Source organism: Gossypium arboreum, chromosome 13, assembly GCF_025698485.1.
Source record: "Gossypium arboreum isolate Shixiya-1 chromosome 13, ASM2569848v2, whole genome shotgun sequence".
Taxonomy (NCBI): domain Eukaryota; kingdom Viridiplantae; phylum Streptophyta; class Magnoliopsida; order Malvales; family Malvaceae; genus Gossypium; species Gossypium arboreum.
The window spans coordinates 126962252-127106430 of NC_069082.1; the positions used below are offsets into that span (position 1 = coordinate 126962252).

Sequence of the window (144179 nt, forward strand, 5' to 3'; positions counted from 1 at the left end):
AAAATGTAGGTATGGTATTTCAATGAGGAAAACCATACTGAGTTGTGAATCGTGGCATTGAGCAACGACGTACTCAATTTCGTAAGCCGTTTCCTAATTTGATTATAAGAAATAAAGAGAAGTGATCCAAATGAAAGAGATTGAGTAGTTATTCTTGTTGAGCTCAACTATGTGAATTATTATAACAATGGTTGTGAATCGCAGGAAACTTTAGTAAATGTTTTGGTATTGTTTGGAAATATTATGTTTGGTAAGCATTACTTTTAACCTATGAACTTACTAAGCTTCAATAAGCTTACTTGTGTGTGTTTAATATTTTTATGTAGATTGACTTGAAGTGAAGTGGGTAGATCGGATCAACACAACAAAGCACACTATCCAGATCAATTCGGTAGCTTTTGTTTTATGTTTGAAGATTTATATGGCATGTATAGAGTTTGAATGAATTGAAGTAAAGATGTTATAAACTAGTTAACAATATTTGTACTAAAATAGTTTTCGGTAAGTAGCAGTAGTTTGACTTTGAAAAATCACTAAAAATAGTATAAATGGAATTAAATAATGAATAAATTATGGAATCTAATCTCGATGAGTCTATTTTCATATGGAAGAAGCAAAACAGGTATATGAGCTATATTTTATGAGATGTTTAAATTTTTGTGAAACAGGGCCAGAGCAATTTCTGGATCCCCTGTTCTGACTTTGGAAATTCACCATAAATTTTACAAAGATAATTAGAAGTCATACTTTATATGTACAGATTCCTTATTGAGTCTATTTTATTAGAGACAAACGGCATAGTTATTGAAGCTCTGTACAGAGAGATATCTGATTCGTAATACACAAAGGTCAAAGTAGTCAAACCCTGAAACAGGGGAGATTTTAAATAATAAACTGTACTAATTGGCTTGACCAAAAATTCTAGAAAAAAATTGGTAAGTAGATATATGAGTATAAATTTAGAGAAAATTTACGGATTTAGATTTCGAGTTTTATAACTCGAGATATGAATTATTTAGCAACTATGACACAGTTGGACAGCTTGTCTGGAAAGTGTGATATAAATTGTTTGAATTTGTTTAAGTGCTCAAATAAGTTTAGTAATGCCTCGTGCTCGACTCCGGCGACGGTCTCGGGTAAAGGGGGCGTTACATTTATTGGTATCAGAGCTTCGGTTTAGCCGATTCTCGGAATATGTATGATGTGAAAAGTATCTAGAATTACATGCCATATAAATCTGTGATAGTGTGCTGTGTATGATCCGATCTAATCCTTGTTTTTATTATAGATTATCTTCGATTTGAAAAGATGTCAGATAGACCAGAACAAACTGAGTAAGAAGAAGTTAATAGCAGAGTACAAACCTCTGAACAAGGAACAAGTAGTGAAGCTCCAATTTCATTGATGCAAGAACAAGAACTCAAAAATATGATTTATGGATTCATGAATCAGTGGTATAATGAGAATGTGCGAGAAAGAAATCAGACTCCGCAACCTCCTCCCCCTATCTCAACATCTGTAGTACCCCCGGTTGCTCCTCCACCTCCTCCGATAACTGAATCTAGCAAAAGAACACCAATTGAAAAACTCAGAAAGTTTGGAGCTGAAGAATTTCGAGGGAGATCGGACGATGATCCGGTTAAAGCAGAGTATTGGTTAAAGAGTTTGGAGAGTTTTAAGCAGATGATGTGTTCTCCGGAGGATTATTTGGGATGTGCGTTTCGCTATTGAAAGAAGAAGCGTATAATTGGTGGGAAACCATTGAGGCGGTGGTACTGCAGATAAACTTACAGGAATTCTTCCAAAACGAATTTAAGAAGAAGTATGTGGGAAAGAGATATTTAGATAAGAAGAGAGAGAATTTCTTGATCTTCGACAAGGAATAAAACAATGGCGAATATGAAAGAGAATTTGTGTATCTCAAGAGATATGCTCGGGATGTTGTACCGACAGAGGAAGAAATGTGCATTAGATTTGAAGAAGGGCTTAATGATGAAATCGAATGATGATTGGAGGTACAGAGATTCGGAATTTGTGATTACATCGATCGAGCTCAAAAGATGGAAGAAGTGTATAACAAAAAGATGCAAAGAGAAAGAAGAGGTAAAGAGGTATACAAAAGAAGTTTCTCTAGACCAACTTCGACTTTTTCGCCAAAAAGTTCGAAATGATTACGTCGACTGTTATAATCCCGGAACGATCGAATAACAGTAAAATGACTCAACAAGATGTCGGAGTAACTAAGAAACCAGCAGCTAGTGTTAGTAGTGTGCAAAATATTCCGAGACTTAGATGTAAAAATTGTGGTAGATTTCATATTGGTGAGTGTTGGGGAAGAGCCGGAGCTTGCTATAAATGTGGTGGAACTGATCATTTTATTCGGGACTGTCCTCAATTATTAAAAGAAGATAGAGAACAAGGGGAGAAGCAAGCAAATACTCCTCAGAAAGGTAAACGTTCAGGTCAAAGTAGTGCTACTAGGACTGTTCATTCGGGAACGAGAGATCTGCATGACCGATCGAGACAAGAGTACTGCGCGTACATATGCTATCCGCAAGGGAAGAAGCTTCGCTCCGGATGTGATAGTGGTAATTTCTATCTTTTGATGATTCTGTATGCTTTAATTGATCCCGGATCTACACATTCATATATTTGCACTTTGCATTAGTGTCGAAAAGAAAATGACTATTGAGTCCATGACCTTGAATTGCAAGTCACTAATCCACTAGGGCAAAGTGTGTTGGTTAATTTAATATGTCGAATTGTCCTTTGAAAATACAAGGTCGTGAATTCTCTGCTGATTTAATGTTGTTACCTTTCCGAGAATTTGATGTTATTCTTGGAATGGATTGGTTGATTGAACACGATGCCATAGTGAATTGTAGAGAAAAGCGGATTAATTTAAAATGTCGAGAGGGAAATAGTTTCAGTGAGTTTGGGGATAAAAGAATGATGTCGATTATTTCACCTTCTACTCGAAAATTGATTCGGAAAGGTAATAAAGCATTTCTAGCTTATATTCTTGATACTGGGGTTCGAATTGAAGATGGAACAATTGTCGATTGTTAATGAGTTTCTTGATGTGTTTCGAGGAATTACGGTTTACCCCGGATCGTGAGGTTGAATTCACAATTGATGTAATTAAAGATGCAGCTCAATATCAATAACACCGTATAGAATGGCACCGGTGAGTTAAAAGAGTTGAAGACACAGTTGCAAGAGTTATTGGATAAAGGGTTCATCGACCGAGTACATCACCTTGGGGCGCTTTTGTCTTATTTGTGAAAAAGAAAGATGGTTCGTTGCGATTGTGTATTGATTACGAGCGGTTGAATAAGGTAACAATTAAAATAAATATCCATTACCTCGTATCGATGATTTGTTTGATCAAGCGAAAGGTGCTGCAGTGTTCTCAAAAATAGACCTTAGATCTGGGTATTATCATTGAAGGTTAAAGAGTGTGATGTGCCAAAGCGCTTTTGAACTCGGTATGGTCACTACTGAATTTTTGGTAATGCCTTTTGGTTTAACGAATGCCCTGCTGCATTTATGGATTTAATGAATCGAATTTTCAGTCTTATTTGGATAGATTTGTGGTGGTATTTATTGATGACATATTGGTCTATTCAAAGATAGAATCCGAACATGCACAAAGACTTGAGAATTGTACTACGACTTTGAGAGAAAAACAGTTATATGCAAAATTTAGTAAATGTGAGTTTTGGCTTCATGAGGTTGGATTTCGGGTCATATTATATCAGTGAAGGAATTCGTGTGGATCCAAGTAAAGTTTGGCGGTGGTGAATTGGAAAACAGAAGAATGTAAGCGAAGTGCGAAGTTTTCGGGATTAGCGAGGATACTATCGCCGTTTTGTAAAGAATTTTTCCATGATTGCTTCACCAATGACTCGTTTATTACGAGAAGAATGTTGAGTTTATGTGGTCGATGAATGTCGTGAGCTTTGATCGATTAAAGAAAATGTTAATGAAGCTCCGGTCTTAACTTAACGAATCGTATACCGTATGTTGTGTCTGATGATGCATCTTTAAGTGGTTTGGGTTGTGTGTTAATGCGATCGGAAAGGTAGTAGCTTATGCTTCACGGCAATTAAAACCACATGAAAAGAATTACCCTACACATGATCTTGAGTTAATGCAATTGTTTTTGCCTTAAAATTTGGAGACACTATTTATATGGTGAGAAGTGTTATATGTATACGGATCACAAAAGTTTGAAATATTTAATGACTCGAAGGAACCGAACTTAAGACAGAGGCGGTGGTTAGAGTTCTTTGAAAGACTATGATTTGGTTATTGACTATCATCCAGGAAAGCTAATGTAGTTCTTGATGCCATCGAGTCGAAAGTCATCCTTGTTTGCACTTCGCAATGAATGCTCATTTGGCTCTTAATGAAGAAGGTGTTGTATTAGTAGAATTGAAGGTAAAACCAATGTTTCTTCAACAAATTCGAAGTTGCGAATGAAGATCCAAAATTGGTCTTTGAAACGACAAATGGTTCGGGATAATTTAGATTGAGTTCAGTATTGATGATGAAGGTATATTGCGCTATCATAATAGGATTTGTGTTCCCAATAATTCGATTTAAAGAATGATATTCTTTTCAAGCACATAATAGTATGTATTCTATTCATCCGGTAGTACAAAATGTATAGTGATCTGAAAAAGACATATTGGTGGCTCGGTATGAAAAGAGAAATTTCAATTTATTGCAAAATGTTTGATTTGCCGCAAGTTAAAGCGAGCATCAAGTGCCAACGGGTTTATTACAACCCATTATGATTCTGAATGGAAGTGGGAGCATATTTCAATGGATTTTGTGTCGATTGCTGTGACTCAGAAAGAAAGATTCGATATGGGTGATTGTTGATAGATTGACAAAGTCAAGACACTTTATTCGGTCGAGAATAGATTTTTCACTTAATAAGTTAGCGAATTGTATGTGTCGAGATTGTGAGACTACATGGAGTTCCAATATCTATCATTTCGCATCGGATCCGAGGTTTACTTCAAGATTTTGGAATAAATTGCAAGAAGCCTTAGGCACCGGATCGAATTTTAGTCTGACATTTCATCCTCAAACAGATGGACAATCAGGCGAGTGATTCAAATTTTAGAAGATATGTTAAGATGTTGTATACTCGAGTTTGGTGACAGTTGGGAAAGGTATTTACCGTTGGTGAGTTTGCTTACAACAATAGCTATCGGTCTAGTATAAAAATGACACCATTTGAGGCTCTTTATGGTAGAAAATGCAAGACTCCATTGTGTTGGTCTGAATTGAGTGAATCAAAAATAGTTGGGGTTGATTTGATTCGAGAAACCAAGAGAAAGTCCGGATTATTCGAGATAGTCTAAAAGTCGCTTGAGATCGTCGAGAAGTCATATGCGGATTTAAAACGAAGAGACATAGAATATCTGATGGGTGATCGAGTATTTTAAAAGTTTCACCATGGAAAAGGGTGTTACGATTTGGTAAAAGGAAAATTAAGTCCGAGATTCATAGGCCATATGAAATTGTGGAAAGGGTTGGTCCTGTGGCTTATCGTTTGGCTTTACCTCCGGAACTTGAGAAGATTCACAATGTGTTTCATGTGTCTATGCTAAGGCGGTATAGGTCGAGATCCTTCACACGTAATTCCCATCTGAAATTGAGCTTCAACCGGATATGACTTATTCGGAAGAACCGGTGAAGATTTTGGCTCGTGAAGTTAAGGAATTGCGGAACAAAAGAGTACCATTGGTTAAAGTATTATGGCATCGACATGGTATGGAGGAGGCAACCTGGGAAACAGAGGAGTCAATAAGATCACAATATCCAAATCTATTTTGGTAACAAATTTCGAGGACGAAATTTTTAAAGGGGAGAGTTATGTAACTACTAATTTTCAATGGTGTCGGAAATGGTGATTTGAGATCACTAAATTCGACAAATAAGATTGAACAAGATAGTAATTTAATATTTATGAGTCAAGTAAGAATTTAGAAGAATTTGTGAAATGGTGAAATTAGTGAATTAAAAGAATTTATTAGGTCAAGCGGGTCAAAAATGAGGTATCGAGACCTCAAAGTTGAAAATCGAGCTATAAATATTTTTATAAATATTTATGGAGTGTCATTGAGTTTGTATTAAAGTTTAGTTAGAAAATTTTAACGTTTGGATGGCTAATTAATTGAAAAGGATTAAATTGAAAATAGCACAAAATTTGTTAAATTGTGAGTAAATAGCTTAAGTATTTAAAAGATGGATTTAAAGAGCAATTAGACCCAAAGGTTAATGGCTGGACGGTTTGGGTATGAAATAAGCAAGAAAACAATGTGAACAAGGGGCAAAATTGGAAATAGATAAAAGTTAATAGTTAAATAATGATGTAATTGAAAAATCTAGACATTTTCTTCATAATTTCTCAGCCAAAACGCCATAGAAGGTCTGGATAAATCTGGTTTTCATATTTTTACATCATGTGAGTCTAATTCTTGCTTTTTCTTGATAATTTTTATGTTTTATGACTTTTACAATTAGGTCCACTTGTAGAATTCATTAGTTTTTGATTTTATGGGTGAAATTGGAAGTTACCCTGGATGTATAAGGAATTTTATGATGAATTATTATGAAATTTAAGTTCTAATTTCATATTAAGGTGGTTTTATTAAGTGATTTTGATAGGAAATGATATTTAGGACCTAATTGTGAAAAAGTTGTGAATTGAAGGTTGCTGTTGAAATTCAGAATATAAAAGGTTTTGAAATAGTTTATAATGATAAAATAAAGTGTTAATTGAGAAAAATTAGTTCAATTGATGGGTGAATTGAGTAGGGACTAAATTGTGAAAACTGTAAATTTTGGGGTAAAAGTGCAATTTCGAAATTTGAACAGCATAAATTGTGAAGTGAAATAGAAATCAAATAAATGCTAATGAGTAGAAATATTTTATATTATAGATCAAGAATCCAAAGAAGAACGAGGAAAAGAAAAAGTTGCGGAATAGTCCCAAAATTTCAATATCTTCTACAAATTAGCGGGTAAGTTCATATGGTTGAAATTAGATGTTTATTTGTGAATGATTGAAGTATATAATGTGTTATTATATACTGAATTTGTTGTGGGATTGTGTAGATTTTGTTAATGAAAGAATAAATGTGGAAATGCAAATTAGGAAAAAGCAGGATTGAGTACGTTCAGTATCGTGGACGTGTGATGAATTGACGGATAAGACCATGGTTGTTCCATGGCAAAGTGTGAAATGTAGGTATGGTATCATCCATACTGAGTTGTGAAATGTAGGTATGGTATTATCCATCTTCGAACATGAAATGTAGGTATGGTATTATCAAATCCATCTTGAGTTAAGAAATGTAGGTATGGCATTTCCCATACCGAGTTAAAAAATGTAGGTATGGTATTTCAATGAGGAAAACCATACTGAGTTGTGAATCGTGGCATTGAGCAACGACGTACTCAATTTAAAGCCGTTTCCTAATTTGATTATAAGAAATAAAGAGAAGTGATCCAAATGAAAGAGATTGAGTAGTTATTCTTGTTGAGCTCAACTATGTGAATTATTATAACAATGGTTGTGAATCGCAGGAAACTTTAGTAAATGTTTTGGTATTGTTTGGAAATATTATGTTTGGTAAGCATTACTTTTAACCTATGAACTTACTAAGCTTCAATAAGCTTACTTGTGTGTGTTTAATATTTTTATGTAGATTGACTTGAAGTGAAGTGGGTAGATCGGATCAACACAACAAAGCACACTATCCAGATCAATTCGGTAGCTTTTGTTTTATGTTTGAAGATTTATATGGCATGTATAGAGTTTGAATGAATTGAAGTAAAGATGTTATAAACTAGTTAACAATATTTGTACTAAAATAGTTTTCGGTAAGTAGCAGTAGTTTGACTTTGAAAAATCACTAAAAATAGTATAAATGGAATTAAATAATGAATAAATTATGGCATCGAATCTCGATGAGTCTATTTTCATATGGAAGAAGCAAAACAGGTATATGAGCTATATTTTATGAGATGTTTAAATTTTTGTGAAACAGGGCCAGAGCAATTTCTGGATCCCCTGTTCTGACTTTGGAAATTCACCATAAATTTTACAAAGATAATTAGAAGTCATACTTTATATGTACAGATTCCTTATTGAGTATATTTTTATTAGAGACAAACGGCATAGTTATTGAAGCTCTGTACAGAGAGATATCTGATTCGTAATACACAAAGGTCAGAGTAGTCAAACCCTGAAACAGGGGAGATTTTAAATAATAAACTGTACTAATTGGCTTAACCAAAAATTCTAGAAAAAAATTGGTAAGTATATATATGAGTATAAATTTATAGAAAATTTACGGATTTGGATTTCGAGTTTTATAACTCGAGATATGAATTATTTAGCAACTATGACACAGTTGGATAGCTTGTCTGGAAAGTGTGATATAAATTGTTTGAATTTGTTTAAGTGCTCAAATAAGTTTAGTAATGCCTCGTGCTCGACTCCGGCGACGGTCTCGGGTAAGGGGGGCGTTACAATTGTAATCCCTTGAAACAAAACGCATAATTTTCGATGGAATTAAAATTTCATAATAAAATAATTTTATGTATCTTATTATTAACAAGTATCAATTGAATTTCACCCACACAATAAAAAAAATCATTTATCAAATTAATTGAAAATATTATCTTATTATTTTAAAAAATTAACGTTTATTAATCTCGAATAATCACATACATAAATACACGTAAAAAATCATATGCACAATAAAATAAAAATTTACATCACGATGCTACTAGAAATATAACAAAATTTCTAACTATCCTTAGGCAAATATGTCGATTTATGACTATAATACACAAACATAACATCGACTTGACACACACATAAATATAATTACAAACAAGTACAACAAAACAATGTACACTCACATATATAGCATACATCACCACCCCATAAACGAACATGCAAACCCAAAACATATGACCATGTTAGAGTAGTTGAAAGGAAGTTATTCAGTTGCTAGTAGCAGTTAGCTAGCAGTTAGTTTGTTAAGATTGTAAAGCTACTCTATAAATACATGCGTTAGTATTATGAATGGAGAACTTGGTTTTACTATCATTCTATTTTCTATATCTCTAGTATTGTGTATACTTCAATATGGTATCAGTTGTTCAGGTTCATCTGGGGTGATCGTTGATTCATGAGTCTCTCGTCGAGTCCGTCTACAGTCCAGTCTGCTGATCCCATAATGATGACCGGTCCTGCCGACGGTGTTGTTGACAGTCGGTTCTTCTCCACCAAACGAATTAGTGTTCTTCTCGATGACTCCAACTACCTTTTATGGCGGCAGCAAGTTCTTTTGGCTGTTAAAACTTACAAGCTTCAACAGTTTCTTGATCTCAATACTGTTCTACCACCTCAAGTGATTCTAGGCGAGGATGGTGTGTCTCAAGAAAATGTTGAGTTCTCCAGGTTTGAACAGCAAGATGGTGCCATTGCTTCTTGGCTTTTGTCTTCGGTGAGTCAATCTGTTTTACCTCATCTTATTGGCTTGGATACAAGTGCTCAAATCTGGAATGCTATTGTGTCCCTCTATGGAAGTAAAACTACATCACAACTGATGTTTTATCGTCGAGCACTACACTCACAACGCAAGGGAGACCTTACCATGAAAGAGTTCTTGATGAAAATTAAGTCCTACTGTGACAATCTTGCCAGCTGTGGAGAGATTATTAGTGAGCATGAGCATGTCACCGCAATCCTCAATGGGCTACCTTCAGAATATGAGTCTGTCATCTCGATTATTGTGGCTAGCCAACTTCCTTACAGTCTTCAAAATGTCACCACCATGTTAATAGATACTGAAGCTCGACAACAAGTTATGGTAACGGAGGTCCCTGCCTCTACAAACTTGGTCTCTCAGCAAGCGTCAGATTCAGACAGCAACAGTCGATCTTTATCGTATCGACCTTCAACTACTCGAGGTCGTGGGCGTGGTCGTTCTTCTGGAGGCCGTGTTCAGTGCCAATTATGTGGAAAGATGGGGCATCTCGTTGATCGGTGTTATCATCGGTTTGATGCCTCCTACAAAAGCACGGGCTACAGACCTTAGCCGCAAGCAAATATGTGTGTTTATGGTCCTGGTTCATCTCCCTGGATGCAGCCCTCTATCCCTATGGTGCCATCTATGATGTCCTTGTCGACTGCACTCTGGTCACTTTCACCAGGCTGGCCTTATCAAGCAGCACTCACACCCTCTTAGACGAATCCATTTATAAGCAACACCTTACAATTAGCTAATGCATCTACTCCTGCTGCCCCATCGACTAATGCTTATCTTGCTACAGCAGAGACAGTCGGTGACAACGCTTGGTATCCTAACTCTGGGGCCACTCATCACCTTACTCACTCGGCTTCTAATCTTCGTGAGAGTCCTTCTCAAAATGGACCAGGTAAAGTCTATATTGGAAATGGTAATGCCCCGCCTATGTTATGTTCTGGTCAGTCGTCCCTGCTTACTAGATCACGACCATTGTATATGAAATCTTTATTGGTTGCACCTGGAATAACCAAAAATCAGCTCTCTGTGTCAAAATTTACACTAGATAATCAGGTCATGTTCGAGTTCCTGCTTACACAATGTCAAGTATAGGACCTGAAAACTAAGGAGGTGCTCCTTCATGGCTCGGTGCATCATGGGCTTTACAAGTTACATTTACCAGCTGCTGCAGAACAAGGGCAAGATACATCCACTGCATTCAATGCCCGTTGTTTCGCTGCTACTACTCGTGTCCCTCTAAGTGTGTGGCACTCTAGGCTAGGACATCCTTGTAAAAGTGTTCTACTCAAAGCTTTACAAAGCTGTAATATGCTCTTTGATGACAATAAAGAAAATTTTGCATGTGTTGCATGTCATCTTGGTAAGGAACATAAGCTTCCATTCTCCAAGTCAGTGACTGTTTATTCTGCCCCTCTACAGTTGGTAGCAGCAGATATCTGGGGACCAGCACCGATAACCTCAAATGGGTTTCGGTATTATGTAGCTTTCACAAATGCTTACACTCGGTACACGTGGGTTTATTTTTTACATAAGAAGTTGAGGTTCTTCATATTTTCCCTCACTTTCATAAACAGGCTGAAAGGGTGCTTGGGGTTCCTCTTCGAACATTATAGACAGATGGAGGGGGCGAGTTTCAGGTGTTAAAGCAGTATCTTACTCAGCAGGGGATTGCACACCGTTTTACATGTCCCTACACCTCATCTCAAAATGGATTGGTTGAACGCAAGCATCGTCAGATCGTTGAAACAGGTCTTTCCATGCTGGCACATGCATCCATGCCAATTGCCTACTGGAATGATGCCTTCAGTTGTACTGTTTACCTTCTTAACCGGTTATCTACAGCTCTCTTAGCTTTTGTATCACCCTATGAAAAACTATTTCAAACTAAACCCAACTATTCATTTCTTCGATCTTTTGGTTGTCTTTGTTTTCCAAACCTCAGACCCTATAACAGCAATAAGCTTCTGTTTCGTTTTACCCCTTGTACTTTCTTGGGTTACTCACCTTGTCATAAAGGGTATAGATGTCAAGCTAGCAATGGCCGAATCTATATTTCTCGTCATGTCACTTTTCACGAGTCTGTATTTCCCTATGCCAGTATTCCCACTCGTCATCCCACATCTCAGTCATACCCCCAATACAGCTCAAAGTTGCTTGTTTTATCACCTGCCATATCTAACCATCTTTCCTCATCTTGTGTCACCCTACCCGTCTCTAGCTTACACAACTCCCCTACATCAACGTCCAATACCTCTACCAGCCAGACATTACACTTATCTCCTTCTAGCTCTGCTGACCAGGTGCACTCTTTATCTACTGCATCCAGCTCTCCAGTTCTCCCTCTCATGCAATGGTTACTCGCAGCAAAGCAGGCATCTTTAAGCCAAAGGTCTTTCTGAGTACCGTGACTTGTTTTGAGGTTCCTGTTGATATACATGCAGCTATGTAGCATAAATGCTGGGTTGATGCTGTTCATGCTGAACTTCAGGCGCCTGAACGCAATAACACTTGGACTTTGTGTCCCTTACCATCTCATCGTCGAACCATTGGCTGTAAATGTTTATTTAAAGTAAAAAAAAAAAGCAGATGGTACACTTGATCGCTACAAAGCACGACTGGTTGCCAAGGGATATTCCCAGCATGCAGGCATTGATTTCCGAGATACGTTCAGTTTGGTGGTTCGAGCTGTTACCATCAGAACAGTTCTTGCTGTTGCAGTAATGAAGAAATGGCAGCTGCGACAAGTCGATGTCAATAACGCATTTCTCAATGGGGAGCTGACTGAAGAAATTTTTATGGATCAACCTCCTGGCTTTGAGGTGTTTGATTCATCAGGTCAGAAGCTGGTCTGTCGTCTAAACAAAGCGCTATATGGACTCAAACAGTTTTTGACTGACGTGCTTGGGTTTCATGCATCATACGTTGATCCCTCCCTTTTTATACGAGACTCGTCTGATGGTCAGCTGTTGCTTATGACTTATGTAGACGATAGTCATCACTGGCAGCTCCGATACAGCTATAGATTCGGTGGTTCGACAGCTTCATAGCAAGTTTGCACTTAAAGATATGGGCAGACTCAATTTCTTTCTTGGCATAGAAGTCCACACAACATCTCAATGGCTATATCTCAGCCAAAGGAAGTATGTTCAGGAGATTTTGGCTAAGGCTGGTATGACAGGTGCTGCTGCAACACCGACACCCATGGTGTGTATACCCAAACTGGTGGCCTCTGATGAGAGTCAGGCTTGTCTCGATGGACATCTGTACAGAAGTCTTGTGGGAATGCTGCAATATTTGTGCATTACTAGGCCAGACTTATCGTTTGGTGTAAATAAGCTCAGCCAGTATATGAACTCTCCTAGTGACCGTCATTGGAGAGCAGTTAAACGTGTCTTGCGCTACTTAATTGGGACGTTAGAGTATGGTTTGTGTTATTCACATGGGCAGTGCAAGCTTGTTGGTTACTCAGATGCAGACTGGGCATCTTCGGTTGAAGACAGAAGGTCCACTACAGGTTATGTTCTTTACCTTGGGAAGAATCTAATAGCCTGGTGCTCCAAGAAGCAGGCTGTGGTGTCCAGGTCTTCCTCGGAGGCAGAATATCGCAGTCTTGCCAACTGTGTGTCCAAAGTTCTATGGGTTAAACATCTACTGGCAGAAATTGGGGTTGGCCTCGAACAGCCACCAGTGGTCTGGTGTGATAACACTTCTACTGTATCCATGTCAGCAAATCCGACTCATCATGCAAGAGTCAAGCATGTTGAAATTGATCACCACTTTGTGCGAGAGAAAGTCCTTGATGGCACTCTTCAGGTGAACTATGTTTCATTCGCTCATCAAGTTGCTGATATCCTTACAAAGCCTATCCCCCCTAAACAGTTTGCTGAGTTTCGACAAGCACTACAAGTTACATTGATCAATACTGGTGTTAGCAATAAACTTCAGAAGAGGAAAGTACCCGGAGAATGTTAGAGTAGTTGAAAGGAAGTTATTCAGTTGCTAGTAGCAGTTAGCTAGCAGTTAGTTTGTTAAGATTGTAAAGCTACTCTATAAATACATGCGTTAGTATTATGAATGGAGAACTTGGTTTTACTATCATTCTATTTTCTATATCTCTAGTATTGTGTATACTTCAATAGACCATAATATAAATATATTGATACACGCGTTAAGCTTATAACAGTCATGTATGTCTATTCAAATTAGCTCTAAACTAACCATGTGTTTACCTTCAAACCAATCCACCATGCATGCATATGCTTTCATAAATACCAACTTACAAACCAAAGGATTATATACATGACAAGTCCATGTGTGACCTTGATTTCATATGAAACAAAAACAAGGTTCTAACCTATCTTAAGTCAACATTATTAAGGAGTACTCCTAATTTTTATTGAGTACTTTCAGTATGTTACTAAAGCTTTTAAGTAGATAATTTATCATAAATTTTACAAATTGAATCAAATTAAATAAATTAAGTAATCTTATTTAATCAATTAATTTCTATTAAATACTCTTTGTATTTTAGTCACATATTTTAATCCGCGACCCATTTATCGAAATAAATTCATCGCAATCACTTAAAAGCGGACAATGAAATAATTGCAATTTTTACCAATGAATCCGACTGATATCACACACAACACCGCATATCCCATGCATGTAAAAGACGTGTACAGCGTTGTATACAATAATTTCGCAGTAACCTTCGATAATCCACACAAAAAACAATTTCCCATCTTCTTCAATCAATTTTCCTTCAAATTTCTTCCTATTTTAATCTCTTTTGACCTCTCCCAAATTTTCTTTCATTTCCAATCAATAATTTTTCCTCCCTTTTCACCGGAGGAAAAAAAGAAAAGACACGATGCCGCAGACAAGCAACAACATCGTCGGATTCGTCAACCTCCTTTCATTCCTTATCTCGATCCCGATGGTCATCGCCGGCGTGTCAATGAGCCAAGGGAGTGCAGAGGAATGTTATCAAGTGATGGCTAAGCCAATGATCATAATCGGAGGTTTCTTCATGTTTTTTTCTCTGGTGGGTATAATCGGCGCGTGTTGCAACGTGACGTTCTTGCTTATTGTTTACCTTGTCCTCATGATGTTCGCTATCATCGTCGGCATCATCTTCTCTATGATTATGATGATAGCGACGAGTAAAGAGGCAGAGGAAGTGAAAACCAGAGAGGGTTATAAGGAATATCGACTTCCCGATGACCCTAGTTGGTTGGCTATGGCAATTTTAAAAGAAAATAGCTGGGAAAGTATTAAGAGTTGTTTAACTGTGCCTGAACATAATGTTTGCACTGATTTAAAAGAAAGACAAATTAATAGTACTGCCACGGAATTAGACCAGAATGAGTTAACTCCTATTCAGGTATTTCTCTCTCTGATCCCTCTACAATAATTTTTATCATTTCTAGTCATTCTGCATTTTGATTTCGATTTTGTTGATGGGAGGTCGCTCTCTGAGCCGATGTTTATATTTAGATTTAACCTAGGTTTTTGTCTCTCAACTTCGTAGAGAGCCCTGTTCATGGAGTTTAATTAGTGGGAGTGTTTGATCCATCAAGAAAATATTTTAGCATTTGTCTTTGGTAGGGGCTCAAACCTATGCACTTATATGGCATTAGTGGATAAGAATACTACCACTTGGCTGTTGAGAGGAGATTTCTCTCAGGCCAGTCTAGGACCCTCGATATAGTATTATTCCCGGGATACATATACTCAATTTTAGTTTGAGTTTTTGTCTCTTGACTCTGCGAAAAGCCCTTAATGAGTTCATAGAGTTTAGTAAGAGTGTCTAGTCCACTAAAGAAATGTTTTAGCATTTGGTGTTGATAAGGTTCGAATCAATGCTCTTATATGACATTAGCAAGTAAAGATACCATCACTTGACTAGAGTCGAGAGACAAAAACCCTTAACTAAAAACAAGTCCAAACAAGAGAATTGGTCAAATTATTACTATTTTTCTAATTAGTTAATTTTAGTTTCTATACTTTTCGAATTGGTCAATTTTACTCTTTCTACTTTTTAAAATTTGAAATTCCAATAATGACCGAACACTAGCTATAAAGTTCATTTGGTTAAATTCTGGTATTAACCATGCACTATACATAAAGTTGTAGATTAAGTCCATATTCTCCATTTAGATCATTTTCAGAATTCATTTGGATAAACGGTAAATTTAACTCTGGTGAGATTGAAAACAATAGTGGCGATGTGATTAATTTCTGTAGCGGTCAAATTTAAAAAAAATTGTTTGATATGTGTTTGAATTCAAACGTAACAATTATGATAAAGTGAGAATAGAAAATGATCATCAAGTACATTAAATTAAAATGTATATACAATAAATCATTAAAATTTATATTCAAATTAAATAAAATAATTAAAATTACCTGGACTAATTATAATTAACAATTATTAAATTTACATTAAATTTAATAATATATATTAAAAATATGTTATATTAAATAATATTTAAAATTATATTTCAACTAAAATAAAAATAACAACAACACATAGTCTAACTTCCGATTATATTTTTATTAATGAAATGTTTTAATATATTTTATATAAAATTTAAATATTTTATAAAAATAATAATTTAACATTTTTTATTTTACGTAGGAATAGAATTAATTTTACTAAAATTTGAAATAAAAATTCTTATAGAAAATTAATTTAGTAAAAAATGTACTCCATACTTACTAAAAATTATTATAGAGAACCCAAGTTGTGACCTATATTTGCAGAGGCGAAGTCAAAGGGAGGCAGGCAGGGTCTTTGACCCCCTTAGATCAATGGAAAATTTATTTTATAGCTCCTTTCCAAAATTAAAATATTTAATTTAGTTTATTTTAACTTTTGATTAAATGGAAAAATTATAATTTTAACCCTTTTAAAATATTAATAATTTAAATTAAATATTTTTCAAATTTTATAATTTTATTTGAGCTCCTAAATAAAATTTTTAACTTCGCCCTGTCTATTGGCGATATATTAATCTTTATCATGAATAATCTAAGTTCGAATTATAATTATATCAATGAAATTGTTATAAAAAGTAAAAATAAAATATAAAAAATTAGTTTTATAATAAACTTAAAATGTTATTATAGAAATGGCTGATTGAATATATAAATTGCAGTCAGGTTGTTGTAAGCCACCGAGCGAATGTGGGTTCGTCTATGGAGGAATGACGACGTGGACCAAAAACAACGGTGGATCATCGAAGAACAATGATTGTAATCTATGGAATAACGACGACAAGACACTGTGCTTCGAATGCCAGTCATGCAAGGCCGGCTTCATATACGGCGTCAAAGATGCTCGGAGGAAATCGTCGGTCGTTAACATCGTGTTCTGCATCTTCATCATCATTTTCTATTTTATTAGTATTTGTGCTTTAGGGAATTCTGCCAAACATGGTTGAGGTTGAATATTTCACTCTTTGTTTCCATTATTTATTTAATTTTTTAATTGGATTTTAACAAATATTTTCAAAAAAAATTGTTGATTGATTTATTTATAGGATAAATATTAAATTTATACATATTCAATGTCCAAATTTGATTCGGTGCAATTATACATATTCATATGTATACATGAACTTTAATCTAATGTGTAATTTGATACAAGAGCGAAATCAAAATATTTTTTTTTGGAGGGGCGAATTAGAATTATAAAATTTTAAGAGAGCCAAAAATTGTAATTTGTTACTGAATGTAAAATTTTACAATTTTCAAGGAATTAAACTATAAACTTTTTTGCTTTTGGAGAGCATAATTGAATTTTAAATTTTAGGAAGGATTGAAATACAATTTTACCATTAATTTAACTTAAAACTTTTAAAATTCTCAAACGACTAAAGGGGCAATTTTCCATTTTAGGGTATTGGCTTCACCGTTGATTTGATACATAAATATTGATTTAGTGCAACTATACAAATGAAACTTGAATTATGGTTTATATGTATAAATAAAACTTTGACTTTAATTCAATTGTATATATTTAAATAAACAAATATATACATTTATTTTCATATCAATTAATATAATTATTAATACATGTGATATATTAACGTAAAATGGTGTTAATTCAATAACGTTGTTAGTGATTTGTGAAAATCGAATCAAAACAAAGTTTCACGTATAAAATCGCACAAAATCAAAATTCATATATGACATTAGACATTGGATCAAATTTATGTATAATTTTGATATTTATTCAAAAAAAAAACAAAGAAGAAATTGGACATCTTGAGCTACCACTCAAACTAGCATCTCGATCATTACTATCAAGTTTAGCATCAAAGTTTTGAGAATCAGATCGATTGATCGAATGTACCATTGCCCTTTATTATTTTACGAATCAGATCGATTGATCGAATCGAATAAATTAAAATATCAATTTAAAATAAAAGATTAGACGGATTAATTTATGAATCAATTGAAATAATTAATCAATCTAATTAAATCGGACGGTTGGGGATATATTACCATTTAATAAAAATAATTGCTATCTGGTAACTTGAAAAACACAATCTAACAAAAAAACGGAAAGTTGTTGAAAATCTTATTTTATATTAATTTCTTACATTTAATGCATAGAAGGGTTTGCTTAAAAACTCCTCTATAAAAAACAAAAAGAGACGGTGGCAATTACAAGTTCATCCCTAACAAAATTTTAAGTTTATTTGATAGGTTTTAAATCGGCCTGAAAAACGAGCATAATGTTTTGCCTAAGCTCGACTCAGATTATAGATATTAAATTCGAGTTTAGTCCGACTCGTATTAAAATTATTTTATTTGTATAAAAAAATTTAAAAAAATATAATACATCAAAAATATTAAAATAAATGTTTTCTAACAAATTGAAAATAAATTTAAAAATGTCTTTAATACTTAAATAACACTAAAATAGGTGCAACTTAACAAGCAAATGTCTCTAAAATAGTAGTAAAATTAACAATAAAACAAGAGTTATATAATATCCAAACAATAACAATAAAATAGTAGCAACATAATAGTGAAATGGAAGAAAAACAATGGGAAAACAACAGCAAAATAGTAGTTTTTTTTTTTTTGCAAATTCGAGTCGGGTTGAGCCCAGGCCAAAAAACCTTACTCGAGGCCTGACCTATTTTCTAAACAAGACAAATTGAAAATTCTTGAGTATTTCAGAGTGTTTATCCCTTTAGATGGTTAAGCCGTGTATTTATATGATATGGTTACTGTTCATGGATGTGATATTATAAGTAGGTTCCCATGTATACTGACACATACCATATTCTAGAGTTAACACGTGTTTTCAAGATGTGGGTTTGTCTATATGGCTTTACGAACCCACATCTTGTGGTCCATAGAAGTGTGCGAGCACTTTACATGCGAACCCAAAGTGTAAACCGCATAAAATGTGGATTAAGACCCGATTGAGTCTGGGCCCGAACCCAATCGGGTGATGTAGTAGGTATCATAACAAAAATAAATTTTTAAAAAATCGTTATACTTAAATAACACTAAAATATATACAACTTAACAAGCAAATACATCTAAAATAGTAACAAAATTAACAATAAAATAAGAGTTATACAATATCCAAACAATAACAACAAAATAGTGAAATGACAACAAAACATTGATATAACAACATTTTTTTTTTTGCAAATTTAGGTCGAGCTTGGCCCGAGTCAAAAAACCTATCTCGAGGCTTGACCTATTTTTTAAAACAGGCCTTATTTTGTATCTCAAACTCATTTTTCGAGCCTATATTTTTACCTAAACTCTCCTACTTTTTGAATGGACTTTTGAATCAAACCATCCGACCTGACCATGAACAAGCCTATCACCATCCCATGAATAAACCAATGTTTTTAATAATAGAATTGATAATCAAATTGATCAAGTTATCAATTCATTAATCCGTTTGATTTGATTAAAAATTCAAAAAAAAATTAAAAATTTAAAAAATTAGCTAGTACCAACTTCCAATCAAATTGATTCAAAATCATTATCAGAACCGTTACTCGATCAATTTCTGATCCAAACTTATTCAAACATCCAACTCTTCTCTCTCCTCTCTCCATATATATCTCTCTCCCACACCCTCTTCCAGACCCAACCACTAGAGCCATTAATTCCTTAAAAGCTATTTACACCTATCACAACAGCTGTGCCCAGTTAGAAGCTAAGAACTGCGGGTCATCATCATTGAGCCCCCTTCCCTCATTTCTTTTCTTTTTTTGCTTCTTCCATAACTGTTCCAAAAAGCTCTGATTAAAAATTTAAGACACTTAGCTGTAACCTTATCTTTTTTTCCTTATTGCCAGCCACATTTTTTGTTTCCTTTTTTCTAGGAACCCCTTCTTTTTGGAACTCTATTCTCTGCCGCGAGCATGGTTGCACCACTGTCAGCTTGGCCTTGGGAGCACTTGGGAATTTTCAAGGTACCTATATCTCTAAATCTATATATGCATATATGTATGTATGTTGCTGATATTAGTTTGTCTTTGAATTGTTTTGTGTGTGTGGCGACCAAAGTATATACTTTACGGTCCTTTAGCTGCAAAAGCATGGTATTCATGGATGTATGAGGATAATATACTTAAGGATCTATGGTGTATTCATATACTCCTTATATGCACACTGAGAGGGTTCATTCATCAACTATGGAGCTCTTACAACAACATGTTTTTCTTAACTCGCAACCGTTGGATCAAGCAACAAGGTGTTGATTTCAAGCAAATCGACGATGAATGGGACTGGTATGTATATATATATATAACATACATGAAATATTATTTTCAATGTAAATTCCAATAAAATCATTAGTTATTAGATTATCGGTAAATTTTTGTTTTGGTGAATCAACTAAAACAAATTACAATTTGATCATTATACTTTTCAAAAGTTTACATTTAAATTATTAGACTGCTAAAATCGATGTTATATAGCTTTCTTTGTTTGCATTGCTTGTACAAATCGAAAGCTCTTTTTTTGCTTCTCTTTTACAATTCAATTTTTTTTATAAAACAAATTTGGACATTATGATTCTACGAATCAAAATTCAACCGGTCTCTGGCACTAACCGTTAAATTAACTTGGATCTAAGGTATGTTCTTCTACTTGTTAATGGGTACTGATCTACTATTTAAATTGTCTAATCGTCACTTGGAGCTCACAGACAAAACTTCAAAAAAAAAAACTTAAGAGTCCAATAATTTAAATGAAAAGTTTTGAATAATTAAATGACTAAATTGTAACTTTTTTTTAATTAAGTGACCAAAACAAAAATTTACCTATAATTTAGTAACTAATGGTGCAGCTTACACTAAAATAAAAAATATATAATCTGAATTATATTATTGTTATGTTGCAGGGATAATTTCATAATCCTTCAAGCTATGTTAGCTTCAATGGCCTGTTTGATATTCCCATCTTTAAATACACTTCCTTTATGGAACCTAAAGGGGTTTATTGCTTCATTGTTACTACATGTTACCATTTCAGAACCTTTGTATTATTGGGCACATAGACTTTTTCATAAACCCTACCTTTTCATCCATTATCATTCACTTCACCATTCATCACCAGTACCCCATCCTTTTACAGCTGGACATGCAACACCATTAGAGCACCTAGTGTTATGTACAGTGATCGGGATTCCGATAACGGGATCGATTCTGATGGGTTATGGATCGACGGCGATGATCTATGGCCATGTTTTGGTTTTTGATTTTTTCAGGTGCCTTGGACACTCCAATGCTGAAGTTGTTCCACATGAAGTTTTCAATAAGTTACATTTACTTAGATATTTCATCTATACCCCCACGTAAGTAAATAACTATAAACTTTTTTTTTTGATTGATTGTTTTTTTTTTTTTGTTCGTTTACACAGTTCATAAAGACTAATCCTTTCAGGGCTTATGATTATTTCTCTCAAAAATATTGTTTCTAGCTAAGGACAACCAAAAAATTATTTTAGACGGGCCAAAAAAAATAATAAATAGCGGCAGAATGCAATTTTAAAATTATACTAACTTATAACTTCTTAAAAGACACTATATAAATAATTTTTTATATTGGGGGACAAGGTCATTGCCAACTTTGTTTTTTGTCTTTAATTCTCGAATTTGAACATTTGAACATTTTAATTATGTAAATACACTTAATATTTATTGATATTTTCGTAATTTTTTTAAGAAACTAATTTCTACCCAAATTTATAACTTGGTTATTTTAGGCAATGGTAGGAAAAAGAAAAAGTTGCAAGTTGCAATTAATTGAGAAGGAAAGTTCATTTAAAGTTTTCCCGAGGAAAGTAGGTTAAGTTAATGAAATTTTTTGGATCGTTCATAGATTTGTATGCATAAATGCTAAAAGTTATTGCTACTTAATAAACATTAATTATTCTTGAGTAATATTATTTTTATATCCGGGTTGAATATTAATTTAGTTGATATTATTGTTATTATTATAGCTTCATGTCGGTTATGGCTTTAACTAAAATAATTTGTCCTTTACAAGAAAAATGAAATTATTCTTTGTTTTCTTTAGATACATTAATTATAATATGATAAAATTTTTTATTTCATAATTATAGTAATTTATTTTACCGTGATTTAAAGAACCAAATCAAATCTTAATCAAGTCACTATTACAACTGGATGGTGGTTGACCTCAATTATATGTCTTTAATTAAAACAATAGCTTGTCTTTGTCAAAAACAAACAAGGACCGGTTTCTTAGTTGGCACCATTAATGAGCAATGTTGTTATGTCAGGTATCATAGTCTCCACCACACAGAGATGGAGACCAATTTTTGTCTGTTCATGCCGCTGTTTGATGCATTGGGGAATACACTTAACACCAAATCATTCGAGCTGCATAAGAGAATCACCTCAAATTCAGGTAGATTGAATTGTATTAATTGAGTTGTTATTAATCAATTGAATATTTACTTAATTAAGAAATTATTAGAATATCTTTTCATATATAAAATGAATTATATTATCATGAGGATATCTTTATAGGAAAAAACGGGAGGGTGCCGGATTTTGTGTTCCTAGCACATGTGGTGGATATAATGTCGGCAATGCATACACCGTTTGCGTTAAGATCATTTGCGTCAACGCCATTTTGCATGAGGATGTTCCTGTTACCGTTTTGGCCACTTACATTTATGATAATGCTAGTGATGTGGGGTTGGTCTAAGACCTTTCTCGTCTCTTTCTACAATCTTCGCGGCCGTTTGCACCAAACATGGGTCGTTCCTAGATTCGGCTTTCAGGTTAATCCGCTACTAATCTATTAACTAAGTTTATAAGTATAATTACAAGTAAAATTAGAACAATTTTGAAAATGATTCACACGTACTGAGAGTTAAATATAGAACATAAAAATCAATGCCGTCAAAGCCTCATTAGCTAATTAAATTATTAATTAAGTAATTATTGCAGTATTTCTTACCATTTGCAACGAAGGGCATCAACAAGCACATAGAGGAAGCCATATTAAGGGCGGACAGATTGGGGGTCAAGGTTATTAGCCTCGCCGCTTTAAATAAGGTCAGTCTTTGAAATGGTAAAATTAAGATATTAAATATTTTAATTTTTAAATTTCATTTTCTAAATTTTACATAATAAATAAACAAAAATATCATCATATTTATTATTTTATGAAAAAGGGTGAATTTTTTATAAATTTTAACTAAATAAAGATAAAAACATAATATAGTATATGTTTTAAATGGGCCGTAGAGCTGAGATGGTGGTTGGTAGTTGGGAGGAATAATGTACTTTATGTATTATATTTATTACACTATTTACGCTATAAATGTGTTCTGTCCAAAATGTTTAGCATGTTCTAGCACTTTGTACTCGGAAAGTAATAAATTATATATTTTATGATAATAAAATATAATTTTATTATTTTAATAGTGTGTATCTTTATAATTTTTAAAAATTAAATTAAATTTTTATTATTTTTAATGTGTTAAAGTATAATTTTATTATTATTAATTAAAATTTTATAAATTATAAAAGTTTAAATAAAAATTTTTTCATTTTAAGAGAGCCGGACTCTGCTAAACTCTTAGATCCGCCCCTATTATCACATGAAAAACTTTTATAGCAAAAGATTATGCATAAAACTATAAAAGTAGGGTTATGTATTATGATTTATTATAATGTAATTATGATCACAATTAACTTGTGACTTCAAGAAAATTATGTGCGTACCACCTCTAAACACCGTAAATGGGAAATGAATGAATGCATGCATGCAATTTTACTATTAGTTTTTATATTTTATGAAAATTATGAATTTAGTATATGCAATTTAATTTGATTAATTTTAGTTCATGTACTTTTCGAATTGGTCAATTTTAGTTTCAATACTTTTCAAAATTTGAAATTCTAGTCTTGAACCAAACAATAGCAGTTGGATCCGTTTATTTAAATTCAATTATTAGTCTTGTATTATGCACATAGTTATAGATTTAGTCTATATTCTCCAATTGAATCATTTTAAGTCCCTATGCCTCTTGATTTTTAAATTTTTTGTCTTGGCATAAGTAACTGTCGCTAATCCATTAATTGAATTTTTAGTGAATAATATGTGGAAATAACAAGCTGGAATGACATTTACATATGATAATATATTTACAACATCAAACTTTGAAAATAGAAAAAACTTAATAAATTTAAGTTATCGTTGGTGAGGACTAGAATTTTAAGATTTGAAAAGTATAGGGATAGAAAATGACCAAATTAAGTACATGGACTAAATCCAAAACTTTTTCAAAGTACAGGGATTAAGAGTAGAATTTAACCCACCACCTTTTTTTCTGTACAAACCATGCACGCATCCATGCAAGGCTTTAATATCTGTGAAATAAAATAAAGCAATGTAATGACTACATTTAGTGGGTTTCAACTGAATCGTGTAGAACGAGGCTCTGAACGGAGGAGGGACACTGTTTGTTAACAAGCATCCAGAGCTTAAAGTGAGAGTGGTTCATGGCAATACCTTGACGGCTGCGGTTATCCTTAATGAATTTTCCAAGGATGTTAAAGAAGTGTTTCTAACAGGAGCCACCTCAAAGCTCGGTAGAGCAACCGCTCTCTACCTCTGTAGGAAAAGAGTTCGTGTTCTTGTAAGTCTTTTAACTCGAAACTTTACTTTTTACCAGATTGTTTAGTTCAGTTAGTTCATATAATGTCAACGTCTATATAGTTAGTTCTTTCTAGTGTTAGCCCACTCATAGCATTATTGCACATGTCATGAATTGACCTCAATGTCGATAAGTATATGTTTAGTTGGTTGAGAATTTATTAGTGCTTTTAGTGTGACTTAGCCTTAAATTAAGATGATTACTCTTCACCGAATTTTTCATATTCTAAAAAAATATAATCATTACAAACGTACTAATAAATTAATTAATTATGACTTAAACATGTACATATAATGTGCAGATGTTGACTTCATCGACCGAAAGGTTTCAAAAAATACTAAAGGAAGCCCCCGTGGATTGCCAAAACTATTTAGTGCAAGTGACCAAGTACCAAGCTGCTCAAAATTGTAAGGTATGAGAATACATATATGCATGATCACTATATATCGTTGAGGGTTGCCTCTTGACCCTATTAAAAACTCAAATAGGTTCACAGAATGAGTCAACTGAGTATTTAAGGATACGATAGGTTTATAGAGCATGAACACCTTATGGGGTGTGTAAAAAGACAAATCACATGCGATATATGATTAACCTAAGTAGTAGCTTCACCCAGAAAAGCTCTATATACTATAAGGCATGAATTTGAATCTGACTATATACAATTACGCATGATTATCTTCTCGAACATTAAGACCACTTCAAGTACTTCCCTTTCTATGGAAATAAGAGACAAAAACTCAAAAAAAAAAAAATTACAAAACGTGTTGATGGTTTGGTCTTGTCTGGCCCTGTAAGTATGTAATATTATATACTAATGATGATTGAAATGGTTGTAATGGAAATTATAAACAGACATGGATAGTGGGGAAGTGGATAACACCATGGGAGCAAAGCTGGGCTCCATCAGGAACCCATTTCCATCAATTTGTTGTACCGCCCATTTTGCCTATCAGAAGAGACTGCACTTACGGTGATCTAGCTGCCATGAGGTTGCCACCTGATGTTGAAGGCCTTGGTTCTTGTGAGGTACTCTCTCTCCCCCCCCCCCCCCACAAAAAAAAAAAAATCCCCCTACGTAATTATTATTAATGCAATGAATGAAACATCAGAATCAATATAATAATACCTTGAGTTCCATAATAAGATTGAGAACTTTAAAGTTGTGAGGTTTCAACTTTGAGTCTCATCTAAAAACAATGTCAAAAGGGTAGACACAAGTTTTGTCCTCCTTTAAAATGAAAAAATTTCAATTTTTACTCTCTAAGATGTATAAATTTTAAGTTTGTACACATGATAAAATTACATTTTAACTTATAAAATGATAAATTTTGATTTACTCTTTTAAAAATTATAAAGACATTAACTAATACAATGGTGAAGTGCATTTTAGTTCTTATAAAAATATATAATTTAATTCCAGCTCCTCCAAAAAATTTGGGTAAACTATAGTAGAGGTCACCTAACTATGATTTTTCTTTTTTGGTCACCCAACTTTTTTCTTTTTTGGTCACCCAACTATGAAAACTTATGAAATTGTCACCCAACTATTCAATTTTGTCTTTTTTAATTACCAGTTAACTAACATAAAAATAGAAACATGGAAAAATCCCAGATAGTTAGGTGGCCAAAAAACACAAAATTAAATAATTAAGTGATAATTTTTAACTTTACATAGATAACAAAAAAGAAACATAGTTAAATAGCTACTAATATAATTTACCCAAAAAAAAATTCTGGCTTCATCCCCAGTTTTATCTAAATGCGTATGTTCTCCACTAAAGTTTTTTGTTTCAGCTCCGATTCTCGTTTTATATAAAATTATTTTACTTGTTCAGTTTCATATTGGTAATGTTTGATTCTATCGAAACAGTATACAATGGAGCGAGGAGTGGTGCATGCATGCCATGCAGGAGGTGTAGTTCATCAGCTAGAAGGTTGGAGTCACCATGAAGTTGGAGCAATTGATGTGGATAGGATTGATCTTGTATGGGAAGCTGCTCTCAAACATGGTTTAAAGCCAGTCTCGAGTGTAAACAATTGAAAAAAAAATTTCTTTGTCATCAATAAATAACCATCAAACAGTGAAGGAGAAAATTTAAATATATATATAAATATTTTTTTAATTTTGAAAATTGAAACATATTTGGTTTGTGGTTTTATTCTCTTTATTAAAATATACTGTGTTTGGAGGAAAACAAATATGATACACTTTAAATTGATAGAGTGCAATGCAAGTAATATAGGAAGGTTATTCTTCTTTTCTATTATTTTTTTTTATAACTACTCATTATTAACTCAATATTAATTAAATAGGTTTTAGAAATTATGCTTTTATGTGGATAAGTTGAATGCGTAAATATTAACCCTTTAATTGTACAAGTAAAACGAGAACAAAATTCTCATATAAACAAAGGCCAACAAAACAACATACCCAACCATAAAGATAAAAAAAAACAGTTGAGGACCTCAATCTAGTACTAGACAAAGCCTCTAAAGGCTAATAAACCCTACAATCCGATCGGTTAGATTAAGAATCATTTGATTATCAGTTCGAAAAAATTGAATTGATTTTTGATTGAACCACCTTGAATCGGTTTAATTTAGAGGTGAATTCAGAAATTTTTTTAAGTGACTGAAATTGAATTATAAGTTTTTATAAGTCAAAATAAAATTTTATCATGTATTAATTTATGATTATATTATTTTTAAAGGGACTTTAACAGATTTTTTTTCATTTTGAAGGAGGTTAAAATGCAATTTAATCATATATTAATTTATAATTTGCTCCAAGTCAAATAAAGTTACAAAACCGAATGAATTGATAGTGAATTAATTTTTTTATTTTTGATAATTTATTTAATTAAAATTAAACTGATCTATTGTATTAAAAGTGTAAACTACACAGACAATCACTAGACTATTAATAAATTTTATTTTAAGTACTTAAAATAAAAACTTTGTAATTTAAGCACCCACATTATATAATTCAGTCATTTTGGTCACTCTCATTAAAATCACAAACGGCAAGTTAACGAGACAATTAAAAATTGATATAACAACAAATTTTATCCTTAACTCTTATATATTATATCAGTTTAATCAAAATTTTATAAAATTAACTCTCAAATTTTATAAATATTCTCATTTTGATGTTTAAAATCTTTACAAATATTTTCAATTTATTCATAATTTGATAGTGGTAGAAGACATGAAACTTGTTGGATGTTGTTCAGGTTTTAACAGATCTGAATCATTCAATTAAAAAGGCTTATATTTCATCTGATGGATAGTGGTTCATCGATGGTAGGATAAAGATTTTAGCATAAATTTGAGATTATTTGTAAATTTTGAAAGTTAATTTTTAAAATTATGATTAAATCGATATAATATATAAAAGTTAAGAACTAAATATATTATTATATTAATTTTTTAACAGCCACATCAGCTTTTCGTTTGTGATTTTAATGCAAATGACCAAAATAACCTAATTATATAATGTGAATACTTTAACTGTAACTTTTTTAAATTTTGGGTGCCTAAAATAAAAATTATTTACTGAATGAAGGACTACCTATGGAATTTACCCTATTAAAAATCAATTTAACCTTGGATAAAGGGAAAAGGAACAGCAAGACTTTAGTTGTTCCCACGTGGTGGAAAAAGAACAAAACTGGAGGACACGTGGCACCTTCATAAAACACCGACACTGTCCAAAATCCAACCGCCATTAAAACCTCTGTTCATCATTTTATCTCCCCTTTCATCTGCTAAATCCAACTTCTTTTAAAACACAATGGAGAAATCAAAGAGAGTTTCATTGGGTGTTCAAAAGAACACTAAACAATCCAAGAAAAAGAAACTCTTGACCAATGTTTTTAATTACTTGAAATCCGATAATTACATGTTTGCTCCTCTCATTTCTCCTTCAATCTCAGCAGGTACTTGTTTTTTTAATGAAGCTTTTTTCTAGTTTCTTTTTATATTTTGCATCAATGGGGGTATACCCATTTTTATTTTTTTTGAAGGACCGAAATTGAAAGAACCTATTAAAGGAAACAAGAAGAAGGTGTTAAAGATGGTTGACAAGTATATGAAATATGATACTTATATGTATGCACCATTGCTTTCTTCTCAACTATTGGGTTCCCTTTCATCAGGTACTAGTTTTTAATTTATTATCTTTTTTTGTTAATTAAATGGTTATTATTATTGCTTTGAAATAAAATGTAATTTGATTTTGTTAAGGGGTGGAAATAAAATTATAGATTTTTCGGTGCTTAATTTAATTTTTTACTTATTAGAGGGCTTTATATTGGAATTCTACCATTTGACCAAACCAACCTTTGCCACGCTTTCGGATTAAATTAAAATTTTATCCTTTTTAGGCTAAATTGTAATTTTATAGATTTTGAAGAGATTGAAACATAAAATTTTCATTTTAAGGGGACCGAGGCCCTGCCTAACCCCTACCTTCGTCCCTGAGCTCGACAGGATCTAAACATGGCGCCACCTTACCTACACTTTGGTACGACTTACCAGCTTAACGCCGGGCATCTTGGGATTAGAGGAGCCCCTAATGAGAGAGAAAAGCAACCCTATACCAAGCACTTTCCTGCTAACATTCAAAGACCTCCGACCCCAAAACCCAGTTCCTCCATTCGTCATCTTGACCAAGTGAACCGTCTTGAACCACCATAACTTACTCGGTTGTATTAAGGGAATGTAAAATTTTCTCAGTAAATGCCCATCCTGTTTGTGCAAGTACAGTGAAGTATGGTGTTAAAATTTATAAAAATGGTAGTTGAATCGTCTCCTCGAGTTTAATGCGTGCATATTACAACTGGCCTCGTCTAAGTTTTGCCCGAACCATGGTGGCTCCGATAGCCTTTCCATGCTATACTTCTAATGTTAGAATACAAAAATAAATCGTGATCTTTAGATATTCCAATGAGATAGATTCGGGATTCCGTCGATGGAGTATAGAAGCCGGTGTTGGCCGCGGCCGCCATGAAATTCTTGTAACATTATACAAATATGTGATATTCCCTAAATATTTTGTTTGTATCTTTTTATTCAGAACAAATCCAATGCATTAGCAAGGTCACCGTGGAAGTCGCCACAACAAAAACAAAATTGAACACTGAGTCAGCTAACGCTCTAGCAGAGGAGGAACAACCACACGAAGACACTCGTCCCACCGACAATCAAACAATAGCACAAGGAGAAACGGTGAAGCACATGGTTTACCACCACCGTTGCTCGACGCCCATGTCAGGTGTCACATTCTTAAAACCACTTCCAACGCTTTTTTTTTTTCGCTTCCATTTGTTATATTATCATTTGTTTACAGGAAAAGCAATGGCAGATCATATGAAGGTGAGGAAGCTTGCTGTTGAGTAAAAATCTAGCAAATTATAGATCGTTGTAAAAAAATATTAGGTAAATGAACAAGATGAATTCATGCTCATACTATAGTAACATTTGTATACTATGTAGAACACTTCGTGTTTAACATATATATATATAATGAAATAAACGCCATTGATGTCCACTTGGAACAACCGAAAGCCGCCCATATGAAGGTGGCTAGATTTGTGGATACTATAAACCTGCTTTAAATGTATATGAATTGAAGATAGTGCCAAATGGTAACGTCTTGATGAAGACAGTGAGTAAATTAATATCTCCACAGATTCCAACTTCCAAGAGTTTTGGACTGTACTAGAACTCATCTCTCGCTCGAGCCGAGCGCGGCTCAAGTTCAAGCTTATTTATTAGTCCGATTATAATAAATTTCGTGTTTGTATGGATGATCTGATTTAAATTTTAAACATTATAATTATTATAATTTTGATTTTATATTTATTTTAATTAAAATCATATATACAGATTTGTGCAAGTTAATATAATTTATATGTTTGACGTTTTAAGTAGGTTGGTCACATTGGATTCATGTGGAATTTAAAAATGCCACGTTGAAAAAAAATATGTGGTAGGTGAAGTGTATGATGATTTTCTTTTGTTCACATTGTATTAAAACGACATATGTTATTATTGTGACCTCATCATTTTATAGTTTCATCCATATTCGATTCTCATGAGAGAAAATATAAATAATACTAGAAAATACTAGAATTTCTTAGACTCATTATGTGGGAATTAAACAAATTTAGGCTATTTTACCATTTGATCTAAAAATAATAATATTTACTAAAATGATTCTAGTTTAAAAATATTTATCTAAATAATCTGAAATAAATAAAAATTTAGGTTAAGGAGATTAGATAATCGGCATCACTATTTTAATTAAAAATAATTTTGAAATTTTCAAAAAAAATATTATTTTTAATTAAAAATAATTTTTGAGTTTTCAAAAAATAATAAATATATTACTTTTTCTTTTTAAAATAAAAAGAACAATAATTTAGCAATCTTTGAAGATAAAAATTATTAAAGTAGATTTTAATTTTATTTAAAGAAATTAATTAAATTGTGCATATTAAATTTAAATTAATTTTTTAATTTAATAATAATGTGAGTGATGCAATAATAATTAACAATATGATAAGTAATTTAATATTATTTTAAAATACAAAAATATGTAATTAAACCTGTGAAATAAAAAAAGATGAGAAAATAATGAGGGGTTAATGTTGCAGTATTTCTATCTTTTTTGTTGGGTGACTTTGGCCATTTGTTAGCCGGCACCTCACACCCCAAAAAAATAATTTTTTGAATTAGATAAAGGGGCCTCGGCCATCAATGTGTCAGCATCCAAAAAAAGTTTTGAAAAAAATACATGTGTGCAGGCTATCTAGTGTTTAAAACCCCAAAAAAATATTTTTTAACAGAAAAATAATGGTGCCAGCCATCTATTCCCTATAACCCAAATTTACTATTCATTTCAGGTCATTTAAGTGAACGTTTTGAATTTGAGTTATTTTTGTAAATATAAATTTTTGAGTCGATGGGTAAAATAATCATAATTTTATTTTAAAAAATAAATTAAATTATTTATATAATCTTTCTAATATATGATTTTTTTTTACAATTTGATAATTTTTCAATTTAATTAATTTATAAATTAATTGTCAATTAAAATTACCATGTATTTGACGGAAGAATTTTATTTAGATGGATAAATTATTAAAATAGTTATTTTTGTTTGCCTCGGGTTACACTTGATCATTTATGTTTGAAATGTTACGTTTTAGTCACTTACGTTATCGTTCTATTACAAAATGGTCGCGCTGTCATTAAGATTTGTTACCTCCTAAATGACGGTCTAACGTGACAGTTAAAATAGATTTTAAATGCCAACGTGGATGTTCAACTAGGATGAGAAAAATTTAAGAAAATTAACGAAATAGTGTACAAAATTTTGCCCTAAAACTCAATTTTCCCTAATTTAAAAAGAAGTAACAGTTTGGCTTCTTTTATTACCGTCAAAGAAGAGAAAAGAAGAGAATAGCAAAAAAAAAGAAATAGACACACAACATTTATTCCCACTTGCTATTGTGGTTGCCTACAATACATAAATAAATAAAGATGAAACATGCCCTTTTTGTTTGTCACATATAATATGAAAATATGGATCACCTTTTTTGCAAAAGAAACTCATAATATCTTAACCTAAAACCCAAGTAAAGAACAAGAAACCTCATTTACTTACCGTAATTCATGACTGGAACCTCTTTAAATGATCATTTGTTCTTCCATTTTGAATAAAAAATCTATTCAATTGATGGAACACTCAGTTTGATTTCTAATGTTTCGATTCAACAAAGATGACCATGAAAATGGATGATTTTTTCAATTAAAATAGAAACAAAAACTAAAAGAAAAAAGAGACCAATGGTTTTTTTTTCCAATTCTAGGATTAATTTGATGCATTGGTTTTGATTATTTTGGGAAACTAAATTAACAATTTTTTTAATTAATTTAGAAATTTTAATTAATTAAATTTATTTAATTCAAAAATCAATTAATTTTATTTAGCTGGACATCTACATTGGCATTAAAAACTCATTTTAATTGCCACGTCAGATTGTCGTTTGGGAAGTAACATATCTTAATGGTAGAGCAACCATTTCGTAACAAAACGATAACGTAAGTGACTAAAACATAACATTTCAAACATAAATTACTATAATGTAACCTGAAGTAAATAAAAGTGACTATTTAGATCAGAGTGTAACGCCCCCTAACCCTATACCGTCATCGGAACAGGGTTACGAGACATTACCAGTCAGTACAGTCTAATTTCGGTCATTAATTAAAATAAATATTTACACACATCCTAGTTTTAAGATGTCGTCCCTTTAATGGGCCCTCGCGGTCCAATATGAACAGTAAATTCAATTCGGGACTAATTTAGAATCACTACGAATTTTCAGTAAATTTCAAAATTCATACTACATACCGTTGCCAACCATAATTTACTCATTTCATGAGTACATCTACAACCTAAATGACTCTCATAAAACATCCTAGGTACATGCCATTACCAATAATTAACACACTTTACCTTAATGAATTCGGGATAGAACTAGGATGCTGATTCAACGTTCTATCTTTACTAAACTGCATGACGAAACAAACGTGCACTGGCGAGTATGGTATACTCAGTGGTATTTCCATAATCCGAACACTTAATAATATAACAATTAAACTTAAAATCACAATAACAATTTTAAGTATTCATTTATTTGTTTTATAGATAAAATTTCAATTACTTACCATATAAATTCTATACAAGTCATATAACAAACACAATAACATATTTGTTCAATTCTTTTCATTTACTTACCGTATAAATTCTATACAATATATTCACAATTCACTTGTTTTCACACTTTACTTCTTAACAATATACCATTTTAATTCATTCTATCATCAATCATCATCCATTTGAACTTCACTCATTTCATGAACCTTTTGGTTCATGTTTTCAATCTCACATCTCAATTTCAATTCTCAATTCAATTTCTCATTTCATTCCAATAGCTCAATCAATCAAATTCACTCGACTTATCTTTTCACTTATTTACCCCTATTAACAAGACTCGGACCTTGGCGGATACACGGATCCAACCAAACACACCAATATGGCACCCAAAGTGCCTCATCGGATAGTTCAAGCAATATTTGACACCCAGTGTCTCATCGGCCTAGCCAAGTAAAGTTGGTACCCAAGACCTCATCGAATCTATCCGAAGAAATATAGTGACACCCAGTGTCTCATCGACTCGAGGTCGAAGAATCCTGAACACTTCCAATCCTATGGCATGCCAACTATATCCGACTCAGCCCGACATGTTAATAGGGTATTCAATTCACTTTCAATTTTTTCAATCAATACACATTTTAATTAATCACATAAATTCATAATTCAATACAATTCAATTCACTTTTCAATAACAAATATCCAAATATCACAAATCTCATATTTAAAATTTTTCAAACAATTTATATTTCAATTCAATTCAAATAATCAATATATATTCAATATTCAATATATATATCTATATATATATACGCCAATTCAATCAATATAAATTCAATAAATTCATCACATACTATATCAATCCATTTCATTTGTAAAACACAATAATTCTTACTTCAAAACACTTAATATACATATTAAGAAATAAATTCAACAATTAAGTATTAGGTTCGGATTATAGAAATACAAACCGTAATTTTCGAGCTAACTCCGTTGACTTTGTCTTGTCCTTTCTTTGCCGAGATTTCGGTACCACATTGACTACTGAAATTAATACAATTCATAATCATTAATACATTACTAATTCATATCTTAAGTTATAGAATTCTAAATTAAGATCCGCTAATTTTTCCTGAAACTAGACTCACAAATCTTCTTACAATAAAATTTTCAGAATTTTGGTTTAGCCATTAAGTACAGTTTATTCTTTAAATTCACCCTATTCTGCTGTCTGACAGTTTCGTCCCTTCTTCACTAAAAATTAATTATCTCACAGTACAGAACTCGGATAACATTCTCGTTGATTTCTAATGAAAATAGACTCATTAGGGATTCTAAACATATAACTTTAAGCCTCTAATTATTTTTATTCAATTTTGGTGATTTTCCAAAGTCAGAACAGGGAACCTGAATTCATTCTGACCTTGTCTCACAAAATTCATTATATCTCATAATTGACAATTCAATTGCTTATATCGTTTCTTCTATAAGAAACTAGACTCAATAATATTTAATTTCATATTTTATTCATCCTATAATTCAATTTCTACAATTTTGGTGATTTTTCAAACTTAGACTACTGCTGCTGTCCAAAATAGTCTTAGTACAAAATATTGATTTACTTTAATTTCAATTTAATTCTAACTAAATTCACTTACTTTTCTATCTTAATTCATACTTTATTTCTATTCAAATTTCATCCATACTCTCATTTAAATATTAAATTTCCAGCATACTTTCCTAATTTCAAAATTTCATCAATTTAGTCCCTACAACATAAAACTTATAACTTACTTTACAATTTGATCCTATTATCAATTCTAGCTTGAAATTTACTCAATTAAACCCTTAATTCACTATTTTATTCAACATGAACTATACTTGAAAATCTATAAACTCTCAAAATATCAACTTAATTTCATCAAAGTCTTGTTCCAAAGCTTCTAAAATATCAAAATTTAAGAAGAAATGACTTAATTGACTTACCAAATTAAACTTTGAGCCTTGAAACCCAAATTTTCCTTTTCTTTTCTTTCTTTCTTTCTCCCTGTTTCTTCTCTGTTTCGTTTGCTTTCATTCTGTTTCTTATGTTTCTTTACTTATTTATATAATATAATATATAATATAATATACTATAATATAATAATAATTTAATATATATTTTAACACATAAAAAAATATCAGATTTTTATGTTTATGCCGCATCACTTAGGACAAATGGCATAATTGCCATTTTGGTCCTCTTCATTTTCTTTTAATCTACAATTCAACTTTCATCCTTTATTCAATTTAGTCATTTTCCTAATTACTCTTAATTAAACTAAATTTACTTAATTAAACTCTAATTAACCACTCAATTGACTTCGTAAATATTTTTAATAAATATTTACGAACCCATTTTTCAGAAACAGAGACCCGAAAATACACTTTTTCGGTAACGGTAAAATTCGGGTCGTTACACAGAGTCTGTCACAATATATAACTATGGTATAAAATAGTTTTTTTTAATGAAAAACTCAACTTTTATTACAAGTAAATGAAAATCGATTTTTAAATATTCTAAAAAACACTTTATTTCTTGGTATCAAAATTAAAGTAGGATATGTGATATAAAAATGGGGAATATATTCTCTCCTAAAAGCTCTTGAAGATTATATAATGCTTATTTTTAAACTCGTTGCTTACACCATAGTAATATTATTTTTCTCTTTTTTTTTAATATATGATTTTGTTGAAATGAAATTTCTGCGAATATCTTTTATTTATAATATCAACACCGTTCCTCGATGTTAAATTATAGTTTAGTTTTTTTTAAATTGTAAAATTTTAAATTAATATAGTAATAAAATTGCATTGATCTTCAAATTTTGTAAGTCAAATATAACCTCAGAAAGTGGTAGATTTATAGTTTAACCTCTTTAGAAATTGTAATTTTTTGTATTATGTAATTTCATTTATTGTTCAAGAGTTGATGGCTAAAAATGTGAGCATTTTTTCGTAATTGTTAGAGTCTTACATATAGGGATATAATCGAGTTAAGTTAAATTCAAATAGAAGCAATATTGATTTTAATTTGAGATTTAATGTTTGACTCGAGTTAAATTAAGTTTATTTATTAATTTTATAATTAATATTAAATTTGAGCTCAATTATGTTTTTTAGTATATACAAAAATGAAAAGTTTAATTAAGTGAATAAATCGTTCGAATCAAATATTATAATATTCAAATTCAATTAAATCAATAATACGAGATACTCAAATTGAGCTCAACTTAACTTACATAGTACATGCTAAACGATGTGACCTCAATAAAAAAAACGATGTGACATTTGAAAAGAAATCTCATAGGTTAAAATATACTATAAGTCTCTTTATCTTTCAAAAATTAAAATTTAAGTCTAATTATTAAAATTATTAAAATTTGTCAATTGGTCATTTTAAAATAGAAAAACTCTCTTGGTATGACAGCCATATGATTAAAAAAAAATGACGTAATAGGAGCGAATATAAGGGACAAGTAAGGGTCTTGGTCCTCAAAAATAAATTTTAGCCCCTTATTAATGATCAAATTATAAATTAATATATGATAAAATTACGATTCGTCCTCTTAAAAAGGAAAATTTTTAATTAAGTTCTTTCAAAATGATGAAAACATAAATTAATACATAATAAAACATTTATAATTCAATTTTGGTACTTTTTTTTGAGGTTTTCCTGTGATTGTAATTAATCTAAATTTAACCAAAAAATTAACAGTGATAATATTTAAACCTGAATTTTAAAACTTGAAAAGCAAAGACTAAATTCCACATTTTTGAAAAGTACAAGGACTTCTGACGTATTTTAATCACGAAAATATATGTGAAATAAATTAATTTTTACAAGGAAGAAACTTCTACTAATTTCATGTAAGGCTTATAATTTAAATCGTTAAAATATATTTTGACTTTTTTATTTTGAACTTTCCAATTTAGTTGGCCAAAAGGATTTTTTTAATTCAACCCTATTTTGTCATTTTGTTTTTGTTTTTTAATTTTTGTTCACGCGACAGAAAAAGAAAAGGAAAACTCATATAAATCAAAATAACATCTAATATTTACTTATGGTGAGATTCGAATATAATATTATAAAATTTCAAAATTTTAACTTTGTCATCAAGGTCGTGTTGATAAAGGCTAAGACTATGAGATTTTGATACGTAGGTTCACCTCTAAAATTTTACTTAATTCATGTTAGGTTATTTTAAAGACATGTATGAATTCTCTTTAAAGCTTTTTCGATTTTACTTCAAATATATTATAGTTATTAGTCTAATTGTATTCTATAATACACGATTCTTTTGTATCTTGGATGTTTGTTTTATTCGAGGTTTGTGTCTGCCTTTCTTAATAATATTAAGGGTTGAACTTATATTCTCTCATTGTGAGTGTTTCACTTAAAACTTTTAGTTACGATACATGATTCTGATTATAATTAACTCGAATATATCTATTATCTAATACTATATTTAAGTATTATCAAAAGCAATAGATATTATTTTGAGCAAAAATAAAGTAAAAAAAAAATTGCTTTAAGTGTGCCATACATGAATAGTATATTACTGAGAATCAAAGTATAATTTTATTATTAGCTTAAATGAAAATTCTACCATTGGTGCTAAAGTCATCGTCTACCATTTTTATCTTCTTCCCTTACGTTGAAGGTAGTTTGGTTTTTCAGTATAAAATTTAGAAAAATATTTATATATAATCGATTTGACTCTAAAATATTGTAATGTCTAGTGTTTAAATTTATTATTTCAGTTAAAATTGTTTTAAAATTTATTACATATATTTTTAATCGTATTATGATTGATGTGATAAAATCTAATATTATTTGTATATGAAATCAAAAGAAAAGAATGGTAAAAGAATGACGTTTGGTCAAAGCCAGCCCTTCGTTAAGACTTAAGATTGAAGCAACGGATTTCATAGAAATAGACATGCTAATAAATAAAATAACATAAAATAAAGTAAAATAAACAAAATTTATTTAATAATTAAAAAAGGAAGGATCTAATTACTTCAGCCAAAAAAAAAAGAAAAGGAGGATCTTTACTTTTTCAAATTGAAAATTCTTTTCATTAATATTTATTTAATTTAATATCAGAAATTTATATATATATATATATTGGGACAGCTCTATGTCAGAAATCCTTGGTAGAGAAGAAAAAGAAAAGAAGAAAAAGAAGAAAAAGAAGAGAAAGAACAAAGGAGAAGGAGAAAGAAAAGTAGGAGACACGAACACAAAAACGGAGGAAAAGAAAATAAAGTGAAAAAAAAAGGGTAAAAGATTCGATCTAAGCTTTTGCTCATATTCTAATACCTGTTTCTTTGCGTTGTAAAGATTATTGTTTGTTTTAATTTCTAAATGATGTTTTGGTTTCTTAGTTTTTCTGGGTAAGATTTAGATTTGAAGGAATGTTGTAAATCAAATCTAGCTTTGTGATCTTTCGTTTCTGCATTTATTTGTGGTTTAAATGTGTTTTAGGAACGGTAATGCATTTTTTTTTGTATAAATATCGTGTTAATTTCCATGTTTCGGGTGGAAAAGTGGGGGGGAAAATGTGTATTAATTGTTTTTTTAGGTATATGAGCTTTGGTGTAAAGTTAGATTGAAGGGTTTATTTGGTGGTGGTGTTGTTTTGCAGGTTTTGTGTCTCCTCGAATTGAGCTTTGAAGAAAGAGAGAGAGGGAGAGAGAGAAATGGCAATGGAATATGAAAGTAACAATTGGATTTGGGAATGGATGTATAACACACCGCATCTGTTTGGCGGATTAATGCTAACGGCAGCTTTGCTTGGGTTTTCAACTTCTTATTTTGGTGGGATTGGGAATTTCCCAGTGTCTTATGCTTGGTCAAATTTAGGGTTCTTACTCAAGAAGAAGAGGGACAAGAGGCGCGTACGGGTTTACATGGATGGATGCTTTGATCTCATGCATTATGGTCATGCCAATGCTTTGAGGCAAGCTAAAGCTTTAGGAGATGAATTAGTGGTGGGTGTTGTGAGTGATGAGGAGATTATCGCTAATAAAGGACCTCCTATTCTATCCATGGAAGAGAGGTATTAACAAAGCCTTTTTTTGGGTGTTTGGAGGGAGGCATTTTTAGTGTGGTATCTTGATTTCATTATCCCTATCTCATTTTGTATTTTAATCACATAGAAAGCATTCTTGATATATTTATTTGGTGATTGATGTTTTGAAGATCAAGTATAGGGAAGAGGCTATGACATCCTCAACATGTGAAAGAAAAATAATTGAATGGAAAACAGTACGGAAAGAACATATAATTTATACAGAGCTGAAGTGAGAAAGCCAACTCAATAAATATCGACAGATTATATCTTTGTAACTAGAATCAAACTGTAACAACTTCAGTTATGCTTGTTTCCATAGTTAATGAATAAGATGGATTGTAGAGGCTAGTTAGCTGGTGGAACAATTTTCGTTACAATAGTGTGTATGTTAGAAGGCTTTATACCTTAGATGTGTTCTTTGCATCTAACTTATTGGGCTGCCCTGAAATTGATATATATATATATATATGCACACGCATATACACATTATGCAATTACATACTGAACTCTCAAGTATAAATCATCCCTGTGCTGCTTTGTTTGTCATACTGGCTCCTCTGGTGAATTTTTGTAATTAATTTAGTGTAATGGTTCCATGGATCTTATTTGAAGTTTTCTCCAGGCTGGCACTTGTTAGTGGATTAAAGTGGGTGGATCAAGTAATAGCAAATGCTCCTTATGCAATTACTGAGGAATTCATGAACAGTCTGTTCAATGAGCATAAGATTGACTACGTAATACATGGTGATGATCCATGCCTTCTCCCTGATGGAAGTGATGCTTATGCCTTGGCAAAGATAGCTGGCCGCTACAAGCAGATTAAGCGCACTGAAGGTGTTTCTAGCACGGATATTGTAGGTACTAAAATTTCCTTGAGACATGCTTGATATTCCTTTGGTTGTAGCCTAGCTCCTGTAAATTGTGTGCTACGGGTAACAGTGTTTTTAATTATTTCACAACTTATATGCACATAGGAAGGATACTTTCATCTGTAAATGATAATAAAGGTGTTGGAGATAATAATAGCACACTTTCGAGGGTAGATTCTGGCAGAAGGCGTCAATTACAAAGGGGTCAGCTTTCTCAATTTCTACCAACATCTCGGAGGATTGTACAATTCTCAAATGGCAAGGTAAGGAATGAAAAGTGACTACCACTTGAAAAAGCTTGGGTGGCGTATGTTTCCAGTACATGCCTTTTTTTGCATCTTTAGACACTACTCACTAGGCACTAGGTGGAAGAAAAGGTAATTTATTTCTATAAGACTTAAAAATTGAATAAGGTGATCTACTCTGATTTCTGAATTTCCTATGTGTATAGTCGTTCACAAAAGGTTATAAGAGATACTGCCACAGGAAGTATTTGTCCCAAGTGGTACCTGGTCTTCTGTTTACTAGAAGCCTGACCGGATCTTCCAATCCTAGGTGAAACAATTAATTAAATATCATTTGGACATCTGTTGTAGATAGAAAGAAGAGAAACTAAGCTTTGTATTAAGAATCTTCCACAAGTTCCTTCAAGAGTTGCTCCCAATAGCAGATTATAATTTTAGGCGATACAAAGATGGAATAAAGTGTGAAATCTTTGAAAGTCTGTCAACAAATAGAGTGAGTCTCAGAACATCCATATTTGCTTGAAATCCTATTATAAAAGATACACTAGTCTTGCCAAGTTTGCCTGGTAAAGGCATACAAACGCCCTATATTCCTTTTGCCTGGTAAAGGCATACTTTTCGCCTTGATAACTACAAAAGATGATTTTATGGCATCTTTCTCAAATTAGGCTGACAAAATTCATAATTTGCCATAGCAATTGTCTTGTTATGCTGTGTAGCATAAATACAAACAAAAATTTCTATCGAAAGGTAACCATCTGAACATAAAAGTCTGGATAAGCTTGTCAGATGATTAACATATTAATACATGCATGTATATAATATATAAATCATTTGCTTGAATGGTAATTTTTTGAGAGCTGGTCTAAAACAATTTGTTGGCGATCTTGAAAGTATGAATGTGGATCAACAGTTGCATCCACTGGCATGCAAACATTTCTTGCAAAAGGGTTAAGAGCTATGTTCTTATTTACATGAGTCTCATTCAGTTTTTCCTCAGGGACCTGGACCAAATGCTCGCATTGTCTACATTGATGGGGCATTCGATCTCTTTCATGCTGGGCATGTGGAGGTATTACTCACTCGTTAATACAACTGATTTTCTTATTAATTATATTATTATGATGGCATGAAAATGGGACATATTGACAATTTGGTGATTGCTCTTCATCTTACCAAGTTTTGTTACTTTAGTTTTGCTGTAAGATATGCATTCATTAGTTACTGTCTTGTTATGGTTTCATTTAATGTACATATTGTTGTAATTGTTGAGCATAGCACATATGAACAGGGTAGCTGGCTGATATTGTTGATCTATGTTAGTGATTTAGTAGCTCTTCTTAAATTTGAATCTCGATGATAATTAGACTGGAGGATGCCATTCCTGTAGTGAGAATCCTTTAAATATTTACCTTTTTTAATAAATTTTGAACTAGAGTGAACTGGCAAAAGTGTTGTTAAGAAGCTGAGGGTGTTACCGTAGCTCAACCAATTTAATAATTTAGGTTGATGCTATAATGTTATTGAAAGGCATATTTGAGTCAGATGCAGAGGGTATTATCAGAGGGGGGATGACTTACTAAGTTAAATGCCAGAAGTTTTAAAAATACATTTGTTAAATTTACAATTTTACTCCAGATACAGAAACAGATCTCCCTGCTGCTAAATTCTGTACATTTTGATTTAGGGATCCCCCAACAATGGAGTGAAGTAGCATGGTGGATAATAGGTCTGTATAAGATTTAACTTGGTAAATATTAGAAAGTGATGATACCCCTATATCTTTTAAATGACAGATTACTATTAGAAGCTCATTTACTTTGTCGAAGTGCATCTGTGTTCTACATATTTATCGGCCAACTAATTCATCCCAATATGACACCAATTTGATATCTTTTGTTGTAATATTGAAGTACAGCATATAATTGTGTGCCATTTGCTCATTCAATAACATGCCTATCTGGATGGTGGCATCCTCTGATTGATCCTTCTAGGAAAAGAGTAAAATATATCCTTTTTTATAAATGCTGTTACCCTCAATCTGAAAGTGGTGTGATGTCTCTCACCAATTAGGTGATGTTTATTTCATAATCAAAACAATAATAATAAAGAAGAGCTCTTACACCCATTGGTTGATTAGCAATAACAACATTCGTGCTGGAACTTTTAGTTACCATTCTTGCCGAATCCTAAGTAGGTTAAAGACCATATTTCTTGGGAAATTCTATGAATTCTTTTTCTGATCCTCCTGAGGATCAAGAAAGAAAACAGAAACTGGAATAAGAAGTTGGGGGTTAGGATTTTTTCTGAAAGAGATAGGGTATGCATCATAAATTTAAAGAGCTAAAATTAACTACGGATAGAGTAAAACCTCGATAAATTAATAATCTTGGTTGATTAATATAAAGTATAATAACCTTTTGAATGCATAAGATAATAAATATTAATGTATTGATAAATGAATGGTCTATTCATTTATTGATAACTTAATGACCTCTTTAGAAATATATATTCTTTTCACTAGTCTCAATCATATTGTTTTAGAGGTTTTACTGTAATTTGTGACCTATGTATATATGGTAAATGGCACTTGCTTTTTTGTAGAGTAAGAGAACTTTTTCTACTTATTCCATTTTGCCCATGTCCCTAAGCCATCTTTTATATTTTACTCAGATCCTCAAGAAGGCAAGGCAGCTTGGAGACTTTTTGTTAGTTGGTATCTACCCTGACTATATTGTGAGGTACTTTATTAATGTCATGCTTGTTTTTTCTTCTGTCTGGTTTATTACCATTTAAATTTTGTTAGGACAACCGAATTTGGAAGGATGAAAGTTAACATTAGAGATCTGCCTCTACACCTTATTACAATGCATGTGGGGCAAAATCTACCATCAATATAGGATTTCTGTGCAAGGAATAACTTTAGTCTCCTTTCTTGCAGTGAGCAGAGGGGAATGCCGTACCCAGTTATGCATTTACTTGAGCGCACTCTTAGTGTGTTAGCTTGCCGTTATGTTGATGAAGTTATCATCGGTGCACCTTGGGAAGTTACAAAGGACATGGTATGTAATTTTCTTAATATTGGTGTGCCTATGCAAATGATTTTTTCCCTTTAACTAGGTATTAGTTTCTTCAAAATAACATTCTGTGTTGCATAATTAGTTACCTTGGTGGAAGAACAAATGTTTGCAACAAGCATCTGATCTATTTGCAGTGAGTTTTAATATGACTTCATGGTGATGTTATCAGCTTGAAACTTGCATGAGGACTCTTTGTCGGTTTTGGCTGAAGTGAGGAAAGGGAAACCATGATCGATTCTATTCCTAATTATCATGGCCCAATTTATCAATTTCTTTACAAAAGACTGCATCTAATCTTTTAGAAACCAAAACTAAAATTGCGATAACTCTTTTGGTTTAGTAGTAAATGCATGATACCCTTTTTGCCAAACCCACAACTTATATGCCTAAGCTCGTCCATTCTTTGAATTCTACCATACCACTTTATGATTTGGATTTTGATAGTTTCTTTAGCCAGGTGATGGTATATTAAGTTGCATCCTGCTCACTACAGCTATGCTATTGCAATTTGTATTATTTGCTAGAACCACTGCTTTATGTTTCTCTATCTTTTAAAATAAGGAAGGTGTTCTGAGGCTATTATCTTTATTTTGAACAGATTACAACTTTCAACATTTCTTTGGTTGTGCACGGGACAGTTGCGGAGAGCAACTCTTCATTGCCTGTAGGTTTTTCAGACTTCCCTCGGATTTGTTTCACTTTTATGATCCCTTGTGTCTATCGATTTAAAATGACTTTGCTCCCTACAGGGTGAAACTGATCCATATGCAATTCCTAAGAGCATGGGAATTTTCCGGTTGCTTGAAAGCCCTAAAAGTATAACCACAAGCTCTGTAGCCCAAAGGATAGTCACCAATCATGAGGTTTACATGGTATTTTTACTTACACTATATGATTTTCGAGGTTGGCATTTATTGTTATTCTATGTTTTGGTATAGGTAAAATTATTATGGAGGCCCTTGTAGTGGAAGTCAGATTGTATTTTCCCCTTTTACGTTAAATCAAAGTACAAACTAGTCATTTTGGTTAAAATTTTCATCCATTTCTACTGATAAAAACTGGTGTAATTGACTGAATAATCAGACAATTACATCTGGCATGCCACTTGTACCTCATGTCAAGAATCTGGGATCAGTTTTTAACCATCAAAATGGATAAAATTTTTAATAGAATTATCGGTTTGCTTTTTTATCTAATGTACAGGAACTAATTTGCTCAATTTTTAGTAAAAAAGGCAAAATGTAATCTGATTCTTAGAACAATGACCACCATAATACTTTTAGGCGTGCATCCTATTTCTTTGTGTTTAACTACTCCGTGAACATATGATATTTTAACGCACAATCCGTGTTAACATATTCTAACTTCGGTGCTTGCTATTGATGTAGAAACGCAACGCCAAGAAGTTGCAAAGCGAAAAGAAATACTACGAAGAGAAGGCATATGTTGCAGGGGACTAGCATATATATATATACATATATATAACAGGTATCATTGTTAGATGATAGCAAATTTGGTAAAAAGCTCTTCATGCAGCCTTTTGACCGTTCATGTAGATGCTTTGCTGAAGACATTTATTTCAAAGATAGGACGATAAGAAGACATGACATTGGAAGACATCAATACTCAGAAACTTCCAAATGAACAGTTTTTTTTTAATCTTTTATTATTGTTATTATCATTATTATTATTTATCCTTTTTTTTTTTTTGGAGAGATGTAGAGGAATCTTTATAATAATTTGTTTACTACTAATATGCTTGTTAGCAATGTAATCACTGATTAATTTAAAAGCCTTGTAATTTAGAGAGCTACATATATTTTACATGCTTTGACAGTGGTCATGTAAATTAAGAATTGATTTTTTTTTTTAATTTATTACTTCTGTTTCAGTGTAAGAAAGAATTGTTAGAGCTTGGTTTTGATAAAGAAATTAAACAATAACAAGTTTCAGTCATAAAATATAATGTTAGAAGCTTCAAGTAAGCATGCATGTGTTTATTTCTCACCCCCAACCCTTTCAGGTGTTTGATGTGAAATTGAGCAATCTAAATTAGTTTTAATTTGGTTGGCAACAGGACGAGGGATTGAGTGCATTAAAGTATTTTTTTATTGCATTTAAAGTATTTTATTTTTTTATTGCTTTTTATTTTTTTATTTAAGAGTGAGAGGGTATTATGTGAAAAAACAAAAATCAGAAATTATGAACGGAAAAAGAAAAAATATTCTTTAGAGGGGTAAGATGTGCAGTGCATTTGTTTATATATGTCAGGACTCTTGTTTTCCTTTTCAATGTGAAGATTAATAGATGTTTACTTCCTTACAACACTTGATATGACATGTGTATATAGTAATATTTTTAGACACGTAACTTAAAATATGGAATAAACAAAATAATCTCAAAATTCTAAATCGGAAATGAAATATGAAAATCACAATAAACAACTTAATTTACTTGGAACCAGCTCAACTATTTTATTAGATATGACTTATGCGTAACTTCATTCAATTGTTCTCTAACAGCTATACTTTTTTTCTTTAAGGTAGAAAGTAAAAAAAAAAAAATGTTTTAGGTTATTATTTAATTTTTTCATCTCTTTTAGTTTATAAATTTATATTATTCATCAAATCATTTCAAAATTAATGTTTGTTTACTTTGTTGATGTAGCATCCACGTGACAATCAATGTGTATGCCACGATAACAGTTAATTAGTTTATAAAATTAAAAATATATTTTTATGTAAAAGAGGTAAAAAAAATTAAATGAAAGATTAAAATGATTTTCTTTTTTATAAAGTTGGTGGGCCATATGAGTCATTATGCTTTTTTAAGGTAATGCCTAAAATTACTCATAATCTCTTATAATAAAATAGAAGGATAATCGGACCCATGTCCTCCTGCACTAGCAACAATGTCGATGTCAATTAAGTAAAGACATAGTTAGCAAAGCTATATACACTTAAAACAACAAATTAAAAACATAATAAAATTTATTGTTTTAATTTTGTTTTGTTTCTTGAAAAGTAATTTTTTGAAATCACTTTTCAACAGAGGCGAAGCTAGAAAATTTTTTTGAAGGGGTAGAATTGAATTATAAAATTTTTAAGAGATCCAAATGTCATTTTACCATGTATCAATTTATAATTCCATTATTTTTTAAGGAACTAAATAGACTTTTTTTTTCATATTTAGGGAGGGCCAAAGTGCAATACGGTACAATTCATTATTTGTAAGGGACTAAATTGAATTTTTTTCATATTTAAGAGGGCAAACTGAAATTGTACCATATATTAATTTACAATTTTATTATTTTTAAAGGGACTAAACTAAAATTTTACATTTTTAGGGGGAACCAAAGCCTCTGCCACCCCCTAGCTATGCCTCTACCTTTCACTTCAATTGTAAATTAACCTTAAGGCTTATTTCAAGGGATTTAAGTTTGAAAGGCGACAACTTACCATAATTAGCGCTTATGATTAAAGTGTGATGCTCTTAATTTAGTTTGACGTCATGAGTCAAGTGACACTAACTCTTTGCATCAAAATTCTTTTGCTAATTTTGATGGTAAGTGCCAAGTATTGACTTGAATCCTCATTTGCTCCTTTATCAATGGTGGTGTACTAACACAATAATGAAAAGTGATCGTCTGTGCTTCTCAACAACTTAAGTCACACGAGAAGAATTATCCTACTCATGATCTGGAACTTGCAACGGCGGTTTTCACTCTCAAGATTTGAAGACACTATTTATACGGAGAAAAATGTCACATTTTCACAGATCACAAAACTCATAAATATTTTCTGACGTACAAAGAATTGAATTTGAGATAACGTAGGTGGCTTGAGTTACTTAAAGGCTATGATTTGATTATTGACTATCATCCGGGTAAAGTAAATGTTGTGGTGGATGCTTTGAGTTGAAAATCATTGTTTGCATTAAAGGCGATGGATGCTTGTTTGACTTTGGAGCGAGATGGCTTTATTTTAGCCGAGTCGAGAGCTAAACTCGTATTTCTTCAGAAGATCCAGGAGTTGCAAAAAAGATGACATTGAGTTACAAGAGAAACGAAAAGTTTTTGAAGATAATCAAACCATTGAGTTTAGTATTGACGATAACGGGAGTCTATACTTTTGGAACCGTTTGTATGTATTGAAGAATTCTGAATGAAACAAGACATTCTGCACGAAGCTCATAATAGTACATATACGATGCATCCAAGTGACAACAAGATGTATAATGGCTTGAAATTGTAGTGCTGGTGCCCAAGAATGCAAAGAGAGATCATTGAATACGTGGAAAAATGTTTAGCATGTCAGCAAGTTAAAGCAGAACATCAGGTTCAGTCTAGACTATTGCAGCCTATAATGATTCCTGAGTGGAAATGGGAGTGAATCACTATGGATTTTGTATTGGGTTTGCCATTAACGCCAAAAAAGAAAGATATAGTTTGGGTGATAGTTGAAAGATTGACTAAATCGACTCATTTCATTCTTATGAGAACCAACTATTCACTCGAGAAAATTGGCTAAAACTTATATCTTTGAAATTGTGAGACTGCATGGCATGCCTATATCTATCATTGCAGATCGAGATCCAAGATTTACTTTTAGATTTTGGGGTAAGTTACACGAAACTTTGGTTACTAAGCTAAATTTCAGTATGACGTTTCACCCTCAGACCGATGGACAATTGGAGAGAGTAATTTAGATACTCGAGGATATGTTGCATTGTTGTGTGATTGAATTTGAAGGTAGCTGGGATAGATTCTTACCATTAGCTGAGTTTGCTTACAATAATAGTTATCAATCGAGCATCAAAATGACACCTTATAAGGCTATATATGGTCGTAAATGGTAAATAAATATTTTTCAAGAGGTGGTAGTGGACGATAAGGTTAATAATTATTAAACTTGATAAATGTTAAGTGTAGTTAACTAATTAATTAAATTAAGCCTTAATGTAAGCATATATATATATAATTTGGTGGTGGAATGAAAGAGAAATTCTTCTCTTCTTCTTCTACAAGAATCGTCCACCACAAGTGAAGGAGGAAAGCTCTTAAGGGTTTCAACATTCGACCACTAATAATGTATTGTAGTTAAGCCATTTTCTCGTAAGTTTTATGTTTTTCAGGTCATGGGAGCTTGATTTAGCTAATCCATGTACCAATTTGTAAAAATATTGAAGTTTTGAAACTTGTCATTATTGATTTCTTGAAGAAATTGTGTTAATTGATATATTTTAAGCTTAGAAATTGAAAAATGACTAAATTGTAATATTTGATTATTAATTTTGTACATACGGGCTAAAGTGAATAACTTGTGAAATTGATGTACAATTTCAGTAATAATAGATAGTAGAGGGTCCCTAAGGGATGTAATTGGAATCAATTTTTAAACCAAAGCTAAAAATTGAAAGATATTGTGATTTTGATCTCAGAGACTAAATTGAATAAAATGCAAAACTTTTGGAGTACCGAAAAATGAAATTTCATAGGTTCATTCATGTCATGGTATGATGTATAAATGTTTAATATTGATGAATTGAATGAAATAATTGTATAGATCGAGAATTGGATCAAACTAGAGATAATCGGGGAAAAGCAAAAATTATAGATTAAGGTACCTAGGTGAAATGATTTTTTTGCTGTCATGCTTGAGATATGTACTAGTGAATGGTTGATTTGGTTCATGACTAAGGTATATAAGCTATTAAAGTGTTGATAAATGAATTGTGTATGTTTTGAAAGTGAAATGACATGTTTTAATAGATTTGACATAGGTAAAAATAAGTATTTGAATGATTTGGTTGGTCATTGAAATGCTTAAGATTAATTGATGTTTAAGTGATTAATGTATTGATAAGAAGTTGAAAATGGATGTTTGAGTTTGTTTGGTATGTTTTGGTGCAAATGAAATAGGTAATCTGGTGATTACATTGTTAGATTTGGTTAGAAGCTTTGAAATAGGTACCAAATGATTTATTTTTACCAAAAACAAAGTTCATATCCTGACAACCAACCTTCCTTGTCGCAACATCAATCGACAGTGAGCTACGTTGATATGTCGAGTAGCCTGAGGCCACAACGTGACAAACTGTTTGGCAACATCATGACGTGGAAGTAATGACGTCACGATGTCGGCCCTAAACTTTCAAAACTTTACAATTTGATCATGTTTCGTGCTCGGGTTGACAAAAGAGCTTTTCTAAACTCGATTAAGACTCAAAATTAATTGATTAACATGAACTGAATGTGCTTGGCGTTGGATTACATGTATAAATGATTGTATGATGTCTGATTAACTGTAGTTGCTTTGATAACGAATGTAACAACCTGTAACTTGAATCTGACGATCAGATCAAGCGAGGGGTGTTACAGTAAGTGCCAAGTATTGGCTTGAATCCTTTTTTACTCCTTTATCAATGATGAAAGCTTAAATCAAGTATTGAATCCCCTAGGACCATTTGATTCAAGCTTTAGGTTTATTGGCCTTTAAGACCTTTGTTTTGTCTTACTCAAAGCTTCTACTCTCATTCATTTGTATTGAATTTTTTCAAAGTTTTATCTTATTGGGAGCCTTGACTCTCGTTCCCTTGTACCAAGCTTTGTCTCTTTTATTTGTAAACCATTTTTAATTAACCTTAAGGTTTATTTCAAGAGATTTAAGTTAAGTTTGAAAGATGGTGAGTTACTATAATTAATGCTTATGATTAGATTGTGATGCTCTTGATTTAGTTTGATGTCATAAGTCAAGTGACATGAACTCTTCTCATCAAAATTATTTTACTAATTCTAATGGTATGTGCCAAGTATCAACTTAAATACTCTTTTTACTCCTTTATCAATGGTAAATACCCAAATCAAATGTCGAATCTCTTACCACAATTCAACTTAAGCTTTAATTTTATTGGCTTTTAAGATCTTTGTTTTGTCTTGCTCGAAGCTTTGACTCTCGTTCATTTGTATTAATTTTTTTAGCTCTCTTATTTGTAAACCATTTTTAATTTATGAAAAATTCCTTTGACAAAAAATAAAAAATAAAAAATAAAAAATAATTTATTTTTGACCAAAATTTAAGTAGTTGAGATTCACAGTTTTCTAAGAAGAAAAAAGGAAGTTGGTTTGAGTTGTAAGTGTCACGCTGAAATTTGAATCTCAATTTTTTTAAAAAATAAAGTTAAAAAATCGTAATATATTCTAATTAATTTTTAAAATTAAAATTAAGTAAAAACTTATTATTTTCTTAACTTCATGATGAAATTAAAAAACTTGAACATAAATATGTTAAGGGTAAGTCGATTTTTTTGGAAAAAGTTGTTTAAGTATTGTGACTGCCCAAATCTTTAATAACAGAAGGTATTATCCTTGAGTCTTGTACGATTCATAAAAAGAGAACCTCAATTTGTGAAAATATGACCTATAAGACCTGAAAGAAGCGTTAGTATAGGATTTGTAAATATTAATTATGTAATCTTCACGCGTGTGAGGATTTGAATAATCAATCAACGTTTAAAGACAATATACTTGCAAGCATAGTACTATCAAGTGGTACCTTGCTTGCAGGTAAGGCCCTATAAGGTTTGAATTATCTAGTACTCAAGTACTTCTATTATTATTTGAATGCTTTGTATTGACATCTCTCTTAAATCTTATAACTACCATCACTATTAAACGAGACTTTCTATGAACTGTACGTGACTCTTCGTAAATATTTGGACAAAATATTGACACAAATTAATATCTTCAATTGTTAAAAGTCCAATCGAATGCTCAGCCAACAATAGTGCAAAAAATTTTCTCTGAAAAAGCAATTATTTAAAAGAATATTTAAGGAGGTTTTTGTAAGAGATACAAAGACAAAGGCCAACAATAATATGGACAGGCTGTGATCCACTGAACTTACATCTGAATTGTGATCAGAGTGTATGAGGGTACAGCAGCTTCAAAGCAATCATCTCCACACAGATTCTGTTGCTGCGCCCCAATTTGGTGAAACCCATCCCACCCCTCTTTCCACTTGCGACTCTCATTCTTACTCCTTTTAAAATAAATGTATTTTTCAATTTTTTAATCTTTAAATTTAAATAATTTAAGTTATTTGATTTTTATTTAATTTAAACAAATAAATCAGGTTAAATTGTTGGGGAAATTTGGTAAAAATACCGAAATAAAAAAACTTAATGAATTAGGTCGTAATTTCTCAAATTTAAGGAAATATATTGATTTTGAAAAGAAAAACATTATTTATAAACATATTTTCTTTTAACATATTAACTCATTTACTTAGATAGCTAAATATGAGTGGTTTTGTTTTTGAATTTTGAGTTCGATTCCTTTCCTATTAAAATTTGTATTTTTATTTCATGTTGTTAAAAGAAAATATATTTTGTAAATAGTACTTTTCAAAAAGTATTTTTTGAAGGGTCTTTTCTGTTTCTTTTTTCAAAATCGGTATATTTCCTTAAATTTGGGAAATTATGACCTAATTAGCTTTTTTTTTTTGACATTTTTGCCTAATTTCCCCCAATAATTTTAAGGACAAATTCACTAACATTTAACCATTTAACTAAAGGAGTTAATATATTTATAAAAAAATTGTGTTTTGTGTAAAGTATTTTTTAAAAAAGCATTTTTTTCAAGACACATTTTTTGTTTCTCTTTTCAAAATCGATTTAATTTCCTAAATTTAGGAAATTATGGCCTAATTCCCCTTTTTTTTATTTAAGCATTTTTGCCTAATTTTCCCTAAATTGTTGTGTTCTGTTGTCAATTATGCAATTATTTCATTTTTAGTTATAACTAATTAATTATTTATATTTATACCTCTATTTAAGCTCTTTATTGAGTTGGTGTCACGGGTCAACCGGGCATCAACTTGGTTAGAGAAATCACAAAAATATCCTTCTATAATTGGTAAAATCTTAAAACAACCTCTATTTTAATATTTATATATATTTTGGGTTATTATGTAATAGTCATAACAATTTTTACAGTAACAACAATGTCTATGATCCTTGGGCTTGAGGCTTTTGACACAATCAAACATCTTTTGTAATTGACGTTACTATAAAGATCATTGTTAAGAATATCATAATCTATGTAGCGAGATATGAATTATTAAATAATATTTTTCTTCCTACATAATGAGAGCAATATCTCGAACCTCTTGATCAAGTGAGACTGAAAATGTATGATCGTGCTGAAATGAGTTAATATGAGAAATAAAAGATTGCACAATACAAGTGTGATTGTTCAATAACTTGTGTTCAATCTATATATCATGGATAAATGAATATGCTACACGTTGATATTATCATATAAATGTTATGTCATACCACAATTTCCTGCAATTAGGATAATGGTTATGCATGGTTGGATGTCGTTCACTATTTTTAATATTAGTTTTAAAATTACCGCCAACATTACAGAATCTTACAAGGTCACACCTTATGATTGAAATATTCAGAATCCAAAGAAAATTAAAATTATATTTAACTTGTCACATAGGTTAAATTAATTATAGAAATATTCTTATGATTAATTTAATTTGACATAGTTAGAAATAAGGTACTATAATGTGTGAAATGTGTTTCTTATATTTTAATTAGGGTCTAATTTAATTTATCGAAATTATTAAGTATAATAAGAAATTAGTTTTTTCTCATGCGATGCATGATTGATTGTTTGTATTAATTAAAATATATTATATTAAATTACTAAAATTGGAACAAAATTTATAACATTTCATAAATATTATTAATGAAAAATTAAAAATAATATAAACACTCTTGTTAAAAAAAAATACACAATTGGTAATTAAATTAATAAATTAATTTGTATGATTTCAATATTGTGTGCAATATTTTTTCATTTATCTATTAAAGAAGGAAATATTTTACTCATATTACATATGTAATTCAATTTTTAATAATTAGAAAATGAGTGTATGAATAAATGAATAAAATTTAAAATTTAGGGACTTGAAGCACATATTTGTATTTTTCAATATTAGATATTAAAAGCGGTATATAAAGATTTAATATTAAGAAAAAAATAAAATTGGACTAAGTGTGCAGATTTATATTTTTTTCGTAACCTACAACTAAATCAATTATAACAAAGATTATTAACATATATGGTCCTTGTTATATGAATAGATATTTAATATTGATATGATTTTATAAAAAAATTATATTGAAATAATATCCATTTTAAACTTTAGCCAATAAAACATGTGGCAAATAATTAGTATGTCAAATGGTAGTTTCTTAACTATGTGACATTGGATTACATTTCATAACTATAATTTTAAATTGTTGTATATATATATATATATATATATATATATAGATTCGGTCAAAGAAATTCTGAAGGATTTTGCATAAAAACTGATATCAGACTTTATGAAAGTAGTAAGAATTCTTCTTTCTCTCTCAAACTTCTAAATCTATCAACGAGATAAATTTCAAAACTCTCTCTAAAAATTGTAGAGAAAATTTTGATCGTGTTCACTCTGCAGATGGTAGAGGTCAAAGAAAAACTGTTGCAATTGTGGTTTGATTTCTGCATTAAAAGTTTCATGTCAAACTCATATTTTCTCTACTCAGATCAGTGAAGGTATAATTTCAAACCTTCTTTTATCCTAGATTCATTCCTCACACATAAATCCATTGTGCGAATTCATCAGATTTTGTTTTTTCGCTACATTGATAGCACTTCAACGATCCGACATAAATGTTTTTTAAATAGTATATGCGAGCTTTAATAAAATTTTATTTTATTTAATTATTGTCAATAATACAAGTATTAAATCGATCCATTTAATAGTAGAGGGATTAATGTTATCCAGTCCCTATAATAAAAAGGATTTGTTAATTACTTTCACCATTTACTATTTCACCAAAAGTGGCAATATAAAGTGAAATATTAATACAAATTAAATGAACTAATTGTTAACATCTTATATATGAATTGAATTTGTGCTTTAAAAAAAATCTTTGATGACAAGTAATGTCAACATTCAAACACTAATGTGTACCCTAATTAGTTATGCTCAATTTAGTTTAGGCCATTTCTTCTTACATCTTTGTAAGCTACTATGAACTAGAGTTTGGGTTTCATGAGGTTTGCTCACCCTAGGGGCACTAAGTTTGCCTATAAAGGTTGGGCAGGTTTGTTGGTTCAAATGTTGAGTGTCATGTCTAGGTCGGGATATTACATGTAACTTACATAATATGGGTAATGGAGGTCATACAGGGCTGTACAGGTCGTAGCAATAATTTTGCTATGATTGTCGCCAAGGATATTGTTGTCTTGTGCTAGTTTGGGATTGGTTTTGAGTTGTTTGAGGTTGTGTCTAAGTTTGCAAATCTTGTTCTCATTTTTATTCATTTGCAAGAAGATTTTAGTTGGAGTAAGCCTAGTTCGTACATACTCATTACATCAATTGTTGATGCTAAAAAGTGATGTGAAGGTCAAAATCCGTTCACGCAGTTTGGGCGGAGAGCCATAAGATATTAATGGAGAAGTTAAGTTGAGAGAAGGGAGGAGCAAGGAGAAGATGCGATCATGCTTGAACTTAAAGGAGAGAGTGTGTAAGTGTCCAAAGTCTCTTTGCTCGGGGGTAAGTGGGATATTAATATGAGTTGACCTCCTTTGCCATGTGTTGCCTCTTGATAGGTTGATCGATCATTCTTTGATTTCTTATTAGGTTGATAACATAACATGAGGTGATTAGGCTCTAGGGCTTATAAATAACAAGTGATGGTTGTCTTGTTAGAGTGGTTTGATTGTCGGGAGTGGCTAGCTTGCATATTTTTTATGATTTAGCAAAACAATTCTCATGATGAAAGTGATATGTAGTTTCAGTACTCGGGTGAGGTTACCTTGATAGTGGAGCATATATGTGTAACAATATTATTGTTATAATTTTTACATAAAAAATATATTAACCATATTTTATTTGATGAAAAGTACATTTGTAAATTTTATTAAATATATTATCTAAATCTCACTAATTTAATAAATTTTATTTTAAAAAATTAAATATTATCAAAATTCTATATGTTGTTATAAATGCATAATAACCACCTTTTACGGTATCCAAAACTTTGATAAGCAAATAAAATGTTATAAAAAAGATTAATTATAATACAAAAAATGATACTATAATAAACTTAAATTTAACTAAAAAGTGAGAGACTACTTTCTAAGTTTTTTAAAACTAAACTGATGGTTAAATCAATTATGTCACAAATTTACCAATCTAACCGATACAATTAGTTTGGCTGATCCGATTAAATAAATTATTAAGAGTTAATAAAAATAAATATATTAAAATTAGTTAAATGGATTTTTAATCCATTTGAATAAATCTATATCAATCCTTGAATCAATCGGTACAAAAATTTTTCTGGACCAGTATCCCAATCCAACAGGTTAGTTTCATTTAAATAATATTACTAAATTCATTGAAATAAAATTTAAAAAGAAAGACTAAAATCTAAATATTTAATAATTAAATAATAAAACACGAGAATTATATAGCGCAGGTTTTAACATAAAAAAATAATCGCATTCCTTCTGGTATCCGTTGTATCATGAGAAAATCACGATCAGACTGTGACGTAACCCCAATAAAAATAGACTATAAATCCCTATACTCTTTACGAATTTAAATTTTAGTTTTTATATTTTATTTTTTAAAAAAAGTTCAAATTTAATTACTAATACTGTTTTCTTTAAATTTGTTAGTATCATATTTTTAAAAAAATTTCTCACTTATAATAAACTTAAATTTAATAAAATAATTTTAATAATTAAACCTGAATTTTAAAATCTGTAAAATAGAGCTAGAAATAAAATTATAAGGGCTAAATTCAAAACTTTTAAAAAGTACAAGGACTTATAAAATATATAAACCAAAAAACACTGAACTAAAAAAAAACCCTCGAAAACCTACTAATTAATCCCGTGAATTCAGACACCACCATTATTATTTATTACGCTTCTACCAATGCATTCCCTGTCTCTCTCTCACCTGCTTCTGCACCTTTCTTCTTCTGATTTTCCATTTCCATTTTTATTATTATCATCATTTCCTGTCTCTGCAACCAATGCTCCTCCTATTCTTAATCTACGGCTCTGACTTATAATCATTTCCGACCGTAGATATAACAGATCCGACGGTTGTACGTCGCTCCATCTTTGTTGGTACCCACTCCCCGTACCCGTACCCGATACTATAATCCTATGCTCCATTCTCTTCAATAGCATCCCGTCTTTCCTGTAACTCCCCACCGTCGCCGCCGCTGTCCGTTCTCCGGCGGCGTATGAGTGCCGCCCTGATACTCGTCTCGTCCGGTCTGACTCAGTGGGTTCAAAACGATTCGAAGATGAAGCAGAGGCAATGGTGGTTGGATCTTGGTCTGATATTAAGAGTATGTCTTCTGGGTCAACTCGGTAACGACAAAGAGGACAAGTTGAATGAGCATCGAGCCAAGTATCAACACACTCGGCATGGAACGCGTGTTTACACTTAGGTAAGAGACGAAGGAGTTCATCGGGTTCGAACCTGGTTAAACAAACGGCACATTCGAGACCGTTTTTATGACCACTCAGTGAGCTGAACCGGAATAACGGAAGCGATTCCACCACCACTCTGTTGATCCCCGAATTCCTCCCGGTGGTGACCAACGATGAACTGTAACTAAACGGGTTAGTAGTATTATAATTACTATTGTCATTGTTACCCCCACAATGTTTAGAATAGAGTAACAAAAGGAAGATGATAGCAAACAAGGTAGTCAAAATAGCGACGAATGCTACAACTGCGGTACTTGGTTTGAACGGAGAAGAAGAATTTGGTCTTGTTTGAGATGGAGATGGTAATGGATTTGTGCTAAAATTAGTGTTCCCATTGTTGTTGTTGTTAGTGTTATAATAATTGGTGTAATTATCTGCAAATAAAAGGGGAATGAAGAACAAAATGGGAAGAAAAAATGGGAGTGAAGGATAGGAAAGACCCATGTTTTAGTGAAAGAGAATGAAAAAACGATGAATGTTTGGAATTTGGGGAAGAGAGATTTGTTGAGATATTTGGGGGGAGAGGGGGGTTAGTGAAAAAGTATAAGAACAAAACAAAATAGTGTTTATTGTTATTATTTTATTCTAAATAGAGGCAGTTCTTAGTAATAAAATAAGTAGTTCTATTATTGTTGTGATCAGTAAGTTAAAGAGAGAGAGAGGAGAGGATACGTGTATTTGAGAGAGTTGTATTGGTTAAGTTAGTAAATAATATTATTTAATTATTTTATCAATTATATTATTTTTAAAAGTAAAAGTTGATAAAAATTTTAACCGAAATAACTAGTTTACTTTTTAATCTAACTTATAAGAATTATTTAATAAAATAAATAAAATATAATTTAACTATTAATACTATAACACGAATAACACCGAATTTATTGATGTATCGTTTAGTTTGTGAATTCATAGAAAACTTTGACAAAGAGCAAGAAAAAGTTATGGGGAATTGGGAAAGCTCGTGTAATCTTACTCGGAAATTTATTTTTTTGGTTAAATTTTGCTTTTGATCTTTGTATTATATGCAACTTGTGGATTTAGTTCATTTACTTAGAATTTTTACTTTATGAAATTGAAATTTTAGCTTTAACTTTAGATGGTAGTTGTTAAATGCATTAAGTTACGTTATATTAAGATTAAAATTTTAAAATTCAAATTTATAGGGATTAAGAATGATCAAAGTGAAAAATATGGATTGAATTCACAACTTAGGGCATTATGCAAAATTAATAGTAGAATTTAACTAAATAGATTTAACTACTACATTTTGTATCAAGATTAAAATTTTAAAATCCAAAAGAATAGAGACTATAATTTTAAAATTTTAAACTACACTCAAACTATTAATAAGTTTATGTTTTGATCATTTAACTTCAAAAAGTTACAAAATGGTCATTGAATTATTCAAAAATTTTGTTAAAGTCATTAGTTTGTTAAAATCGTTGTTGTATAGTCTTTCTGTTCACACCGCTTGCAATGTCAAGATTTTGCTAACAAAAATTCAAGTTTTTTTTTTCAATCTCCAACACTGACCGTTAGACCAATTATTAGATTTGATGCTCTAAGTATAGTATTTTCGTCAATTTGTACTTGTAATTTTTTTGAACAGATTGGTTAATAAAATTATTCATGAATTACATTAATAGTTTATATATTGTCCTCACGTGGTTTTTGCACACAAAGCAAAATGGAAGCAAATGCTAGTCATTGGTTGTCTAGTGTTTAACAAATATTAAGCGGTATTACGTTGTCGGATCGTAATATAAAAAGATAACTTATATTTGTAGACAAACTTAAACATGTTCTTAGTCTAATTGTAAATGAGTAAACTTATTGAAAGACTAATATGTCGTCTATCAAATCCAATTGGGGAGATGCTTTGTCTTGGGTATCGAAGCAGATGACTCTTAGAAGATAAAGACGATATGACTGACTGGATATTGGATAAGACCCAAGAATAATAAATCCTAAATCCATTTATGGATTTATTCACATGTGACATTCATAGTATGGCATACCTAAATCTTGAGTAGACGACAAATTATGTATTTGTGACTCGTACACTTTAATGTAAGTAAAAACCTAAGTTCAAATAAATAAGAAATCGAAAGCTAGTGCGTTGGGTGTACAACTTCTGCGGTATGTAGCATCATTCACAATGTGTAATTCATAGTCTGAGACGTGAGTAAATGATATCATTTCATTGATATTACATGGTTGATGAAAAGTAAACATGACCACGAGTCATTCATCTTTGTGATAGATAACTCAATTACTATTTTATAGTAATTGAATTTTCATGAAGGAATATGTAATTGTTACTATGAGATAACATAGGATCATATTAGGAGAACAGATATTATCCTAAAGAGATCAATGATGTCCTATGAGGGTAACACATTTATGACAAGGTCAAGTACTAAGTAGTTGCTTTCGTAATGGTATGTCGCTAGGGAGAACTCAGTTATGATACTATAGTGAAATGACTTTGTGACTAAATGAGTTTATAATTAATATGCAAAAAGTCTCAATTATAAATTATTTGAACCCTAATTGCATATGTCCAATCGGTCCTTTTGCAAGCTTATTGAAACCAGAAATAAATTGTGTGTTTGAATCAAAATGAATGGAATAATTAGAAATTGAGAAAGGGGAAATATTCAAGAATAATTATGGTTTTCTCCGAAATAGAAAAATGGAATTATTTGGAAATGAATGCAAGTTTCTTAAAATGGAAATGAAAATAGAAACGAAAATGAGAAATGATACATTTGCAAATGTACATGGATTACTAAAAAATGATCGGAAGAATGAGTTTATATTTTTGAGCTATTTTAAAGCCCAAAAATGAAAATAAATCATTCAGTCATAGTGAACATGTTGAATGGTGAAATATTAAACATATTCTCTTGAAAAATTTACTAGGGGTAAAATCGTCATAATTTTGTTGGGGGTAAAATTGAGATAAGAAAATCATTTAATATAAAATATTAAAATTTATTTTAAGAAATAGAAAAATAGAATCGGGTTGGATCAAATTACAAAGTGTTGAGTTGAAAAGTTCATGAAGTACTTGTAATTGGACCCAATATGAGAGAGGCCCAAAAACTCTTCATGGATATGAGGGGGCGGCAACCCTAGTAGGAATATTAGAGGATGTCGTTCATCCTAATCTTACTCTAAGTAGGAAGTTAATTTTTCTATTTGAAATAAACCTCTACAATTTAACAAAAGTTCTACTTTTTATTCCTATAAATAGATGATACCGATAGACCTATTAACACACAACTTTAAGAGATTGTTACTCTGTCGAAAAATAGAGAGAATTTATTCTTTACTATTAAATATATATATTTTTCAGAATAACAATTTTACCGGTTTCAATTAAAGAAGAAAGAATTTTTGTTTTCACAAAAAAAAAACTTTTTCTAGTTCTATCTTTTTGATTCAATTAATTTGAGCTCACATCTGAAGCAGTTCGTGGTACAAGAATAGTAGAGAAGATAGTTTGGTTATATTTTGAAAAACATTGAGGACTCGTTTATCAGAAAACACAGGTACAATTTCGGTCTAGGGTTTATTGCTAAAAATATCACAAACCGGGTTGATTTTCAAAATTTAATTTTTCACTGTGTAAGAAAATCATTTTCAAACCGGATCTTTTTCAACATCGACTTGGATCTAAGATGAATTCTTTTACTTGTTGATGGGTACTTATCATCGTTCAATTGTCGAATCATCACTTAGTGCTCATTAGCCAAACTTAAAAAAGAAAACCTTAACAATCGAGTGACTTAAGTAAAAACTTTTAATAGTTCAGTAATTTAAATAAAAATATTCGAATAGTTAAGTAATCATTTTATAACTTTTTAAATTGAGTAACTAAAATATAAATTTACTAACGATTTAATAACCTTGAGTAGTTTACCTTTTTCATTATCTCATCACTTGTTCAGCTTTCATTCTTTTGCGGGCTTCAATTGGAAAATTGAGAACCGAAGGATAAACCCAACAAATTATTGGGCCTGGTCCACCCGGTACTTGTTTGACCCGACTCGTAACCCATATCGAATGCTAGCTCCGCCTTCACTTCATCAAAGGCTTTCTCGGCTTTTCTAGCCAAAAGGTTAAAAAAAATTCATAATAATAATTATTAATCTCAAACCACCTGCATATTTTTAATTTCTATTCCACTTTTGTGCAAGGAATTACACCAAAAAAAGTGTTTGTGTGCGTGTCTTTTTTTAAAATTATTTTTCTTGATTTTCTGACTCAACTTCTCTTCGATCGAGATCCATTGAAGTTTACTTTGATCAAAATTGAGGAAATTGAAGCAAAATTTTATTGGAATTATTAGTGGAGAATAAAATTTGCACAGCGGAGCAAGAATGAATCGTGTTGAGCCAAATTCTCAAGTTTGAGGAGCCAATCATGTGGTTTTCCTTTTGGAGATCCAGAGATCGATTCTCCTTAGACGAACTCAGGTTTTATTTTATTTTATTGTTTTTTTTGTCAATCGTTTGAATTATTCTCTCTCTCTCTCTCTTTTTTTTTTTTTTTTGTAATTTTGGGGATTATCTCTGTTCGTCTTCAACAATTTAAGTTCGTATTGTTGATAAATTTGAATTTGAGTTCGGTAATTTCTCGTCAGTGCTGCTGTGAAACTTTAACTGTAGAAATTGATTGTGAATCTTCGGTTTTTCTCAGTAATATAGACTTGTGTAAGTTCTGTAAATATAAAAAAATTGAATAATTTTTACTTCTCACTGGAACTATTGTGTTTCAAATTGCTTATGCTTTTTATATCAATTTTATAGAAAAAATGCACTCGGTGAAGTTGACTACCAAATAGTGAATTAAATGTGAAATGTTACATGAATATTGAATAGTATGCGCAATGATTCCCCGTGTAGAAGTCAAATTTAATGTTTTTTTATTATTTTAATTTCGTTTATATTGGTAAGATTCATATAGCTTTGATGATACTGAAATGTTGCCTTGGAATTCCTTGAACAAGCATGTAATATTTTTCTGGTTGAATTTTAGCTGTTGGACACCTTAAATCAATAGTTGTTAGAGCTTCGATACTAATGGATATATTCATGTTTCCAAGACAAAAGTTGAAGAGCAGCTTGATTGCTCCGGAAATGTGGGTTGGACTTTTGTATCTTTGAATTTGAAATCGTGCTTTTAGATTAATTGTTGTGTTTCCTGGTGTGCAGATATTTAACGAACCAGTTGCAGAAAGTTCAAATTGTTAATGATGTTAATAAGGTAATAGAATCATACTTCATACTATTGTTATTACTGCAGTTGTCATTTGCCTTGTATCATCTGCCGTCATATTTTTATCCATTATGAAGGATTTCGTTATTGAGGCATTGAGATCTATTGCGGAGTTGTTGACATATGGTGATCAACATGATTCTTCCTTTTTCGAGTAAGGTTTCTTCATGCTTACTACCTATATGATTCATGTTTCTGGTTCAGCACTTTTATGTCGTACATTCTCCCTGCAGGTTTTTCATGGAGAAGCAAGTCATGGGAGAGTTCGTACGTATACTGAATATTAGCAGAACTGTGACAGTTTCTCTTCAGTTACTTCAAACAATAAGCATTTTGATTCAAAACCTAAGAAGAGAACATGCCATATGTAAGTTGGTTGTTGAAAGAAAAAAACCAAAATTTGCAGTTCCTTGGTCTTTTGAGTTGATTCTAACACTGTTGGACGATTTTATTGATCTTCCTTGTGAAATTTTTGCAGACTATATGTTCAGTAATGAACATGTTAACTACCTAATAACTTATTCATTTGACTTCCGCAATGAAGAGCTACTTTCTTACTATATATCATTCTTAAGGTTTGTTTTCTTTTCTTTTAGCAGTCCTTATCACTATAGGTGACTTCTATATGTTATTTTTTGTTAATTTCTTAACCAATTTAAGTCTTGAAAGCATTTTTTTAACATTGGTATTTCAACTGTCATTCTGGGCTTTTCTAGAGCAATAAGTGGAAAGTTAAACAAGAACACAATTTCTCTGCTTGTAAAGACTCAAGATGTAAGTGTTCCTCTCTTTTATATATGGAATTTGTTTCCCTGTAAAATTTTTTTCTTTATTACTCATTTTTTAGCCCTTGTTAAAAACTGCCGCTTCTCTCTTTTTTCTCTACTTCCAGTTGTTGAATGACTTCTTCTATTTGTCATTTTTTTTCTAGGAAGAAGTTGTTTCCTTCCCGTTGTATGTTGAGGCAATACGGTTTGCTTTTCATGAAGAAAGCATGGTTCGCACAGCAGTGCGTGCTATAACACTGAATGTTTATCATGGTTGGTTTCCATTTTTCTATTTTTGTTCATTGCCCTTTCATTTCCTTTTTATACCATTCTAAATACATTTCTGTTGGTACAAATAAATTTATATTCTGATGCATCTTTTTTGGTTCAGTCGGAGATGAATTTGTCAATAAGTTCATTGCCAGTGCCCCTCAATCTGATTATTTTTCAAACTTGGTCTCATTTTTCCGGGATCAGTGCATCAATTTAAGCAAGTTGTTTTCTGAACGTCCAAAGTAAGTGTCTGAGTAATAATCTTATTGTGAAACAACAGAATCCTTTTTATCTCCTAACATGATAGGTTTTATGGCTAAGACAGAAACCCATGCTCGGAGTCTGTTTCTGCGATACTTGCTAAAGTGGATGAAATTGAGGACAATCTCTACTATTTTAGTGATGTTATCTCTGCTGGGATTCCTGTTGTTGGGAGTTTAATAACAGACAACATTTTGCAGCTTTTGATACTTCCATTGCTGTTTCCAGCTCTTCAAATAGATGCTGACAGTGTATGATCTTCATTCTGGATTCTGTAATGAAAAAAGAGGAAAAGGGAAAGAAAAAAAGGACCAAAAACTGGTTGTTGGGCTGGTTATAATTTGAAAGTTGACCCTTGACTTATACTTACGCTGCCTGTTTAATTTTTGTTCCCCTCTTAATGTAGAACTTGAAGATTGGTGCAGTCACTTCTTTGTACCTACTCTGTTGCATCTTACGCATCGTTAAAATCAAGGATCTGGCAAACACCATTGCTGCAGCTCTTTTATATCCACTAGAGACTTTTGCTGCAAATTCTGAAGTTAAAATCAATGGCTATGTTTCTGGAAATAATTGCACAAATGAAAGTGAAGAACCATTAGTTGATAGTGTTACTCTGGTGAATGCTGGAAAATTATGTGTTGATATACCAAACAAGGCTACGTCTTCACAGGTTCATCCTGGAGGCATTATTGCAGAGAGGGATTTTTCCTGTTCACATTTGTCTTTGAGGTAAAATATGTGTTTATTAATTACAGCCAATTGCTCATGCATATGGGCTTTACATTTCCTGCTCTGATTTTTATTATTTTAAACTTTTATTAACAATATATACACAGTAGATAATTCCAATCCTAAGGTCAAAATTTTTATTAGCTCTTGTTGCAGTTCTTTTACGTAAATCTTTTATCATTTCTGGAGATATATATGTGTATATATATTGATAAAGTATAGAATATATATGTCTTTTGAACTTGGTCTTTAATTTTACATCCTGATATAATGATCAGGTAATATAATTTTGGTTAGTGGTTTCTGTACTAGCATCATGACTTTGAGTTTGTTATACTTCTGCCTTTACAGGGTTGGAACAATGGTTCTTTTATCTTGAAATTTTAGTCTAGGTTATTTTCTGTCTTCTGTCATACTTCAGTTTAATTGTACGTAACTATTATGATATAAATTCTTATGCTTTTTGGTTTTTGTTCTATTTCATAGTTCACTCTGCCTTGAACTCTAATTTCCATTTATGGGTGAAGATTTTTATCAAATAAAAGGAAGTAGCATAAATTTTAAAGAATAAGAATCTTAAATTGAAGTAACTATGCAGCTTAGGTTGGTACACTTCTCCAATAGTTGATGCGCCTGTTAAGTGTTTTTCTAAAACTTTTATCATGAAAGATGAAGGAGAGAAGCCGTTGTATCTAGATTTAAATAAGTTGCTGAGGTTCTAAGCATATTTTGGCCTGATAGCTCAGATACTTTTAGGTATTACACTTAAATCATAAACCCTAACAAAAACAAAAATGATCATATGGGAATTTATAACTATTTAAAATACATATTTGAATTAAAGTTCAAAGGTGAAGCACTATATAGTTTCTTAAATTTTAACACATTAGAAGATCTGTAACCCTATGCCTGTCAGACCTAGAATAACAGAAAATGGGGGGAAAACATAATGATTTCCTTTTTTGTGTTGTGCTGTAAATTTTAAGATTTGTTAGATGTTAAGATAGATAAGTGGTTGCAGCTTAAAAACGTGATAGCATAGCCAAATCAGCTGTACAATTAAGTTTTGTATTCAGTTAAATATGAAAATATATGTTCCATTGGTGAATTGCAGCAATTACGCTTAATGTAGATGACTGATGGCGACTATCAGTAAGTTGTTCTTCATGCATAACTGTTTGTGTTGTACATGGTCTAATTGTGAACTTGCATACATACTGTGTCTTAGGGAGACTTTGCTTTCCTATGTCACTGATGGAGATGATGCACGAGCCCTGGGTTCTTTGAGTGTGTTGGCTACATTGTTGCAAACCAAGGGTAATAATGATGAAGTTTGTGTCACTAATCTGTTTTCTATTGCTATTTTCTTAATGAATATTTACATTGTAGAATTGGATGAATCAATGCTAGATGGTATTGGTATTCTTCCTCAGCGCAAACAGCACAAAAAACTCTTGCTGGTAAGCTTTAATGTCAGTCATTGTCTTCAGTGGGAATAGTGGGTTCTTTGCATCTGATTTCTAAAATATTTGTTTAGTTTCCTTGGGTTTTTTCTTGAAAACTCATCAGTGGCTTATAGTTCACTACTCCTCAAGGATGGTCAGATGGTCCATAATCATAAGCTCTATTTCAGTGCTCCCTAGTGAGTCTAGTAATGTCTCATATGCATGGACAGCTTAACCAGGTGCAAATATTTTTGGAAAAAAAAAATTGTGAAGATTAATTTAATACCTATGAATGGATGCTTAAGAGTAAAAAAAAAAAAAAAAAAACTTGGAGACATATTTGTTTGTCATTCTGTACCTTATTTCTTTTTTAGGAAATTCTTCTACCTTTATCTATGTGATTGAATCGTAGAACCTTTTGTCTTAAATTTGGGCAGCAAGCTTTGGTAGGTGAGGGCTCAGGTGAAGAGCAACTTTTTTCTTTTGAAAGTGGCTCCGCAAGAGATAGTTTTAGTTCTGAGCTTGATGGATATTTAAAAAAGTTGAAGGTATTTTTCTCTCTCTTTATCTTCCTATATTCCCCCTAAAAGAAAGTGAAAAGGAGTGCTGAAAAAAAGTAGACAAAGTGAACTATTTTCTTTCTCAGTGTTCTGTTAATTCATTTATCACTTAATGCAAAAAACAAATTATAATGGTATTTGAAAATTTCTAAAATTTTTCTATTCTTGCAGATTTTTAAATCATTTTTAAACTTCTTTTTTCTTTTTTTTTTCCTTTTTCTCCACATGTAATGAATGTGCGATGAGGGTGACATGGATTTTGTTGTAACATTTTAGCAATTCGTTGAGCAAAAAATGACGTGTCACACTTCTGTTAGGTGTTAGAGTAACGAGTTTGTCAGTCTCAAACTATTGATATGAAATTGAGAAAATTTTTCCGAGTATCACACAACAGGATGGGGTATAGTTAGGGGCTACATCGAATATTCACCCCCCCTTGATTCGCACAAATTTTTTCTTTTTAGTTGGAAAATGTGGTTATTTGTTTTAACTTCAACTGAATGGTCATGTGGCTATGGTTCTTTAGCTTTACTTCTAGCTTCTTAACATTTGATTTTTCAAAGATTGCTTCAAATATTTCTTGACTCATGAGATATAGGTTCTACTTACTGTTTTTAGAGTGTTTTGTGTTTTAACGCATTGGCAAAGCCATCTAAACTCTTAGAAATTAAGTTAATTACAGAAATGCTATACTTAGGCAATTAAAGAGGCGAACTCTTAGAAATTAATTACAAAAATGCTATACTTAGGCAATTAAAGAGGTGAACTCTTAGAAATTAGTGACTTTATTCAAGTGAGTGCTTCCCCCCCTCCCCCCCTCTGACTTTATTCAAAAGTGAGTGCTTCCCCCGTCCCCCCTTTTACCCTTTTGGTCTGGAAGGGTCCTAGGGTCTGGAGTACATCTTGCACCTTTTAATAACACTTAACAGACCAAACCTAGGGCTAGATTGTTGGATGAATCAAGATCTAACATTACCGTGGATCGTTGTAATAGATTCAGTGCTTGCTGAGTACTGATGTTGACAAAAAGGTAAAAATATATGAGAAAGAAAATGAAAGCAAAGACAGGCACAAAGTATTATTTTTTATCTCATGGAGCATTTAGTGCTGTATTTTATGAAAATCTTGTCCATTCACACACCTTTTTTTATTTAATTTTTTAATTTTTGAATAATCTCATTATAGGTCCTGATCATATTTGCTCTTTTTGATACAATGCCTAGAACTACCCGTAGCCCCTCCCCAACCCATAAATAGGAGAATAATACACTTTAGCGCACTCGAACCCATGTCCTCCTGCATTGGCAACAATGCCCATGCCATTGAGCTAAGAGTCAATCGGCTTCTCACCTTTTTCTTGAATGTCTATCCTTAAGTTTTGGTTTTGATTATTTTACGACTTAAAAATCAGAATAGGGTGTCAACATTTTTCTTTGCTATTTAAAAGTTACCTTGTAGTTATCTTTTATTTGCCAGGTTGTCTCCAATTTCAAATCTTTTCATTCCTTTTTTCTTGGTAGATTTACTTTATTTTCTAATCTTTAATATCTGTAACTAATTGACATCTGTACTTGCATTAAATTTGTGATGTTTCTCATTAAACTGATAGCTGTAATCACAATTTTCATAATGATTGATAACTATAATACTCTACCTGTCATCACGTAAGTTCTGGCATTTGAGTTTAGGTAAAAAGTTATCTAGTTTGAAATTTTTTTGGCTTTAAGCTTTAGGAGATGGACTTGGTTCATTCATTGCTGCTTCTTGCTCTATATTTTAGGGGGAAAGAACTTATGTTTCTAACCAATGGTATGAATTTTGTGTAATTTCCTCTTCCTTCATTGGTTGATAGGAACAATATGGAGTGTTTATTGGGGGAGCAGCAGCAAGCCCTCGTATACATAGAAACCAGGTATTTTCATTCCACTGGATTAGGGGCTATGAGTTGTTCACCCTGCATTTCTTTATACACTTTATCCCAGATTTTGGTCAATTTTATCATTACTTGAAGAAAAAGGAATATCCTGCTAGTTTTTATTATGTGAAAAAATAAAATTATACTTAATTTCCAAATGTCAATTAAGGATAATATCAATGATTAAATAGAAGTGGAAATGATCTGTTTTTTTTAATAAGAGAAATGCTAAAAACGCTGCTAAGTGTTTTCAGAAATATATATTTTATATTTGTAAAGAAATTTATAGATTGACATATGTTAACATTAAAATGCGTAAACTATTTGTCGAAAATATATAAAAAAGATTTGTTTTCCCCTTTTTTATGTCACCTTTTTTTTTTGTTTGTTTAATTTCATTCAACCCATCAATTTGTTGATATATATATTAAAGAAATGGTTAACATCAATGGTCAAATGAGATTGCATCAAAACTTAGGATAGAGTGGTAACATTGTACCAAGACAATGTCAAATGATAAATGGATCCCTTAATTTAGTGGTCATAAATTTAAGCATGATCCTGTCTACCAATTAGAGTTACCTAATTAATGTATCCTTTATAGCATTGTCTCAACTACACACTACATAATTTTCTAAAATGCTTTCTTTTAGTATTTTGATTCCAAAGAATCCAATTTGAGATTCAAAACATCTGGACCATTAAGCAACCAATGTATTCATTAAAGTGTTGTTTCAACAACACTTCATTAGTCCATCATTGTAATTGCCTAAACTTACACTGGTGGTTAATAGTTTACAAATATATAGTAAAGTTAACTAAGAAATGTACCAATTGTAGCATTAATAATGAAAATTTCTTGGAAGTTTTTTTTTTAAATTTCAAACAATCACAATATTCTCAACATCTAATTGATAATGTACAAATGAAGATTGCATTAATCTATCATGATAATTGCATAAACATATATGGGTACTAACTAACAACAAAAGAATTATGATTCAATTGGATGAAAAGTAATGTGGACAAAATTACATATTATGTATAGAGTATTCAAATAAGCAAAGATATAATTATATGTAGAAACATTTTCATAATTCAAGCCCATCCCCACCTTGACCATCCATATTTTTACTTTAATGATAATTTTTTGGGAAAAGTAGTAATAAATGGAATAAAAGTCTAAATAGGAATTTATCTTCAGTGATATGAAAATCATATTTGAAGTTTAATTTTTATTGTAGGTCCTTGATGCATTGGTCAAACTTCTTTGTCGATCAGATATATCTACAGAAATTTTATGGGATGGTGGTTGGCTTTTGCGACAATTGCTTCCTTATAGTGAGGCGGAGTTCAAAAGCCATCATCTTAAATTGTTGAAGGTGAGTAATATCTCTTTGAATATACAAGATATAGTAGGAATCATATTGCAACCTCAAATTTAAGGAATGTTATCCTGATGGTTTTGTTTATATCAAACTTTTATGATATGACATTACTAGTGTATGATAAATTGGAACTTGGGAAAATTATGTTTTGTTTCATTTATAAACTGCATATGTTTACATATATGTATATATACATGTGTATACAAATCATATAGACCTACACGTAAGAAAAAATGCCATCTCTTTAGCATCCTCCTCAACCATCTTCAATGTACTCACTTGACTTATTTACTACATTGTAAGATTTCTTTCCAGTATGTGCTACTAATGAACATTCTTATCATGTGCAGGACTCATATAGGAACTGCAGAAGTGCTCTTGTACAGGAGACTAAAGGGATTTGGGTCGATCTACTTATAACAGTGCTTTGTGATCAGTGGAAAAAATGCAAAAGAGGTAGTCTTCTACAAAGTTAATGCAGTAAATAGTGATTTTGGTGGTGAAGTTTTTGACTGAAGTACTTTATTGTAGCTATTGAGGCTTCATCCCCTCGAAAGGAGCCCAAGTGCATTCTTTTGCCATTTCAGAAATTGAATTCTGAAGGTAGGATTAACTGTTCTCCGAAAATTGGATGATTTTGAATAATTTTTCTTAACTTTATTTCTTTTATTTTTCCTTGAATGTGGAATATTCTATGCTGTATGTACAGATATTCCTGCTGAGTCATCCTTCACTGCTGGTGAGAGGATGAGTGAATTGGTAAAGGTTTGTATATTAGCTTTCTCTATAGATAAAACTATAAATACTACGGCATATATGATCTTTAGTGTTACTACTATAGAAATGTCATTTTCTTTTGCTTTCCCAAGCTGATATAAAAATACATGCATATGAATAATAAACAAGGGAAGACAACGGGACCTTTGCATTAATATTTTAATCACAATACTAGTAGTTTAGCCTTTTTATTCCTTCAGCATTGCTTTATAGCATTAGGTTGCAAATATTTCTAACTTTTCTATATTAGGTATTTGTGCTGCTTCATCAACTTCAAATTTTCTCCCTCGGTAGGGCTTTGACTGAACAGCCTCCTATCCAGCCACAAATTGATATCCCAGAAATATCCCGTGCCAGGGCAGCTGGTCTGGATGTTTCAGGTCCAAAGCCAGGCACTGAAGTAAAATTTGGTCTGTTCTGTCTCTTGTACTGCTGGCTCTATCAGTAATTATGTGTGTTTGTGATGCACTGTGTTTATTCTTTACAGAAAATTGGTCACTTGTTAGCAATTGAGATATCTCATACCCTAATTCTGGTCACTGCCATTGCAGTTCATGCGCTGCCTTGTCGAATTGCATTTGAAAGGGGCAAAGAACGTCATTTTCACTTTCTAGCAGTTTCTGTGGGCACATTAGGATGGGTTCTTCTTGCTGAAGAGTTACCATTGAAGCAGAATTATGGAATGGTTCGTGTTGCTGCACCATTGGCTGGTACAAATGTAAGCTATATATTCTGTTGCTTATTTCATACTAAATGCCGCAGAACTTGTATGCACTTGATTAAATGTTTATGCATGTGCTAGTGAGAGTGGGAACTGGGAAGGACTTGAGGTTGTTCTTGGTACATTTTATAGTTCATGTCTAGAGCTGGCAAAACGTAGCACAAAATACCTGCCCAACCAAAACAAATCAAACTTGACCCAAACCCGAATCAACCTGTACCATAAATTCAAGCGCCGACCTAAAATTGAAGCTAGCTTGAAACTTAGTTTGAGTCTTAATACATAAAAAATGAACTCGACCCGAATTTAGCTAAGAAAGGTATCAACCAAACTCGAGTGCTGTGAAACCCAAAGGCCAAAGTAATCCAACTTTTGGTTGTTTAGGATTTGAATATTGAGGTAGAGTACCATGTCATTCATACTTTTTGCCTTCAAAATCTTCCAGCCCAGAATAGATGATAAGCATGCAAGATGGCTACACTTACGTATCCGTCCATCAACATTACCGTTCTTGGATGCTCCTAAATCTGGCACACCCGGTGAAACAAGGATAAAATCTCTAGTTGACGGTAGATGGACCTTAGCTTTCAGAGATGACGAATCTTGCAAAACTGCTTTATCTATGATCCTGGAGGAGATCAATCTACAAAACATGGAAGTGGAGAGAAGACTAAAACCAGTTCTTGACCTTGAACTGTAAGATTCTCCAACTCTTTAATTTTCCAAATACCTTCTTTGAGTACACTTTGCTCAAAAGTTGAAAGTACCCATTGTTACCATCCTGCTTTGAGGTTCATGTTTTTTTTAGGCGAGAGTTTATTTCCTTTTCCAATTACATCCTTTTGTATATGGTGTAGATTAGGTCCCCCAGTCCCTAGATTTAGTGCCATTCTTGGTTTAACTAGCTATAGCTAAGCTATATCCTATATCCCTTATTTGATATATATATATATTAGTTTTGCCTTATTTTTATTTGGCATCCTCTTTTTAAATATTTTTTTATGGTTCATTCTTAAGCTTAGGCATTTTCCTACCCTACTCCCTACCTCCTAATTTTGTAAGTTATGTAACATCAATGTACATTTTGCTACTTCATAGATGTAAAAGCCATTGTGCATTTCTTTTGATTGGTTTAAGTTTCAGTCATTTCGGATTTGAATTTTATCAGATGTGGATATTGCATATTTGATCATGTTATGTGTAATCACTTATACATAATTTTAAACTTTAAATTTAAAAATAAATTATCTATACCATACTACTATATATAAAAAGGAAGGCGTAAGGTGGAGTAAATATTTTGTTCTATTTAAAATGTTTTTTTTACATTAATAATAATGGTTAAATTTTAATTTGGGTACTATACTCAAATTTTGATATTTAATTTCTATATTTTAATTTTGACATAAATTTTTACTTCAATGTTTATAATGCCATTGGTTAACATAGTTTGTTTTTTTTTGGTTAAATTTAGATTTATTACAATGTTATTTTTTTATCACACGATTATTGAGTGATTGCTTTTTATTAAAATTTTAATAATAAAAACATGAAGACTAAATTTAAATATATAAAAAATAGGAACTTAGAAAATATCGTAACCTTCAAAATAGTAAAAATAATTAACCAAGCATGAATCATGCTCGGAATTATTATGATGATTATTCTTAGGTTAATATATAGGAATGTTAACATTTTATTAGCATACAAATTAGTTTTTATGTAAAACAACGTTAAATAATAATTGAAATTTGATAAATTATTTTGTATTAGATATGGGTTTTAATACTTAGTAGTGTCCATGGATGACTGAAATCTCTTTAGTTTGTCTATGATGTTTCGGTTTCTCATTTTTAAAACCTGTTTTTATTTAGTATTTAATTATTTTTATATTTTAAGAAAAATTTAAAGATAAACAAGTTAATTTTCATACTATAGAAATTACTCGATACTTACAAATAAAATAAAGGATAATTATAAAATTGAGAAATGAGTTTGGTTAAAACGAGCTAATTTTTAAGGTTACGATTATAGTTGCAATGGGGATCACACTATAATCAGCATCTATAACTTTAATGTACAAACAAATTTATAATTTTAAATCAATACATTCTTATAACCATAATCAATTGATAATCGAAATATAATAAATTTGAATTGGATTCACACATGGTTAGATTTTAAAAAAATAAAAAGCCATGCATAATTTATATAATGTGGGATTTGAGGTAGACTTGATCAAGTGGTCTAGTCCTAAAACCAACTTGAAAAGTAAGAGGGTTTGGATAAAAATATAGGTCTGAAAAATGGGTTTAAGTAAAAAAAGAGGCTCATTTTTTAAATGGACTGAGCCTCGGGTAAGTTTTTTTGGTCCGAGTTCGGCCTAACTTGAATTTACAAAAAAAAAAAAGTTACTTTTTGCTATTATTTTGTCATTATTTTGTTATTATATTGTTACAATTTTATTGTTATTGTTTAGATATTATGCAACTTTTATTTTATGTTAATTTTGTTACTATTTTAAAGCTATTTGTTTGCTAAGTTGCACCTATATTAGTTTTATTTAAGTATAAAATAATTTTTTAATTTATTTTCAAATTGTTGGGAACCATTCATTTTAATTTGTTTAGTGTATTTGATATATTATATTTTTAAATTCATTTTATATAAAAAATTAATTAATATGGTTAATATCGAGTTTTAACATTTTATCCCGATTGAGTTTAAACAAAATATTAAACCTATTTTAGATCAAATCATATCCGAGCCAAAAATGAACTTAAAATCTATTGAGATCTGACTATAATGATCTCTAATTTGAGAACCTCAATTTTTTTTTGTTGAAACTCCTTTTATTTTAATAAATTATGTTATCCAAAATTTTCCAATATATATAAATTTGGGTTTGTAACTAAATGGACGAATGCCTATCCTAATGGTTTTTTCGTGATCTTTAAGAAAATAAATATAGAGCCAAAATATCGAATTTCATTTGGCTTCTGAAATTATTTTTAATTTAAAAATAATTATTACTTTTTGAACGATTTTATTTTCTTATAATAAAAACATGATAAATAAAATATAAACAAAAATCCTACATATGGATTTGAACGAAGATAGAAATTTTATATAAGTTTCAACTAGAGTCAATACATTTATTAAATTTAAAAATTAAAAATTTATTGTTTTCAACTTTTCAATAAGCATTATTAGTAAAAATAATAAAAATAAAATAAAATATATTATTATTTCTAATTTTAAATATTTTTATTTTCTAAAATATTCTTTTTAAAATTTTCGACAAAAATATTTTTAATTATGTTTTTTTCTTTCCAATAAAACTGAAACAAAAATATTTCTTTTTTAAAACCAAACATAGCCTTACCTTTTCACTATTTTGGTGGAAGTTCAATTATGCAAGAGAAAACCTTTTTCTTGTTCAACTATAACTATGAAACTTAAAAATATTAAATAATGTGAATCCGTGTATTAATCTAATGATCAAGGTGTTCACCACTTTAAATATAGTTTGAGTTTAAATCGCGTTAATTATATTACTGTTAAAACTTTACTTTCTTTCCATAATTCAAAAAATAATAATAATAATGCTTATCATATTTTTTTCTTTTCCATTGAAACTTTATCAATATCCAAGGAAGATTTGTTCTGATTTCTAAAGGGTCTACCAATCAACTACTATTTAATTTATTGATGATATAAATATACATGTGTATATATAGTATAATAGATTCATCATTTCCTATCAAAGATAAAAGGTTTTCCTCATACAATACTAGCACATTTGATAGCTTTTCCTAAAGCAAATAAGTGCTAAAATAAAGATTTGTAAATTATTATTTATTATTAATAATTAGGGTGAACTACACACAAGATCACTAAACTATTTGTAAGTTTACGTTTTAGTCACTTAATTTCAAAAATTACAAAACAGTCATTAAACTATTCAAAAATTTTCATTTAAGTCACTAGGTTGTTAAAATCGTTGTTACATGACCTGCACCAGTCGAAAGCTTTAATTGTCCTTCTCTTCTACAGTTCAATTTTTTTTTATGAAATAACTTTAAACGTCACGAATCTGTGAACCAAAATCCAAATAACTTTCTTCTTTGATCTTCGACATCGACTATTAGATCAGCCTGATTCTTCTATTCGTTGATGGGTATCCATCTATATCGATTGTGAAATCATTCCTTGGAACTCTCTAGTCGGATCTTAAAAGTAAAAACTAAACTGTCCAATGAATTAAATAAATTTTTTTAAATAACTCGATAACTATTTTGTAATATTTTAAAATTAAATAATTAAAATATAAATTTATTAATAATTCAATGGTCTTAAACGTAGTTTACCCTACTATTTATTAAAAACCCTTAATATTAATTAATGATTATTAATAGAATGGACTAAAAAGAGAAGGAATAATAGTGTTTTGATAGTATGTATGATTGGAAGGCTGGCCCCACTTTCCGCCGTTTGATGATTTCATAATTGCTTTCAAAAGTCAGAATAATGGTGCAATGTGTAGGCTAATGAAATTATTTTCAAAAGTGGGATTGCCTATTTATATTATATATTTATGAATTTGGATTGCTCCTTTTTGACTTAGTTATGATGATCATCAACTTATAAATGAGCATTGATTACAGTCAAACGAATCTATTAACAATTTTCATCAACATAATATTTTCTTCAAAAAGTTTCCCACCTTAAACTAAATGTATTAAGAAGTTGTTTCTGGGAGAGAAATCGGGTTCGAAATTCGTAAATATTAGTGGGAGTGAAAATCATAAATCCGTAAAAGTTATTTGTATTAAAAGTTAGATTACATTTTATTTTTACTATTCAAAAAATAGTAAATTAATCTATGTATATCAGATTCAAAGAGCAAATTGATTATTTTGTTAAAAGTTTCATCAATTTTTATTATTAAAAATCAGTCATTGTACGTCAAAATGAGGCACATGTGACAGACCAAGTGTAACTATCTGGTCAAAATCTATCAGCCACGCTAATTTTAAGCAGTGAAAATGGATGAAGTTTTAACAAAAATGATCCGTTTACTCTTTGATCTAACATACAATGATTAATTTACTTATTTTTTGAGTAAATGAGATAAAATGCAATTTGACTTCTGATATAGGAATTTCAAATGTACTTTTACCTTCGATCTATATATATTAAGAAGTTATTTCAAGGAGGGAATTCAAACTCAATACTTAAAAATATTATTATGAGACATTAAAACTTAGATTGAACATCCCATATCTTTTTCTCAATCAAAAAAAAAAAAAAAAAAAATTACAAGTTATGATGAATGTTGTTAATTAAAATAAATTGCACCAATAATTGTAGAGATAGTTGGCTAGGTGTTTAACATCAAAACATTCATCATTGTTTGCACATAGACATTATTATTTTTCTTTCTTTTGTTCTTCACTATTGCTAATAACATAAAAAGAGAAGGGCTATGGAATTAAATATGAAAAGCTTAATAATGATTAAATTGATGAACTTGAAAGTTTCTAAATTTCTAATGTAATCATTATGTTCTTTGTTTTATATCTCTTTAAATTATGCTAAACTTGTTAGTTGTTATCTACTATGGAATCCAAGTCTTGGAACTTTATCAAATGCCTATATATATATAAATTATCCTCTCTTTTTTTTGGTTAATTTATATATATAGGTTTTAAACGTCAACAATCTCTTGGCCTAACCGTAAAAATATTATATTATAGGTATGAAAATTTGAGTTTGATTCTAAATAATTTTATTTCGCTCTCCTAATTATACAAAAAAAAATGCAAGATAATGTTTATTTTGGAATGGGCTGGTACTAGCTTTAATGGGATAATTTTCATTACATGAGAAAAGAGTGTAAATAACATTACTTGGCAGTTATGGCAAGTCTTTGACACATGTTTAGAAGTTATGGAAAATTTTGTCTTCTTAGGTTATCTTAAATTTTGATACGACTGAGTGAGGTTCATATATAGAACATCCTAGAGATGAGTGTAATGAAGCAATTAAATAGAGTTAAATTACTAACTTTAAGAAAAAACAAAAGGAACTGAAAATTAATGAAAAGAAAAGAAAAAGATTACAAAAACACATCCTATGAAAGTTACACAAACTGACATTATGGTCATTTTGGGTATTGTCAGGAATTTTACATAAGAAAACCCCCCAATCCAAATTTTTAACTCCATGAAACTAAACTTGGATGTTTTTGGGAAGGCAACTCCCCATATATCCATTTTCCATTGCTTTTTCAAGTATACCCCCATAACTTAATCTAATTTCATCTATACCCCCTCCCCCTCCATTTTTTTTAACATTCTGTAAGCCTGTTTGAAAAATGTCTTTTAGCCATTTCTCAAATAAGCTATTCACAAAATAACTTGAACCAACTAAAACCCCCTCCAGTACCCTCTCTTCAATACTAAAACTAACCTTATTTTCACCCCCAAATATCTCCTCTACCACCCTTTTGAACTTGGCCATGAAATCTTCTTTCATCTCCTTGTGTTGGCCTTCGGTTTGGTTGAGAAAGTAGCGTTTTTGGATCAGTTCTAGAAACCCGACATGGAGATCAGCCGTCAAGTCACTAACTTCACCACTTTCATTAGCTTCTTCTTCTTCATCATCATCCGCTGCTTTCATGTTGAGGTCAAGAATGTGGGAACTTGGTTTGGTTCTCGGTGTTTTGGTCTTGTTTGAACCGCCCCATTCGTGTTTTCTCTTGTTGGTATCAGAGCCGTTGATGTTGAGCTTCATCTCGATGACAATGTTGTCCTTTTTGGCATAATGTTCCTCAAAGCTAGACGAAATGGACTTGGTTAAAATGATTATTGATCTGCTACTACCCCCATCATCTCCACCTTCAAATCTATCAGCTAGGAGTTTTAAACACTGTGTATCAGCCAAGTCAACATTTTCCACCATAACCACAAGCTTTTCATCCCTGCTAAATGCTCTTTTAAGCCTCTCATTACATCGAGTTGTCTCATTGTTGTGTTTCATGTCCATGTACAGCAGCAAATCAGGTGACCCCAACACATATTCTGCAACAACACGTGCTAATCTTCTTTTGCCAATCATGTCATTCCCTTCAATCAATAACCAAGTCTCTTTTTTTGAACCCATCAATGCTTCAGCTATCGAACTTATAATCTCAGATTGCCATGGCAGGTTGCCTTGCAAAAGCTCACACAATCCAGTACTTTTCCTTGGAGAATCACTACCAAGAGCAAGTGTGACCTTCACCTCTTTATCCTCAGTGTTTTTAAGTGAATCCAAGTTTGGTGATACATTACCAAAATTGAGCTCAATGGTGCATGAGTTTTGCCTCCTGAATCTCGGCACCGAATTCGGCTTTGAATCGATGAAAGAGATAGAAGCCGAATCGGTTAAGCCACTGCTTTGACTAGGCCACCAAGGGAACGATGAACCATAAGGATAGCCTTGGTTGTTGTAGTACATGGTGGACCTCAACTGGCTCTGGTTCAATCTACCTCTATGTAAACTGTGACATAATGTGTTCCATTTTCTCCTCAATTCAACCATTTCACCCTACAAAAACCAGACACAATTAAACTCTAAAACCCCCAAAAGAAAAAAGACCCAAAATGATTTTTAACTCGTAGATTCTTCTTACCTTTTGACTGTCACTGTTGTTACTACCATGAACATGCATCCATGGTGGCAAGCCACCACTAGATTTAAACGACTGTACATCTTTCTCGTAATTTGAACTACATTCAGCACAACATGTAAGTTTCTCATGCTCAAATTGCTTCTTTTCCATCTCACTGAACATCATTTTTGTATCATGGCAACTGCAAACATCAAGATTATTCGTATTACGGTCCATGAAGATTAATAATTTCAAAACATGAGACAGCGAAGACATAAAGAAAGCATAAAAAGGAAAAAAGGAAAAGACAAACGTGAAAACTTTTAACTTTTTTTTTTCACTTTTTCTTTTGATTTTATGCAGCGGCTATATCCGACAAAGCATGGTAATAATACAATGCACGGACAATGATTCATATGTCTTTTTACAGACCATAACTAGAAGATAAAAACAAGAACCAAAAAGAACAAGGAATATTAATGGAGAAAAGGAACAAACCTGGAAGCATGGAGGCTTAAACTAAGTCCACCTGTAGGAACAGAAACAGCTTGAAGTGCCCATTGAACCTCAAGTGGAGGTTGTCTCATTTGACACCTTAAATATGTTTGGTAACTTGCAGTTGCCACTAACCAGACCTTGTTTGACATGTAATAATCTGAAATCAACCTTCCTAGTTCAGTAACTAAATGATCAGCTGCATTGTAACCATTGATTTCACCTTCTTCAACAACAGTCCATTTTAAATCACCTGTATAAATAATAGCACCACCTTCTGCTACAATGGAATCCACTGTTCTTTTCAAATCACAAACATGTTTCTCAACATCCTCTCTTTTCATGAACTTTAAAGACATAGGTGAGAAATAAAATTTAAGGAACCGAACATGTTTCATTTCATCCGGAACATCACCTTTCTCAACTCTTGATGTTAGTTCGGACACAAGACTTTCAGTTGTAGACACACAATCACTAACTATAACACTGTTCCTCCTCTTGTTCTTCCTTAACAAAACCTCAAACACCAACTTGATGTCTTGTTTCAAAGAAGCTGAATCTGGTATGTAGCTGGTTAAAAGTTTCTTTGAAGGTGAAAAGAAAAATGGGTTTTGTTCATAAGACAAGAAATGAGTTTGAGAAGGTGAACAAGGTGAAGAAAAAACACCACCAGAACCAGAAGTAGTGTTATAACATTGAAACACAGATGAAGGTGATGAAGAAGAATCTTCAATGTTGGCTTTAACAACAGTGCTTGAAAAACCAGCTTCTCTCATAACCCTACTAACACTAGGATCATCAAGTATAGATATAATAAGCTGCTCTAACTCAACTTTAATGGTGAGTATAGGCTGTTGTGATTGTTGTTGTTCAATACAACCCCTTCTTTGATGTGCTTGTGCTCTTTTAAGTGCAGCAACTAAAGCATTTGATAAAGAAGGTTGACCATGAAGGATTGGTCCTGGTGTGGTTGGTAACCTATTAAGAGCTACATTGAAACAAAGCTCAAGTGCTCTACATTGAAGTGGATGTGAGGAAGATAACTGAGGCTGCTGAGATTTAAGACAAGCCCTTCTCAATAGGCTAGCCCTTGTGCTTAACAAAGTGGCAGCCACATGAAGAGGAGTCACTTGTGCATGGCCTCTCCTTCTGGCTAAGCTAAGAGAATGCTTCAATATTGAAGCAGCCTCTGCTGTGAGGGTCTGCTGAACCGTACAGGCACCTGAGCGCATCACTTGGCTAAAACCCACCCCCCCACACCACCCCCCAAATGAAAAAAACTTGTGCTCTTCTCAAAATTTTTCACTAACTTTCCTCTCTTATGCAATATACTCACCACCCCCACACCCCTATTTGCCTTTGTTTTTCTCTTAAAAGCTTAGAACAAAATGAACCAGTTGTTGTAAGCTTAAAATAGACAAATATGAATCTGAAAATGAAAAACAAAGAACCAAAATATATATATTTTTGAAAGTTTTTGGAAAGAAGAGCTTATAGTATAGTTTTAGAAACAATATACAACACAAATAGACCAAACCCATCGTTCTTTATACACTTCACAAATTCGAAACTCAGTCCCTGTACTTACCTACTTTTAAAAGATAACTTAGTGGTAATGAAATTAAAAAGAAATATTTAATTTAGTCCTTATACACTATTAAAAAATCAAATAAATTTAAAATATAAGTAAATATTAACTTTATTCTAATTTTACATGTACTAAATTGATAAAATTTAACCTTTCAATTACATTCAAATTTTTCTTTTTTAAAATTGAGGGCAGCTTTTTTTAGCTTTTCAATTCCACTTCCTATCTTTCTTTTCTCTCTCTCTCACACACACACAGAGACTGCACCATCTTTTAATACCCTAAAGGTAACCCTAATTAAGATTTTCCTTTTTTTGGTTTCCCATGATAATAAATAAATAGATAAATAACAAAGGAATGATTTCGTTTATTAAAACAAAAAAGTGATTATTTGATTAATACAAAACATTCACTGCACTTGTTGGGACTCGCAAAAAAATTTCCTCAAAGTCTATATGCATATGGAGAGTAGTAAAACTTTCATGGCATGATGAAAACATATCATAGAATAATAATAAATAAATAAATTTTCTTTCTTTTTCTTTTCAACCCCAAGACGATGAAAAAGCTGCAAAAGAAGATCTGATCAATCTTAACCAAGTTCCTTTTTTCTCTAGTCACAGTGCTGCACATTTATATATACATACATATTTACAAGCATGCCTAAATTAATAGAGAATTAGCTAATAACATGGTTTCTTGTATACAACATTGATAGATTAAGTCATGGTGATGGTTGTTCCGTAAACATTATCATATAGTTATTATAATAAAATGCGATTGATGTTTAAAAGAAATTATTTTATGAATCCTCTCATCATATTATGTGTTTATTAATTTTAGATTTCCAAGGACATTGCTTAATTCTTGTTCATTCCATTGATCAGGTCAGAACCATTAATATAGTTGTAATTTTAAATATATATTGCAGTTATAGATCACTTAGGAGGAGGAAATAGAAGGGAACGGAGTGACCTTAGTCCTTGAAATGGTCTCTTTAAAAATGGTATAATCACATTTTAACCCTTTAAAAAATTGATTGATTCAATTTTGATCTACCACTTACATTGTAATTATGGTAATTACTAATTGGGAAAGACTATAGTAGAAATAAAAATAAAGATGGTAAAGTGGTTGCATTTATAAAAGAAAGTGAAGAAAAGAAAAAGGAAAGACCCAACTAAGACCCACATTTCAAAAATTAAAAAAAGAAAGGAAGTGAGAGAAGTTGCTTCTCTTTCCTTTTTCCCTCCTTTGAATGGACAAACAAAGGCAGAGAAATTCAAAAAAAGTAGTAAAGAGAAAAAGTTAGAGAAAGAAGGAAAAGAAAAGTTGTAATTGTAAGTATTCTCTCTTTTTATTATTATAATATTGTGAATTAATATATAAAGGTGAAAATGTACATTCAATAATGTGTTTATCCAAAAGAGAAAGGCAGGGTGGGTTTGTTGTTGTTGTTCACCTTCACGCCAATCCTTGTAGAAAGAGAGAGACAACATTTTATTCCCCAAGTAGTACCCCAAAAAGCAACACTCTGTCTCCTATCCTACATTGCATTATTGCTCCTCTCTCTCTCTCTCTCTTTTATCTCCAATGCTTCATAACCCTTTTGTCTTAATCTTTGTCTTTTTACTCACTTCTTTCACCCTCGATGCCAAGAAAAAAAATTATGTTTTATTTACAATTTTGGTACTTAAACTATTCTCGATTTTCAGTTTGATACTTGAAAAGTTTTCTTTTTTAATAAAAATGATACTTGAACTATTATTTTGTCTTGTTTTATCTCTCAAAAGTGTACGACATCTAATAAAAGCTTGCCGCATATTAGTTGATTTATTGGGTTTTTTTTTTTCAGATCACTCTCTAAGTCTTTTGTCTTAATCTTTGTCCTCTTACTTTTCATTTACAAAATTAGACCTTAAACTATACTTTGTTTTCGATTTTCTTTGTTAGAAGTGATACCTAAAAATAAAAGTATCATGGAGGCTCGTGTACTAGGAGCCAGATTGCATTTTTTCCTTTACTAAAAAAATAAGCAAATCAGTCCCTAAATGTTACATCAAAGAGCAAATTGATGCTTTCTGTTAAAATTTCATCAATTTGTACTGTTAAAAACTAGCGTGGCTGACAGAATAATCAAGTAGTGTGCCACGTATACCTTATGTTGATGTTAAAAGATCAATTTTTAACAGTAGAAATGAAAGGAATTTTTATAAAATGACAAGTTTGCTCTTTGATCTAATGTATAAGGACTAATTTGCCTATTTTTTTAGAAGGGAAAAAATACAATTCGACTCCTAGTATAAAGGCCTTCTTGGTACTTTTACCAGTACCTAAACTATCATTTTATCCCATTTTATGTCACAAAAGTGTATTGAAGACCCCATACCCAACCTGATTGTCGAGTCTGAGCTTTAGGATGTCACATTTGTTGCCAGAACAACTACGATTGATTACAAACAAATTTCATCATTAATCATTAATTTATAAGTATTACAATTGTAAAAAATAATATATATATATATATATAACCATTTTTGGGTCATATACGAGCTTATGAAAGCTCAATTCATTCTCAGGGTTGAACTAGGACTAAACTAAAAGTTTTCAAAGTATGTCAAGTGGGTGTCACGATTTCTAGGGCTTAGTATCGCGACTTCAAAGACAATAACCAAACTTCCCAATCTGAGGACCAAATTGCAAAGTTTTCAAAATAAATAGACCACTAACTCCCTATTTTCCAAAGCTTCCAACCTAGCCTATTAACCAACATTTGGCCCCAAAGCCCCAAATCAACCATTTCATGTATTCAAATATGCAAAAACATAGTTACCAAAACAACCACCTCACTTATATGTGTGTGCAACACCTTTTACCTATCTGAATCGCTGGAATTGAGCTATAGTGCAAAATGGAATAGTTATAAACATTTAACAGTTAATTCGAATAAAAAATCATTAACTATTATCATATAAGTCATTCAGTAAAAATTTAAACTTTCCCTGAGCTTTATACGAGCTTTTTTAAACTTAAAAGTTGACCCGGATTCGAACAAGGATTAAACTGCAAAGATTTCAAAAGTTTAAAACGACATTGCGACGAGACTCCCCCCTCGTCATGATGTTGCCAAAACAGTATGTCACATCAAAATGTCAGACCACTTGATGTCGGAACATCACAAACTATTGGCCGATATTGCAACTGTAACGACCCGAATTTTACCGTTACCGAAAAAGTGTATTTTCGGGTCTCCATTTCTGAAAAACAGATTCGTAAATATTTATTAAAAATATTTGCAAAGTAAAATGAGTGGTTAATTAGAGTTTAATTAAGTGAATTTAATTTAATGAAGAGTAATTAAGAAAAAGGACTAAATTGAATAAAGGATGAAAGTTAAATTGTAGATTAAAAGAAAATGAAGAGGACCAAAATGGCAATTATGCCATTTTTCCTAAGTGAGGCGGTGTACCGTGAAGAAAATCTAAGATTTTTTTATGTTTTAATTATATTATATTATATTATATTATATTATATATAAACATAAGAAACAGAATGAAATGGAAACGAAACAGAGAAGAACAGGGAGAAAGAAAGGAAAGAAAGAAAGAAAGGAGAAAAGGGAAAATTGATGTTTTGAAGCTTTAAACTTTAATTGGTAAGTCAATTTAGCCATTTTACTTAATTTTGATGTTTTAGAAGTTTTAGAACAAAGTTTTGATGAAATTAAGTTAATATTTTGAAGTTATTAGATTTCTAGATATTGTCCATGTTAAATAAAATGATGAATTAAGGGCTAAATTGATAGAAATTCAAGTTATAAATGATATAAGGATTGAATTGTAAAGTGATTCATAAGTTTTATGCTTTAAGGACTAAATTGGAAGAATTTCGAAATTATGGTTTTATGATGAAAAATAGATAATTATGTCTAAGTTTGGTTAAAAATTGAGTAGAAATAAAGTATGAATTAAGATAGAAAAGTAAGTGAATTTAGTTAGAATTAAATTGAAATTAAAGTAAATCAACATTTTGTACTAAGACTATTTTGAACAGCAGCAGTAGTCTAAGTTTTAAAATCACCAAAAATTGTATAAATTGAATTAGAGGATGAATAAAATATGAAATTAAATATTATTGAGTCTAGTTTCTTATAGAAGAAACGATATAAGCAATTGAATTGTAAATTATGAGATATAATGAATTTTGTGAGACAAGGTCAGAATGAATTCGGGTTCCCCTGTTCTGACTTTGGAAAATCACCAAAAATTGAATAAAAATAATTAGAGGCTTAAAGTTATATGTTTAGAATCCCTAATGAGTCTATTTTCATTACAAATCAACAAGAATGTTATCTGAGTTCTGTACTATGAGATAATTAATTTTTAGTGAAGTAGGGACGAAACTGTCAGACAGCAGAATAGGGGTGAATTTAAAGAATAAACTGTACTTAATGGCTAAACCAAAAATTCTGAAAATTTTATTGTAAGAAGATTTGTGAGTCTAGTTTCAGGAAAAATTAGCGGATCTTAATTTAGAATTCTATAACTCAAGATATGAATTAGTAATGTATTAATGATTATGAATTGTATTAATTTCGTAGTCAATGTGGTACCAGAAATCTCGACTAAGAAAGGACAAGACAAAGTCAACGGGGGGGTTAGCTCGAAAATTTCGGTTTGTATTTCTATAATCCGAACCTAATACTTAATTGTTGAATTTATTTCTTAATATCTATATTAAGTGTTTTGAAGTAAGAATTATTGTGTTTTGCAAATGAAATGGATTGATATAGTATGTGATGAATTTATTGAATTTATATTGATTGAATTGGCGTATATATATATAGATATATATATTGAATATTGAATATATATTGATTACTTGAATTGAATTGAAATATAAATTGTTTGAAAATTTTAAATATGAGATTTGTGATATTTGGATATTTGTTATTGAAAAGTGAATTGAATTGTATTGAATTATGAATTTATGTGATTAATTAAAATGTGTATTGATTGAAAAAATTGAAAGTGAATTGAATACCCTATTAACGATATCGGGCTGAGTCGGACATAGTTGGCATGCCATAGGATTGGAAGTGTTCAGGATTCTTCGACCTCGAGTCGATGAGACACTGGTGTCACTATATTTCTTCGGATAGATTCGATGAGGTCTTGGTACCAACTTTACTTGACTAGGCCGATGAGACACTGGGTGTCAAATATTGCTTGAACTATCCGATGAGGCCTTTGGGTGCCATATTGGTGTGTTTGGTTGGATCCGAGTATCTGCCAAGGTCCGAGTCTTGTTAATAGGGGTAAATAAGTGAAAAGATAAGTTGAGTGAATTTGATTGATTGAGCTATTGGAATAAAATGAGAAATTGAATTGAGAATTGAAATTGAGATATGAGATTGAAAACATGAACCAAAAGGTTCATGAAATGAGTGAAGTTCAAATGGATGATCATTGATGTTAGAATGAATTAAGATGGTATATTGTTAAGAAATAAAGTATGAAAACAAGTGAATTGTGAATATATTGTATAGAATTTATACGGTAAGTAAATGAAAAGAATTGAACAAATATGCTAATGTGTTTGTTATATGACTTGTATAGAATTTATATGGTAAGTAATTGAAAATTTATCTATAAAACAAACAAATGAATACTTATAATTGTTATTGTGATTTTAAGTTTAATTATTATATTATTAAGTGTTCGGATTATGGAAATACCACTTGAGTATACCATACTCGCAGACGGTTTGTTTCGTGCGCGAGTTTAGTAAAGATAGAACGTTGAATCAGCATCCCGATTCGATCCCGAATTCATTAAGGTAAAGTGTGTTAATTATTGGTAATGGCATGTACCTAGGACGTTTTATGAGAGTCATTTAGGTTGTAGATATACTCATGAAATGAGTAAATTATGGTTAACAGCGGTATGTAGTATGAATTTTGAAATTTACTAAAATTTGTAGTGATTCTAAATTAGTCCCGAATTGAATTTATTGTTCATATTGGACCATGAGGGCCCATTAAAGGGACGACATCTTAAAACTAGGATGTGTGTAAATATTTACTTTAATTAATGACCGAAATTGGACCGTACTGACTGGTAATGTCTCGTAACCCTGTTCCGATGACGGTATAGGGTTAGAGGGCGTTACAGCAACGAGAGAAAAACGACATTGGGACGAGGAATCTATTTGGTGCAAAAATAGGTCATTTATACTCATTTCAAATCATTATCCAATTTAACTCAAAAGGAACACTTAATACAACTTATACCTGCACAATTCATACCAATTTCATACCAAACACATACCATTTGAAAACCATTCCAACATATGAACCAATATGCCACATTTCACACAAATTTACGTCAAAACTATTTATAACATTTCAAGCCATTCAACATTCACTTTCTCAATTCAATTCATACTCAATATATCCAACATTAAGAACCAAACAAATATAATGCATCATGTTCTCTAATATGCATACATATATCATTTCCATTTACACATAAGTTCAATTCAAGTAAAGTTCCAAAAAAGAAAAAACATTATAAGATGCTATGACAGTCCTAAGTACATACCGAATATAACCGAACTCAAAATGATCAAAAGGCTACCAAAATGGGAGATGGATAGTGTGAGCTCCAAAGTGATGTGATTGTCACGCTTTATGGTCAACAATCTACAGGGACGTGAAGTCAACAGTAAGTATAACAAATACTTAGTAAATCCATTCAAAATTTAACTTACCTAAGTTTTATATCAATTAATCAATAGAACCTTAAAGATGCACAACATGGTAATACTTTAACTTTCTTAAACCTATTTATACAATTTCAAAAAACCATCATCAAGTTAACATATTAGTACCATAACATCAAAGTGTCCAGATTACATACATATACCAAATAGTACTATATCATTCCAACTTATACGATATTACAAACATGTCAACTAAGTTCCTTATCAATCTTTCCAGCCATTTCTTTATCAACTTGCCAATATATTTGCTTGGAGAACTGTAGTAAATTAATTTTGGATACTCAGAACTAGATTGCTCACACAAGTTGTAACATATAAGTTGCTCACACAAGCTGTAGGTCGGGATTGTTCATATAAGTGTTATTCGATGTTGCTCACACAAGCTGTATAGAATCCACAACTTATGTTAGATCTTAACCATTGATAACTAAGTCCTTGACCAGCACTCGGTTTGTATCATTTGGGTCTACTCTCACAAGCTGTGGGTCGAGATTATTATGCTAACTCTATTCGGTGCTGCTCGCACAAGCTGTAGAGAATTCATAACAAATGTTGGATCTTAGCCATCGATAAAGTAGTCCCTGACCAGCACCCAATTCTTTTAAAATGCTAATGGTTTGCCATTTGTATAGTAAATATTTACTAAATTCTCATGGCATTGTTTTGTATTCATACATTTTATTCTTTTTAATATCATCATTTATACATATTTTTTTACCATATAAACATTTTATAACCATCTAATGAGACGTTTTTATTCAGAATCATTTTGTATTACATACTTTGCAATTTAATCCATTCGATTTTAAAATTTAACATTTTCACAACAACTTAACTAACAAACAAGATATTGTAACACTTAAATAACTAAAATCAACATAATAAGCTCCGTATGAACTTACCTGGAAAAAACAACAACCGACAATAATGAATCAAAGACTTCAGTTAGAAGTTTGTAGGCATTACAAAGCTTAAATAGCAACATTGAAATTTTGAAAATTGGAACTAAATGGAATATGAATAGCGACAATAAAAATGCCATTTGGCAAGATAAAAGGTTGTCAAAACCTACCTTGTTTCAAGTGTCTTCTCCCTACCCAAAGGGGCAATAGCCTATTTGTTTCCCAGCTCATTAATGTGGAAAATAAAGTTTCGAAGCAATATGAGGTTGATTATTTTTCCAACGAAGAATAAGCAAAGATTTTCTTATCCATTTTGATTGGCCTTCCTCATAGTGATGATTCTCTTATTTAGCACTTCACTAGAAATGGTTGTTGTGCAGTGAAGTTTCGGTGTTATTGCTTATTAGAAAAAAAAATAAAGTGCTACTCAAGACGCCAACTTTAGTGTTGATCATAGGCGGAAGGTTAATTATGGAATAGAATCTAGACTTTAGAGACTACCTTGCCTACATGATTGCATGCAAAGCACCCCAACGAGTGGGGTAAGTTTGCACAAAATCCCTAGAGTAGAGTAGTAAAAAATTGAAAAGTTCATGATAAGGGCATCACAAGATTGAGTGTGGATAATGTCATGTCAACCACTCTAAAGGAATAGGTAAGATGTATTAATCCCACATTAGAAAGGAGAGGGAAGGTCTTTGGGTATATAAGCAAGTGTATTACACATCCAAAATGGTTTTAGGGCATATAAGCAATTAAGGTTGCATATTCTATCACACATGTAATTTAAGAAGAGGGTAATGGGTATGTGACACATGCAGGGGCATTCGCTTCCCTTGATCAAAAGGTACAATTGCAACTCTGAACTAATAATTCAATTCAATCTCTTTGTTTAAAGAAAAAAAATCCAATTTTAACCCTCTCAAAAGTTCAAAAACTAGCTTAAGCATAATATAACATTTTTAGTTTCATCCCTTAATTTTTTTCTTGGCTTCTTATCACACAATTCTTAATTTTGCCCTTGCTTGCTAAGGTGATTTGTTCAAAAATTAAACTACCGGTCCTCCTATCTAGTCAAACCTTTCTTGAGCTTTGATAAGAAAATTTTGACTTTATCCTATGTTTGGATTGCATCACAACTAGAGAAAGGAAATGAAGGGAAAACAAGACTCTTCTCTTATTTGGATAACTTTTTTATTATTATTCAAGGGGAAAAAACAAAAGTTGAATATTCCTTTTGAAAGACTCAATTTTGTCTCGGAGAAAATTTGAGAAAAGAAAATATTTTAGGATGTGAAATATCATTTTTAATGTTAATCTTCTACATAAATTATTTTATTAAATATATAAAGAAAAATATATTATAATCAATCATTTCTTTTCCTTTCGGAGGCTTAACCCAAACCAAGTTCGTAAATATATTATAATGAAAAACATATTATTCACACATGATGTTAGATTGGCTCAACCTAATTTGAATTACTATTTATTAATTAAAAATAAAAAATATTTTATTTAAAATTATCTATAAATATAACTTTTAATGTTACATAAAAAATAATATTACGACTCAATTCATAAATAAATCCACTTTTAATTTTTTTGAACAATCTCATTATAAGTTCTGATCATATCTACTCTTTTTAAGACAATACCTAGAACTATCCATAGTCACTCTTTAACCCATAAATAGGATGATAATGTGCTTCAATATACTTAAAATCTACGTTCTCTTGCATTGACTAACAACGTAAGCCTCTTAGCCAATCGTCTAAAAAGGATGAAAAGAAAACACTTTACAGTAAAAGAAGAGGGAAAATAAATTACCTATAGTCTAAGTTATACTTTTGTAGTTAATTTTATGGTCAAAGTCATAAATATCGTCCATTAAAAAAAAAGTTAATTTTAACATCTTATTACTAATAAATATGCCTTTAATCACTCTTTTGTCGTTTCTAATCTATTTATGATTAAAATGACATTTGTTTACTAAAAAAAAGGTTGGCCAAGCCCAACACAAAAGTTTCAACCCTTAATTAATTTATTATATAATTATAACTTTAAAAACAATATTATTTAAATCTAATGTTATAATTTATGGATAATTACGTGATGGTAGATTTTTAATATTATACAAGTGAAAGTTAAAAATCACTACATGTTTTAATTAATATTTTTTAAAAAAAAGGATGTCATCGCTTTTAACTCACTTACGAATTAAAAATCTTAACTCAGAGGCTAAGTTAGAAAATATCTTTTAGGAATCGTATTTGAATTATAAACCTTCGGGAGAGTTAAAATATAATGTTATCATTGGATTAATAATACAAAAATTTATCAATTCTTGGCCTAGCAACACTGGGTATTATCTAAAAACTCACATCATGGGTTTGAATCACAAGGACAACCATTTTTATAGTGTGTGAACCGGTAATGATTTACTCTTACTGATAGTGTATGAGCCAATTATAAATTTACTAAAAATATAAAATTTTACAATTTCTCGAGATTAAATTATAAGATTTTTAATTTTAAAAAGTCAAAATTAAATTTTAAAACTTTAAAATTACTTCAATTTTTAAAGGAATTAAAGGAATGCATATCGTTTTAAAATGTAAGAGAAGGGCACAACCTTTTTGTTTTAAAATTTAATGAAATGGATCACACATATACACTCCTTTATATGGCTAATAAAAAAGATAGAGAGATTGGGTAGTGATTGAAGTTGGGAGATAGGTGTGATAGGGTTGGCCAAATCATTGGAACATAAATACTATTTGATGTTAGTAAAGGCAATGGCATTGCCATGATGAAGAAGCAATGAATATTGGGTTAACTCTGCCATGAAGAAAAGTATATCCCTTTAAGAATATAATGAATTGGGACCCAAATATGAATTTTTTTTTCATTGTGAAAATTGGATTAATTGGTCACATCTTTCGGAGTCGAATGATTAGGTTTACTTCTTTACTTAAACAAATTTTCAACAAAGCTGTGAAAATGATGAATTACTAGTTTACATGACTTGGGGACACTAAGGCCCCACTTGCCAAAAGTTGAATCACAATCATAAGTTTTGTGTTACATTTATTTAACTTGATACTGAAATTATTAATTTCGATTAAATTATAGATAAATATTTGATATTCGATAAAAATGTATCACGTATTATAATTTAATTGGTTGGTGTCGTGTAAATTTATAGTTCAAGTATTACTTTTGCAAAAAAAAAAAATTCCTTAACAGAAAAATTAAGGAGCGAAGCCAATCTTTTTTTTATGAGATGGAGTTAAGTTGCAAGTATTTTAGAGATCTAAACTATAATTTCACCATTTTATTAGCTTATAACTTTATATTTTTAAATAATTGAATTAAAATTTATCATTTAGAGATCAAAGTACAATTTTACCATGTACTAACTTATAATTTTATAAAATTTATATGGCCAAACATGTAATTTTCTATTTTAGGGACCAAAACCTTTGCCAACTCCATAATAGCGTCCGAGAAAAATGATATAGTTTGAGAACCAATTTTACATTTAAGCCTAATAAACAAAAATAACATACGTATCATACCTTTTAAAAATATAATAAAATCATATGACAATTACAATCATATTCAATAATTATATTCATATACACTAACATACTCAGACAACTCCAATACAAATTAATATCAAACTCACACATAATAAAACTTAAACATAGTATCTTAAAATTTATCAATTTTTTGCTATTAAATAGGTAAAATGCAATACATATAATTTATTCTTTATTTTTACAAATTATCTTAAAATCAAAATTATCTTGATTATGAAAGTTAAGTGAGATGGCAAGAATCTTTCCTATCTTAATCAATGGTTGAGAGTTTATTCTTCATTACGGGTTTGAAGCGGTTTTAAAACTTGTGACTAACATCTACCCTTTATTAGACATATAAAATGTGTGAATAATTAATTATTGAGCTTACTTGATAAATACTTTAAGAAATAAATAATAATAACTTAAAAAATTACTATGAGAAAAGATGAAAAAAATAATTATTAATAATTCAATATAATGCATTAAATTAGCTACCAAACCCATTGCATGCATGCACTAGAACTAGAGCTGTTAGTGTTAACAGTGTCAGTGAAGTGGAAAAATTAATTTAATGGTTTATGTAGTCCAAACAAACATAGGCTTATCTAAGCATTTAGAAATTGATGTACGAGGAAATCAAATCACTTCCATTATTTAAACAAATTTTTTGAAATGAAATTCTAATTAATATCAAGTTTTAAGTTTCACGTCATACTAAACCTGATTATAAGTTAGGTTGGACCGAATTTAGGTTAGGTCGATATAAAATTTTAGGTTTGTTTTTTAGACCTAGGTTCGATCTAAAAGATGGGCTTAAAAATTTGTCCAAGGTCGACTCATATTAAAAATGCTAAACCCGAGCCCTACTTGGCTTGCCCATATTAATTTGTTAAAATTATTTTTTTATATATAAAATAAATTTTAAAATATAATACATCAAATACACTAAAAATATTAGAATAAATGTTTCTCAACAAATTGAAAATACATTACAAAAAAGGCTTTATACTTAAATAACACTAAGATAGTTACAACTTAGCAAATAAATGCTTGTAAAATAGTAGCAAAATTAACAATAAAACAAGAGTTATTCAATATCAAAATAATAACAACAAAATAATAGAAATAAAATAGTGAAATGACAAAAAAAACAATAGCAAAACAGTTGATTAGGGTCCGGTCGGGCCGATCCCGAGTCAAAAAATCTTACCTGAGGCCTAATTCATTTTTTGAATTTATATTTTTACTCAAACCCACCCACTTTTTCTGCGAGCCTTCAAACCTAAGCGAATGACTTAACCTGTAATTAAATCTATCCTAAAACACTTCTATTCTCTCTCTCTCTCTCTCTCTCTCTCTCTCTCTCTCTCTCTCTCTCTCTCTCTCTCTCTCTCTCTCTCTCTCTCTCTCTCTCTCTCTCTCTCTCTCTATATATATATATATATATATATATATATATATATATATATATATATATATATATATATATATATACACACAAAAACAAAACCATATAAACTAATAAAAGAAGAGTACAATGCAAAGGTTATATTAGATATTGTAATAATATACCCTTGCTCATTTGTTTTCTCATGAAAAATATCATTGTAATAATAAATGTAAATATATTAGATATTACTAAACTAATAAAATCAACAAAGTTTAATTTAAGAAAGTTACTATTTTTTAATAACCAAAAGGATAAGTGATACCCAAAATTTAATATCAATCAAATTTTCATTTTACCAAAATTCTTTTTCAAATTTTATTGACAAAAATATTACTAAATTTGATATATTAATTATTAAATTCTAAAAAGTAAACCTAAAATCTATTGCAATTTAAGATTAAGCCTTGTTAATTTAAAAAAACAAAACAAAAACAAAGCATTTGTTTAATTAGAATCAAATTTTTTTCTAAAGATTGTCAGAAAAAAGAGAAAATAATGATTGATGATGGTAAAACATTGCATGCAGTACAAAATGTATCCTTTCAGACCTTTTGACGAATAATGCTAAAAAAAACAAAAGAGAAAAAAAAAACACATAATGATTTTAAAGACTTTAAGAATAAGCAGCTTGTTATGTATGTTAAAATTAAATTAATTAGATGCTGATTGAGTCTCGATTGGTATAGACATTATTGCTAATATAAGAGGATGTGGGTTCGAGTGCGTTAAAACGCATTATCCTCCTATTTATGAGTTGAGAAGGGGTTATGGATAGTTCTAAATATTACGTAAAAAAGAACATATATAATCAAAACCTATAATCTTATGATTTAGTTAAAAAAGCAGTATATATTATCTAAACATCCTATCACATTAAATAAGTTTATATGATCCTCGAGAGATATATAAAAAAGAGTTTTTTTATTGTATCCATAAATCTATCACCTCCCAACATAACAAACGTCATTCTACCACTGCACATATGAGATAGGGAATTCAACGGTTGGGAGGCTTAGGCTTAGTTTGGATGGGCGGTGTGTTTACCTCCAGTGAGGTTAAAAACAGCAGTGGCGGTGAGATTAGATACTTTGGCAGTGAGATTAGAAACAATGATGTGGTGTGTGTTTGGATTTAAACGCAACTGTAGTAGTGAGGTGAGAATATAAAATGACTATTAAGTACATTAGATTAGAAATGACAATGCATTTATGTTATATTATTTAATATAAAACATAAATTAAAATTATATTTTTTATAAAATGATAATTAAAATATTAAAATCATACACAATAAAATTTAAATATTTTTAAATTATATTCATAATAAAATATCAAAATATTTTACAAATTATATTTAAATCAAATAATAAAATATAAATTAAATTGTATTTATACTAAATTTATAAATAAAATTATATATTTATTGAAAATTAAATTTATTAAATAATGACATATTAAACTTATGTTATGTGTATTAAATAAAATAAATAATAAAGAAAGAGTTGGAGGGGTAAAATAATAATTACCCTTATTTTTGGACTTCCAAATCAGTCCACTGGACCTTTTTAACTCCAGCCAATATTTTGAGTTACAGTAAGATGAGAAATGCTCACCGGTGTGCTTGCCAAACACCACAATTGGAGCTGCATTTCAGTTCAAATTTTTTTACTCTTGAAATCTCACCACGCTGGAGGTTACTGGTGATCCAAAGGTGCCCTAATAGTTGACGTCCTATAACTCTTCAGCACAAGAGCAGCGGTCACAAATGATACATAATCTATACTGCACTGAAACTCAATCTCAACCTTCTTAAATCACCATTCTAGCAATTCTATAATTTTATTTTTTTTGAGTTTTTTTATCATTTTTAATTTATTTGCTAACATGGCAAATAAGATAAAATAGTATCATGTCAACAATGAAATATTAAGTGTCAATTTGGTCCAAATAAAAGAGTAAGGATCAAATTGAATAAAGATATAAATATTAAGGATTAATTTACCATATAAAGGCAAAAATGAACATTTAAATGCACAGTCCATATCCTACGAGGCTTTGTTGCTAATTCCCCGGATTTTGTTATGATGCAAGAAAATTGGGTTAATTATGGTTTTATAACTGTGTCGTCTGCAAACAATAGAGATTTATGCACATTTCTAAGTTAAAATATGATATAAGTTATTACACTTTTTAAAATTTAAAATTTAGTCCTTATATTTTTATTTTTAAAATTTAGTTTCTGTATTTTTAGATTTCAAAGTTCAAGTCCAACAATTAACACGATTTTTTTTGTAAAATTCTGGCTAATTACAATGTCATTTTTTAAATATATGATTATCGAGTTAACTTTTTTTATTTCAAAATGTCACAAAAATAAATTTAAAAGAAATAGCATAGTTAACAACTAAACCAGAATTTTAAATCTACACAATAAAGAGATTAAATCTACAAAATTTGAAACCTACCGAACTTATCTCGATTCAATGCGAAATCCAAAATCGAAAATTTTAAGACGTTACAATTCTTCCGTCCTTACAAAAAAATGTCACCATCAAAATTTACTCAATTTGTTAAAAACCTTTAATAAAAATAAAATTAAAATAAAAAAAATGTTTTTAAAAACACTCAATGATTTATTTAAAAGTATCCATAAAATAAAAACGTCTCGAAAAACTTTAACAAAATACTAAATTTTAAAATTGACACTTATCATAATTCTAATGTACATATAATCGGAAATCCAGATCCAAATCCAAGTTCTAAACTGAGCATAAATGTTAAATTTCTAAATAATTTATTATCTAAATTCTAAAAACCTAGTTCCCAAAATATATGTATCATATTTAAAGAAGTGTCAAACTTACACACTAAAAAAATTATTAAACATATATATGCTTTGTATGGTGCTGTTACGAGGTTGCCTTTGTGTGTTATTTTGGTGCTGATAATTTTAATTTTGTCTTACAAAAGTTTCCATGAGAAAATTGTTGTTATGTGGTTTTAAAGTTAATTGGATTTGTGAAGGGAAAATATAATGAGTTATCTCTTAACTTTGGAATACATTTTGAATTACTTAATTTTAATTTTAGAATCTCAAGTTATGGTCGTTTTAGTGAAAGTTACGTTTGTAGAAAATTTTTGAATGGGACAATTACGTAAATGATGAATTTTGGACTTTGATTTATCTCTAAATTATATTGGATTCGATTTTAAGATTTAATTTTGATTATATATAAGCCAAATATTGCATTTATTAAGTTTTAATTTTCGATATTTATTTATTTTGAATTTTAAAATATTCTTGCAGACGCATGAATCAAACCCAATATGATTTAAACATGAATCAAAGTTTAAGACTTGTAATTCCCATAGTAATCTCATCCAGAAGTATTTGCACGCACAATATTCACTAGAACGACCATAACTTGAGCTCTTGAACTCAAAATCAGGTTATTCAAAGTGTATTTCGGAGTTAAGAGATACATTTATCATCAATCAGAAGACATCTCAACCCATAAATGTCAGAATCCCATTCAAAAAATGTGTCGCAAGTCAACTAATTTTCTAGAATTGAAAATTTAGTGAATTTAATTTAATAAATTTCACTCAATATATGCATGTATCAAAATTGAGAGCTAATAATCAAATTATTGTACTCAAGATTAACTACTCCAAATCTATCAACCCTCGAAGCTCCATACTTCAATGTTTACAGAATCATATTAGTTGACTGGACTGAAACCAGTCAATACATCGATCTAGAATAAAGTAAAAAATTAATTGACTCACGAATTGATGCAAATTGATTGAACTAACTGTTAAATTGGATATTATAATTTTTAAAAAAAAATTATTGATTTTTTAATAATTTAACTATTTGTCTGGTTGTAAAAACATTCCTAAATTTGGAAAGCAGTGTTTGAAATAGGGATCTAACAAAGCCCTTGAACCCGATGGTAAGCCTGCAGTGCTGTATAAAAAGAATTGGGATCTAGTGGGAGAAACTGTGGTTGATACAACTTTATCTTTCCTTAACTCAAAGTCTTCTTAAAGAAAAAAAAAAAAAACATGACATTCATCACATTAATTCCCAAGAAATCTAATCCTGACTCAATTCATCAGTACAAACCTATAAGCCTCTGCAATGTCACTTATAAGATTTGTGCTAAAAGTGATTATAAGTAAGTTTGAGGGAGTACTTATTTGTTCCTTTCAAAATGCTTTTATAAAAGGATTGGTGGGGATGATGAAAATAAGACCTATGATGGATTCAATTGAGATTTTATATTTTCAATTTTGATAATAAAAAAAAAATCATTATAAAATATATATGTACAGTGAATTACCAAATTATTATCAATGGAGAACCATCAAAACCTATTAAACCAAACAATGGGTTGAGACAAAGGGATCCATTATTCCTTTATATCTTCCTATTTTTGCCAAAACATATCTTCAAACTCAAGTTCTATTACTAGTTTATTGTTTATGGACTAATCTTTGTGTTGTCATTTATGATATTTTTGCTTTTTATCTCTCTTAAAAAAATTAAAATATACGTTAATTGAATGTTAGCTCGTTGATGTGGGTTCGAGTGCACTGAAACTCGTTATTCTCCTATTTAAGGGTTGAGGAGAAACTATGATTAGTTTTAGGCATTATATCAAAAAGAGCATTAAAAACCCTATAATGAAATTAATATTAAAAAATCAAAATATAAAATATTTCTTTCAAACAAATATAATTAATGTAACTATTTATATATTTTCCCCACATCATTAATATGAATGATATATATATATATATATATATATATATATAGTAAGTAGAAATAGAATCAAGAAAAGCAAAAGTTTAGAATTGTACACACTAAACCTACCCACTATTGCAGTCAAAAGTTTTCTCAACCTTTTGCATCTTTTATGGATCCTTTATTATTATTATTATTATTATTATTATTATTATTGAAAAATTATTTCAAAGTTATCAAAGTCTATTACTAGGGTCACACATATTTTATTTAGGACTAAATTTCTAAAATAAAAATTTAAAATTAAATTTTAAATTTGTAAAAATAATATTTCAAATCTATTTGTAAAAATAAAATATTTTATTGAAAATGTATCAAATATTAACTTATCGAAGGCTTTACTCCTTTTTTTTTAATTTTCATTAGTTCTCTAGGTTTTATTTTTAAAATTTTAATTAAACCCTTTTTTTGAAATAGTTTAATTAACCCCAAAATTTAATGTCAAGATTTGCCACAATAATATGTTGTTGTCAATTGAGCCTATAGTTAATGGCAAAAGGACTTCCACTGAATAAAGTTATGTTTGACATTAGATCTTGAGTTCAATCGTCGAACACGCCTTGTGCCTCCTCTTATAAAAAAATTAAGTTGCATTATAATTATAATTTATATAAATAAATATATTAGATTGTTTCAAAAACTTACATGCATGAATTTTTTAATTATATTGATAAATTCAATTGTGGATTTAAATAGATTTGTCCCGATAATAGTCTTATGGAGGCCCTTATATTAGAAATCAGATTGCATTTTACCCCGTCTACTCAAAAAATAGGAAAATAAATCCACGTGCGTTAAACAAAAGAGTAAGTTGATTATTTTTGTTAAAAAAATTTCATCCATTTGTATTGTTAAAAACTGACATGATTGATAGAATAACTAGACAGTGATATCTGACATGCTACGTGTACCTTATATAAATTTACAGCGTGACTAGTTTTTAATAGTGTAAATAGATGGAATTTTTAATAGATGATTAAGTGTGGCTGACAGAATAACCAGACACTGACATATGACATGCCATACTTATCTCATGCTAATATACATGGACTGATTTTTAACGATAGAAATATATAGAATTTTTAACAAAAGAACGAATTTGATATGTGATTAACATATAAAAATTACTTTATTAATTTTTTTAAGTAGAACAAACAAAATACAATTCGACTCTTAATATTAAGATCTCCATGATATTTTTATGGATCCGTCCCTTATTATTATATTGAGGAGGGAATCAATAAAGCTCTTTTCGTATCCTACATTTCTTCCTTTTTAAACTTTTAACGACTCTCATGAAAACAATAATTTCCCACCAAGTGCTCAATGACAGGAAATAAAGAAAAAAAAAAGGATTTTTTAATAGATTTGAGTGTTTTTTATTGGGTTAAATATTTTTTGAGGCCTGAAGTTAGTAACTATTTTTACACAAGGGTCTAATTTTTTTTTTTGTTAAAGTTAGTCTTTGATATTTTTTTGAAAATCCTAAAGTCTAAACTTTAATATGAGAACAGTTAATAAGTTCAAGTCCCAAAATGGGAATAATTGCCTAATTCAAGCTCTAATATAGGAGTAATTATCAAGTTTAGAGACTAATTTGGACAAAAAAAATTTAAGTCCTAATTTGAGAGTCGTTGCCAAGGTCAGATCCTAAATAATAATTTAACCTTTTTTTTTTTTACAGTAACTATTCAAAAAGGGGAATATAAGGAGAGGGGCTTACTTAAGCCTCTTGGAACAGGAAAAAGGAATGTGGGAAAACGCCAAAAAGAAAGCACCAAATTTTCCTTGATGATTGAAGCAAAGCAAAACACAGCACAGTGTTGGTGTTTTTTTTTTCTGGGTTTTGATGTTTTGAAATAACGCATGCCCTATCAAGCTGACACAAATAAATAAAACCCCATCACATTTGCTCTTTTTATTTTTATTTTTTTAAGCTTATAAATTGTGTATATATATGTGGATGGCTCACCTTTTCAAGGTTTCCCCGACATGGATTATCCTTGCCACTGCAAAACCCATCACTAACAATTCAACTCTCAAGAGAAAGTACTTAGATTCTGTTTTCACCCTTCTCTCCTTTCTTCCTTTGTTTTCATTTGCTATTTTGCATGAGAATAATGCAAATTTTGATGGTTAAAAATTATGTACTATGTATATGTTTAATTTATGCATTGTATTGCGATTTGATTTGTTCGGTTTTAGTATTATACTTTTTAAATTTTAAAATTTTAGTATCGACCCAAAATATAATAATTAAAGTGCAGTAGAGCCAAGTTAAAACTTGAATAGGAGCAAGCTCGAGATAGACTCAAAATTTAAGGCTTAATACTTGGCTTCAACTCTGCTGAACATCAAATTCTAAGCTTGAAGAAAGCTTGAAACTTAATTGAGCCACTCGAGATTGATCTCAATTAAGCTCGATTAATCTTATTTGTTTAATTTCTTTCTATATAATAAGAGTAGAATATAATTTCATAATAAAAAATATATTAAAAAATCAAAACCTCGATAAGGCTCATGAGTAGTTTGAATCGAATATTATGATGCTCAAATTCAGCTTGATTAATAACTCAAGCTACTCAATTTCAACTCGGTAATTACCAAATCGAATTTATTTTTTTTCGATTTGAACTCTTATAGTTTATGAGGATCAATGTCTTATTTACACTCCTAATAACAGTTAAATTCGCTAGGTCAAAATTTTCCATTAGTCCCACACCATGTGTAAGTTATAGATTAAGACACTATACTTTATTTTGATCACTTTTAGTAACTATACTTTTCGAATTTTAAAATCTCAATCCTGACTCAAATGGCCGCCATCAAATTTATTACTAAAATGACATGACCTTTTTTTAAATAAGGACTAAGTGAAAACATCAAGTTGATAAAAATTAAACATGCGATAATATATTTACCGCATATAACTTTAAAAATAATATGATTTAACTTAACAAATTAATCGCTACCATATAAGTGAAGACTAAATTTTAAATTTAAAAAAAAATCAAAATGAACTAAATTAAATTACATAAACTAAATCTACAACTTAGAAAAATTGATGCACAAACTTTAGTGATTAATTAATATGAGAATAGAGTGGGGGAGTGAAAGAGTAAGCATAGAGACCCCGCCCCACTATTGTCGTGATTATTGACTTTTTTTGACAATATTATTATAGGTTAGAATTATATCTGTTCTTTTTTATATAATATTTAGAATTATCTAAAGTTTCTTCCCAATTCATAAATAAGAAGATAATACATTTCAATACACTTAAACTTATGCATCCTCTATTAACAACAATACTCATACTAATTGAGTTAATACTTGATCAATAACTTTAGTGATTAATTAATAAAAGAATAGAGTGAGCAGTGAAGGAGTAAGCATAGAGACCCCACCCCACTATTGTCGTAATTATTGACTTTGCAAGTTGCAGATAGTATTGTCGGAGAATAGGCTGCTTTTTTTTCACTTTTGTTTATCCCCTTTTTGGTAGGGTTGAAGGAATGTCTCTTTGCTTCCTTCACATTATACTTACTTTTTGGACTTTCTTTTGCCATATTGCTAGCATTTCATTCCACTCTCTTTTAACCTCCCTTTGTATCCCACATCAAATAATAATAAGGGTAAGTTTGGATGTGCATTACATTTAATTACAGTTAGTATAAAAATAACAATGGTGATAATATTAGATACTGTAGTAATATTATAGTGTAAGATAAAAAGTAAATTAAATGCATTGCACCCCACTGTCCATCTAAATTTACTCTAAATGTATTTATTGATGTTTGAATTTGTATTTTTCTTTCACAAGGTAGAACTCATGTCCTCCAACATTGATAATAATGTCTATGAAAATTAAGGCTCAATTACCAATATATAATAATTTTTAATAATTAAAAAAAAAACTCCATCATCATATCAAATAAAAATCTTAGAACTAAAAAGAATTTACTTCCTGTTAAGCAGAATCATGAATCAATACCAAAATTAATCTACAAGCTATTATAAAGCACTGAAGAAAGACAGTCCATCAGATTGGGTGGAGTAGCCCTAAAAATCAGTTGAGGTTGGTTAAAATATTGCCCACCAAAATCATTTAATTAACCTAAAAGGCTGCAAGCATATTATAGTATACTTATTGGGCAGACAGATCAGGCTTTTGTTTCCTTTTAGAATTAAAGTATGTTTTATGCTGATTTTATGGTTTATAAAAATTAAATTTTTGGAGATTTGTGATTATTTTATTTAATAATGTTATCTCTAATGTTTATTATGTGTTAAATATAATATGTATATAAGGGATGACAAATGAAAGTGAAAAATGGTAAATATAGTGTAGATTCTTGAATTTGGTTTTAATATTCAATTTGGTACTCAAACCATATGATATCTTATGACTCGATAAATGTTTAATATATGCGCTTTAGTAAAAAAAAAAACATAGGTACTTAACTGAGACAAAAAAAAAACTCAGATATTAAAGTGAATAGTGAAACCAAACTCAGATATTAAAGTGAATAGTGAAACCAAACTCAAATACCAAATTGAACATTAAAGTGAAACTCATGTACTTAACTAATATAGAAAAAAAACAAGTATCAAATTGAAAAACTTATATACTAAAATGAACATTGAAATCAAATTTAAGTACCAAATAGAATACTAACCGGAAAAATAGGCATATAAATTATCTACCACAAACATCCCACCTAGGCTTCTCCATGGGCTGGCCCAAGTCATAAATAGGTTTGGGACTTACCCCAAAATATAGGTAGAATTTCATAAAAGGCCCTTTCCAACTATAGGACATTGTACAGAAGGCCCTGAAATATTTAGCAAAAAAGGGCAATGTTCAAGGCCCAATTCATTTTTAAACAGATTTCACTTTTCTTTTCAAGCCTTTCTTTGAGTGTTTTCTTTTATTTGAGTCCTCTAAAATATTAAGTGGATCTTCAGTAGTTGAATATGTAGATACCTTTCCCCCTCCCTCTAAATTGTTTTCTTCTATTGATTTATGTGGAAATTTTAGCGTTTTTTGGGTTAATATAATTTTTAATCCTTGAACGTAACTATTAGTTCCACCTTGGAACTTGTACTTTCATTTTATCCACCTTGGTACCTGAATTTGGTAATTAGGTTCATCTTTATCCTTGAACATGACAAATATAAAAGTTTGATGATATGACACTTTAAGATTATGCCATGTGATCACCTGATTTTATTTTTTATTTTCAAGTGGTGATGTCTCAATTTTTTTTTTGTAGAATCAAAGTTCAAGGACCAAAATGGACCTAGTTGTCAAGATGATGTACCAAAACTGACAAAAAATTATAAATAGGTATTAAAATGGATCTAATTACCAAATTCAAAAACTAATTATAAATATATATATATATATATTTATTTATATATTGAGTGTTGAAGTTCATAGCATGGTGGAGTAGGTTTGGACCTACCATGGATTTTTATGGGTCGGATAAGTGAAAAGGCCCAAATTTTGTTTCTCTTAAATTGCATGTTACAATTATTTTATTTTGTTTTTCACATAATCTCAATTATTATATGAAAAATTACATAATTTTGGAGTTTTTAAATTTCACGAGTCAAGGTGTAACAAGTATCTTATACATAATAAAAAATTTAAAATTAAATATATAAATAAATTAAACACGTCACATTTTTCATCATATTTGTAGAATCTAAAACTCTATAAATTGTATATAAAATAATACTCGAATATAGACCATAAAATAGACATAAGAAATAAAACAAAAATTGATTCAAAAATAAAATTAAAAAAAAACTAAATTTCAAAGGCTAGATTTCACTTGATTTTTTATTGCCATATACTATTTTTTTAATACTATTACACTATGTATCCTACATAAGGTGGGTTTAATTTGATTTGACCAGGTTTTTGATTTTTGATCCATTTATGATAATTTTGGTTCTGTTTGTTCCTCGGTTTAACCAAATCTACAAATTTACACATTGTATAGACTAATAGCATATTTTAACCAAATAGATTTAATTGCAACCATTTGAGTTAAACATTGAAATTTCAAAAGTCGAAAACTACAAAAACTAAAATTGATAAAATTAAAGTATAAAGACTAAATAAATAACTTATGTGGAGTACATGAACTAATAGTAAATACAGTATCAAGCATGGGTGCAAGGAAGCAGACAGTGGCTTTGCCCCTAGAGGTGATCATGAACCGGGCTGTAAGAAAATTTCAAACCCATTTGATAAGCACGGGCCTGGCCCGACCTAAAAAATGGGTCTAAATTTTGCCTAAGCTTTATTTGCCCGTATTAAAAATTTTTAATTAAAAAATATAATACATCAAATACACTAAAAACATTAAAATAAATGTTTCCCAACAAATTGAAGACAAATTTAAAAAGTTTTTATACTTAAATAACACTAAGATAAGTGCAACTTAACAAGCAAATGTCTCTAAAATAGTAGCAAAATTAACAATAAAACAAAAGTTATACAATATCCAAAAATTAAAAATAAAATAGTAGCAATATAATAGTGAAATGATAACAAAATAGTGGCAAAACAGCAACAATTTTTTTTTTTTTTGCAAATTTTGGTGAAGCCTAGGCCAAAAAAGAGCTTACCTGAGGCCCAGCCCATTTTCTAAACGAACATTATTTTTTTGCTCAAACCTATTTTTGGGCCTATATTTTTGCCTAAACCCTCTCACTTTTCAAGCGGGCCTTCAGGCCGAGCCACCCCCTCCCCAATGAAAAATTTCCTATTAGCTCCTTCAATTTTTAAGAAATTACAAGATAGTATAATGGTGTAATTGCACTTTGTCCACTAAAATTTTCATTCATTTCTAACCCCTAAAATAATTTTTTGACTTTGCCCTTGGTATCAAGTTTTTCTTTTGCCATTCAAAGCATGAACTTGTCTACATTCTGTAGTCTTTGAGAAAATTCATTTGGAGGGATATATGCATCGAGAAGCAGGAAAATATCTAAATCAAATTTTTTTTAAGTTCACAAGTACAATTATAGTTATAAAATTATACATACCTGAATAGACTACAATCAAAATCAAGCTAGGGCGGTTGGAGTATTACAGGGGGGACTATAACAAATCCGGGTATTTGGAGTTACGAAGGTGTGGCCGGAGCACATATTGTGTTTTCTGGCTTGTGCTTCTTGGCAGCTATCTGGCATTGGCTATATTGGGATCTAGAAATTTTTTGTGATGAGCGCACAAGAAAACCTTATTTGGATTTGCCCAATATTTTTGGAGTTCATTTATTTCTCTCAAGAGTGGCTTGCTTTGGCTTTGGCGCATTTCATGTAACAGGATTGTATGGTCCTGGAATATGGGTGTCGGACCCTTATGGACTAACTGGCAAGGTCCAACCTGTAAATCCGACGTGGGGCATGGAATGTTTTGATCCTTTTGTTCCCGAAGCACGATGAAAATAGTAATTAGAATATATCTTGAACCAAATCTAAATAACTTTATAAAAAGGACACAAAGAGGATTTAAACCAAAACGAATTTGGTGAAAACACTATTAAAATCCCAAAATCTTACTAAGTACCTCATTGGCAAATCAAAAGCAATTTGAATACAACCAACTATGTGAAAAGAAAATCATAAAAGCAGCAATGAAAAGTTAGGAGAATCTTTGAAAGTACGAAAAGCAAATCTCTTTTAAACGTAAGCATATTTGTCATACCTCTTCTGAAATTGCTACGAAAGTTTCAGCTTCTCCATGACTATGACCAATAAGATCCTAAAGCAAATTCATCCATCTCTACACAAGGAAAAGAAAGCCAATTAATGCTGTACAAAGTTTGCTTTTAAAGATATTATTACCTTGTCATGCAGTGAATTTTGCGTATTTTTAGTCTTACTCGATTCACTTAGGTCCGAAACCGAATTTCAAAAAAGAAAAAAGAAAAATCTGATCCTATTAGATCGGAGTAGATTAAAACCTGTCATACTCGGATTTTTTTGACATCCTTATTTCATATCACTCTTACTTTATTTTTATATACAATTATAAGCATCTTGATCTCAATTTTCTATTGAAATGGTCTTAAAAGTGTATGTTATTCATTGTCATCTTGGTGCATACCTTGGTCCAAAACCTGATTTCAAGAAAGAATGAGAGAAAGCCTACCCCTATTAGATCGGGGCAGGGCAAAACTTGTCATATTTGAGTTTTTTGACGTCCTTTCGTCTGGTGAATCTTGGAATTAAATTTTTGAGGCCTAATTAAATTTTTAAAAAATTTAAGAGTTTAATGAGATTTTTTTAAAAAATTTGGGGTCTAATGAAAATTTTAATTTTTTGTGAGATTAATGAGAATTTTCAAAAATTTTAAGAGAGTTTATTTAAAAATTCAATAAATTAAAAAGTATAACGAGATTCTCAAAAGTTTAGGGGCCTAATTAAAATTTTTTAAAAATTTCAAGGGAGAAATAAAATTTTCTCAAAATTCTTAGCTTGCCACCATTACAGTTAGGGGTGAGTATTCGATCGAGTCCAGTCAAATCGAGTAAAAAAAAATTGAGCTAGTTTAGCAACCGAACTCAATTTGAATTTTTTTCGAATCGGATCGAATCGAGTCAAAAATTTAGAGTCAAGTCGAGTCGAGTTAACGATCCTATTATTTATACTCAATATTGCATTTACATGAACCAATTCCTTAACTAGTAAACGAAGTATAAAATTAGTTAACTACATAAACAATATAATTGTTTTGCCTTTTAACTTAATGAGTAAACATTTATCAAAACAACATAGTTTTGCCTTTTAACTTAATAGTTTTGACTTTTAACTTTAGAAAATATAAACATTTATCAAAATGACGTAGTTTTGCCTTTTCTTATTCGAATTTTTGGATAACTTGAATTGTGTAATTAATTTTCAAGTTAAACCAAAAAACTTAATTTTTTATTCGAGTTGATACAAATAACTTGATTAACTCAAATAACTCGAACCATTTAATTTAAAATTTAAAAATTTTATCGAGTTTTTCGAATCAAATCGGATTTTACTCACCCCTAATTACAGTCCGCCTTAGCAAATCATTATTATTTTATTTGATATATAATTACAAGAGTCTCGATCTCGATTTTCTGCTGAAACGATCTTAAAGTCTATGTTATTCAATATCGTCTTGGTACATATAGAAATTTATTGCTGGACGACTAATTAAATTAACAAAGAAAACGAACTCCTTCCTTTCTTTAATTGTTATACCTAGCAGCCTTGTGTCAGATTGTTGGGAATTTTGAATTTTATTCCTACCCAAAAAATACCCAACAAATAATTGTTGAATTCATTAAGACCGGTTTAAAGGGGGTCATCTCAAAAAATGGAAAATTTATGCTTTAGACTCTTCAAAATACATAAAATCATAATATATGATAAAATTATAGTATGCCCCCTTAAAATGTTAAAATTCTAATTTAGTCCTTTTGAAAACCATAAAGATAAAGGCCGACACAAGGGTACAATTGCATTTTGGCACTCATAAAAATATATAACTTAATCTCGCCCCTAAAAACAAAATTCTGGCTTCGCACTTGGTTAGGTTCTAAAATTTCCAAAATCTTATGCACAAACATATTATTATATCTCTAATATCATATCAACTTGTTATTTCTACATATTACTCACAAAAAAATCAATTAATGAATTTAACGACTGTCGTTTATATTAAGATTTGAAAAATATATGAATTATGAATGATAAAATTGAAGAATATGGAGCAAACCTACAACTTTACTATTTGGTCTAGATTGGAATTTTTAGGGATAAATCTCAAATTTATGCATAAACTTTAGCCAAATGTAAAATTGGTACATGAATTTTAATTTGGTGCAATTGCATACATGAAACCTTGATTTTGATTCAACAAAACACAATTTAAAGAATAAATACATCCATTTAGTTTCATATTTAATAAATATAATTATTTGTGTATACTATACATAAATATAAAATGATGTTATGGCGATAATTGAATTAATGGTTTATGAAAATTGAATCAAATTTAAATTTCATGCATACCATTACACAAAATCAAAGTTCATGTGTGTCACATTGCACATTTGACTAAAGTTCGTGTATAGCTGTGATATTTATCTTTAATTCTTAAATTCGAAAAATATAATTACTAAAATGTTATACTATAGTCAATAATGGCGGTAGGAATGATCGCAATGCAATAAGAAAGAAAAATAAGAACACACAGATCTTACGTGAAAAACCCTTATCGGGAAAAAACGACGGGTAGAAGAAGAGAAATTGACTAATTTTGAGAAACAACAATACAAGAGGTTTTTCGACTATGCGCAGTTTTTAACCAACGTCTAATAAAAGAAGTATAGTCCTATACGGATTCAACTTGTGCGGCAAGATTCGTATAGAGATCCCCAATTTTGCCTCTTTATTTTATTTATTTTTTTAACAAAAGACTTATACCTCGAACTTTTCAAGCCGAATCAAATGATATTCAAATCACACAACTCTAACATAAATTTTAATAAATTAAATACAATATTTAAATACACAGCTTACACGTAATACGAAAACTGATAACACGAACTATTTTAAGGATACAAATAAATTGAGTATCTCAACAAATCATTCTTCTGCCAATCAAATTGCATGAAGAATAAAACAAATTGCAACCCCAATAAATCATTGCATGGCTGACATGCAGCAGTAAAGTCAATTTCTGTCACATTATGTCTGAAAATAACACAGAAACCACCACGGCAATCAAATGAAATGTTTTTCAAACTTGGAGATTTGAATTTGATGAGTTATTACATTGAGGTCCCCATTCATTTTATTTCATAATGTCAGATTGAACAAAGAAAGAAGAAGAGAAAACAATGGATCTGGCTGTATTGCATCACCCATCCCATCATTAGAGAGACAAGGGTGGATTTCAAACTATAGGTTAAAGTTGCATCTTTCATACTTTGATAATAGGGTAATGTCGGGGTGGATTTCCCCTAAACCCAACTTTGAAAATCTTAATAGAAAACTTAATCCATTCTCGGTCTGAAACCCGATCTTAAAAAAAAAAAAACTTGTCCCTATTTGGTCAGACCAAGTAGATACCTATCAAATTCAAGGTTTATTGTTATCACTATTTCATATTATTGTTACGTAATTTTAATATATATTTACAAGTATATGATCTCAATTTTTTACAAAAAAAAATCATAAAAGCATATAATTTTCAATCTCATATTGGTGCATATTGGTGCATGTAAAATTTGATTGTCGGAAAGCTAAAAATGAACTCTTTCATAAATTGTACACCTAACAACTTCGCCTATAAAATTTTATCATAGCAAAAGTCAATCACTTTGATTAAAGACTACTCACTCATTTAGGCCCATTAGATACCCATGTACTTTTAAATGGGTCATCACTATCACATCTTAGAAAATCTCTTAAGACTCTATCACTGACTGTACCAAGCATATTTGAGTCATGTCTTAATTAATCTATCTAGAAAGGCTCGCATCGAACTCTCTCATACAAGCTCACCTTATCTTTATAGAGACTCCAAGCAATACGATGTTGAATTTTTTTACTGACATGACATATATTAGCCAAAATTAAAAGTAATATAATATGATCTAGGTTCATTATACTTTAGTTATTAAATAAAATATAGGTCTAATACAAATAACTAATTTCTATTCGATGATGAGTTAATTAGAAATTATGATTAATGTACAAAAAAAATTATACATTAAGATTATGGCCACACGTTATATTTATGTAAATGTTTTAACATATCATTTTCAAAAAAATCTAAAACAAAACATGTGTGCTAATTAAAAGATTACAATTGATGATTTTACATAACAAATCTTTAAAAATTAAGTTTTATATTAGTTTTTTTTTTACCATTGTAACACCCCGAGACTACCTAAACCCCGTCTAACTATCTCCACAATTCTTCAAACAGGCTCTTCTAATCAGAACTGGATCGGTGGTCAAACTAGTCAGGTAGTTAATTCGATTAAATAAATTATTAAAAAATCACTCCACCTTGTTCAATAAATTTGTATTATTCTCAGCAGGGGCAAATCCAAAAAAAAAATATTAGGGGCAATGTAATTTTATCTTATATTAATTTATAGTTTCGTCACTTTTAAAGAGACTAAATATAAATCTTTTCATTTTGAAAGGATTAAAGTAAAATGTTATCACATGATAACTTTTAATTCTATAATTTATTAAAGGACTAAAAGATAATTTTTTTCATTTGAAGAGAGCCAAGCCCCTACCTTTCCCTCTAAATTTACTCTTATCCGTTTGTTTGCAAGGATTTGGTTTTCCGGAAAATATTTTCCTAGTTTTACAGTGTTTGGTTGCAGGAAAATAATTTACATGGGAAATGATTTTCCAAAACACGGTAAAAAGCGGGCCTTTTTTACGGAAAATGTCTTACAGATTTTTAATCGGTAAGACATTTTCCGGAAATTCTTCCTCCCATCTCACTATCCGTTCTTCATTTGTTCTGAGATTTTCCAAAACAAGGTAAGACTTTCTCATTCTTCCGTTCTTCATCCAGTTCTGTAAGATTGGTTTTGGGTACGGCTTTTTCTTCTTCTTCTTCTTTTCCCTGAAATTGGTTTTTGGGTACGGCTTTTTTTTCTTCTTCTTCTTTTCCTTGATTGATCTGAATTGATCCTGCTTCTGGGATTGATACTTGTTCGATATTGCTTAACCATGGTGTTTTTGGCTTGGGATGTTGTTGAATTCTCTAATTTCGACTTTGATCCATTTCTGTGCTTCAGATTCTTTATCAAACTTATTATTATCATTCAATTCATTGAATTCCATGTTTTTTCTCTTTTGATGTGTAAATTGAATCTTTCTCCCAATTGACATGTTTGATTTTTTTAAAATTTCTTTAAAATTTACTTCTTTTATCAAGAGATTTTCTTTCTCATTAATTAGTTTTATCATAAGCACACATAAATCCATTATATGTTCCTACCATCTCTTCTATGTTAGTTTAGTTTTCGTTCAGAAGCAATTAGTGTGATTCTTTTAGCCTTAGGTTGTTTTGCTTCTCATATAGCAGATTTGTATTCCAATAAGTACATCAGCCGGGTTGGCGCAGATTTTACCATGGATGTTTTATCATAAGGTTATTGGAGTCACAACCTTTTACCTCTTTGTCGAAGGACATGCAGCATCTCCCAATGTTTCCAGAGTTTTGGAATCTATTCCTGTGAGTTTATGAAGACTTTGGCTTCCTCTGAATTAATTTTTGCTCTGTATTTCATTTATAAGTTGAAGTTTCAATTGATTTTCCTCCGCTTGTTTGTCTGAATTACTTATGAAATAAGTTATATGTTGTTGTTCTTTAGCGAGTTGTTGTTCATTTATATGTTGTTGTTCATTTATAAGTTGAAGTTTCAATTGATTTTATGCTTGTTTAATTATTACTTTAGCTGAAAGCAAGGTTGTTCTCAATATTTCTTCCTACTATTTTTTTAACTAATACCTTTGCTGAATGTGAAGTCTACCAGTGATAAATTGTCTTTATTTTGCATTTATTTCATGCTTTCTTTCATTATATTTGTGCACATGCAAATATTCACCATCTGTTGCTTTTCTGGTTCTTTAGGGACAAGTCTCATACATAGATTTGAACTGGATATTTTTGTTTACCTCAGTCTCTTTACTATTGCTATTTTTGAGTTGTAAGACTTATTAAGATATGGGAAATGCAACAAGCTATTAAGGCACTAAGCCTCTATAAATTTGAACTGGATATCTACTGCTATGAGATGAGACTTTTGGATTGAAATTTATAAACTGGAAGCAATATTAAGGATGATGTTTTATAGCGTCCCCACCTCCCAAGCAATTCATAAGGCATTACGATTATGCATGATGAGTTTTTTGGTTAATATTCATGTGAGGTGTTCAGGGACTATATTACATTGCATGAGCTAGAACCATCTTGGATCTTGATTATCAACGGTTCTGTCATTGTCTATATAAATGTTATTCTTTGCAGGCATTCATAATTGCTTCAACTGCAAAGAGGAAGAGTTACTTCATTGGTATAAACTTGAAGGCAGTTTTTTTTTCTTTTTTTCCCTGGATGCGTTGCTTTATTACACCTTTTTGGTCGATACAAATGTATGGACGCACTGATGTCAAACTACATACTTCTGGTTTTTGTAGGTACAGGGAACATGTTGTTTGGGGTGATAAAGACCTTAGGCTAAAACTCCTAAGAAAGGGGATTTTAACTCGCAAATATACTCCTATGGTAATGACAATTATAACGTTTTAGAAAATAAGAAATGACAGGAAATTAAAACTACTTTTATAAGCATCCATATTTAAAATTCAGTTCAAAATGATGTATGATTTTAACTTAAACGGATAAGATGCCTTTTTGCTACAATGCGTAACTTAAATGGATATGCTGGCATATAAAGTCTCTAGTGCTATGCTGGAAGGTGTCATGGTAGTTGAGGGTAGTCGTTTGAACTTGAAACAACAGAAATTCAAACATTTTATATGGATTACTTGTCTAGGAAATGCATTACTATTTTGGACCGTTTGATTATTATTATAGTTAAATAATATGTTTTACAAGTTATCTTGTACTTGTGATAATGTGTTAAAATTTCTGACTTGCAAGCAAACATGTGTCAATGTTCAAGAAGAACTATGACCATCTTCCAAAGGAAACACATTTTGGCTTGTATAGAGAAGCAAATCGTGGTAACCCAAACTACTTTTTGACTTATGGGAATGAGAAAGAAGCTGCACGTGTTCAAGATGAGCTTTGTCCAAATGGTGCTCATTGATGGCACAATTATATGAAAACTCCAGACTATGGTGACTATGTACTAATGGAAAATCTTGATCAAATAACTTGATGCAATATTAGCATCACAAATACATGTCTCATAGATTCTTATGTAATTCAATATACTTTGCATATCTGGATAAAGGGTAAGGATAAAGGGTGTTTGGGGCATTAGGGATGGGGATGGGATATGTGCAGCTGGTCATTGATAATAGAGAAAGTTTTATGTTGCTTTCATATCATTGATATACATGTTAGTAATTGAAACTGCTTGATTTGTAAGAATGATAGTTGCTTTTATAACACAATTACAAATAATTTATTTGACTTTGGTTGGTTTCAATTGACTTTCGATTAATATTTTAACTTAATAATTGAGTATTATTATATATTTAATGTAATGGCCCACTTTTGCCCGGGCTCATTTATAAATGAATAGACCCAAAATAAAAATCCAAAAATAAATAAGTCCAAAGAGTCCATTTACAAATATCCAACCCAATTAAATAAATACCCCAAAACCCTTTACATAAAAATTAAAACCCAATTACAATAAGCCCATTTCTTAACCAAATACCCCAAAGTTCTTTAGCCCGATTCACAAATGGCCCAATCTAAGACTAACCCTAGCCCAAACCCGGTTGTTAAACAAACACCGCATGACGAGTTTGTGCTCTTGGCGTTTGCTCTCGAAGCAAGCTCATAGAGCTCGAGCCGAAGCTTCGAAATCACCAAGAGTGACCAATGATCTGAACGAACACCACACGTGCGCCATCAGTCCCTCGTCGCGCGTCTTTGCTCATGCCTTTGTACGGTTCTTCTCTGCAAATGGAACACACGCGAAGAAGCAAATAATGAATATGCAGAGACACAACAAATCAATTGGATTTTTCTTATTTATTTTATTTTATTTTTCAGCTATAAAAGGAGGAATGAATATACTATTTTTTTTACGGATACTTAATAGAAAAAGGGGAAAGTATTTCTTTTTAGAAGGTGATTCCTAATTTCTTTATGAATTTCTTTCATTTTCTATTAATTGTTCATCTATTTCCTTCGTTTTCTATCATTTGCATTTAAAGAAAAACAAAAGAAAAAGAGAAGATAAGCCTTATCTTGCGAATAGGCCGAAGGTTTCTTCTTGCTTCGTTGCGATCGAAGTTGAAAGGAGACCTCAAGGCTGAAAAATCATCAATCCAAGCTTGAATGTGGTGGTTGTTGTATGGTGGATGTGAATTGGCAATTTGAGTGAATATTTAGGGTTTGATAAGGAAGAAAGAAAGGGGATTGGAGTTTGATTCAGCCGAACAGGTTGTTTGGTTGGATTTTAGCTATTATAAGGAATCTGAAACGGCATAGTTTAAAGCCAATCTTAATGGCTTTGAAACGGTGCCATTCAAAAGGGGGGAAAAGAAGACTTGCGTGTGACCCAACCCATATGCCCTAGATCCGCGCATTTCCGTGTTGATCGGTTATTTTTGTGATCAATCCCTTTCCTCCTTCGTTGATCTTTATTTCGTCCCTGATTTTGTTTATCTGTTTGTATATTTTCCCTGAGATTCGAGCATTGTTACAATTTAATCCTTGTTTAAACGTAGCGTTGTGAGGTTGGGTATATTTTCAATTTTGATCCTCAATCATTTGTGCATATTCTATTTTGATACTCAGCTCAATTTCAATGACTTGATTCATCTATAAATTATCCTTTCAATGTTGTTTTCATTTCTATTAGGTTTAGTTTATGTTTTATATTCTTTAAGATTTATTTGTTTATTTATTTATGTATTTATTATTTTGTTTGATCTATTATTTTAACATATTCTTTTGAATTTTTTTAAAAATTCCATTTTGTTTTAGTATTTATATATTGTTGAATTGTTTTACTATACAAGTTATTGTTTTAAAAATTCTCTTTATGTAAATTTATATTTAAAATATTTATGTAATATTCATTCTCATACATTGATATTTTTATACACATATACATATTTTATGTCAAATTACTTATTTGAATCTTCTTTTGATAATGTTCATGAAATTTTTCTTTAAGATTTTACTTATATATATGTTATTTGTTTCTTTTAAATCCATTCTTGGGTATTATATATTTTTCGTTTGTTTCAAATATTTTCCTATGTTATTATCCTCTTATATATGCATTATTTGTACTAGGTTTTTATTCCATGTATATTATTAATTTTATACTACTTTAGACATACGATTTCTTTTAAACCTATTCATATATTTTGTTATATATTTTTAGTTTGTTATGGAGATCTATTTATATAATTATATTGTTAAAATATATTATATATATATATGTATATCTTGTGATAAAGTTAGTTTAATCTTATAATTTATATTTTAATTCCATGATATTTTATATAATTTCTACTTATACTCCCTTTCCAATTTATTATGTACATAATTTATTCTTTTAAAAACATATATTATTATTTCTTTGTTAGTTAAGATTCTTTCATGTGTATATAGTTTTATTGTATATTGGTTTGTTCATCTTTCATGTATATTGTTTATTCTTTGTTATGGTATTATATCTTCATTATATATTGTTTTATTGATTTTTATTATTGTATGTATATTAACACCTTTAAATATATAGGTTTGGTTTTTAAAATATTCTTGCATGTTATTAACTCTAAATTCCTTCTTTCATAACTTTTTATTTTAATATTCAATTACATATTATTAGTTTTCTTTTTATATATGTATATCATTTCAAACCCAATCATGTGTTATTTATTTTGTAAGTTTTCATATATTTGATAGTTTTCAAATTATTTCCAAATTGTTTTGTGTACTATGTGTCGCTTTAGTTTTCATGTTATTTCATGTATTATTGTTTTATATTGATTATTAGCCTTTCGCACTATTATTTAAATTATGTTAATTTGTTCTTTTGTTTACTTGTATAATATTTCGTATAGTAATCCGTGTTTGTAACTTTGATTTTTTCTATATTGTTGCATCGTGATTCAAATTTTAATATTTTGGGTTGATATTAGTTGTTTCATTGTTATTTTAAAACAAATAAAAGTGTTTTGAGCAAATTCTCGGTTCAAAAATAAGGTAATATTCAATATTTGGAGAATTTGGAAAATGGTACTCAATCGTCATTGGGTATGATTTTTCATGAACTAAATATTTGAATAACCTTTTTTTTTAGTGTACAAATTTTCAAAAGTCAATAATCAATTGTCTTTAAAGGTATAAAGGGTCGTATCCAATCGTACTGAGTATGATACTGCATACCTTTGAAACGAGAGATTTGTGACTACTAATTTAAACTATTTCAAACATTTTAAAGAATCATGCTTTAAAAGATCTTTCTTCTTAAAATCTTTGATATAAGGATAGCATCGAATCAATTTGGTACCAATTTTTGGGCGTAATGAGGGTGCTAACCCTTCCTCATACGTAACCGACTCCCGAACCCGTTTTTGAATTTATGTAAATCGAAATTAATTTAAAATGTCTTATTAGGTGATCCAATCACACCTAAATAAAAAGATTGGTGGCGACTCCACACTCGATTTTTAAAGTCGATCCCCATTGCTTTTAAAATAAAAAAGGGTTTCGACAGCTTGGCGACTCCACTGGGGACTGAACAAAGAGAGTCAGGCCATAAAATTGATTATTTGCTGTCCTTTTGTCAAAGAATTAAAAATTTGTTTTGAAGATCACGATTCTTTTAAATTGCATCTGTTTGCATAATTGTTTTGGTTTGAGTCTTGTAGAATAATATGGCATTGTATTGCATGACCGCTGTGGTTATACCTGTTAAGTGGGAGTAAGAAACTATGCTTTCGTGAGGTTTTCACCTCCGTACGGGCTAGTGGATTGCTTCCGGGATACATCCGTACTTATGATTTCGTGAGATTTTCATCTCCGCATGGTCATAGGGAAATGTATTCCCCTGAGTCAAACTCGATTCATATGAGCCTATAATGGGTGAGAATTGAGGAATCTATTGGTTCAGGTACCCTTTCTCTAGAACTGAACCACATGTAGTGAACCTTGAGAATCCACTTTACGTAGAACCTTGCCCAAATCTAGTGGTAACCTGAATAGGTACTTTATTTGATATTTATTTCTCCTGTACTAACAGGTTTTGTTTTTGTTTTGTTTATAACTGCATTGCATTACATCATCATAGAAAGGAGGTGTTGATTCATATTTGATTACTAAATAGAACAGTTTGTCATAAGAAAATGAATTTCCTGATAAAGTGGATTATAATACAATTGTCTGAATTGACGGAAGAATGCTGCCAGTTCGTGGAGAAAAACAAGTTTTTACCTGAAGATTCAAGCTAATAAAGATTGTTCAAGAGCCATCGTATCTTGATTTTCTTAATGGAGCTAATCAACATAGTGAGGATAATGAGTCATAGCCTGGATTAAGCAAAGAAGAGCTAGATGAGGCATTTATTAGAGGCTTACGAGATTTGGATTTCACGAAGAAAAGGGATCAGTGTCTTCGCTTGGAATATGAAAGCAAAGCCGTATGTGTAATCCGTTTTATGTAAAGGGATTTGTTTTCTAGAAAAGTTGTTCTAATGGAATTAAATTGAAAATCAACACTTCCCTTTCTTTTGCACCCATCCCATGCATTTGCATTACATTGCATCATTTCATCATTTGCATTAAATTTTCATAAAAGGGGTCCCTAATTAGTTGGAATCATTTCAGTTAATCTGGGAACCAATAAAAACTTACCAACCAAGCTTCGTTATGGTACCCGTGCTAAGACAAAAGATATGGACAAAAGATTGCAAAGACTTGAACAACTTCAAAGAGAGATGCAAGACCAATTACAAATACAGATGCAAGAGCAACTGGCGAAGATTAGGCAAGACATGAGAGATCTGATGCTGGAGTCTCAAAGGAATATGTTGAACCAGTTGTCTCAATTGCTGAAAAAGGGGCTTGAAGAAAAGAAAAGTTCCATGATCAATACTGAGAGGGACAATAAGAAGACTCTCTACCCTTCAAGTTTCACCCCGACAAATGTTCAGACAGGTCCACAAGGTGTACCTATTATCAGAACTCAGCAATATCAAGCTGGTAACTCGGCACCGGTAGATTACCCGATAGGTTCAGGTTCCAATCCGAGGGGCAACCCCACTGATCTTGAAGTTCCTGATCTAGATAAAATAGAAAAAACAGAGAGGGAATTGCCAGGACAACTTGAGGATCGGTATAGGTGGTTGGAGGAAAAATTAAAAGCAATGGAGAATGTTGACTTCTACTGTGGGATTGACGCTAAGGATCTAAGTTTTGTCCCCGATCTAGTACTCCCGCCAAAATTTAAGATTCCAGAGTTTGAAAAGTACAATGGGACCAGTTGTCCTGAAGCTCACATCACAATGTTCTGTCGAAGGATGACAGGATATATTAATAATGACCAACTGTTAATCCATTGCTTCCAGGATAGTCTGATCGGGTCAGCAGTTAAATGGTACAATCAATTGAGCCGTGTTAAGATCCATTCATGGACGGATTTAGCACAAGCTTTTATGAAGCAGTATAGTCATGTAACAGTCATGGTACCTGACAGGATTACCTTGCAGAATATGGAAAAAAAGCAAAATGAGAGCTTCAGACAATATGCCCAAAGATGGAGAGAGGTAGCAACACAAGTTCAACCGCCTCTTTTGGAAAAGGAGACCACGATGCTTTTTATCAATACTCTGGAAGCCCCGTTCATTGACTATATGTTGGGAAATGCTACTTTGAGCTTTTCAGATATAGTAATGTCCGGTGAGATGATTGAAGATGCAATAAGAAATGGGAAAATAGATATGGGAGAAAGCGCCAAAGGGTCAACTCCGGGAAACAAGAAAAATGAAGTGAACATCATGAGCATGCCTTCTAAATTGGTCAACATAGGCCAGCCAAGGGTTATAACCACCAATTATCAAAGAGAATTTGAATGACATATCCAAAGAGAGGTCCAAGGAATAAAGGTTTCGAAGCCCTTATGTACCTGGGGGTGTTTTGAGCAATAGGACTGTGGCAGAGATCCCTGTATTTTTAAAAGCTAGTCCAGAGTAATATTCAAAACACTCTTGTTGCCTTAAGCCTAGGGGCAATAAGAATCCTTTTGTGAAATAGGCTTGTGTCCAAAATTTTTATTTCAATAAAATGCATGCTTTTTGAATAAATATTCTCTCATTCTTTACATATTCTTTTGTTCTTTGGACTGTTTACTTTTTAAATATGCTTTCATTCTTCATTCACGATCATACCATACAAATAAATATCCTTAGAATTTGCCTTTGTACCTACTATAGGTCCCCAGATATCAATGACATGAGCAACGCTGTAACTGACTCCCTTTTGGGGTGAGATAGGTGTTTAATCGGATCTCAGGACTTTGAAGATAACAGAGATTGTGACTTATTTTCTGATTTGTTAAGGACGGTAGAATAATATGAAAAAGATCCTACTTTACGAAGGGTCAATGGACATTGTGAACAAGGGGCAAAGATTGAAACCTGAGTCACCACAGGGACGAAATGAATTATCTTTGAGTTACTTTAAGAATTCAAAGATGTTTTCGCATGATCATGTCAAGATATACTTGGGATACTAAGATCTGTGGATAATACAAAATGTCTAAATAGCGTCAGAAGGACACATGTAGATGGTTTTATGGTAGCCACGTTAATCATGAGGTTTGGGTACTGTTGATTCACCATGGAAGGGGATCGCATTAGTTGGGCTGTATTTAGTGAGACAAGATTCATGTGTCTTATTCATTTCTTCACAGACTTTCTCTATATGGGGCAAGGATGTTATCAGGCCATTCTTGTCTAATATACATCGATTCATCTTGGCAATCATTGATTACTTCATGAAGAGGGTGAAGGTCGCTTCATATGTCAATATTACAAGACTAATAGTCATCAAATTCCAAAAACAAAAAAAAAACAACAAAAAAACAATAAAAAAAGAAAAAGGTTGCTAATAAGTAATGTCAGAAAGGATTACTTTCAAATACAACTGCCCAATGTCAAAAGTATGCAATCTGTTCAAAGATCAAACAATATATCGCAGTGCAGCAAAGGCATTCAAAAAGAAAAACAAAAGTTCAAAAATAGAAAGAAAGGAAAAGCAAATAATAGAACAAAAGTCATAGTGAAAAATGACTGAGTCTTGTAAGGATTGGCATAAAGAAGTTATCATTTACCTTCTATGTTTATTGAACGTAGGCCGAAACCTTCACCGGGGCAACACATTGATTTATAGGACTGAAACAGTTTTTGAAGACGGGGTTCTTTTTCTTCGAGTCTTGGCACAACTAAAGTTGGATGAATTAGAATGGGTTCAATCCTGATATGGTCAGTCAAATTTAAAGGATAGCCATCGCAATCGGATGATGCAGGTTTATCCTCGGGGATTCCATAAGGGGAGTTTGTTATTGAAGAAGATCCTTCCTATACAAAAGGACTTTAAAGGAAGAAATATGCCAAACTAAAAGGGACCTTATGTAAAGAAGGCCTGTTTTTGATCGAAAGGATTTGCCCAGTTCGGGGAATTCAAAATACAGTCAAAGAGTGTTCTATAGGAGAGGCTAAGGTGAAAACCCGCAAAGGGCACCTTGAGACCTTAAAAAAAAATCAGAATAAAAAAGAGAAATAAAAAGAAAAAAAATCAAAAAAAAAGAAAGAAAGAATCAATCAAAGAAATTGAAAAAGAAAGAAAAATGAGAGGCTAAAGTGAAAACCCGCAAAGGGCGCTTTGAGACCAAAGGGGATTTGAGTTGAAAACCCGAAAAGGGCGGCTCAGATTTGGATTAAAATGGGGCATACAATAGTCTTGCTAGGCCTGAATTAACAATGAAAGAAGAATGTTACGTCTTGAGGAATTGACAAAGTACTCCAGATCCCATAAACACAGATTGAGCTCAGAATGGTCCTCAAGAAGTTGGTACAGAGAAGATCAAGCTGCGATATCTGGGGCACCTAGCTTTCTATTTTTACCCATTTTTTGTTATCTTTGATTACCTTGTTCTTTTCAGGTCACGTCCTAAAAGATTTCTTTCTTGGTTGCATTTGCTTGTTTGTTTCAAGCTATGTTCTCAATTAATTCCTTTCTTGTCCATGGTTATAATCTTTTTCAAGCATTTTGCATTGAAATAACGATTTTTGGACTAATAATACTTTCATAAAGGAAGTTTCGCGTATTACTTTGGAGAGTTTCTGAATAATACAGGAGCCTGAAACAGGACTATTGTTTAAAACTCTCTAAGCTTAAGGGTGGGAAGTATTTAAGCCCAAATTGAGATTATCTCCTTGGATTTTCTGTCAGAAATATTAATTGGTGTTATGATCCTGGCAAAGAGTGAGCAATGGAATTATTCTTGAGAAAAGAAAATGGTATTCTGTACTCATACAGATATCAGGCATATACATCTGTTCATTATACCTAGGGAATGGTGTAACAGATCAAATTAATTGAAGATCCTATACCTCTGAGTTATAGCAGGATGGATAGGAGAAATCAAATGATTATTCCCCTGAAGCTGCAGTGGGAAGTTCAAACTTTATGTCCCAGAAGCTACAGTGTAAGGGACTTTGAAATTACAGCGGGGCAAGCTTGCTGAGCAGTATGTGATTGTTTCTTTGGGTTTTTTGTCAAGAATGCTAGCCGAACAGGATAGCGGCATAATAAATCAATGATAATGCTCTGGTGAACAACGAGCAATGATGCCTTAAGCATTTTTACCAAGAAAAAGAAAAAAGAAAAGATCATTAAAGAAAAAAGATCATTTTCATTTTTTGCATTCATATATCATTCATCACATCTAATTAGGTGCATTTGATTCATTTTAATCATAGCATCCTAATTATTTGACATAAGCATCACATCTAGTTAGGTGCATTTGATTCATTTTGATCATAGCATCCTAATTATTTGACATAAGCATCACATCTAGTTAGGTGCATTTGATTCATTTTGATCATAGCATCCTAATTATTTGACATAAGCATCACATCTAGTTAGGTGCATTTGATTCATTTTGATCATAGCATTCTAATTAGTTGACATAAGCATCACATCTAGTTAGGAGCATTTGATTTATTTTGATCATAACATCCTAATTATTTGGCATAAACATGATACATGAAATCGAGTCTACAGGACAGGTTCGAGAAGACGGTGTAGTAACATCGGTGAAGTCAGATCTTATATGTAACACTCCTTACCCGAGACTGTTTCCAGAATCGAGCACGAGGCATTACTAAACTTAATCTATCACTTAAATAGGTTTAAATTATTTATTTAAGCTTTTCGGAATGTGCTGCCATTCTGCGTCGTAGTTGCCTAAAAATTCATATCTTGAGTTTCGAAACTCGAAATTAAGATCCGTAAATTTTTCCTGAAACTAGACTCATATATCTATCTACTAATTTTTTTCTAGAATTTTTGACTTGGCCAATTAGTACAGTTTATTAGTTAAAGTTTCCCCTGTTTCAAAACTTAACTACACTGACCTCTTCTTACTACGAGCCATGTTTCTTCCTGTACAAAATTCATATGACTAAACCGTTTGTTTCTATAAAAACTAGATTCAATAAGGATTCTAACCATATAAATTACACCTTCTAATTAGTTTTTACAATTTATGGTGAATTTCCAAAGTTGAAACAGGGTTCCAGAAATCGCTCTGACCCTGTTTCACTAAAACTCAGATATATCATGAAATATAATACCTTTACCTATTTTTATTATTCCATTAGAAAATAGACATAATAAGCTTTAATTTCATATATTATTCATCTTCAAACTATGTTTATACAATTTTTAGTGATTTTTCAAAGTTACGTCATTGCTGTTACTTGAATCTGTTTTTAGGTTACTTTCACATTTTTCATAATTTTCATGTGATAATCACCATTCAATCATACATATTAATAAACATGCATATCATCGGCCATTTTTATTAGCTAATCACTAGCAAGTATTTACACATCATTCATTGTTCATATTATACCAAAAGTGGCTAAGTTTCTATACATGCCATACACAAAACAAAACGTCTAATTATACCGAGTTATTTCTTTGATAGTGTGATCGGCCTCCGACGCTTCCTTCGATCCCCGAGTGGCTAGATAAGTACTATAAGAAGAAGAAAATAAAGAGATTAAGCACTAGGCTTAGTAAGCTTACAAGCAAATAAATCACAACATTCAACATAATGGATAATTATGCATAATATCATCTAACATCATAAATTTCTTTATTTCTCAATTTCTATCTTCTTCTTTATTCCCTTACCTTCTTTCTTACGACCTTTCCTTTTCATAAGTATAATCTACTTTTCCTTTGCTGTTAATTCACTGTAATTTAACTCGTATCCTGACCCGTTGAACCACTCGAAATACTAAGGATACTAGGGTCGTTCTGCTCTATCAATATCTCGCCAATGCCATGTCTTTGACATGGACTTACATGAATTATTCCTGTCTCCAATGCCATATATAATATGGACTTACATGGCTCAATCCTGTCTCCAAAGCCATATTTCTAATATGGACTTACATGGCTCATTTCGTTTCGTCTCTGTCAACCCTAATATCCTAACATTCCTAGGGTTCAACCGGCTTTCTAACACTTTTCCTCTCTCACTTCACCTTAAATTCGACTTTAAATATTTTCATAACATAAATATATAAATGCTGAAATTGACAATAATAATGTAAAATAAAAGAATATTGCATTTATTTACTGTAAACTTACCTCGATACAAAATGTGACTAAACTTTACAATTTAGTCCTTTACTTTTCTTTTCCCGATCTACTCTCAATTTCGCTCTTCTTGATCTATAATAGCAAATTTAGCTTATTTAATATCAACATTTATCAAAACAACCCTTTACTCAAACTTTGGAAAAATTACATTTTGCCCCTAAACTTTCACATATTTGCACTTTTGCCCCAAGGCTCGTAAATTAAACTTCATCCTATTTTCTTATGTTTTATGACATGCTGATCATTTTTCCTTCTATGGCAACATCAAATTCACACACTAACATGTACTTATGACTATTAGGTATTTTTACCGATTAAGCCTTTTACTCGTTTTCACTTAAAACCAAGTAGCACAAGTTGTCTAACATAATTTAAAACCTCATATTCCATCATAAAACATCAAAATACACAAATTTCACCTATGGGTATTTTTCCGAATTTGATTCCTAACTTAAATTATTGCTAGCATAAGCTTTATCGAGCTAGGGACTTCAAAACGTAAAGATCATTAAAACGGGCTTGGAATCACTTACTATGAAGCTTGAAAGTTGAAGAAACCCCAGCTATGGAGAGAGGTAAGGTTCTGCTGGTAACTTGAAGAAGATGATACAATTTTATCATCTTTTACCTTTTATTAATGTTAATAACCAAATGACCAAAATGCCCTCCTTACTAAACTTTTCAAAATTCCTTCCATGTCCTAATTTTGTCCATGAACTTAAAATTGGTCAAATTACCATTTAAGATCTCCTAATTAATATTCCAAAATAATTTCATACTAAAACTTCTAGAATACAAGTTTTGCAAATTATTCGATTTAGTCCCTAACCTCAATTTAAGCACTTTATGCATAGAATTTTATCACGAAATTTTCGCACAATCATGTAATCATACCATGAACCTCAAAATAATAATAAAATAATTTTTTTTCTACCTGAATTTGTGGTTTCGCAACCACTGTCCGCTTAGGCCCTATTTTAATGTTACATTTCTCCCCTTTAGGGATTTTCGTCCCGAAAATCTTACCTGTGAAGAGATATGGGTACTGTTTTCGCATAGCCTCTTCGGGTTCCCATGTAGCCTCGTCTACCCCATGTCTATTCCATAGTACTTTCACAAGTACAATACTTTTGTTCCTTAATTGCTTTACCTCTCGAGCTAGAATCTTTTCTGGGTTCTTCACCGTAAGTCATGTCTGGTGAATCTCAACCTCTCGTCGAGAAATCACATGTGACGGATCTGAACGATAACGACGTAGCATAGACACATGAAATACATTATGAATCTTCTCTAACTCAATCGGCAAAGCTAACCGATATGCTAATGGTCCGACTCTCTCAATCACTTCAAACGGTCCAATAAAACGTGGACTTAGTTTGCCTTTCTTGCCAAATCTGAGAACTTTCTTCCACGGGGATACTTTCAAAAAAACTTTGTCACCAACTTGATATTCGATCTCTTTTCTTTTTAAATCTGCATACGACTTCGCTTTCGTCTCAAGTCGCTTTTAAACAATTTCGATAACTTTCACTTTTCTTCCGTTTCTTTAACTAGATCAACCCGTAAATCGGCTTTCTTTAAGCTCATTCAATATAAAGGTGTACGGCATTTACGTCCAAACAAAGCTTCATAAGGTGCCATCTTCAAACTTGATGATAACTATTATTGTAGGCAAACTCTACCAATGGTAAGTATTTTTCCCAACTACCTTGAAATTCTAATACACAACATCTAAGCATATCTTCAAGTACTGAATAACTCTCTCGACCGACCATCGATTCGAGGGTGAAAAGTACTAAAACTCAACTTCGTACCTAAAGCCTCTTGTAACTTCTTCCGAACCGTGAAGTAAATCTTGGATCTCTATGCGAAATGATCGATAATGGCACTCCATGTAGTCTAACTATCTCGAAATGTATAACTCAGCCAACTTGTCAAGTGAATAATCCATACGGATTGGGATAAAATGAGCCGACTTAGTTAGCTTATCAATCACAACCCATATTGCATCTTTCTTTTTCAGTGTTAACGGCAATCCTGTCACAAAATCCATAGTAACTCTGTCCCATTTCCATTCCGGAACTAGCACAGGTTGCAATAATCCTGAGGGTACCTGATGTTCGGCCTTTCCCTGTTGACAAATCAAGCATCTAGAAACAAACTCTGAAATATCTCTTTTCATTCCTACCCACCAATACAATTTCTTCAAATCATTATACATTTTTGTACTGCCTGGATGAATAGATAAAGAACTGCTATGTGCTTCCTGTAAAATCTTCCGAATAAGCTCATCATTCTTTGGTACACAAATTTTGTCTCTAAACATCAAACAACCATCAGAACCAATCCAGAAATCTGATTCTATGCCTGACTCACATTGAACTCTTTTAGCTTGTAACTCATTATCATCATTCTGAGCTTCACAAATCTCTTCAAGAAATACGGTTTAGCTCTAAATTCAGCTAAAATAGAACCATCATCGACATGGCTAAATTGGTATTCAAAGCTCGCAATGTAAATAAAAGTTTCCTGCTTAAAGCGTCAGCAACTACATTTGCCTTACCTGGGTGATAATCAATCACTAACTCATAATCTTTAAGCAATTCCAACCATCTTCTTTGCCTCAAATTCAAATCTTTTGAGTCATCAAGTATTTCAAGCTTTTATGATCGGTAAATATCCCAGCACCTTTCACCATACAAATAATGTCTCCAAATCTTCAATGCAAATACAATAGCAGCTAGCTCTAAATCATGTGTCGGATAATTTTTCTCATGTGGCTTCAATTGTCTAGAGGCATAAGCAATTACCTTTCCTTCCTGCATGAGTACACAACCGAGCCCATTCAAGGATGCATCATCAAATCACAAATTCTTTACTCGGTTAAATTTGTACTAAGATAGGAGCTTCCGTCAACAATGCCTTTAACTTATCAAAACTTTGTTGGCACTTCTCAGTCCATTCAAACTTAACATCCTTCCGTAGCAGTCTCGTCAACGGGGTAGCTATCATGGAAAATCCCTCTACAAATCGTCTATAATATCCAGCAAGACCAAGAAAACTTCTAACTTCTGATACATTTCTAGGAGGCTTCCAATCAACAATGGCTGAAATCTTACTCAGATCAACCTTAATACCTTCACCGAGACAATATGTCCAAGAAAACCAACTTCGTAACTGAACTCACTTTTCTTGAACTTGGCATACAACCGATTATCTCTCGAATTTGTAAAGCGTTCTCAAATGCTCGCATGCTCGGTCTCATCATGAGAATAAATCAAAATATCATCAATGAACACAACTACAAACTTATCTAAGTATGGTCTAAAAATTCGGTTCATTAAGTCCATGAAAATGGCGGAGCATTAGTCAAGCCAAATGGCATCACAAGGAACTCATAATGACCATACCTAGTCCGGAAAGCGATCTTCAGGACATCGACTCTTTAACTCATGAATCGATAGTATCCGGATCTCAAATATATCTTCGAAAAACAGTAGCTCCTTCAATTGATCAAACAAATCATCAATTCTAGGCAATGGATACTTGTTCTTCATTGTTACCTTGTTAAGTTGCCGATAATCTATGCATAATCTCATCGATCCGTCTTTCTTTTCACAAATAACACTGGTGCACCCATGGTGAACTCTGGGTCTTACCAAGCCTTTATCTGTTAATTCTCGCAATCGAGCTTTCAATTCTTTCAATTCCAATGGAGCCATTCTATAAGGAGCAATAGAAATGGGCGTGGTACCGGAATCAACTCAATACCAAACTCAACTTCCCTAACAGGAGGCAAACACCGTAGTTCTTCCTAAACACATCGGAAACTCACATACCACGAGCATCGATTTAATTTTCAATTTTGGATCTTTAGTGTTTAACACAAAAGCAAGATAAGCTTCATACCCTTTTCTCAAACATTTAAAGCGGACATAATGAAATTATGGGAAATAAACTATCGACTCTTCCGAATTAACTCAAGAATTTCACCATTTTCACACTTCAACTCAATGAATTTCTTTCCACAATTCACTATCACATCATGTGTAGTCAACCAATCCATACCAAGAATCACATCAAACTCATCAAATGGTAATAGCATGAGATCAGTAAAACAAGAGCCTCTAATCATTAAAGGACAATTTCTACATACTTTATCTACTAATACATGCTTGCCTAATGGATTCGATACTTTAATCACAAATTCAGAGATTCTATAGGCATACTTATACTAGGCATCAATTTCATACAAACATAAGAATGAGTCGAACCCGGATCAATCGAGCAATGGCATTAATATCATGTAGAGAAAATGTACCGTAATCACATCGGGGAGGATGCCTCTTGGCGTGCACGAATAGCATAAGTCCTTGCGGGGCTCTAACATCCGGTCTCACACCGAATCTCTAAAGGTACCTCATTACTTGCTCCTACTCCGGTTGCCTCGGTGATCGCCTCTAGTAGGAGCATTTAGGATCTAGCACTCTGTGTTACCTCTCCTAGCCACTACGGACATTCTCGTACAAAATGATCTGGAGCACCACATTTATAGCAAACATTTTCGCCGCCCGACAAGGACCATAATGAAGTCTACCACATCGAGACACCACGATCTACCTGTCGACATTACCTACACTCGTAGTCGAGGTGGTCCGAGCCTTCGGATCCTTAAATCTGCTACCTCTATTCGACTAGATTGCCTGCCGAAAAGCTAGATCTGGTAGAAAACTCTCTGGGCCTCTTGGATGTAGCCGAAATGATCTCGCTCATCTGTCTCTTCTTTGTATCTTGTGTCTCTGTCTCAACTTTGCCTTTCCTTTTAATAGCTCCTCGCCTTACAGGCTCTCTCAACTAAAATAACGAACTCTTTTATTTCTAGGACACCCTTGACGATCGGATATCATCATTTAACCCATCCTCAAACCTTTTACATAGGATAGCCTCTGTGGACACACATTCTTGAGCATATTTCTTGAGCACGACAAATTCACGCTCATAATCGGTCACCAATCATATTGCCTTGTTTCAATTCCAGAATTCCTTTCATTACGGTCAATAAACCTCGATGATGTACTTTTACGAAATTCTTCTGAAAGAAATCCCAAGTGACCCTCTCTTTCGGTACAACCGATACAAGTGTCTTCCACCAATAGTAGGTTGAGTCTCTAAGAAGTGATACTACACATTTCATACATTCCTCGGTGTACAAGATAATTCGTCAAAGACTCGATAGTATTTTCTAACCAAAATTCGCTCTTTCGCATCATCATCTTTTGTTGCTCGAACTCTTCGCCCTTGTTTCTGATTCTATCAACTGGTGGTTTTCTCTTACCACTGCACTGTGATCGGGGAAGCTTGAGCTACATGGGTAGCCCGAGAATCATGAGGGGTGGAGGTCTAATCTGCCGGATTCGCATTTAACGAACCCGGCAAACAAATCATTCAAAGCTCGGAAGAGAGCTTTCGAGTCACTCCTCCCGATCAACTATTACTGGCCTATTCTCGGATGGCGCCCTTACGTGGAAGCAAGCATTACTTTCTACATCATCATCACCGGCTGCCCGGATCCATTACTATAAAACAAAATATTTAAAAAAATCGTCAGAGTCGTCACACTATCAAAATACAAGTATGGCATGTATAGCTAGACTTTTCTCACACTAACTGTTCCGAGAATCGACTAAACCTGCTCTGATACCAATAAATGTAACACTCCTTACCCGAGACTGTTTCCAGAATCGAGCACGAGGCATTACTAAACTTAATCTATCACTTAAATAGGTTTAAATTATTTATTTAAGCTTTTCGGAATGTGCTGCCATTCTGCGTCGTAGTTGCCTAAAAATTCATATCTTGAGTTTCGAAACTCGAAATTAAGATCCGTAAATTTTTCCTGAAACTAGACTCATATATCTATCTACTAATTTTTTTCTAGAATTTTTGACTTGGCCAATTAGTACAGTTTATTAGTTAAAGTTTCCCCTGTTTCAAAACTCAACTACACTGACCTCTTCTTACTACGAGCCATGTTTCTTCCTGTACAAAATTCATATGACTAAACCGTTTGTTTCTATAAAAACTAGATTCAATAAGGATTCTAACCATATAAATTACACCTTCTAATTAGTTTTTTACAATTTATGGTGAATTTCCAAAGTTGAAACAGGGGTTCCAGAAATCGCTCTGACCCTGTTTCACTAAAACTCAGATATATCATGAAATATAATACCTTTACCTATTTTTATTATTCCATTAGAAAATAGACATAATAAGCTTTAATTTCATATATTATTCATCTTCAAACTATGTTTATACAATTTTTAGTGATTTTTCAAAGTTACGTCATTGCTGTTACTTGAATCTGTTTTTAGGTTACTTTCACATTTTTCATAATTTTCATGTGATAATCACCATTCAATCATACATATTAATAAACATGCATATCATCGGCCATTTTATTAGCTAATCACTAGCAAGTATTTACACATCATTCATTGTTCATATTATACCAAAAGTGGCTAAGTTTCTATACATGCCATACACAAAACAAAACGTCTAATTATACCGAGTTATTTCTTTGATAGTGTGATCGGCCTCCGACGCTTCCTTCGATCCCCGAGTGGCTAGATAAGTACTATAAGAAGAAGAAAATAAAGAGATTAAGCACTAGGCTTAGTAAGCTTACAAGCAAATAAATCACAACATTCAACATAATGGATAATTATGCATAATATCATCTAACATCATAAATTTCTTTACTTCTCAATTTCTATCTTCTTCTTTATTCCCTTACCTTCTTTCTTACGACCTTTCCTTTTCATAAGTATAATCTACTTTTCCTTTGCTGTTAATTCACTGTAATTTAACTCGTATCCTGACCCGTTGAACCACTCGAAATACTAAGGATACTAGGGTCGTTCTCGCTCTATCAATATCTCGCCAATGCCATGTCTTTGACATGGACTTACATGAATTATTCCTGTCTCCAATGCCATATATAATATGGACTTACATGGCTCAATCCTGTCTCCAAAGCCATATTTCTAATATGGACTTACATGGCTCATTTCGTTCGTCTGTCAACCCTAATATCCTAACATTCCTAGGGTTCAACCGGGCTTTCTAACACTTTTCCTCTGTCACTTCACCTTAAATTCGACTTTAAATATTTTCATAACATAAATATATAAATGCTGAAATTGACAATAATAATGTAAAATAAAAGAATATTGCATTTATTTACTGTAAACTTACCTCGATACAAAATGTGACTAAACTTTACAATTTAGTCCTTTACTTTTCTTTTCCCGATCTACTCTCGAATTTCGCTCTTCTTGATCTATAATAGCAAATTTAGCTTATTTAATATCAACATTTATCAAAACAACCCTTTACTCAAACTTTGGAAAAATTACATTTTGCCCTAAACTTTCACATATTTGCACTTTTGCCCCAAGGCTCGTAAATTAAACTTCATCCTATTTTCTTATGTTTTATGACATGCTGATCATTTTTCCTTCTATGGCAACATCAAATTCACACACTAACATGTACTTATGACTATTAGGTATTTTTACCGATTAAGCCTTTTACTGTTTTCACTTAAAACCAAGTAGCACAAGTTGTCTAACATAATTTAAAACCTCATATTCCATCATAAAACATCAAAATACACAAATTTCACCTATGGGTATTTTTCCGAATTTGATTCCTAACTTAAATTATTGCTAGCATAAGCTTTATCGAGCTAGGGACTTCAAAACGTAAAGATCATTAAAAGCGGGCTTGGAATCACTTACTATGAAGCTTGAAAGTTGAAGAAACCCCAGCTATGGAGAGAGGTAAGGTTCTGCTGGTAACTTGAAGAAGATGATACAATTTTATCATCTTTTACCTTTTATTAATGTTAATAACCAAATGACCAAAATGCCCTCCTTACTAAACTTTTCAAAAATTCCTTCCATGTCCTAATTTTGTCCATGAACTTAAAATTGGTCAAATTACCATTTAAGATCTCCTAATTAATATTCCAAAATAATTTCATACTAAAACTTCTAGAATACAAGTTTTGCAAATTATTCGATTTAGTCCCTAACCTCAATTTAAGCACTTTATGCATAGAATTTTATCACGAAATTTTCGCACAATCATGTAATCATACCATGAACCTCAAAATAATAATAAAATAATTTTTTTTCTACCCTGAATTTGTGGTTTCGCAACCACTGTTCCGTTTAGGCCCTATTTCGGAATGTTACATTATATCCCTGAAGTTGCAGAGGAATAGATCGAAGATTGAAAACCTTACCTCCCTGAAGTTGCAATGGAGCAGGTTGAAATGTCAGTTGCAGTAAAACAGTCTCAATATACAAGTCTTATCTCCCTAAAGTTGCAGTGGAGCAGACTAAAGATTGAAGATCTTATCTCCCTAAGTAGTAGCGGAGCAGATTGAAGATGGTGAATCTTATCTCCATGTATCAGCAATGGAGCAGATTTTACCACCAACCTTATCTCTCTGAGGTAGCAAGAGGGCAGGTTGAAGAATGAGTCTTATCTTTCTGAGGCAGTAAGAAAGCGGACTGAAGATTAAAGATTGGAAAAGACAAATCTTATCTCCATGTATCGGCAATGGAGCAGATTGACGATAGTAGTCTTATCTCCCTGAGGTAGCAAGGAAGCAGACTAGAATTTACAGATCTTATCTCCATGTATCGGCAATGGAGCAGATTTTAACTATCAACCTTATCTCTCTGAGGTAGGAAGAGGGCAGGTTGAAGAATGAGTCTTATCTTTCTGAGGCAGCAAGAGAGCAGACTACAGATTGAAGATCTTATCTCCCTAAGCAGTAGCGGAGCAGATCGAAGATGGTGAATCTTATCTCCATGTATAGGCAATGGAGCAGATTTTACCACCAATCTTATCTTCCTGAGGTAGCAAGGAAGCGGACTAAGAATTGAAGATTTTATCTCCCTGAGATTGCAGCGAAGCAGATCTTCGCAGATGGGGAATCTTATCTCCATGTATCAGCGATGGAACAGATTTTAGTCACTGACTTTATTTCTCTGAGGTAGCAAGAGAGCAGGTTGAAGAATGAGTCATATCTTCCTAAGGTAGCAAGGAAGCAGACTGAAGATTGAAGATCTTATCTCCCTAAGCAATAGTGGAGTAGATCAAGGATGGCGAATCTTATCTCCATGTATCGGCAATGGAGCAGATTTTAGCTATTAGCTTTATCTCTCTGAGGTAGCAAGAGAGCAGGTTGGCGATTGTAGTCTTATCTTCCTGAGGTAGCAAGGAAGTAGACTGAAGATTAAAGGTTGGAAGAGGCAAATCTTATAACTAGGTACCGGCAATGGAACAGATTTAAGCTTCAAAGCCTCATCTCTGAGGTAGCAAGAAAACAGGTTGAAGAATGAGTTTTATCTTCCTGAGATAGCAAGGAAGCAGACTAAGAATTGAAGATTTTATATCTCCCTGAAGTTTGCAGCGGAACAGATCTTTGTATATGATGAATCTCATCTCCATGTATTGGCAATGGAGCAGATTTGAGCCACTGATCCTATTTCCATGAAATTGCAGTCAAAATTCAGCAAAACCGGGCAAAATTGGCCCTATTTAAGGTCTTTGCTCTATTCTCGTTACACGACAATGAGCAAAGAGGGGCAGCTGTAATGGCCCATTTTTGCCCGGGCTCATTTATAAATGAATAGACCCAAAATAAAAATCCAAAAATAAATAAGTCCAAAGAGTCCATTTACAAATATCCAACCCAATTAAATAAATACCCCAAAACCCTTTACATAAAAATTAAAACCCAATTACAATAAGCCCATTTCTTAACCAAATACCCCAAAGTTCTTTAGCCCGATTCACAAATGGCCCAATCTAAGACTAACCCTAGCCCAAACCCCAGTTGTTAAACAACGCCGCAGCAGTAGTTTGTGCTCTTGGCAGTTTGCTCTCGAAGCAAGCTCATAGAGCTCGAGCGAAGCTTCGAAATCACCGATGCTGACCAATGATCTCGGGCGAACACCACACGTCGCCATCAGTCCCTCGTATGGCGTCTTTGCTCATGCCTTTGTACGGTTCTTCTCTGCAAATGGAACACACGCGAAGAAGCAAATAACGAGAATATCAGCAGATTCTGACAAATCAATTGGATTTTTCTTATTTATTTTATTTTATTTTTCAGCTATAAAAGGAGGAATGAATATACTTTTTTTTTTTTACGGATACTTAATAGAAAAAGGGAAAGTATTTCTTTTAGAAGGTGATTCCTAATTTCTTTATGAATTTCTTTCATTTTCTATTAATTGTTCATCTATTTCCTTCGTTTTCTATCATTTGCATTTAAAGAAAAACAAAAGAAAAGAGAAGAGAAGCCTTATCTTGCGAATAGGCGAAGGTTTCTTCTTGCTTCGTTGCGATCGAAGTTGAAAGGAGACCTCAAGGCTGAAAAATCATCAATCAAGCTTGAATGTGGTGGTTGTTGTATGGTGGATGTGAATTGGCAATTTGAGTGAATATTTAGGGTTTGATAAGGAAGAAAGAAAGGGATTGGAGTTTGATTCACCGAACAGGTTGTTTGGTTGGATTTTAGCTATTATAAGGAATCGAAGCGGCATAGTTTAAAGCCAATCTTAATGGCTTTGAAGCGGTGCCATTTAAAAGGGGAAAAGAAGACTTGCGTGTGACCCGACCCATATGCCCTAGATCCGCGCATTTCGTGTTGATCGGTTATTTTTGTGATCAATCCCTTTCCTCCTTCGTTAATCTTTATTTCGTCCCTGATTTTGTTTATCTGTTTGTATATTTTCCTTGAGATTCGAACATTGTTACAATTTAATCCTTGTTTAAACGTAGCGTTGTGAGGTTGGGTATATTTTCAATTTTGATCCTCAATCATTTGTGCATATTCTATTTTGATACTCAGCTCAATTTCAATGACTTGATTCATCTATAAATTATCCTTTCAATGTTGTTTTCATTTCTATTAGGTTTAGTTTGCGTTTTATATTCTTTAAGATTTATTTGTTTATTTATTTATGTATTTATTATTTTGTTTGATCTATTATTTTAACATATTCTTTTGAATTTTTTTAAAAATTCCATTTTATTTTAGTATTTATATATTGTTGAATTGTTTTACTATACAAGTTATTGTTTTAAAAATTCTCTTTACGTAAATTTATATTTAAAATATTTATGTAATATTCATTCTCATACATTGATATTTTTATACACATATACATATTTTATGTCAAATTACTTATTTGAATCTTCTTTTGATAATGTTCATGAAATTTTTCTTTAAGATTTTACTTATATATATGTTATTTGTTTCTTTTAAATCCATTCTTGGGTATTATATATTTTTCGTTTGTTTCAAATATTTTCCTATGTTATTATCCTCTTATATATGCATTATTTGTACTAGGGTTTTTATTCCATGTATATTATTAATTTTATACTACTTTAGACATACGATTTCTTTTAAACCTATTCATATATTTTGTTATATATTTTTAGTTTGTTATGGAGATCTATTTATATAATTATATTGTTAAAATATATTATATATATATATGTATATCTTGTGATAAAGTTAGTTTAATCTTATAATTTATATTTTAATTCCATGATATTTTATATAATTTCTACTTATACTCCCTTTCCAATTTATTATGTACATAATTTATTCTTTTAAAAACATATATTATTATTTCTTTGTTAGTTAAGATTCTTTCATGTGTATATAGTTTTATTGTATATTGGTTTGTTCATCTTTCATGTATATTGTTTATTCTTTGTTATGGTATTATATCTTCATTATATATTGTTTTATTGATTTTTATTATTGTATGTATATTAACACCTTTAAATATATAGGTTTGGTTTTTAAAATATTCTTGCATGTTATTAACTCTAAATTCCTTCTTTCATAACTTTTTATTTTAATATTCAATTACATATTATTAGTTTTCTTTTTATATATGTATATCATTTCAAACCCAATCATGTGTTATTTATTTTGTAAGTTTTCATATATTTGATAGTTTTCAAATTATTTCCAAATTGTTTTGTGTACTATGTGTCGCTTTAGTTTTCATGTTATTTCATGTATTATTGTTTTATATTGATTATTAGCCTTTCGCACTATTATTTAAATTATGTTAATTTGTTCTTTTGTTTACTTGTATAATATTTCGTATAGTAATCCGTGTTTGTAACTTTGATTTTTTCTATATTGTTGCATCGTGATTCAAATTTTAATATTTTGGGTTGATATTAGTTGTTTCATTGTTATTTTAAAACAAATAAAAGTGTTTTGAGCAAATTCTCAGTTCAAAAATAAGGTAATATTCAATATTTGGAGAATTTGGAAAATGGTACTCAATCGTACTGGGTATGATTTTTCGGCGAACTAAATATTTGAATAACCTTTTTTTTTAGTGTACAAATTTTCAAAAGTCAATAATCAATTGTCTTTAAAGGTATAAAGGGTCGTATCCAATCGTACTGAGTATGATACTGCATACCTTTGAAACGAGAGATTTGTGACTACTAATTTAAACTATTTCAAACATTTTAAAGAATCATGCTTTAAAAGATCTTTCTTCTTAAAATCTTTGATATAAGGATAGCATCGAATCAATTTGGTACCAATTTTTGGGCGTAATGAGGGTGCTAACCCTTCCTCATACGTAACCGACTCCCGAACCCGTTTTTGAATTTATGTAAATCGAAATTAATTTAAAATGTCTTATTAGGTGATCCAATCACACCTAAATAAAAAGATTGGTGGCGACTCCACACTCGGTTTTTAAAGTCGATCCCCATTGCTTTTAAAATAAAAAAGGGTTTCGACATTTAATTTGATTAATTTATTTATAAATAAATCATTGCAATATATGTAAAAATAATTTAAAATATAAATTTATTAATATATATAAATTTATTAATATATATATAAAAACAGCTTTTCCGGAAAATATTTTCAGGAAATCTGCCAAACAACAGAAAATATTTTACAAAGATTCATCCAAACACGAGGAAAGTAAATCATTTTTTAGAAATCATTTTCCAAAAATCATTTTCTAGAAAATATTTTACCTGCAAACAAACGGAGCCTTAATTCTCAAATCAATCCATCTAATACCTTCCACTAAACTAATTACTTGCATTGATTCTCAATCTAATACCGCTAACGAATTTCCGCCCCCCGTGAGAGCCTCGAAATTGGTTAACCTAAACCCTTGAATGGAACAAGAAGATTCGGTTTGTTTCCTTTAATTTTGGTAAATTTTGTGGGAGGAGGATGTTCTTGTTGGTGACGTATTTCGAGGAAATTATAGAGCAGGAAAAGGAACAGAAACGACAGCTGAGTCATTACATCAATAAATATTGTCCAAGTCAACTGCATGGTCTAGTCTTAAATTTCATATTGCCGCGTGGATAGCAACCTCGACAATGTGTAGGCGGGTCCGATGACCATGTCGTGCCGCACGGTACCACTCCCACTCCCCAATCACACATTCACAGGTAGGTTCCTCCAACCATCACCGGGTAAACTAAGAATTTAGTTTAGTCCCTGTAGTTTAGGAATTTTGTTCATCTACTTTTTAAATTTTTAAATTTAGATTTAATAAAATAATAATAATATTAATAATTAAATTTAAATTTTAAAATCTTAAAAATAAAAAAATTAATTCAGTCCAAAAATAAAAAGAATATAACTTCACTCCTAACCAGAAAATAATAAGTCTTAATGAAATTCGTCCGACCTAATCCACCAAACTTATCTAAGCTATTTATGGCTTTTAGAACCCAATCTGCCACAACATTACGAGCTCAATTACAATGATGAAAGCAAAGGCATAGATAAGGACAACCAATAACTTTAACCTTAAACTTCAACACAAAAACATATAATTTAAAACTAATTTACCAAACAAGATTAATTCGAAGTCACATCCATTAAAACAATGGACGCGTAAACCAAACATCTATCAGACCAATCCCGTCGTTTGACCAAAGTGGTCCACTCTTCACATGAAAAAAAATTAATTTCTCATTTTTAATATAAAAAAAATGTAAATTATCAGATTTTTCACGTGTGAATTGAAAGGGCAGACATTATGAAAAAATAAATTCAAAATAAATGTGAAAGTTGAAAATGAAATAGCAATCCAACAAAATCTAATATGGAACGTTGTGAAAGAAGGCTTCTGTTTTTACGTTGAAGTTCCTTTTTTGGGGGCTGAACAAAAAATTCTGCTACTGAGTCACTCATCACGTCATTAGAAAACGTAATGAAAAGTGACATCACGTTAAATGACTCACTGAGTTGGAAAGCATCACACACACCCCACGGGCCCTTTCCAGCACGAGTCTGATTCAGAGTTGGGTTGGATGGATAGATAAACCCGTTGATTTCTCTCTTACCAACCATTTCTCTTTTCGGTGATTGATGAAATGGTAATGGGTGAAAGTGAAACGTGACAAGTGATTTGTTTTTGTTAAAAACGTGAGTTCTATAAAAATTCTCTTTCAAATCATTATGATATTTGGTATACTGCAAATGAAGTTCATGAGTAGGGTTAAAAGGCTAATAAGTGTTTTACATGTGAAAGGAAAGCCTAACTCCAAATTGTTTAAGAATGGTAGCGTTGTTGAGTTTCTTGATCCTTTAATTTAGGATTAGTCAGTTCTATATAATTTAGCGGTAGAGTGTCACCTTGACTTGGTGGAAGTCATCAGTTCGAGCTTGATTATTCCTAAACCCAATGTGAGTTTCTTTATTTTGCCTTGGCCCCGCCATGATCGAATAAGAATGGATAAGAGGCTCGTGGGATTGACGTGAGGGGGTAGGGATAGCTATATTTCTAAAAGCAAATTCCAAGCAGAGTATAATTAATTATTTTTATATATATTAAAAAAAGATAGATCAAATTTTTAAAATTTTTTGTGAAATAAAAAAAATGTTATACAAGTACCAAATACTCACCCTACACTTATAATACTGGGGAAAATATATGTTTATAGAAAATGAGTTAAATCACTATTTGAGACCTGAGCTTGGTAATTATTCTCATGTTGGGGCTTGAACTTGACAATTACTCCCACATTGGGGGGGTTAACTTTTAGGGTTTTCTAAGGAAATATCAGAGTTTAACTTGGACAAAAAAATAGTTCAAGCCCCAATGAGAAAACAATTGCACAGTTTAGGATCTAGCTTGGACAAAAAAACATTCAAGTCTCAAAATGAAAATAATTGCTAAGTTCAGGCCCCAATAAGTGATTTAACCCTAGAAAATTAATGATAAATTAACATTGAATCTTTGAATTTGATAAATTTTCTCTATTTGGTTTTTAAACTTAGTGTGATGACGTGGTACTCTAAAATATTATCATGTTATTATTTGATAATTATAAAAAAAAAAAAGAAACGTAAAAATATTTAAAAAAATTTTAGGTGATGACATTACATAATTTCAAAGTATCACATCAACTAACTTCAATAGAAGTCCAGTTTAGAGACTAAATTGAAAAAAGTTGTAAGTTTTGAGATTAATGTGGGGAAAATTTTTCAATAACCAATGTGAGAAAAGTTGTCAAGTTTTATCTTTCTTCTAAATTTATTTTGGGTTTGAATTAATTTTTATTGATTTTATATGAAAATGTAAAAATACAAGAACACCTTCATTGTAATATTTGTTATTTTAGTCATTTTATCAATTGAGATGATGTCCAATTGACTTGTGACCAACTCGATCAGTACTTAAATATAGTATAGGTTAAATACGATATAAAAATAAAAATAATATAAACATGATATAATATATATGTGTATAAAATAAATACATTATATGAACTAGATTATGACACACATACAATGTGTTGAAAAATTATGTAAAATATATATTTATTAAAATTTAAATAAAGCTTTAGTTTACATCATGTGTGAGATTTTATTGATTTTATATAAAAATATTAAAATGATAAAAAACACTATCATAATAACATAATTTACTTTGTATAATTAATAGTTTTTAAAATTATTTCAGTAATTGAGTTGGTATTCATTAACTTGTGACTAGAGCTGATCATGGGCTGGGCGGCCCGGCCAGGCCTAAAGGCCCGCCCAAAAAATGGGAGGGTTTGGGTAAAAATATAGGCCCGAAAAATGGGTTTGGGCAAAAAAACGAGGCCCGTTTAGAAAATGGGCCGGCCCTCGGGTAAGAGTTTTTTGGTTCGGGCCCAGCCCAAATTATATATTAATATATTTTTTATTTTATTTTTAATCATTTTAAAATTTTAATATAACCATTTTTTTATTATATTGTCAATTTGTGTATTGTTTTAAGAATTGTTTTAGTATCATTTTTATTTGTTTTAATATTTGTTTTTATGTTTTTAAATATATTTGATTTATTATATTTTTAAAATTTTTATTTAATGAAATAAGCAAAAAAAAAATTAATATGGGTTTGGAAATTTGGCCGGGTAGGGCAGGCTTAGCAATTTTATTTCGGGCCGGGCTTGGATAAATTTTTAGGCCCATATTTTGGGTCGGGCCAAGCCCGGGCTTAGTAGACGGGCCTAAAATTTTGTCTGGGCCCGGCCCGGCCCATGATTACCTCTACTTGTGACTTGAACTCAAGCAATAATTTAAATAATAGTATTGATATTTTTTTGAACAATCTCATTATAAGTTTTGATTATATCCGCTCTTTTTGATAGAATGCTTAGAACTACTCATAATCCCAATATCGACTCAAAATGCATAATTTAAATTTCCATTGAAATATATAAGCTCAATCTAATTGTTTGTGAAAACATGTCACGATAAATTTGGTCTTTAACATTTAAATTATTTTATCAATTTGATCATTACTCTCTTTTTAAAGTTAAATTTAGTTATTAACCTTTTGAAAAATAATCCGATTACTTTTTCAATAGAAAAGATTAGTAAAACATGACACTGTTTTTCATATATGTCAAGTCAAAAATAATTTAAAAATTATAAAAATATTAAAAATATAAAATATAAAATTTAATATATATATATATATAAAGTTCATACATTAAAAAATAAAAAAGAATATAAAGTGCACGTGGATTATCATGTGAGCTGCCAAGTTTAAAAAATTAATATTTTAGTTGATTTTTTATTAAAAAAGTTACTCTTTTGAAAAGTTGATGATTAAATTTAACTAAAAAAATAAAAATGAAAATGAAAAAAGATGTAAGGATTTTTTTTTATACAATGTTTAAAACTACCTATAATTCCTCTCCAACCCTTAAATAAGATGATAATGCGCTTTAGCGCATTCAAACTCACAGTCTTCTGTACTGATAAAAATATCGATGGGAATCAAGTAATATACCCTCTTGATGACGTCTATGTGCTTTTTTAACTTGTTCTTCAGCTTAATCATTAATTAACGAATGAGCATGTGAAAAAGATGGGATTTAGTAAATATATAGAGCTTAATTTCGCAAAACATTCATAATTACTCACCCATTTACTCCACTAAGTATGAAATTCACTTTTGTTTTGAAATTAATTTTGAATAAATAAATAAGAGTTCCATTGTGTAAAGGTTATTTGCGTGTGCCATGACTTTTACTATTATTTGGTTGAAGAAGGTTAATAATATAACTTCAGATGTGATTTGTGTTTGGGTCGTGCTAGTCGCGTTGCTGTTAAAATTTTGTCCTCCTCTTGTCATTAATTGAACAAAAAATAGTCTTGAATTGAAAGAAATTAAATTTAGAAAATGATAGTTATCTCAATTAAATTGAGTTATGTTTTTTTAATTAATTTTAGTTCTTTATAATGTAAAAATAAATATTTTATATTTAAAATAAACATGTTGTATAAAAAATTACTTTTCAAATAATATTTACAAATATGAAAAGTTGTTAAGATAAGTCTAAAACTCAAATTCCAAAATTAACATGAAAAATCGAGATTGAATCAAATTATGATGGGCAATTGAAGAATTTTTAAAAACTTGATGGTAGTAAATCGAAATCACCCCTAGTGATTATGGTTATCAAGTCAACCATATACAATTACTACTTTTAATAAGGGTTAGCATTCAATTTTTTCGATCGGTTTAGTCACTTTTTGTAATTTAACCAATAAATTTCAACATTAATTAAATTGATTTACTGTTTTGAATTTAATTGAACTAATCAAATTGAAGCACTTCGTTTGATTTAAATTAATTGATTTAATCCTTATTTATTTTATATTATAAATACATTAAAATAAATAACTATAAAATAAATAAAAGCAATAAATATTAAGTCGGTTAAATCGATTGATTAAAGTTATAAAGTTTAATAAGTGGATCCGATCAACTTAACCATTTTAACCATAAACTAATAAAACCAACTTATAACATACCAACTTGTAGGGTTGTGCAAAAGTCAGGTCAAACCGACTAAATCGACTAAATTGGTTGGTTTCAACTTTGTCGGGTCAATTTATTCGGTTGTAGTTTTAGGTTGGTTGCAAGGGTTGAGTAAAACGATTTAGTTTTGAAAAACCAAAACCGAGTTAATCAAATTAATCAACTTTAAAATATCTATTATTTTAACGATAAGTATTTGATAGACTACCAATGGAATTTAAAATTTTCACAGAGTTACAATTCTGTCACCTGTCCTATTTTTTTATATTTATATTTTAAATTTTTTTACTATACGTTACATACACTTATCAACACTCCAACTTTACTTGTAGAATTTTTAAATTTTATCGACAATGTACCAAATATTTTTATTTATTTTAATATATTTTAAAATATTTAAATCCAACCCATACTCAAATATAGAGAAAAGATTGTATGAAACTGTGATTCCACATCAACTCTATCCCTTTCCAGTAGATTGACAAATCATATTTTTTCCCCATATATTCAGCATTTTTAGTTAAATTTGAATTTTTTTAAGAGGAAAAAGCTGAATATCAGAAGGAAAAGTCTGATTTGTCATTCTTATATTAAAAAAGGATAGAGATGACGTGGAATCAAAATTTCATACAATCCCTTTTCCTCAAGTATATTACCCGAGCTCACACCCAAAATAAATTCAATCCACTCAAATATATGATCTATATCCAAACTTAACTAAAAATTAAATCCAAATCAAGTAATGTCGATTAAATTAGTTAACTGATCGACAAAAATTTATTGGATTTATTCAATTTTATTCATAAAATTAATTAATTTCAATTTTTTTTAAAAATAAAATCAATCAAATAATTTTTAAAATTTTTAACTGAATGATAACCACTCAAATGGGTTATATGTGCAGAGCCTTGAAGGTGACATCCGTGAATTGAAAGAATGCTAGGAACTTGTAGTGTCCTAAACCAGCAGCGTGTGTGGACGGAACTGAAAATTGCGGCTAGACTCGTACAAGCACATAACTTGGACAACATATTGCAATCACTAGGACCTAGGAAAACCTACTATTATGCCCCCTGCAGAGCCACCCTGATGGCACAAGTCAAAATAAGATTGAAATTCTAAACCTAAAATTAGCATAAAAAATTTAGACTCGTTTAAGATTATAGTTTAGTACAACGAGATATCATGTAATCTTTTTTAAATTAATAATTGTGGTTAAAAGATAAAATCTAGGAAGCTATAACATAAACATAGCATGTGTATTATACATACACACATGTTATATATTAATAACTTGATTGAGTAGGGGTC

The 144179-nt window shown here is 31.1% G+C and overlaps 7 protein-coding genes across 9 annotated transcripts; 5 read left to right on the top strand and 2 right to left on the bottom strand.

Annotated features, from left to right (window-relative positions):
* Positions 1–14381: 14381 nt before the first annotated feature.
* Positions 14382–17164, top strand: LOC108479323 (tetraspanin-8-like). Its single transcript, XM_017781858.2, has 2 exons — positions 14382–14967; positions 16745–17164. Exons 1-2 carry the CDS (start codon positions 14455–14457, stop codon positions 17027–17029), a joined length of 798 nt encoding a protein of 265 aa, XP_017637347.1. The 5' UTR covers positions 14382–14454; the 3' UTR covers positions 17030–17164.
* Positions 17165–19640: 2476 nt separating this feature from the next.
* Positions 19641–26970, top strand: LOC108466277 (very-long-chain aldehyde decarbonylase CER3-like). Of its 2 annotated transcripts, none has more exons than XM_017766636.2 (10): positions 19641–20041; positions 20136–20359; positions 20974–21426; positions 22378–22505; positions 22628–22884; positions 23054–23161; positions 24544–24750; positions 25070–25180; positions 25624–25797; positions 26642–26970. In XM_017766636.2, exons 1-10 carry the CDS (start codon positions 19991–19993, stop codon positions 26810–26812), a joined length of 1884 nt encoding a protein of 627 aa, XP_017622125.1. In that variant the 5' UTR covers positions 19641–19990; the 3' UTR covers positions 26813–26970. The 2 variants fall into 2 exon arrangements, with proteins under 2 accessions (XP_017622125.1, XP_052880513.1); XM_053024553.1 differs by having other exon boundaries at positions 21340–21426.
* Positions 26971–28510: 1540 nt separating this feature from the next.
* LOC108482330 (uncharacterized) lies at positions 28511–30322 on the top strand. Its single transcript, XM_017785453.2, has 4 exons — positions 28511–28709; positions 28797–28928; positions 29849–30046; positions 30122–30322. Exons 1-4 carry the CDS (start codon positions 28565–28567, stop codon positions 30169–30171), a joined length of 525 nt encoding a protein of 174 aa, XP_017640942.1. The 5' UTR covers positions 28511–28564; the 3' UTR covers positions 30172–30322.
* Positions 30323–38581: 8259 nt separating this feature from the next.
* Positions 38582–45775, top strand: LOC108456383 (ethanolamine-phosphate cytidylyltransferase-like). Its single transcript, XM_017754980.2, has 10 exons — positions 38582–38821; positions 39187–39600; positions 40238–40473; positions 40590–40747; positions 41730–41801; positions 43403–43470; positions 43671–43791; positions 44408–44473; positions 44559–44681; positions 45198–45775. Exons 2-10 carry the CDS (start codon positions 39242–39244, stop codon positions 45267–45269), a joined length of 1275 nt encoding a protein of 424 aa, XP_017610469.1. The 5' UTR covers positions 38582–38821; positions 39187–39241; the 3' UTR covers positions 45270–45775.
* Positions 45776–56639: 10864 nt separating this feature from the next.
* Positions 56640–58066, bottom strand: LOC108482912 (RING-H2 finger protein ATL43). The gene has a single exon (XM_017786019.2). The coding sequence runs from the start codon at positions 57836–57838 to the stop codon at positions 56846–56848; it is 993 nt and encodes a 330-aa protein (XP_017641508.1). The 5' UTR covers positions 57839–58066; the 3' UTR covers positions 56640–56845.
* Positions 58067–61472: 3406 nt separating this feature from the next.
* LOC108457042 (protein TRANSPARENT TESTA 9) lies at positions 61473–72770 on the top strand. 2 transcript variants are annotated; one of them, XM_017755858.2, is made up of 21 exons: positions 61473–61878; positions 62617–62668; positions 62758–62834; positions 62914–63047; positions 63159–63255; positions 63397–63454; positions 63612–63720; positions 63839–63962; positions 64046–64232; positions 64388–64713; positions 65942–66030; positions 66103–66173; positions 66596–66706; positions 68571–68630; positions 69878–70015; positions 70372–70477; positions 70553–70624; positions 70731–70786; positions 71049–71208; positions 71350–71516; positions 71965–72770. In XM_017755858.2, the coding sequence occupies exons 1-21, from the start codon at positions 61826–61828 to the stop codon at positions 72217–72219; spliced, it is 2502 nt and encodes an 833-aa protein (XP_017611347.1). In that variant the 5' UTR covers positions 61473–61825; the 3' UTR covers positions 72220–72770. The 2 variants fall into 2 exon arrangements, with proteins under 2 accessions (XP_017611347.1, XP_017611338.1); XM_017755849.2 differs by having other exon boundaries at positions 62914–63255.
* Positions 72771–77589: 4819 nt separating this feature from the next.
* Positions 77590–81494, bottom strand: LOC108460091 (protein SMAX1-LIKE 4). Its single transcript, XM_053023720.1, has 3 exons — positions 79675–81494; positions 79198–79378; positions 77590–79112 (listed from the first exon to the last, which is right to left on the bottom strand). Exons 1-3 carry the CDS (start codon positions 80901–80903, stop codon positions 77754–77756), a joined length of 2769 nt encoding a protein of 922 aa, XP_052879680.1. The 5' UTR covers positions 80904–81494; the 3' UTR covers positions 77590–77753.
* Positions 81495–144179: the final 62685 nt, after the last annotated feature.

What these genes read in the sequence shown, in the direction of transcription:
- LOC108482912 (XM_017786019.2), bottom strand. Translation starts at nt 57,838, where the DNA reads ATGGGTCTTTCCTATCCTTCACTCCCATTTTTTCTTCCCATTTTGTTC.
- LOC108482330 (XM_017785453.2), top strand. Translation starts at nt 28,565, where the DNA reads ATGGAGAAATCAAAGAGAGTTTCATTGGGTGTTCAAAAGAACACTAAA. An exon ending in TTCTCCTTCAATCTCAGCAG is followed by an intron (nt 28,710 to 28,796) that starts GTACTTGTTTTT and finishes TTTTTTTTGAAG; the next exon opens with GACCGAAATTGAAAGAACCT. An exon ending in ATTGGGTTCCCTTTCATCAG is followed by an intron (nt 28,929 to 29,848) that starts GTACTAGTTTTT and finishes CTTTTTATTCAG; the next exon opens with AACAAATCCAATGCATTAGC.
- LOC108457042 (XM_017755849.2), top strand. Translation starts at nt 61,826, where the DNA reads ATGTGGTTTTCCTTTTGGAGATCCAGAGATCGATTCTCCTTAGACGAA. An exon ending in TGCTTGTAAAGACTCAAGAT is followed by an intron (nt 63,455 to 63,611) that starts GTAAGTGTTCCT and finishes TTTTTTTTCTAG; the next exon opens with GAAGAAGTTGTTTCCTTCCC. An exon ending in GTGGAAAAAATGCAAAAGAG is followed by an intron (nt 70,478 to 70,552) that starts GTAGTCTTCTAC and finishes ACTTTATTGTAG; the next exon opens with CTATTGAGGCTTCATCCCCT.
- LOC108466277 (XM_017766636.2), top strand. Translation starts at nt 19,991, where the DNA reads ATGGTTGCACCACTGTCAGCTTGGCCTTGGGAGCACTTGGGAATTTTC. An exon ending in AAGCTGCTCAAAATTGTAAG is followed by an intron (nt 25,181 to 25,623) that starts GTATGAGAATAC and finishes AATTATAAACAG; the next exon opens with ACATGGATAGTGGGGAAGTG. An exon ending in AAGGCCTTGGTTCTTGTGAG is followed by an intron (nt 25,798 to 26,641) that starts GTACTCTCTCTC and finishes CTATCGAAACAG; the next exon opens with TATACAATGGAGCGAGGAGT.
- LOC108460091 (XM_053023720.1), bottom strand. Translation starts at nt 80,903, where the DNA reads ATGCGCTCAGGTGCCTGTACGGTTCAGCAGACCCTCACAGCAGAGGCT. An exon ending in TTAAGCCTCCATGCTTCCAG is followed by an intron (nt 79,379 to 79,674) that starts GTTTGTTCCTTT and finishes TGATGTTTGCAG; the next exon opens with TTGCCATGATACAAAAATGA. An exon ending in ACAACAGTGACAGTCAAAAG is followed by an intron (nt 79,113 to 79,197) that starts GTAAGAAGAATC and finishes TGGTTTTTGTAG; the next exon opens with GGTGAAATGGTTGAATTGAG.
- LOC108479323 (XM_017781858.2), top strand. Translation starts at nt 14,455, where the DNA reads ATGCCGCAGACAAGCAACAACATCGTCGGATTCGTCAACCTCCTTTCA. An exon ending in ATGAGTTAACTCCTATTCAG is followed by an intron (nt 14,968 to 16,744) that starts GTATTTCTCTCT and finishes TATAAATTGCAG; the next exon opens with TCAGGTTGTTGTAAGCCACC.
- LOC108456383 (XM_017754980.2), top strand. Translation starts at nt 39,242, where the DNA reads ATGGCAATGGAATATGAAAGTAACAATTGGATTTGGGAATGGATGTAT. An exon ending in AGAGCAACTCTTCATTGCCT is followed by an intron (nt 44,474 to 44,558) that starts GTAGGTTTTTCA and finishes TGCTCCCTACAG; the next exon opens with GGTGAAACTGATCCATATGC. An exon ending in CCAATCATGAGGTTTACATG is followed by an intron (nt 44,682 to 45,197) that starts GTATTTTTACTT and finishes CTATTGATGTAG; the next exon opens with AAACGCAACGCCAAGAAGTT.